This window comes from Acipenser ruthenus, chromosome 39, assembly GCF_902713425.1.
Source record: "Acipenser ruthenus chromosome 39, fAciRut3.2 maternal haplotype, whole genome shotgun sequence".
NCBI lineage: Eukaryota > Metazoa > Chordata > Actinopteri > Acipenseriformes > Acipenseridae > Acipenser > Acipenser ruthenus.
The window spans coordinates 1,694,150-1,838,328 of record NC_081227.1 but is presented as its reverse complement, the minus strand read 5'-3'; the positions used below and the strand labels follow the sequence as shown (position 1 = coordinate 1,838,328).

General features: G+C 38.3%; 4 protein-coding genes across 7 annotated transcripts in view; 1 reads left to right on the top strand and 3 right to left on the bottom strand.

Annotated features, from left to right (window-relative positions):
• LOC117397210 (POU class 2 homeobox associating-factor 2-like) overlaps positions 1–13,834 on the bottom strand; it is a 14,648-nt gene extending 814 nt beyond the window's left edge. The window contains exons 1-5 of one of the 2 annotated variants that reach the window (XM_059009796.1): positions 13,656–13,834; positions 5,782–5,885; positions 3,230–3,272; positions 1,956–2,263; positions 1–1,549 (exon numbers count right to left, since the gene is read on the bottom strand). The exon at positions 1–1,549 is cut by the window's left edge and continues 813 nt beyond it. In XM_059009796.1, the coding sequence (XP_058865779.1) occupies positions 1,145–1,549; positions 1,956–2,263; positions 3,230–3,272; positions 5,782–5,885; positions 13,656–13,665 (870 nt within the window). In that variant the 5' untranslated portion in view covers positions 13,666–13,834 and the 3' untranslated portion in view covers positions 1–1,144. Of the gene's footprint in view, positions 1,550–1,955; positions 2,264–3,229; positions 3,273–5,781; positions 5,886–6,483; positions 6,774–13,655 lie in introns of those variants that run through there. The other variant, XM_059009795.1, reaches the window with a different exon arrangement.
• A 40,925-nt stretch (positions 13,835–54,759) lies between these two features.
• LOC117416318 (zinc finger and BTB domain-containing protein 44-like) lies at positions 54,760–69,928 on the bottom strand. 3 transcript variants are annotated; one of them, XM_034027437.3, is made up of 6 exons: positions 69,589–69,928; positions 62,669–63,730; positions 61,661–61,745; positions 60,751–60,902; positions 59,058–59,358; positions 54,760–58,104 (listed from the first exon to the last, which is right to left on the bottom strand). In XM_034027437.3, the coding sequence occupies exons 2-6, from the start codon at positions 63,687–63,689 to the stop codon at positions 57,807–57,809; spliced, it is 1,857 nt and encodes a 618-aa protein (XP_033883328.2). In that variant the 5' UTR covers positions 63,690–63,730; positions 69,589–69,928; the 3' UTR covers positions 54,760–57,806. The 3 variants fall into 3 exon arrangements, with proteins under 3 accessions (XP_033883328.2, XP_033883329.2, XP_033883330.2); XM_034027438.3 differs by having other exon boundaries at positions 69,594–69,928; XM_034027439.3 differs by having other exon boundaries at positions 57,962–58,104; positions 59,275–59,358.
• Positions 69,929–73,552: 3,624 nt separating this feature from the next.
• On the bottom strand, positions 73,553–86,642 carry LOC117397199 (A disintegrin and metalloproteinase with thrombospondin motifs 8-like). Its single transcript, XM_033995874.3, has 9 exons — positions 85,526–86,642; positions 81,217–81,456; positions 80,544–80,676; positions 80,298–80,465; positions 79,160–79,452; positions 78,584–78,770; positions 78,005–78,177; positions 77,678–77,853; positions 73,553–77,014 (listed from the first exon to the last, which is right to left on the bottom strand). Exons 1-9 carry the CDS (start codon positions 86,246–86,248, stop codon positions 76,282–76,284), a joined length of 2,826 nt encoding a protein of 941 aa, XP_033851765.3. The 5' UTR covers positions 86,249–86,642; the 3' UTR covers positions 73,553–76,281.
• Positions 86,643–90,593: 3,951 nt separating this feature from the next.
• On the top strand, positions 90,594–113,910 carry LOC131707219 (A disintegrin and metalloproteinase with thrombospondin motifs 15-like). Its single transcript, XM_059009452.1, has 8 exons — positions 90,594–91,782; positions 101,680–101,812; positions 103,635–103,802; positions 107,018–107,301; positions 107,385–107,562; positions 107,781–107,956; positions 109,696–109,871; positions 110,536–113,910. The coding sequence occupies exons 1-8, from the start codon at positions 90,811–90,813 to the stop codon at positions 111,305–111,307; spliced, it is 2,859 nt and encodes a 952-aa protein (XP_058865435.1). The 5' UTR covers positions 90,594–90,810; the 3' UTR covers positions 111,308–113,910.
• Positions 113,911–144,179: the final 30,269 nt, after the last annotated feature.

Sequence of the window (144,179 nt, the reverse complement as noted above, 5' to 3'; positions counted from 1 at the left end):
TCCAAAAAAGTGTGCATGATTTTATTAAGAAAGGTAAAAACATTTAAAAAAACATCAGTGTTCTAAAGCTAGTGAGAATGTATAAGCAGTTTGTTGTCTCATTTTCAGAAAACCTGTAAAAAAAAAGGCATAGGGTCCAGGGCATTCCATTTAGAAACAAACAAAAAAGTTTATATACCACCCTGGTTTGTCATAGATAAATACATAATTTGCAAAGACACTGATGCTGAATAATTTCCTCAAATATTTACCCCGTTTCCCTCTTTAACTATATCTTTAAACACGCTCTCATACAAAAATACAGCAGTAGTAAAAAGAAACTGATAAAGAAAGGTGTTATAACAGTAGACAAACATTTCTTTGAGAAGTCTGTTGGTGCTTTTTTATGTACCGGGTGTAGTTGTTTGGCGAGGAAGTAAATTTTTTTGCTATTTTTGGAAACACAATGGCTTGTTTTCCGACTACTCTCCTGTACCATGAAGTCTGCTTGGGAGCTACAGAATAAGTCACACCAAATGGCACTGTCATTTTTGATAAAATCCCACCAAATGGCATTGATCAGAATTGATATATTATTATTATTATTATTATTTATTTCTTAGCAGACGCCCTTATCCAGGGCGACTTACAATTGTTACAAGATATCACATTATTTTTACATACAATTACCCATTTATACAGTTGGGTTTTTTTTTTACTGGAGCAATCTAGGTAAAGCACCTTGCTCAAGGGTACAACAGCAGTGTCCCCCACTGGGGATTGAACCCACAACCCTCCGGTCAAGAGTCCAGAGCCCTAACCACTACTCCACACTGCTGCCTCCGCACTGCTATTACAGTAGCGCTTTGTGTTGCTTGTTCTTTATATACATATATAAATCCCTTTGACCTCCAGATGCACAGAAATAGTGTTCCCAAAAACAGAGGCCTGGCATTTTAGTCAGCCTGACTTAGCAATGCTTTATACAGGAAAATAACTAATATAGTCCCTTGTACCAACTCTTCAGACTTCAGATTTATATCAAAGAACATACAAATAAAATAAAAAAACGACAAAAGAATGAATAATAGTCTCTTCTTCAAAATTGTTAGTCCTCATACGGACTTAGCCGGTGAAGCTCATAAGTCTTTGTTTTGTCTTATAATTAGTATGGCCTCCGGACTTCATATGGTGACCACGTGTTGCTCCCATCATCCTTTGTCCAGGACGGGGTGTCATTTATAGAGGTCGCTGGGTTGTCCGAGTCTTCGGAGGCGAGGTGGGGCAACTTGGAAGCCAGGTCGTTGGGCACAGTCATGTAAGGAGGGCAGGTGGAGTAGCTGGAGGTGCCAGGGTAAGCTGGCGGATAATGAATGTCATCAAGGGAGTGGAGGGAGTAGGGTTGGGTGCCTCCAATGCTGGAGCTCCGAGCTGTGGACCGGTACTGAGAGGGGCTCCCAGACTCGTGGTTCGTCAAGGAGTTGCTGGGTGGAATTGATGGCATCGCGTCCGGACAAAGACCCTCCCCTTGGCTGATGCTGTCAGGCACTGTCTGCTCCCACGAGTCTCTCTGTGGGTTAAAGAAAACAAGGCCAATTCACTACAAAGCAGCGTACAGGGTGGGGCATTTATTTTATCAGGAACTAAATTGGAAGCACATGATGTTTTGAAGCTGGAACAAATGACGTGTTAGGGAATTGGCTGTGCAGTAATAGCAGTAGGAGTTAGTGGCTGGGAAATGGGTAAAAACAAAGATTTTCGAGAGAGTGAGAGACATTATACAGTTCTGACAATGCTGTCCTATTTAAACTAGATAAATTGTAACACCTCAAGTGTTTTTGAACATACCTATAAAATACAGAAGATGTTATGACCAGTTAACTGCTGTCAATATCTGCACAATTTTTAAACACATTAACCGTTGAAAAGATAAATAACGGTGCCATTAAAGATCATTTTGTCACGTTAATACACACCAGAAGAAAGTGAGCTGAATCTCCAGAGAATGGTGGCAGGAGGGATGGAAGCGCTGACTGGGGGAAGATGGGGCTGCCTCCAGAAGAGAAAGCAGCGCTACGATAGTCTCCGAAGGACTCGGGGTAATAGCTGTCTATTAGCGGAGTGTACCCAGAAACCGACGAGGGGTCACATGACAGGGGCTTTCCTCCAAGGGATGAGGAGTAAACATCGGCTGCAAACTGCTTGCTTGGGTGACAGTGCGAGAACTCAGACTCAGATAAAAATGATCTTCTCATTCCATAATATCCAGACAGCATGTGTGAACCTGTCGAGGACAATGAACAACATTCTGTTATATAGCTGCATAAAGGCTAGTTTAACCTAGCTTTCAAATCTACTAGAATCAGCCTATTATCCCTTCTAAATGTTTACCACGATATACTAGCTTTCCCATGCTTTTCCCGTGGTTATGCAATTCATTTACCATAGCTTGCTATGGTTTGCCATGTTTTTGAATATGCTTTCCATATCCCTAGGTTTTACAGTGCTTACTGTTTTATTTTACTTTGCTAGACTTTTATTAATTTATTACTGAATTTAAATTTATATTGCACAGATGCACAAATGGTGTGACACGCAGTATTCCCTGTATATATATATATATATATATATATATATATATATATATATATATATATATATATATATATATATATATATATATATATATATAAAACAATATTTAAACAAAGCATATAAAGGCCTTAACAGCAATGTTTGCTGACTTATAGTTGTACAGCAGTATTGGAAGTTAGATACAGTTAATGGAATACCACCATTGTGCTGAAGTTCTTGCTAGTTTAATACAATGTAAATTATTTGATTACTCTCTGAAAATCTACCTTTGCAAAATATGTATCATATTTTCTTAGCCTCTACTCCAACATGAGTGCTATAGAGATCTTATAAAATGAGTTACTACATGGAAACGCTTTCGAAACATGGCCTACCACAGTGAATATTGCCTTTTGAAATAGGCACCTGTCTTCATATTTATGTTGTGTATAACATTCAAATGTACGGTCGCTCATTAAGAACAGGGGAAAAACATAACAAAATGTAGTTACAGTGTGTCGAGATCACAAGTGATCTAATCACTACAGTGCTATAATTCTTTTTTTTAACATGTCCTTAATTTTACAAAAGCCTCAAGGGTTTGTTTATGTTCACCTGAGGGATATCTGCCTTGGAGTTATTGAAGCGATCATGATGTGTTTAAACACATTCTTACCTGACATCTGGACAAACGCTGGCTGAGAAGTATTAGCTCCACTCTAAAATACAAAGCAATAGTTTGATCAATACACATACAATACACACAATACAATGCTGATTTACATAATGACCCTTACAGGAGATCTCTTCAGAGCAATGTCTAACTTAACCTGGTAAAAAGCTTTGTCTTTAGGTTAACACCCAATACCCATACAGGACCGTAGTTACATAGACAGGGAACTTTGCAATTAAAAGCCCTATCACTTCTGAGTGATAGGAATTGGTGCTTGAGAAACCTAAAACTAAACTATTGCGCAATCAAAAGAAAGATTATTTGTACTGTGGGTTATATTTGGGGCACAACTATACTGTGTAGAGGAAATAAAACCCTACCATCTATATATATATATTTTAAAACAGTACTGCTGGACAGATCTGTCATCATTTCTGTGCAGTACTGAAGGTTTGTGGAAGGTTGTATAATTTTTATTCTTACTCCCTTTGAAGAAGTCAAATTGGATATTATTAGGGCAAGGTTATGCAATTTGTGATTGTAGCTAATCTCAACTATTAAACAGAAATCATTTACGAAATCAATTACTTTAACCTTAATAATAGCCCCTCAAACATGGCTAGACATGTATTTAAACAGCTTGTTTTCTGTTTAACATTTCAAAAAGAAACACTTTGAGGTAACACTCTACCTTAAGTGCATCTAATTACTGTGTATTCACATAGTCGTTACCTAGTAAATGCATGTGTAATTACACATAGTTACAATGTTATTATGCATAGTTGCAATGTAAATGTGTAAATGTGTTTGCATGATATGACCCTAACTCTAGGGCAAGTTGAAGAAAACGTAAGCAAATTTCTATATAAAAAAAGTGTGTTGTACAAGTACAATCTGCTGCATATCTAGTAAACACGGAATTAACTGTGCTCAGTCCCTTAAGGAAGTTAGTCAAATGGAATAGCATGTAACTTAATTGACTACAATTCATTTCAGATGCTTTGCACAGAAATACTGTGTCCCTGAAATAGATTTATTAAGGGGATTTGCACATAAACTACATCAGAGCTATAAACCATTCAGAAACATGACTTTACATTTATAAATACATACAAATCCACCTCACTCGCTTCAATGTCAGTTTATATAAAGTAATGTCAAATATATTAGCTCTTTTACAGCTCAGGAAAGTAAAATAAACACGTACAAAAGTGAAATCTATCGAAAATCACAAAATAAATTACAAGTAAAGGTTTTAATAGCTTACAGAGCAATCGAATAGGTGCACAGATTTACTGCATTTACATTATTAAATTGCATTTAATAATGTAAATACTAAATACAAAAAGTATTTCATGAAAGAAATGCCGCACTTGTTAATTTCTGGTTTGATAACTTTATTGGGTGCTTTTTTTTTTCTTTGTGATAACAATGGAATAAAGAGTGTGAGTATCTCCACAGTGATTAATCGACCTCTAGCATTCACAAGCTCTTATTAACTAATGTAAAGGAAATGCCCAGATTAAACATCTAAAGCACAATTATAATAATACTCTTAGTCTAGAAAAGAAAAGAAAATCAACGTGAATTCATTTCAGAGTATGGGCTAGATTCTCAAAGCCATTTACTCCACAAAACGACATTAGCACATTTTGTGTCGCATTATTATCCACCTGTACACTACCCCCATGTCGTCATGCCCTGGAGGAATTGAGGTAGCATCCTCCTCGCACCGTCCCTGTCTCCCCTGCTTGTGGCAGAGGACGAGCTCCGAGGTTTGCATACTGCAAACATGAAAGGTTGCTATCAATGCAGGTTAGCTTGGAGGGCAACCAAATTCTGAGGACTTGATTTGAATGAAATTTGCCAATGGTAAGACTTCCCTGTAGCCGAGTCGATATGCCTCGCCGCCTGTTTGAAGGATCCATATGGAAATGATGTCGTTAAAATTCGTAACTGCAATACAGCAGGCATTACGGGCTGATATACAGAGGAGATACAAGCAAGGCCTCCAAGTGAGCAAGTTGAAGTGAGCTTTTATACAACAGACACCACCCACATGAAAGAGTCGACTGCCTCTGCACGAACAGAGCAAACAGTTTGCTCCCTGGTTCAACAATACCCCAGGCAGGGCTATGCTGTGGTACACAGCAAAACAAATGCACCAGGTGTTTATTCATCTGGCTTTCTTAGCTTGCTTGTTTAAACCATAAAAGCGACTAGACTGCAAGCATGTAAAAGATTTGATGTCTATTATTATTATTATTATTATTATTATTAAATATGCTGGATTTTATCAACAAAGGCTCGCTAATCTTTTTTTCATCTCAGATATCTGGTTTCATAAAAGCATATTCATACACACGAATGGTCAAAAATCGAATTCCTTTGCAATAGCATATACAAAACTGAGCCCCTATGATACCATTAGCGATTAGTGAATACGATATATTTAATTTTCTTATGAAAGAAAGAAAGAAAGAAAGAAAGAAAGAAAGGTTAACTGATCTACAAACAGACCAAAGTTAATTATACTGGTTGTTCAGTTCTCTTACGTTATATCGGCCCGGCACATTGGTCTGTCTTGATCTCTTCTCCGCTAGCAGATCCTTCACTGTATGTTTTACCCGGACTCCCTGGTACACTCTTTTGGAATATTCTGTATTAAAAAAAAAAGGAAATATATTTTAGAAATAAGCATTCTGTGTCTTTATTGTTTAAAAGACAGATACATACATACATAAAGTAAGAATTATTTACACATTAAATGTAAAAATGTATTCTTAAATACATACATGTATATATTTTATAAGGTCAGTATTATTTACATTTTAGTACAAAGCTAGTTCGTGCTGTATATTATTAACACAAATAAAACTATATCTCACTTTGTCCGTTAATATTATGAATGGTAATTTAAAATACTGTTTCTAAAGTAGTTGTTAAGCTAGATGCACATTATATACTTAAGTCTATACAGTCGATAATGTGCTATTTATAACCGATAAATTACATTTTTTGTTGACTTGTCCAACAATTAAGCAGCATTACAAACCGAAGCTCATTAAGCAACTCTATACACATATACATTATACATTATAAACATGCATTTCCTGTTTAGTTTTTATTAAAATCTAAATTAATATATAACATATGTAGAATATATATATTTCGACATTTTTTTTTTAACTAAATGGTTCTGGATGGAACATATAAATCAGTTATCCCCTTGCAATAACATATTTAAAACTACTTACCGTCTGCTTGCAGGGCAAATAAATAGAGCTGTCGCATAATTACAAAGAGAAATAATCAATAAACGGTATAGTTTAAATGTAACGCCTGCCAGACTCAGGCACGCAGTGGTGTAATTCTGCAGTCCGAGTGAAGGGGCAATGCTGTGTGTGAAGCACAATGCTCTTCGCAACATTTAAACCCAGAAACTTTAAACAAAATAATTGCAAATAAAACCATCATATCCAAATATGTGGGGGAGGGGGGGCACCGACGAAGACATTTGGTTATCAATTTCTAACAGGCAAAAATGAAACCAGATTACAATGAAGGCCAAAAGCATCACCGGATTTATGCAACCTTCCACACTGAAGTGTTGTAAAAAATAAATACATACAGAAATAAATACATACATACAATGCTATGCAACTCTGGGGCCACAGAACATGCGGAACTTTCCACTATCATGTTTACTTTAACAGTAAGATGTAATATACAGCAGTCTCCCACAGTTTAGCCTTCATAAAACAAAAAGGTAACCTCTTTGACAGGCCGGTTCGTTTACAGTCTCTCCATTGTGTGAAGAAACAACGAAACATACAAGGCCAGAAATGTGCAACACATTGTAATTATTATTCCTAGTCAAATAGCTTTAAGCAAAAAGGAACAGATGTATTTTTTTGTTGATCTGTCAGCGGGATGTGGCTGCCCGGTTTAACAGAGAAAGCCTAATCGGCATCATTCATTATCTAATATTGCCTATGGTGCTTATTATCTATTGCCTTATGGGACACCCTGTACATTGTTTTCTGAGATAAGTAAAGAAATAAAATGTTAATATGAAAATATAAATCTCTTTATAGTCAACTTAAAGTGAACAGAAAATCCGCCCAAACTTCTTTCTCCATTACGATAAGTAGCCCTCGGTTTCATCTTGTGCTACTAAGCAAGGATTCCCTTATAAAAGTTTAGGAGTGCAAAGCGTAATAAAGTATAGTGAATGAATGGTAAAGCATTGCTAAGCATTGTAAAGATTAGCGAGGTATAGTAAAACATAAATACATAAATAAATACTGTGCAGAAATACCGTGGTAAACTTTTATAAGGGTTATTACAGACTGCAATAAACGATTCGCTAATCTCAGTGTTAATAACCTTTACCTATGTTTTACAGTTACCTATAACACATTAAAAGGCAGTCCCCTTTAAGAAACATCGTTTTTTCACACATTGAAGCAAGCAAATAACATTTAGCCAGCTGTATACCAAATCTAACAATAATTACGTGACGTATTTATTGTTATATTCATGATCTCGGCGCCTATCGCATTAACCACAGAACACGCCAGTATGAATACATGAACTGACAAAAAGCCTATTCAAGGCCTCTCCTTGTCTTTAATTTTCAAACATCGTTTGATGCCAAGGGCACTGGTACACAAAACCGAGAGACACCTGCAAATCGTATTTAACCCCTTCAGAATCAGACACCGCCTTTATAAAAGCTAACATTGGCACAGTAATTTAGGAGTTTTATGCATCTATCATAGTTTATCTTTGTTTCTTTTTATTATTATTATTATTATTATTATTATTATTATTATTATTATTATTATTATTATTATTATTTATTTCTTAGCAGACGCCCTTACCCAGGGCGACTTAAAGTTGTATACAAAAAAAAAATATCAAGAATTACAGTACAATTAAGAGCAAGATACAAAATAACTTTACTGTAATTTGCTTTACCATACTTATCAAACACATACAGATATATTTGTACATCGATGTAAATAATACTATTTATTTTTCATTTTTAATTAAGTAAAAAAAAAAAACACAAAACGATCACGAGATTTTTATTTTTTATAAAGAATTTGTTTAACAACCCCTCTCCCTCAACCAACGGACTCAGCCACGACTATGATGTATCTTATTATTAGGAAGCCTATCAGAAACATCTTTAAAAAAAAAAATCCTTGCTGCTTTGCGTGCGCCATTTGGTTAGTATTCGTTGTGGCGGTAAAACAAAAAAAGCAGACTTTTGCATATTGGATTGTTTGGTATTATTATTATTTATTTCTTAGCAGACTTACAATTGTTACAAGATATCACATTATTTTACATACAATTACCCATTTATACAGTTGGGTTTTTACTGGAGCAATCTAGGTAAAGTACCTTGCTCAAGGGTACAACAGCAGTGTCCCCCACTGGGGATTGAACCCACAACCCTCCGGTCAAGAGTCCAGAGCCCTAACCACTACTCCACACTGCTGCCCGGTATAATGTTTGTCTCCTTGAGTATTATTTTAGTTGTACCCTACATCTAATATTGTTAGTTCACAAAAACATAATGTAGGTATTGTTGCTTTTTGCTATAACTTTTATAACTGGATTATCCAGTGTCTGCTTCAATTACATGTGTTAGCAAATTAGCACCCTGGCTTCCAGCTGGAGATATCTGGAGCAGGTGCAACAGAAAAGGTTACCTCAGGGGCTGTTTTAAAGCAACTGTAGCTCACATATCCTAATAAACCTTGTGGCACCTCCAGTTGAAGATCAATCAGCTCCACATTAAGATAATTTCTGAAAATCTCCATACATTAGGAACAGATCACTATTGAGAGCATTTTGCTGGGTCCCTTTGCAGGGATCCTACTGTAAATTCAAAGGCTGTGCACTCAATGCATGCTGTTATAGTGTTAGAAGGGCCACGGAGTAACCATACAATATAGAACTTGGAACTGTCAGCAGCTTGGCAGGAGTTTGTGCATTCGCTCACCTACCTTGGAGCCATTCCTAAAAGCATTCAAGTAAGATGAGTTTATACATGGCATTGCACATAACAATTTGGTATAAATGGCTTTGAGAATATCAAAATGCTATTCAATTCTCAGGAGGAAGTTCACAATGCCGCTTCTTCACACAGAGAGTGGTGAGGGCAAGGCATGGGTTAACTAGTCAGCTTATTGGATCCTTCAAGACTCAACTTGACAAGGTTCTGGGCCAAATGGCCTTCTCTCATTTGTAAATTATTCTTATGGACTCCAAAATTGTTATTTGCTGCATTTTGTCTGAAAGGCAAAACACCCTTTAATGTTATAAAACTGGAAATCAGTTTAGGAATACAGCAAATTAAATTGCACAGCTGTTCATAACAACTTTATATAAAACACCTTTGTGAGTTTCCCTATAAATCTTACACCTGCTACAATGCACACTCCCCAGCAAGTGGGATATAGTAGAGGATTTAGGCAGGTGAGGCTCTTGGTCTAAATAGGCAAAAAACTATTCAGATCAGGATGAGATGTAAAACTGAGGTCCTGTTGTAAGTGACTCTGCAGCAGCAGTTGTGATGCAAAGTCACTTTGGATAAAAGCTTATGCTAAATGACTAAATACTAATACTAATAATAATAATAATAATAATAATAATAATAATAATAATAATAATAATAATAATAATAATAATAATAATGTATAAAGTGTTTCATTTCATTGGATACGAGTCACTGATAAGATGAAATAAGAATTCGACATCACATCACCAGGCCAGCCTGAAAGAGATTTACAACAAAATATACAAAGTTGGACAATAATCAGTATTGTTATATTATTGATAATTTGCCTAGTCTGGGTTATGTTCTGGGGCCTAGGCTCAAATGGATTGGTACCACTGCTACCGACATGCTTTCTTCCTGTAGGCAACAGATCCTGAGCAAGTCACTTCACCTCCTTGTGCTCCGTCTTTTGGGTGAGACGTAATTGTAAGTGACTCTGCAGCTGATGCATAGTTCACACACCCGAGTCTCTGTAAGTCGCCTTGGATAAAGGCGTCTGCTAAATAAACTAATAATAATAATAATAATAATAATAATAATAATAATAATAATAATAATAATAATAATAATAATAATTTATCCATAAAGATATGGGGTGGCAACAGACATGGAATATACTTGTGATTTACAAACAGCATTGCTTTGATGAGCAGAAGTGTCCTTCTTAGCAATAGAAATTCAGAAATACTAAAAGAAACACAGTCAATTCAAGGACAGACACTTTGACTAGAAGAGTCATGCTGAAGACATTGAAAAAGGCTGCCAGTTGAAACATTTGTCACTGAATTTATGAAGCAAGTTTCCTTTAGTATTTCTGAGTTCAGCTCTATTTGAGTGTTTCATGGTTACGGGTGACAGCAGTGGAAATGTAACATCTTGTGTGGGCACACTGTGATGGGAACAGTGTTATCATTCAGTTATGTTCAGGTGATAAGGAGATGTCAGGGAGCCTACTGAAAGATGCACTTTCTTTGTAAATGTGTGTTCTGTGGTCCTTCAGCCCAGATACACATCTTTCTTTGTTAATCCAACGTATTCGCCTCTGCCTGGGTGTATCCCAGGGATCATTTGAATAAAAACCTCCCCCTCCTGGGCCTGCTGAACTCAGCAGCTGTTACTGTTTGTTTTAACAGACTTTTAAAAGATGGATATGAAATCAATTAGACCCATTGTTTCACTGGAAAAGAACCAGTGAACGTTGTTCTCAAACAAGAAAAGGAGATAAGACTGAGCAGAATCGTAGCATAACCTCCATAGTCTTGTATTCCTCAATGTTTACAACACAGCCCAACGCTTTGATTGCATGTGCAATTGCCTGACCATATTGACGGGATACTGTTAATGATGAGTCCTTTATAACCCAGAGATCCGCTCCAAAGACTTTATCCCATACTTCCATCCAAGAGTACTGGAGAAAACACCTGCTTATAATAATAACAATAACTAAGGAGAAACGGCTCTACGTTGACCTACAGTATGTATCCCTATCATTATCATTATTATTATCATTATTAGTAGTAGTAATAGTGTAAAACCATAGCAGATACAGTAATAATAATAATAATAATAATAATAATAATAATAATAATAATAATAATAATAATAATAATAATAATAAATACTTGGTGGAACTTCTTGCTCATTATCAGATAACATGATTTTTAGCATTTGTATTCCTGTTTAAATATTTGGTATTAGTAATTACTTGATTTGTTTCATAACTAATGTGTCTCTGGAGTTAAAAAAAAAAGCCATAATGACTTATGAAGGTTATTTTGTTAATGATTTTTTTTTTAAATCAGAATATATATATATATATATATATATATATATATATATATATATATATATATATATATATATATATATATATATATATATTCATAACTTTATAGCTTTAATTAAATCTGAGTAGTAAATACAATACCTTGCATTGATATAGTAGCTCTGGTATAATGGGGTTGGGATATTTTGTCCTTTCCTTCAAGTAAATTAATTCAATGACATGAATGTATAAATGTCGCTCGCTATGTAATTAACACCATTTGCACATGGTCATGATAGGAAATGCACAGAAAAACATAATGTTATGTAAAATATTAAAGCTTCATACAATGTAGATACAGATACGTGGCCTTGATAGACTTTTGAAAGTGCAGCAATCTAACTTAACACATATATATGCAATGTGACATGATTGTGGAAGGACCCATTGAAGATGACTGATCGTATTCGTTTGAAAACAACGATGGGGTTTCTATGAATGTCTCAGGTATACAATATTAATGACTTGAACGCGCTGATGATGAATATCATCATGAATATCAGCATTTAATACTGTAAAAATGTTTATGAATGAAACGCAGATATTACATAACGGATTAAAATAATAGTGTATGAATCCATATGAATTTCAACAGCGTTTCACGAGGCTGGATATTGTTGTTCTTTTAATTTTAATAATAATGAAAAGATAAGATAAAAATTAAAAAAATGGCCACGCATTCACAACGAATTCAAGTGTTAGACCGCTGGAACAGCGGGCAATGCGTTGGAATTCAGAGGTGAAACCATTATTGTAACTGACTGTACTTTATAAATTAAAATGGGTTGATAATCTTCTGAATAAAATGTATGTTTAATTCGTAAACACTTATTACGTTTGACATCGCATCCATCAATTGGTTAACTTAAACATTTTTTCAAGATGTATATTTTTAAGGAATATTTGCTAATAAGCGCCTTGCACACAATCTCAAAACACATTTATTATTATTATTATTATTATTATTATTATTATTAATAATAATAATAACTAATAATAATATTTAACCTTTTCTAAAAATGTTGTAAAAAAAAAAAAGATCAATACATACACGTATTAATAAATAATCCATTACAGCTATACTGAATAATATTCGATATATTAAACCCCTTGTAACGACTTGAGAAATAAACGTGTTGGCAGGTTTTGACATCTGAATGAAAAGGGTGGTATTTATTTGTATGTAAACAAATCGCCACAGGCCTACCCGTACGGTATCAATTGCATTCCCCACTCCCTCACTTAGGTACGTTATGACTATGCAGCTGGCTATAGCAACATCTCCCGCGGATTGATAAATCATTTGAAATCAACCAAATCACACGAGCAAAGCGGTGAGCACGTGGGAGAAATCAAGTAAACCTAAACCCAAGTGTCCAAGATTTAAGCATCCCATGTTTATTTTCAATTTAAATGGTTTTAGACTGCCACAATTTATTTATTTATTTATTTATTGTTACCAAAACAAACATTACTACAGTTTACAGTTTATAAATACGAGTATGTGTTTGTACTTTGTGGAATATGATATAGGTCATATCTGTTGAACACTTGAGTGTATAAGTATATTTTGTATGTGTTAGTCGGCAAAAGACCACATTTGTTGTTAATGATTCATAATTTCTCTTTAGTTTCACTAAAACTAATACATTTTAAAGACTATGTTTAAAGCGAGTTGTTTTAAATAAACCATTACTGATAGTAAAAAATAATAATAAAATACTTTAACCAGAAAAGGCGCATCAGCAGGCAACACATAGAGCGCAACACAGTCTAGCAGTTACTGATAGTCCGGTATATCCGGTTCCCTGTTATCCGGTCCATTTATCAAGTTTGCTCTGCAGTGAATATATCTCTTTTTGTTTCCTCGCAAACCCAATGCGGGTTCTATATGGTTTATGTTTTTAACAGGCTGCAACTGGATTCTGTGTTTATTTGAATTGTTTTTAAATAAATACATAAATAAATACAAACAATGCATGTAATATTTGTTTTCTGTTCTACAGGTAGAATAAAGAGGTACTTACCGGTTTCCATGGTTCTTTAGAACAGGGGTCACTAACAAGAACTCGTCGTGGTCGGTCTTGACAATGTTGTTATGCTTATGAGTCTCGATACCTTTCAGCTAGCTAGCAGTGTGCAGTATGACAGATCATTGTACCAGGGAACTGTTGGATCGAAGTGTGTTTCGGGACATTTTAACATTTTATACCAGTGATATACTAGTTATGAAGCGACCTTTGTCGATTTGTTTACATGCAAATACTCGGCAGGACGTTTCTCTTGAATTTGCATGGACATTCTAGATTAGAGTCGCCGAGCACTATGGTTCTGCTGGTAAAAATACAGCACAGATCAGCTTTTCAAGACCTTTTTTTTAATTATTTGCATGAAACAAAAAAGACGCAGCACCAGTTTAAGAGGTCGGCCTTTATAGAGAGATTTGGTTTAATACAACTTTCATTCATGGAGATTGAACTCTATACAAGCTATGCTTTAAACCTACCATGTCAATGTCAATTGCAGCAAATGCGGTACCGATTAGGCCTATGTCAAATATAGGCGTGGTTGCTAATACACGCTGAGGTCACTGTTACCTATGTGCTGCATCCTATATGCTAAATAAGAATTCTACTGTAATTTACCCAGATCTAGATAGAATAACCACGTAAAAAATAGAGGGCGCAACTAAACGCCCCCCTTTCAGCATGGTCTATTTAATAGTGTAAATAAAGTAGGCTATATCAAATTTTAAAAAAAAGCGGAATCATCTACTGTATGAAAAATACATGGTACGTTTTTTATTTATGTAATTGAGAGCGTATTCTAATGCAGGGCCTAGTTTGATAAATGTGTTTGATCAGTTATTTAAACACAAGGCTGAATATAAATAGGCTTCACTTGACACATGTATCATACAAGAGACATTTAACACATCACAGTAATGTTTATTTGTGCATATATTAACAAACTTAAAATAAACACCAAAAAATGTTTTAAATCTCTTGCGTAACCCCCAAGGTTTTTTTTTTTTTCTGTCCAGTGATAATAATGATGCACATAGTATTCTTGGGTGAAGCAGAACCCAGGTGGCTGATGCGGATTATAATGGCTCATAAATTGATATTGTTGTTCTTCACTGTATTACTCAGACTAGCTTTGTTGTGTGTGGCGGTATCTAGCGGGTTTACTATACTAGTTTTACCATGAGGTTAAACATTGGTGTTGAAGGCACCGCCAATAAAATCGTTTAATTTATGAAAATCTGGAATGAAAAGCATTTTCTTGGAACAAAAAAAAAACCAAACAAACAAACAAAAAACATGGCAAACTATAGTAAATACATGGAAAATACTGCTAAATAACCGTGGCGGTGTCCTGTTTGTATAACGGGTAAGGGCGTGTGTATCAAACCCCATGATAAATGAGCACAATGAAAGTAATGACGTCAGATAATCTGCTTAGGCTCCCTGCAGCAGCGTCATTACTGGCACCCCGGGGAGTTTAAAATGTCCCCCAGTCACACAGCGCCCTGTATCAAGGGGGAGTACATTTATCGGAACCACATTACCGATATGTCCTGCCGGAGGCTAAACCAGGAGTTTGTGGAGCAAGCTGTCTGCTGTTAGAAAAAAACAGGACTCTTAGCTTCAGAAACAATCATAGTCTTATTAAATATGCAAAACTATCTCATCAAGTTGAGTTGAACTGTTCATTGACGTGTAGCTGGTCGATTGGTATTGAGTATCTGTACTGACCACAACAACCAATAAAACAGACCCTGCGGCTCTCCTCCCCTTTAACAATACATGTATTACTCTTGTTATACATTATTAGAAACATGTAACTGTGAAATACATGCCTTGAAAGGATTTACTGTCCAAATATTGAAATGCATGGAAGAGACCAGATATACCAATGTTAGCGCCAGTGTACAACATTATCCCGTGACCTGCTGTGCACGTTCATCATAAAGCAGTCATTCTGTGTTCATTATTTACGATACTTACAGCAACTCGCACAGGAGCACTGAAGGGATCCTCCGATCTCACCGGCACCTCTTCTATACAAAGCGGGTATCCGCGAACTGCTGGTCCCCAGCCCTGCACGCGTCAAGGGGTCTCAGTAGGGTGCTGAGGTAGTGCAGTCCCAGCTAATGTCATCTTCCCAACCCATGCATCAGGGCCAACTTTGCACAGCCAGGACTTGAACCTGCGCTCCCCTGACTGCACGACTCATCCTGCACACCTTGCCTAGCCTACATACCAGGGGAGCCACTCAGAGATCCTTTAACCTTCTTATTTCAACACAGCATGACATCACACGATTCAGGCCAAAAACAACAGCACAAGATAAGAGGTACTAAGTTTATCCAGACTTTTCAGGGTTTTTTAAGCACTGCCCCAGTTCAGACCGCTTGCTTATTAAATATCTTCGTATCCTCCATGAAAATAACAATATATATATATGCAAATGCAGTGAATGTGTTTGTTAAATGGAGTGATATGTTCAGTGCTTTGCCTGCAGGCCTCGTTGAGAAGCGCCGTGGAGCATGGAAGTAACTCACAACTCTGCACTGTCAACGTGCTGCCCGAATCTAATGTCAAGTAAACAAACATTTGGGCTAATCGCTTGTATTATCAGTCCGGCTGCTTTAAAGAACACTCGTGTATATTAGTGTGTTGATGACTTCTTCTCAAGGGGCACTTTCTGGTTTATTAAAGGCTACATTAGTAATACATTACCGATATATTTTGTCCTTAAGCGTGGGTATAAATGTAGAGACCAAATGAAACATCAATGCTGAACTTGCAGGCAATTGAACTGGGTCAATCTCTCTCTATCTCTATTAATAGCGGTAAACAAACTAAGTAAAAATATGGGAAATGCATGGTATTACCATGGGGGGAGGGCTAAATTAGCGTGGTAAACTTTTATAATCCAGCTCGTTGCATTGTCAGGCTTTCCTGGTGTCTCTTGTTAGTAAGCGCTGAGCAGGAATGAATTTCCCTTGCAAATCACCTGTGGCACGGCTTTTTTCATTCACACACACGGAAAGTTTTTTTTTTTTTTTTTTGTAACTTTCCTTGTAAACTATTCCTGCTGCAAAACCTGAGCCTGAAGAATAAAAACCTTTAGGATCGACGGAGAGAACATAATCAAACCTACTGTAAGGCATAACTGTGTACAGAACGCTTATTTTTTATTTTCTGTGATGCAGAAGGTGTTGCCAGGCAGAATCCGTGACTCATTCCCAATATAAGATAATAACACAATAATGGACTGTGTTTTTATACTAGGTATATTCACACCCCCTTACTCTTCTTGTTGAACTTGTAAATTAAAGGTGTAGTACATTATAGATTCAAATCGTATATTTTTAAAGCCAATATTGAATAACCAAATATGTGATTATTTTTATACGCATTTAGATTTTATTTGTATAGCTCCCTGTATAATTGCATATAATGCACATTAACCCGTATATAGAGTTTTTAAATCCAACCACACAAACTCGTTGTATAGTATGGACAATATTATTAAAATATTTTGCTATGATTTCGCTATACTCTAGCTAACACATTGCTTTTTAACCTTGCATCAAATACAAATAAACTGCCATATGGAAGATACATTTATTACTAAGAAGTGTCATTCATGTTTATGTTTTTAACTCCTGTGGTACAGGACTTTCTACCTCAGACCATTCAACCGAAAGAAAACGAAGTAGAAACTATGTGGGAAATACTGCCCTCTGCTGTCTGAAACAGCAACTACAAAATAGAGCGTTCTGCTTCACTGCTGACCAAACATTCGCGAGTTATTTTACAGGGCACTTTTGTAGAATAATAACTGTTAGACATGACTACTTAGTTAATATATAGCAACCTATGTGATTAGTTGTTAAATAGGTTATTAATGAACCATTAAAAACAACATATAGTAAAACGAAAAGTGCCTTAAATAAAGAGTTACCTTCAAACAAATTGTACACAATCCTAGCCTGAATAATTGTCTGCCCTCTCCTAAGCAGTCACTGCCAATTGTGGCTGGTGGTTTTGTCATGTGCTGTAGACACATATCCACTGTGGGCTGGACTGAGTCCAGCAAACTCATTCTAACCTCTCTATTTAAAGTTCCTACCAACGTTTCAGTCTCCTGCCTTCAACCGTCTTTCATTAACATAAAATAAACTGGCATTGCACTGAGATTCCTGTGAGAGCTGGAGATGTGTGCAAAATATCACTGCATCATACCAGTATCACAGCCCGGTTTGAAATAGCTGTCATGACAAAGACATTATCCTGGTAAAACACCGGTAGACACTCAGCATTGCAAAGGGTGTGGGGGGCTTGATCATCACTGTTCAGGGGCACACGGAAGGCAGGAGTCTTCCAGGGGAATCAAAGGACCCTGTCTAGTTTGCATTATGCAAATGTCTGGAGGGTCGGATGCAAATCAGAGGGCAGGTGGAGACTGCAATAAAGTGCATGCATAGCTGCTAAAGGACTTCTTTACTTATATCGTGTGGAGTTATACTATTTCTAATGAATTGACCTGCAGTTATTTTAGGACCACAGTTTGATACCCATGTAATAAATACAATCATTCCATGGTCTGCTACCTGGTTAAGAAGAGTGCATGGAAGGGAGTATGTATGAAAGACTGAAGGGAACCGACATCAAGCAGTTGAGTAGACTGGTTTCAAACCCCCCAAAACCTGTTTGCTTTTCAATGTATTCATCAGCTTCGTCTTGCTGGCCTCCGTTGTCTGTGATGCTGTCACCTGCTTTAGAAAGCAATGCTGCTTGTGGAAACACCAACCCATTAAAGTCTATTAAAAGGCAACGGGTAGATCAGTCAAGAAAAATGGCACGCAAGGCATTTATTAACTAGCTAACACAGAGCTGAAAGCGAGCGGCAACACTGATTGGGAAGTGCTGTGGTTGCTGACTGCACAAATCACTACGAACAAGACAAGCTGTCGATCACCCACAAAATCGGATATGTGTACAATTTTAGATAACCCCAATGTGTTGCCCATCAGTTCAAGTCACATACATTTGCTGAATTGTGAAAGAAAAAAAAAAATGATATTAAAAATAACTTTAGGGGTCACACTCAGTACATCGCACCCCGTTCCTTGTTTTCTGAGCTAAAATCATTTGCGCATGCCCGGGAAAGCGCCGTACACGGAGTACCACGTTGTAATGCGTACTGCAAAATAACACCACACCGGTACTGCAAAACACTGCAGTGTCTGATCATTGCATTACATCGAGCAAAAAAACCCAATCTGTGACCAGCAGAGGTTGCTAAAAGGCTACTTATGTTAAAAAAATGTGGATGAACTGTGCATTTCTAAAAGCCGCTTTTTGTGTGAACTTTTAATGCAGACAGTATACAGCTCAACTTGCCTCAGGTGCTTTGAAACCATGCTTCTCTCACCCTCATTTCACAGCACGGGGAGCCATGACAGTTCCTTGATTGTGTTTATAATCATTTTAACAGCTTCAGGTCTTCTGCTGTGCGCATGCAGGACAGCCTTCCTGCAGCTGATGGTGACTCATCTTGCTTTTCACCGCTTTCGGAGGTAATATTTAATCTTACTGTCTCTCCCAGAGCTGTCACTGCAGTACACTGTGTACAGGTTAGGACAAACCATTGACTTGGTTTTACATGTAAGATGATCCAGCCAACATCCTGAACAGCTCGCCAGAGGTGTCAGTACAGAAGAGCTCCAGATAAACCGAGGCTAACCAAACTCTGCACCAGGTTTTCTATACCAAGGACACTAGGGTTTTAGTATGCAGAGGTGATGTTTATTATTCATTGATTACACAGTCAATTGCAGAATCGGTGATAGCTGAAAGATGCATGTCCCTCTTCCAAGCCTGTTTCAGTCAAGCACATCCAGATCTGACAGACTGCTGGGCTGATTGAAGACCCTCAGTTGGCATTCTTCTCTCATTGAACAAATTGACCGATCAGTGACAATCTCCACTAGTTTTCTGTTGCTCCCAATGCATATGAAGGAAGGCTTTATGCAACACATCAACAGGAGTTTATCAGAAAGCTCTGTCAAAAGTGCCTGCAAATGGGTACAGCAAAAACAGATTTTATTTACCGTCCCAGGTTTTTGTCAGGCTGCGAGATCTTACATATTGCAATAATGGGCTGATTAGTACCATTATGAGTTTTCATTAACAGGCACCAGCAATTAAGTAGCATGCATTAGTACCTAGGTATCTGAGCTGTGTAGAACAGTGCCTGCTCATGTCCGGCTAGATTATTCCATACCATTTCCAACGCTCATGACCACAGTTCAATTCATAACAGTCCATTGTATGGTAATGTCACCCTTCTGATTTATGAGCCTAGTAAATGCAAACAAAACACACAGCACCTAACTAAGCAGATCAGCAGAAAGAGGACTGTGCTGTACAGTGGTTGAACTGTACAGGGCTCCAAGCATGGCGCCATTGACACAACCCTCCACCCCCCCCCCCCCCCCCCTCCTGAGCAGATTAGAAACAGAATAGAAGCATTATTGTGGTTTGTAATCTCTCTCACTCAAGACAGGTTGAAAACTTGCTGGCAGGTCTCCAGGGAACAGAAAATAAAGAGGCTCACATATACCCTGCCTCGAATGCCAGTCCTTTACTGTAACAATAAACGAGTTGTGCTTGTAGGGGTACCTGATGAATATTGCATCAAATAAGAGAGTAACTTGAGTAAAGACCGCAGTATCACCCCTAAGGGATATGATTTATTTTTTAAGAACAAGGACTAATGGTTTTTAAGATGCAGGTTTATTTCATATGACTTGTTTACTTAATTTAATTAAAGTGAAGACAAATATACAGTTGGATTTGTTGTAGCTCGCCTGCAAGTGAAAGCAAATATATTCTATTAGACCAGGATACTCAACCAAAGATATATTTCTTCCTTGGACCCTCAGTAACAGTGAAATGGACTTAAAAACTGAGAAAATCCTCCCAATCAGACCCCTCTCCATAGACACTCCATAGAAAACTAGCCCTGGAGCTCACTTTATATCTTATAGCCCCTTGTGCATCGCATGACAGATGTAAAGCCGGAGTTGAGTATCTTGGTGTATAGAATATCTTTGGTGAAAGTGTAGATGAACTCTTAAATCAAACTAACTGTTGAGGATGGATAAATGATATTTACTACTTTTAAAAATATTCGTTATAAAGAAATATCAAAAAATAAGAGATAAAGAAATGATTATTATTATTATTACATTTAATTTGTATACATATATATACACACACACAGAGGTTAGTTTATCTCCCACATAAACTGTTTAAATTACACAGTAAAATGACTTGAGAATTACCTCATCAAATTCTATTCCTTCTGAAGAAAATGTATCAATCTTGACCCCCCCCACGGAGTTTTCAGAGTCTAACACTCTTGTTACCATTTCATTCGACAGCAGAAACGTGGGAACCTCATTGATTGCTGTGTTGTCTGGTACCACCCACCGCTGTTACTGTTACCACCTGCAGGCTTAATTCTCTTAGCAGCTTCAGTAGTCCCAAAGCCTGAATTAGCCGATTAGGGGTTACCCAGCGTCTGTCACACAAATCTTTTCTGAAAGTAATGATCATATTGTCATAAATCTGCCACTAGTTAACAAAGACAGTTAATGTCCCATGTGCATTCAATCACATCCGTTTTATAATCCCACCATGCCTTTGAAACAAGCGGCCTGGGGAGATACCCTATAAATTAAGTTTCGATATATAGGAGCATTTTTCCCTTCAAGTGGTTCATTTAGCACTTAGCACACCTGACATTGTTCATTTATCATCTAAGGCCCCGTGGCCAAAGCACACCAGGTAGAAAAAAAAAGGAGAAATGAGAGAAAAATGATGAAAAGAATTGCAATGCTAGAGCGAATATCATAAAATGAGCTGCAATTCCTTTTTTATGAGTTGCAATCATGCTCTTCTTATTGCAATGACTCGCATTTTGTGTTTTTTGTGTGTGTGTGTGTGTGTTAAGTTGCTTTCACCCAAGTTTGTGAACCGCTCTGTAGTTCTAGCTGCGTGCTGTAGACGTCTGTAATGTGGGCTGGATCACCCAAAGCACACCCTGTTGTTCACAGCAGTGTATTGCCACCAATCCGCCAGGACAGTTACCCAAAGCGACAGAACACTATATGATGCTGTCTCGTATTTCTACAAACACACTGCTAGCCTGGCCGTTGTGGTATATGGCAATGGCAGTCAGAAAGGATTGTGAAATCAAGCACTTTGACACAGACTTATCGGCAAGACGTTGCAATAAGATCCATCAGAATGAGTTCAGTCATCATAGAAAGGCAAGAGGGGGAAGATACTGAAGGCAGAGACAGTGGGGAGCCGTTTCCTCTTTAATGAACTCCCAGAAGGACTGCTTGGTCTGCATGCAGTTATATTGACTGGAGACAAGAATTGGAAGGTGACAGCTGCAGAGGATTCCAACAGGTGAAAGGCGCAGTGCATGGACTGGGTGAGCTGCAATGGTGCTGGGTGGATTTTCACCCTATACTGGAGAAAGAGGTTATGCAGCTGCAATACGTCATTTGTTTCTTCAGTAGGAAAATGATGACAGACCAAATCTTACCACTGCGAATCTAGGTCTTGCAAACACAATATCATGGTATTGGTGCAGTAAGACATGCTGTCTGACGTTTCCAAAGAGTTTCAAAAACATCTGCAAACTGAGCTCAGGCTTCTACTGCTCACATCAAAGAGAGACGCTAAGAAGACAATAGCTGGATTCATGCCCTTGGCATGCTGTGCTGGCTTTTAACTTGTGTACTGTCTGTTGATGATGATGATGATGATGATGATGATGATGATGATGATGGTAATTTAGTAAAAAACAGGCCCCTGCCTGAGGAAATAGACAACACCAGCTGCAATCTGGCAGAAGAATAGGACAATATTTAAGTTTTCATAAGTGTTTTACTTGTGGGTTCTGGTATTTTTTTCATACAGAATTCCTTTAGAAATCTGCAGTCTCTTTCCTGTTTCAAAGTAGTTTATCTAGCGTTTTAAAGTTTTAATTTGTGAACACGTTCATAAGAAACTCTCAGCCGGCTCTAATCAGTAGTGTAGAGGAATTGTGATCCCTACAGGCTACTGTCCATTGTCCTTCTAATTCATTCACATGGGTTACAATAAGGAGGAAGACTCCCACATAGCAACTCCAAGGTTCCACAGGCCTGACCTGTGGAACCGTTGCCATAGGGATACAACTAACCCCGGGCCTCCTTTTGTGGTGTCGCTGTGTGTGTGTGTGTGTGTGTGTGTGTGTGTGCTCATGGGAGCTAAAGCTAAAAAAAACGGCCTGAATTCATTCTGCCGACGAGACCTACATTTGACAGGTCATATCAGAATGATTTTTCTGGATCACTTTGATGTGGGCCTGGATTGAAGGGTCTGCATTAATCTACAGGGGCCACCCAATGCCCATTTATATGGATTGAAAAGGACAGACATAGCCCCAAGAACAGCTTAGTTGCCACATGGTAATGAATGCTGGGAAACCAGTGAGCCAGGTCAGCCGTTTCCTAACAAGACTGTCTAAATGGGCTCTTAGGGTATTTGACAGGTTGAAGTGTTTCCTGCTAACAAGAAATCCATGAAGAGGAACTAGGGGACATTGCAGACCTTTCACAGTTTCCTTTTCTAGTCTTTCAAAAGATTTCCAAGCCGTTGACTCTTGGGCCACCGTGATCTCAACAAGGCGGCTTGGGGAATCTGATAAATGTAGCCCATTTCTGTAACATTTATTTTAATTTATTTTTGATTTCAGGAAGATCATACATTTGCTGCGTTTGTAAAAAAATATTTACCCAAAAAGGGGAATAATTTGGAGATTGGATTGGACTGTTTAATGACCTACAATGTAGCACAAGCACACATTTAGGCTGCCCTCCTCGTTTTTTTGTTCACAACTTTGCAGCCGCGAAGAATGGCACTAATCTGAGACAAAGTTAAACAAATGAGGGTTTACCGGTCAATCTGAGACAAATCACTTTGTAGACAATCCTCTTAGTTTCTAATTAGCCTGAAGCAATGGACACCCTGCATGGACAAGGGCTTAGCTGGCCCTGGTTGACGGCTGTGTCACCCTGTTACATGGGAAACTTCACTGGGAGGTCCAGAGGTGTCAGCTGCTCCACTCTCTAGTGAATTAAATGCCAGACTGGAGCGGAACTGACAATTCGTTTCTAATGGGAGATAATATCTTGTTACCTGTGGGGTGACTTTTGACATCAGCTGGGACTCTTTAATTGAGCTAAACAGCAGTGGTATTGGATACTCCCACCATCGCCAAATAGTGTTTCGACTTTTCTTGAAATATCAGAAAAAAGACTGGGATGCTTTTCAAGCACAATGCTTTAAAATGGCTGAAATAATTATTTTTGAAACCTTGTGTTTTTTTTTCTATTGGATGTTTTATTTTGTAATGTGTTAGAGGTATTACCAGGGTTCTTTTACTATCCCAGTGCATTACCCTGAGGAACCCTAGCAAAAGCATTATGATGCCACAGAATTCCAACAATGGCAACACATTTGGAACCCTTTGGAATAAATATAGCACACTGATTCTGGCAATAGATTATTTTACATGTTGGTTTGTTCAAAATATATCAGTGAAAAATGTTAAAATAATGTACCTGATAATAGAATCACTCACAGAATAATAACAATAATAATAATAATAATAATAATTAACTCAGCGTTTTATTGATCTGGTCACATGCTTTCTACTTTATTACTTGGTCTAGTTGGCTTTTTGTTTTTTGTATACCAGTAGGTTTCAGAACAGGGAACAGTCAGGTGCAATCAAAGAGGTACTGAGAGAAACGGATATGCATTGTCCTCCTTAGCCCATGATTAGATCATCCTTTGATCAACCGGAAAAAAGAGAGTAAGGTATTTGTTGAAATCCTGAACTGATTATCTGGTGTAATGGCCGCGGTACTGTCAACACCTCCTGTGATATTACCAATACAATTATCCTGAAGCAGAGTTTGCAAGACTTATCTGGAGCCGCAATGCTTTTTCTTCAAAAGTTTGCAAAGTCATTCCTGTTGGCATAAAATGTAAGCGGTTTTTCTCAGTGGTCAGATCTGAGAGGCGTTCACAGAGTTTGTTGTGGAATAAAACCAACTATAGGGGACACTCCAAGCCCACGGGAAAGCTGTGGGACCCTTCTGAAATCCCAGATCAAAGCGCCGTACGAAATCCTGGCTTCTGCACACTTTCATTTCAAAGGGGTTTTCAGCAAGCTTCTTTCTGGAGAGATGTTGACAGCCCACCTAACTAGTAGAGGTGTGAGTGACACAGAGAGTAGCCACAGTGATTTATGTGTGCAAGGCAAATTGCAACACGTCTAAATTGTTTACTGTCACAGGTGGGAATAAAGTTTCACTTGAGACACCGATTAATATTCCTCCAGCTCAGCTTGCTTTCTGCCAGGCATAGCTGAGTATTTACACTTTTCATTTTTCTGCAGATGAATGATGCTCATTCTCCACCTATATTCTTTCACAAAAGGGCCTTGATAAACTGTTGAACCAACATTCTGTTAATCTTCAAGGGCCTGCAGGTGACTTACCTTTCAGGGCGTTACTATATAAAAAAAAATAAACATTAGGTATTGCATTAAATATTTTACTTACACCCACGGACTGTGTTATTGCAGCTGTAGACAAGAGAAACGTTGACTTGATCTGACATTTTTTAAGTGCCCAATTATTTGACCTTTTTCTCTCTAATTCAGAACATCTACTTACACTTTCACACTGGAGCAATTCCCCACAACAGCCCAGGAGAACTGAAGGTCAGTGGGCTCCCTCTGATCCCACGACCAATTGCCTCTTTACACCCTGGTACTCAAGAGAGGATACAATGAGGAGAAACCTAAACCTGTGGAATCCCCAGCAAAGACTGGCAACTCTGCAGAGTCAGGACACAAATCAGCAATCCACTGACTGTGTGACTCACCCTACACACCACACAGCCATGCCTTTACCAGGTGAGCCCATCATGGAGACATTTTATGCTGATTTTATGTTTATATGCAGGAAACCAACAACTGCCTAGACAGTTACGTGAATATCAACCTTCATGTCATAAATCACATCGAAATGATGAGTTATTAGGCAGTAATTCATGGGTTGAGAGAAAAGCTTTTTTTTTTTGGCTTTCACACCTCTTCATACAAATTCAAATGTTTAATTTCTTAATCCTGTAACTTTTACCCAACCTATTCATTGATGTGTCACAGACCAGTGATTTATTATGAATGCTACACTTTGAAGATATAAAAAGTAGGACAACTCAACACTAAATGATTATATATATTTTCTTCTAAATGAATGCTTCTTTACACTTGCATTCTTCCTCTGTAAATTACTGTCACCAGAATTATACTACTGCCATTGTCCCTGAGGCACAACAAAGACTAAACTGGCAAGACCGTCTTTGTTGCACTTTGGCACAGGTCCTGGTTGTGTCTGAGCTGCGTTTATGAGATATTAAGAGCATTCTTTCTGAAGAAAGGAGTCTCAGGTCTAGAGTACCTTTCTTTCTTTCAATTGGCGTCTCTTTAAGGTAAATGTTTCATTGTAAGAGAAATATACAGTACACACCGTACCTTTACAAATATAACATGCATCCAGCGTGTAACTTGCATAACATAACTAATGTATACATCCAAGCCCTGGTGGTTTTTTGTAAATGGCTTCAATATTGCTCTCAAACTATTCAAAGCCCAGCTGGTACACCAGAGTGTAACCATTAACATGTCCCCCCCTGCAACACGCTGCCCACAGTGGATGTCAGAAATACCACATCCGCTCTGCAGTATGTATTTATTTATATATCTACAATAGTAAAAAAAAAAAAAAAATCAAATGCATTCTATTAGAAAAGTCAAGGCCAGTAAGGATTTATGTTATAAAGAAAGACGTTCATCAAAGATTCATCTTTTTGAGGCCAGAAGATTATATGTGTTGGACTGTGCCTGTATGTCTGCCAAACAAATAAGTTCCCCTTGCATTAAGCACCTTCTTATATTGCAGTCTAATTACACAAATCTCCTAAGATGGGTGAATAAATTGCTTAAATTGTATCTACAGGGTGTCACAGCCTTTATATAAGTACCAATTGTTTAGTAGATTAAACTTCATTTAATGGTCGCACAAGTGTAGCATTCCAGTGTTTACGTGATTTTGTGTGTTCATTTTTTACTTTACAGTTGCCACAGTATCTACAAAAATCAAAGCAATTTATTTCCGGTTTCCATTACAGTATCGATAAGGGTGTTCAACCACTTTATTATTATTATTATTATTATTATTATTTTTTACAAATAGTTAACGTTCCATTGGCTTTTAAGTAATATAAAACAAATACGTTTTATACATTTTTACAAAAGATCAAACAAAATCAACTTCTGTGTCTTGAAATCTGAGAAGATATATTCTTCACAGAACGGCTGTATAGAGCTCTTCTTCAACAGCCTGGCTTTCATTTCTGGATCCTGCTGTCCTCCACTGGCTTGATCTCTTACTCCGCATTACATAGACTGAACTGCAAACATAATACACTAGCTTTCAAGGCCATAATAATAAGGTCATGCATTATTTGTTAGAATTAGATGTAAATTAGTTTGCATATCATTTATAGTTTGTTGCAACATTCTGAAATCTGAGCCAATGTTTTCTTCTTCGTAAATCGATATAATTTGATTTGATTCTGCTGAGTTTGCCAGGTGGTTTACACTGCTGTTCAGAGTCTTCCCTAATCATGACCGTGGGTGTTCATAAAGCAGTTTTGTTAACCCAGCTTATTAAATTGTAGCTGTAAAATTGGTAATATGACAACACATTTAAATATATAATATACAGTGCTTTGCTGTAAAAAATCAAAAAACCTTTTATATAACAGCAGGTGAAGCAGGGCTTGGCACACAACACGACAGGTTACCAGGGGGCTATTTGTATGAGTGGTGAGCCTGCCTGCATTGATCACTTCGATGCATCATTCTGGTAGCCAGATCTGCATGGGGAAAATACTGTACAGTACATTGCGTGGAAAGAACATTGTATCATGAAAGAATCTGAATTATATCCACTAGATGGCGCCGTTTCCCACAAAAGAAAACACGACGCTTTTAAGAACTGTGCTCTAGTTAGTATACCATATTAGGCAGGCAGTGAGCCCCCGATAAAACACTTTTGTCATTCCTTAAACCCTCCTAATCAAGCGATCACTTCAGCAAATGTGTTTATCACAAATAACCAAAAAAAAAATAAAAAAAAAATTGCGAGCTCTCATGAACTATCATAGCTTTTTTATTTTATTGTGTAAATTAGCACAGGATAGATCCATCCAAATGTCGCAACATTGACAATGCTTGTGTTTTATTGGCTGCTGTTCAGGTGTACCGTCTGTAACATCCATGACTGTAAAGTATTCGATGAGCTTCAATAGCAGATACGAAAGTCCTTTATTGTAGACAGTAAACCATCTGCTGATGCTCTAAGCTCTACTTGAGCTTTAGTGGCTGTCTGTCCTTGTGATATTATTTCTACTTCAGGGATTGAAAAAAGACTCCAGTTGCATAGCAGTTTGATCCATGCCTGGTTTTACTAGGAGTTAAGATACACTTGAGTGTGTTACCTATACTCTGTGGCTAATCAAACTCGTAGTAAAACCTGTAATGGGTAAAATGCTATGCAATAGGAGTCTTATTTCCATCCCTGTATTTAGAGCCATCGAAATGGTAAGGAAATTCATATGGGTCTAAAAATCCCATGGAATAAAAATAACACTACCTATTCATATACACAGTCTACGCCCTCAGACACAGTGCAGACGATAAGACCGGAAAATCCTGTTCCAAGCTTACAGTACATCGACAAACTAAATCAACAAATAAGTCATAGTTTTCACAGGGAATTCCTGTGTAAACACAGCTTTTGTTAACCAAAAACCACAACGTTACCCAATAAAAGGGAAATCTGAGCCACTCTCACACTGGAGGCCATTTTGGTTTATATTGTCATACTTGGTATCCATAACATATTATAAACAGTGCTGCTAACCTACCTGGAGAAATCCTCCATTGTACCATTTCAGAACATCCTATCGCTTATCTATATATAAAAAAAGCTTCAAACGATTCATACTGCCTCCTCATTTGGTTTCCAATCCTCATAAACTCAACAAGATTATACAATATGAAGATATGCAGTAAAACTGATTCATTGTTACAGCATTTGTTTAAATCAGTGCCGAGTCATATCAAGTGAAGTCATGCCTCTGCTTCAGGTGGCCCATGTTCAATGGACCCCTGTGGTTTGCTTTGTTTTACCGGGTGGTTTTTGCTTCACTTTCTTGTCTCTTGCGGAGGGTTTAGAGCGGACGTAGGTCAATAAGGGGCTGGAGACAGTAGAGCAGGGGTGTGCAGTCACCGTCCCGGACGGCCATTCCACTCCAGGCTTACCAGGTAAAACGAGATAATCAACTTCGGCCTCCCCTGTAGTGGAGGATGAATAGCGGAGCCATGTGGGAGTGACGGGGCTCAACGAAGAGTTTAGATCTTTAGCTCAGAAGAGAATGTCGGGTTCTAGGCTTGTGCTCCAGTCTTTGTAACCTTTGTTGAGCTTGTACTTTATGAACATTCTTCATAAAGTACCTCAGATACCAGGACTAACGCCTCCTTATGTGTGTGCACGACCAAAATGTGAAATTCAAGCTAACCTGTTAATTAAAAAAAATAATAACAATACAAAGTAATATACCTCAAGGTCTCTTGAGAACTCACAAGTTGTGTGTTTCTCATCTTGTAACGTTTTTCTCCTTTTAAAGGAAATCGTGAAAAAGTGGCCTTTCGATTGTTGTGTAGCAATCAGACAGTCAATGCTTTCTTAGTCTGGGTTTCCGCACACAATCAGGGACAGAAATGAAATGTTATGAAAACGTGCGGTACGTTGCGTGAACGACTGATTCATGTTATGCAGTCTTTTTGTGTACCGGTGTTTAAAAACAAACAAACAAACAAACAAACAGCTGCTATTTGATATCAGAATGATCTTGGTCTGTCAGCACTCTGACAAAGCTCCAAGTTCTTTAATATAAATAGCATGTTTCTGATATGAACAGTTCACTGAAGGCATGTTACCATCTGGTTTCAAATCTACACTACAATAACACAGTGACTCTCCATCAGGCTTACAAGGCCTTGCTGCATTTGCAGGCAATGTTGTGGTTGGTTAATTGTTCTCAGAGGGTTGTTTCAAGGCATCAAACAGGTATTATAACGTGTTCTCTATGGAATGGTTTCAAACTTCAAGAAGGACAGCCTTACCATGCTAAATTTGCAGCTTCCTCCATGCTTTTCTCATGGTTATACTATGCATTTTATCATAGTTCACCATTGTTTGCCACAGTGTTCGTTTGTATATACTTTACCATTCCTCTCTGGGCTTTACAATGGTTTTATTCCACTTTGCTATGCTTTTACTATTGAACCTTTTACAGGGCTGATTTTTAAAGTTGTCGTAGTTAATTGGAGAGCTTGATTCAGGTGATCATTAAAATACAGGTTTTATTGTATTCAGAAGCAACTTGTATCTGCAATGGCTTCAGTAAGTGGTCTGTAGTGTATGTGTTGCCATGAAACCATCGCCGCGGGGAGTAAATAAAATCACACGACAGAGTTGAACGCATATGTAGGAAAAAGCCTTTGGAAAAAGTTGTTTTGGACTGGAAAGCAGAGAAAATGCGGAGGAGGAAAGTTACAATAAATTACGTATGTGTGCCAAGAAACACGGAGGATGGAGAGGGTCCCTAAAGGTTGTGTAGGAGAGAGAGCTTGGCAGACTTTTAGCTGACAAACAAGCCAAGCAGACGTTCAAGATGTCGCATTCTACTGTGTAGCAACGGCAACTCATTTCCAGAGGGAAGCTATTTGGAGCAGGAATCACATTCCAATTGTACAACAGAGAATCCGACTTATTAGAGTCTGTTTTCATCATTCACCTTACCTTCATCTTAAACTAGCACAGTCATTGAGCTGCAGTCCAGTTAGCCGCTACCACGGTGTCTCCCGGCTGGGAACATCCACCTTGTGGTTGTAAAAAAGCTTGTTCACTTTCATTAAGAAATATAAGGAAATTAGCTGAAGGGCCCAATCAATCATCGCTGCTGAGCTAACGGACGGGAATCTAAGAGATATACACAAAGATTTTCGGACAGGACTAACCCTGAAAGTGTTTCGACCAATTAGGTTGCAGCATTTCCATGCCCTAGCAGAGCCCTAACTCCACTCAAAACATCAAACCAGTGAACAAAATGGCCTTCATTAAGACCAACGGCAAACAAACTTACCAGATCTGACACACAAAATAATGAAGAGGTTGTGCTTCTGCGTCTCACATTCTCTATCTTTTCTCTTTGCCAAAATGTTATAATAGTGCTACTGGGTTATTTTTCATGTGTTTACTTGCGTACCAGGACTTATGGTTTGTGTCATCCCTCAGCACTCATCAGTTCGTCTGGTATTTGAATATTATTGACTACGCTCCAACAAGGTTTGGGACAGTGTTGCTAAAATAAAGGATCGTTCATAGGGGGAAGGGACATATGATTGGACTTAGTGAGGGCAGTGATTTAAACCAGTACAGAATTTTGTATTATATATATATATAATTTTAATAAAGCATGCCTCCCTCTGATTTTCAATTGCCTTGTGTGGTTTTCACCCTGTTTAAGTCTTCCAGCTTTCATTTAACTCTGTAAGACACAATGTTCCTTGATAATCATTAAAATTAAGGCACTATGATGGGTAGTTATTATAACATTGTGACATACACCAGACACGCGCTGACATGCAGAAAAAGAGTCCTGGTAAATGAAAGCAGCTCGATCCACATTACAGCTGTTCCACTCGCCTCCAAGGAAAAGCACTATATATGGAAAACTCCAAAGCAAGGAGGCGCATACCCGCTGTACATATCCTTCGGATTGCAATGGTGTTCTTGGGGAATTCAGACGAGATTAACAGGTTGTAAAACTTCAAATATGGAAAGTGGATGCATGTTCTGTACACTGGCGTGTCAAATTGTGAAAATGGGGTAGCGCTCCCTCAACGTCTGTCCTTGTGCTTTATGACATTTTAATAAATCTAAAATCCGTATAGGTTTTGTGAAAACTGAACTGACTGATACACAGTTTTTATTATACAATAGTGGTGCTTCAGAACCAAGACTTTAAAAATGCCCTTATTTCCACTAAAGGGGTATGAAACAAGTTGCAATGCATTATTTAATATTCCAGTTGTAATATTTAGAATGCCCCGGGTGAAGTTTCCTTAGCATTCCATTCTATTAGGCAATATGTGTTACAAATCCTCTGTGCTGTTATTGTTAGCAACACTGGGGTCACTTTATTACAAGGTCAAACACTTGGACTAAAAAGGTGTCCCAGTTGTACATTGCAAATCTTTTTGGAAAGGGTTATTGTCTGATTTTGTGCAGACATTACACCTCTTCTTCCCAAAAATTCAACGATTTTTTTTTTTAATAAAATTGTGTTAGTCACTCATTCTAAATTTTTTTTTAGTCTTTGCAGTTGAAAAAATAAAACAAGTTGTATCAACTAGCAATGATGAGTCACACACATGCTGTTAAGACACAAAGGCATTATCCAAAACATGTTGGCTACTTGTTGCTTATAGAGCTGCCTTATCGAAACATGCCAGGTTTGAAATACATAAAACAATGCCTACTTCAACAGAGCACAAGTATTGATGAACAAAGCAACTACAGCATAGCATTTTTATACCATTTCTTGGAATATGATTGGACTAGGGCCTGCATTAAATGAAATTTTATGGTAGCCCAATAGCTATACTTTATAATGGCTAAGGTACTGCTATTTAGACTGAATTCATGCCTAGATTTGAAAACGACACAGTTCAAAAACTTATGAAAAACAGCAGTTTAAAATTTCCATTTTGTCCAAAACAAACTGATTACATTTTCCTCCTTTCCGATGAAAAGGACTGTTTTACTCATATCTAAAATTGCCCGACCGCAAGAGACGTGATTTCATGGAAATTTCAATAACGGTTTTCCAGAGTTTTCATAATCTCTAACAAAAATGTTACACAACAGAAGTTCCATACCAGACAGAGCCACGCTGCAGTCAGGGAACATCAAGTTTAATGGGGTATATTATCATCGCCCTAAATCTGCTTGTAAATTCTTCCTTTTTTCATAGAAAGCAAATTGTTTTGCATTTTAAAAATCATTGAGCACATTTTTTTTTTCCAAATTAAAAGTCCTTTTTATCTGTTTGCTACTGTTAAAATGGTGGAGTTGATGCATAGTACTTTCAGAAACACTTTTCCTCAAAACAAAGGGGGTACTGATTTCAGGGTTAAATGTAATATGTTGTTTTACTTATTAAGAGCAAGCTAAATTGGAACCGAATTTCACCCAATTTAAAATCCCGAATGCTATTTTTAAATGTAATCAGCACCCTTACTAATAAAGTTGCAGCATTCAAAATTCTAAAAGGTATTGACAATGTCAACCCAGGGGACTTTTTCGACCTGAAAAAAGAAACAAGGACCAGGGGTCACAAATGGAAATTAGATAAAGGGGCATTCAGAACAGAAAATAGGAGGCACTTTTTTTTTTTTTTTACACAGAGAATCGTGAGGGTCTGGAACCAACTCCCCAGTAATGTTGCTGAAGCTGACACCCTGAGATCCTTCAAGAAGCTGCTTGATGAGATTCTGGGATCAATAAGCTACTAACAACCAAACGAGCAAGATGGGCCGAATGGGGCCTCCTCTCGTTTGTAAACTTTCTTATGTAATTATGTTCTTCTAAATGCATGAAATAATGTTTTTGTCTTTTCAGTACTGAATTACAAGCTTCTTTTTCGGATGTATTTTGTATGCATGTACAACATTTAAATTCAATATACTACTTCTAATTCTTGTTTTTAACCTAAAGTGATTTTTATTTTTTTCAGAAACTTCACCTAGAAGTCTTGCAGACCCTGATTAGTACTGGTCTTCCACCACCGTATCTAGAGTAACATTAGGTAGTCCAAGACTCACCAGGATGTATAAACCAGCACTTCAGAATAGGTCCTTATTTGATGGGATGTATGGTAACGGTATAGATAAAGTTCTACTCAATGGTAGTTCTAGACACACAAGAGTATTTGCACTATGTTGCTGCTTGGCAGCATGTGTTTTCAGCAGAATTTTGAGAAAAAGCTGTTTTCATTAAGATTCCAGAACTACACACACTGCCAAGCTCAACTTTACAAGCCCCTTCTGAATTAATCTACTAGCTGACATCAAATATGCTGGAAAATGTCACTGGTGTCATGGGCTTTCCACTGTCATCAACATCCTACTCAATTTTCCATAGCTCCCAAGAATTGTAATGAAAACAGGCTGCCTCGAAAGAATGGAAAGTCTCGTCAGAAGTGATGGAATTTGAGTTGGTGTCTTTCCTACCCGCTGCTGCGTTCAGCGCCAGAGGAGTTGTTGATAAATATGTTACTAATCATTTAGAGTCTCTTTGTTTTGCTTTGTTTACCTGTTAACCAGTGTTTTGAAGGCAGACAAGGGGAACAGACAGGAACGGCGGTCACAGGCATGTAAAAAACGAGACTTTGGATGAGAAACGGCTTCTGGCATTTGACAAAAAAAATAAAATATTTGATATAAAAAAAATATTTTAAAAAAGGCATCAAATTATTTCAGCTCACCATTGCCAGAAATTCAAGTTTACAGTAAGGCACCGTCATAGAATAGCTCTGTTCTGATGTAATTATGAAATGTAGGAGCATTCCTTGATTTGTGAATACAGTACTGGGATGCCTTTGAATAATAGATGGATCCATTTTAATGACTAATTTGGTCATGCTTTTCTTTAAGGGAGGCTAGTTAATTAACTGTTAACAACAAGCTTATTAACACATTAACAAACGTTGTACAATTTTGGATAATGGTTAGTAGTTATTTAAACAATTAAAAAAAAGCCATCTAAAACTGTAAAGCAAACATCAGATCCTTACTTTGGGATTCCAATCAATCATATCACTGAAAAGGGGCTGAATTTGGGATAACAACTCTTTTTAAGATGTTACTGTAGTAATGTTTAGCAAATGACAACAGGTTTTATTTTTCCTTAATTTTTTAATTAGTTTATAAATAAACTATTAACACAAAATGAACCACATTTGTTAGCAAACAAATGTTTCCATGAATGCCTTCATAAGTAAAACTGATGACACCTGTGAGGAAGTGTCTCTATCCTTCTGTTCGATCTCCATTTAATCCTCAGCTGGGTCCTCTGGTCCTGGTGTCTGAGCTGCACTTATTGGTTAGGGCTAACTTTGTCAACTCCTTTGAAGATTTCAAAGACCACTCTAGACTTCACCCAATTCTTTGTCCCAAGCACTGTAGCATGCCTTACTTTCAGGAAGATTTATACATCGGAGGCCATTTCACCTTGAGAGTAAAATGATCCTCACTCCCCAAACACCTTATTCCCAGTCATTACCCAACCAGCTGCTTTCCCTGATGACTGACATCTTTTGCTTTGACCTTCAAGTAAAACAATAAAAGTAAGGCATGCAAGCATAGAACTTCATTTAGTGTGATTGCAGATTTCATTTTTCTAAATGAAAATACATGTTTCCCAGATGCATTCGAATGAGTGAATTGTTCAGGATTGCATTAGTCCAACAATAGAGCCTATAGATTCAACTAGGTGTCAGACAGATATACGACTGTCATCATCCAGTTAGTAAATCTGTTTTTATGAAAGACACTGACCCAGGGATATATAATCCTCCACCATCTGTAAAGATTAACGTCAGAGATAAAATCAAAACTTGAGTGATTCGATGTTCGGTTCCAAAATGTGCAAGCAGAAAGACAAAGACGGTTCCCCTGGCAACTGCAATAAACAATTCCGCCTTGAAGGGAAGGATACTGCCAGGAATCAGATCCCAATATTGTTGTAAGAATTAGCCATTCTTGGAAGAAATATCCAAGCATTTATTCATCATTTCACCTCTCTCCAGTTTGTTACAAATCTAGCAATCCTAGCATATTCCATACTGTCCTTTATTTTATTTATTTTTTTATAAAATCTTGCCATGGTCTTGCCAATGAGTTGTTATTTTTTTTAGAGACATGGGTCACAGAGTCCGTCAAGATTTCTAAACAGTTTGGGGGATTATCTGTCCTCAAGTGTTGAGACAAGGCAAGCCTTTAATAATTTGGTGGTGATAAAATAAAACTTTTGTTGATCCACATCTGCCTGACCTAGTCCTGTCATTCACAATTGCACTGCAGCAGCAGCAGCAGGAAAATAAAGTATTTTTCTCAGCAGATCATTCTGTACAGTGGATAACGTACACATTTCCAACTCCAGCAATTCCAGGGCACGATGCATGAACCTGCTGATTGAAACACTTTGTTTAATCCTACAATTCTCTATGAAAATAAGGAGTTTCAAGACTCGGTCACCATCTGGAATCCTAGCTCACATATCTATTGATTGCACAATAAAGAGGATGGCTTAAAGGCTTCTGTTTTCTTCTAATATCACACAATAAAGGGGTGCTTTAAATAACCTGCATTTTCATGAAGTTTGCTTTCTTACATGTGTAATATCCTATTGTGTTTGTAGTCACCGTAGCAAAATCTATTGCAATATCATCTGAACATCTCGATGCACTGCTGTCATTTTGTGGTTTTGTTTCCCTTAAAGTTTCCCATTATAAAAGCCAAGCAAAATGCATTAAAGCATATTTTTTAAAAAACACATGGCAAACCATGATAAATGCATACTATAACCACAGGGTAAACGCACAATCTTCATGGTAAATGAACTATGAAGTAAGGGCTACCAAGGCTGTATTAAAAAAACAATTTAAGCATATTATTATGTGTAGATGTGTGTCTAGTATATATTGCAAATACTTTGTCACAGGACTCCCTTTGACATCTTTGTTGCTTCACAAAATTCCGATCTATAAATATACCTCTCCATAGTTTATAAATGTTATCTTGCAGGGTTTTTTAAATGATTGCACTGAATGTCTGTTCAGCACATTCATATGGTAACCATGTGTCAGAGCTCTCAGTCTGCCAAATCTGGACTACAGGTTTCAATTATACAGTTTTCACACTGAAGCTTCAGTGGTGCAAGGTAGACATTTCTAAATAGAAACTGATTTACCGCTATTTAAGCAGAGGTGTATTCACTTACTTAAAGTTTGAAAAGCGTAAATAACTTGTTTAAAGAAAAACACTTTGAGAATAAGTAGGCTATCCCGCTGCAGTCATTTGCATTTGCTGATTGAGAACACTGAAACTTGTATTCTGTGTTGTTGACACTATTCCCCATTAAATCCATTACAAAAACTCTGTATTTTGGTGTTCAGGCTCCTTGCATACCCCTGGTGTTTGGTTCATTCAGGGACAATCACTGATTTCCAGCTCATAACGTAGAATCTGGATAGGTTGTAACATTGGGACTCGCAGCTCTGCAATGTCTACGGCCTTTATTACTTTGAAAAACAGAATAGCTCCTGTGAACACAGTGCTGCATAACCCACATTCCACATCTGGTGGCAGAACAATACTTTATTAATGAGAATACAAGCTGTCCTTGAAGTTCTTAGAAATGTCAAAATATTGCCAACAGAAAGCTGAAATGCCACTCCATGATTTGCACTAGCGGTGCAGACTTGAGCGCTTTTTCAAGCAGGAAGCAATTTTTTTTTTTTAAATGTAGTTTGTTTTCTCCCCAGTTTACAATATCCAATTACAGACCCTCATTGCAGCAATTTCCTACAACTGCTCAGGAGAACTAAAGGTCCCACCATGCCAATTGCCTCTTTACACCCAAGTGCTTGAGAGCAGATGTCGGCTGGCTAGCGCCCCCTAGAGGGCCAGTGTCTTTACACTGTACAGCCTGCGGGAACGCCAGAGCCAATGCAACCTTCTCTATAGAATCCAAGACCGACGACTTTGCAAACCGACACTAGGATGTGGACCAGATATTCTGTCATGTTTTGTGCTGGATACATTTCTAAAGGCTGTTAAGTAAATAACAATATTGGGGGAAAAAGAGAAAATAAGAGAATATGTTATTCCATCCAAGCACTGCAGAATAACTGCAGCTTGACCCATCCAGTGTGTTCCTACAACAGTGATCACAAAGGCCTCCTTCACCACTCAATTATATTGCAGGCACATGCCAAAGGAAAGAGTCCTGGGAGCTTGCTTTGGCTCACCATGCCCTAAAACAATGTCTTCCATTATTAAATGTAGGAGATACAAGATTTACACTTGATCATGATGTTATAAAACAGGGTGCCAAGTTTGCTCGCAAGCCTCTGCTTTTACTGCTTGTGCTGATCAGCAGAGAGATGCTGCAGTTATATATTACAGATTCTGTCGAGGATCTCTCTGCCAATCAGAGGGCACGTTTCACCTGCTGTATTCTACGACACACTACAGAGAAACCCAGTTCATGACATCACCCATACCATAGTGAGTTTTTACTGTGCTGTATTCTCACTATCACCTACCTCAGTCACTTAACGGTATTGGCTTTACCACCTTTTATTTTTTGTCCAGCAGCTGAATATTGTGGCATGGCCGTCATTCTCTGACGTCATGATGACATACAAGACATTAGCATGAATATTCCTCTATACGGCGTGGTCGTCATTCTCCGACATCATATAAGACATTAGCATGAATATTTCTCTATGTGGCGTGGCCGTCATTCTATGATGTCATATAAGACATTAGCATGAATATTCCTCTATACGGCGTGTTCGTCATTCTCCGACATCATATAAGACATTAGCATGAATATTTCTCTATGTGGCGTGGCCGTCATTCTATGATGTCATATAAGACATTAGCATGAATATTTCTCTATGTGGCGTGGCCGTCATTCTATGATGTCATATAAGACATTAGCATGAATATTTCTCTGTGGCGTGGCCGTCATTCTCCGACATCATGATGACATATAAGCATGAAAGGAATATTACAACAGATGCAGCTGTAAAACAATGTTATTTTATTTATTTCTTAGGAGACGCCCTTATCCAGGGCGACTTACAATTGTTGCAAGATATCACATTATACATTATTTCATATATCACATTATATTTTACATACTATTACCCATTTATACAGTTGGGTTTTTACTGGAGCAATCTAGGTAAAGTACCTTGCTCAAGGGTACAGCAGCAGCGTCCCCAACTTGGGATTGAACCCACGACCCTCCGGTCAAAAGCCCAGAGCCCTAACCACTACTCCACACTGCTACTCCACAATGTGTTAGTAATCCTGTCAACTCTGCCCTTTAACATGCAGTACAATCCAGAGGCTTTAATTAGAGAAAGAACAGGTTTCCTGCTGTTTTAGCAGGGCAACCTTTCATTAAGCTACTGTTTAAAATACAGTTCACATGGTACCGAGGATACAAGCATCTCACCAATGACGTCAATCATGAATCCAGACAATGGGGAACCCGGTTTGCAGTTGGGGGTCGTGATTTTAAGGTTATCCAGCTACTAATTAACTTAAAGCAGATGCCAAACACACACTAAGATCTGAACTGGGTTAAGTACCGTGTAAACTAGGGGAAGAGAAACTTTTAAAAGGGTTTGGGAAAAAAAACAAAAAACAGTGCTTTCTTTTTGCTCTGACAATCATTGGCTCCAAATGAACTTCTGCTGCCAGGCTGATACGGTTGCCATGGCAAATTTATCCAGACAGCTACTGTAGGTCATGAAATGATCAGATGCAATTTCTTAATCCAAAAATTCTGGTCTTAAAGGGTCTCAATGATTCAGCCCCAATGAGGCTAGGTAACCCAACCCATTCCCTCACCACTGTCCCAAGTCTGTCCCCATTTCATTCCAATGTCCTCTCGTCCTGGTTTCTGTGCCGAGTTTAAAGTATTGGCTAAGGTTAACTCTGTCAACTCCTTTTTAGATTTTAAAACATAGCAGAATACCTTTGCATATGATGGCATTAGACTATCAGATATACATTTGAGAATAAAGTCAATCTGAAACACTCTTTGTATCCCATTTCAGGAAGCTATTTAACAAATAGTGAATCAGGGCTTAAATTGCTAACTGGTAGAATCGATTGAATTCTTTTGTCCTGCCAGTTGGAGAGTATTTCGCCTTCTTTATTACCTTTTAAAGGTTTCTTTCCTTTCAGTTTATTTGGCAGTTTTTCTTTCTTCCTCCCACTGTGTAGCTTGCTGGTCTAATACTAAAGGAGAGTACAGTAAAGTAGATACTTATTCAAATAAGCTCTTCAGTCATTACCACAGGTCCTCTTTAACAAACAGCTGGGGATTTTTAATGCTGATGGGTTTCAGTTTCCTCTTGGAAAATAACAGCTCCTTCACTGTCAAGATTATGGCAGATAAAATTGCATTAACTAACAGTGTTCTGCATTGCTTTCATAGATTGATAGTTATTGTAGATTAATAGTAGAAATGCCCACCAACTCATATCACTAATGGGATGTAGGAGATGGGTCCCCCAGCAGCTCACGTGGTAAAGGCACATCTGTGTGCTATATAGGAGTCATGCACACAGGAGAGTGATAACACGCATCCTTGGCGTCCATGGTGTGTGTCCCTACTGGCCCTGGTGCTCTTGACCAGGCTCCGAGTGAGCTTGAGCGGACACCTGCAGGGCTGGCTCTTGTCAAGCTCCTGGGTATAAAGAGGAGACTGGCTTGGTATTGGAATACGCTCGCTTTTAGTTTTAAACTCCAGTGCAAATTTACAGCGCGGTCACATCATTGAAAAGAAACCACCGCGCAATGTCAGTTTGTGTAACTCGAGGGCATCGGCACGGCGCTTCACCACAGCGATTTGTTAAATGGTGTTTTTGCATGCCAGCAGGCTCATCTCTGACAGCAACACTGGAGTTACAGAATAATGACAGTCATGAAACAATAAATTACTCATGAGCTCATAAACAGGAACACACTGCGGTCGAGAAACTACTGTGCGCTTAGTTATTGGTACTCATTTATTGTTCATATGGTAGCAAAATGTAGTTTCAAGGATGTACTGTGCTTTTGCTTGGTTTCATTTATTTGAATTGTTGCTCCAGAATTGTTTTTGCTGCGGTATACCGAGTGGTTCATTTTGTGTTATGTACAGTAATAGTATTGGATTCTCATTAGAATAGCAACACTACTTCTACTTTTGCTCCACAGTTTAATCCATGCACTGACAACAGTCCTTTCATACTACAGTCCTGTACAGCCTATATTTCAAAGACATAACCACTAACCATTCTACTAAATCTTTAATAGGCCAGACTGCTGAATCAGACAATTTCCTGTAAAAAAAAAAAAAAAAAAAAAAAAAAAAAGAAAAACGTACAGCTGAGAAATTAAAATTGAAATAGCCATAATCTCTTGGCAGCCACGAGAAGGGCTTTAAAATCCTGTGTTATATCAAATGGAAAACCAACGTGTGCTTGATGATTTCCATCTTGTACTATTATCTGCCTGCACTATTTTGTTGCAATACTAGAACTGGTGAAAAATGATTATTAGGGCCAAGAAATAGTTGGTAGAGGATTTTATTGTGTAATGAAAATGGTTTTTGTTGAGCTCTGACAGATGTGGCAGACAATCATTGCAGGCAGCCTAATAGCATCATTAGAGAATGGGGTGATCTACACAATCTTAACTGGACATCATGTTTTGACATTCTTAATGTATTGAGTTTGTTTGTTGTTTCTAGATTTATGTTGGAATCCACAATTTGTAGGTGAATGTTTTGTATTTTAAAAGCATTTTCTTTCAAGCTAAACTTTATAGAATATTCCATTCCCCCTCACGTGTATTTTGAATGTCAAAAAATCTTATTATCCATGTGGAATCTGGTATGACCACAATAACTGAACAAGCATCTTGACTTCTGCTACGAAAGTCAACCCCTTAACCACCATTTTGACATATAACCAAGCCACATCTGCAAAATATCTTGCAAAGCCTATTGCATCTAGTATTGTACAAATAATGACAGAACGCATCAGTTGCAGTGATTTGTCAGCAGCAGTAATAAACTGATACATGAAGACATGCTCCAATATTGAGTGAAGATGGCTCTAAAGGAAGAAGAAGAAGAAGAAACAACACTGGATATGTTTCATGCTTGTGTTTACTGTACGTCTGTCTGTGTTGGAAGGTATTAAGTGCAGAAAGCTTACAATTTAAGATTCCTGATCTCTGCTCAAGGGCATTGCTGTACTCTGTGATGGATGATACACAGGGTCCAACAGCTTTACTCATCACTTAATAAGAATCCACTCAAGCGAGATGACTGTCTGCAACAGAAAACATCTGTGGTCTATGCTAAACCAATTGTTAAAACAAACAATTGATGCTAAATGATTAAGACAGTCATCATACAGATTTAGCACACATATTATTAAATTTTGGCACAGAGTTGAGGAATGTGAAAACCCTCCATTTTTGCCATGGCAAACTACTGAAGGTTGTATTACATTATCATTACAGGACCTACAGGAGACCCAGCGGGTGCATGCAAAGAATGTCTTTGCTCACTGGTTTTCCATATTATTATCCCAGGTTTCCAGTTCCCAGGAAATCTGGGGAGCAAGCTCACACAGAATTCCTCAAAAGAAAAAAACAAATGCTATATAGCATTACTTTCAAAAACCTTGAACACAGCAAATTAGCTGTTTAATGTATCTTTTCCAGACATTGCAATATCATGATCATTATTTCACTCATGAGGATAGCTGTAAACAACCTGGCCATATTTGATTATTCACCCATTCTCATTAATGGAATAACTACTATACTTTTTGAACATCCATGGTGTATCTGCTATGTACAATTATGCAAATTTTAACCCCAGGGGTCAGCTGCAATAAGGCCAGGTGTCCAGATCATATATTTCCCCAGTTAAAGCAGTAGAATCAAGCCAGAGATGTAATCAGTGATGATGCTACGAACTGCAAAAAGCAAACTGATTTTAAAACATTGGTTAGCAATCCGTTAATAATTGCACTTAGCGGTATACAGCATGCGATAGAGGGGAGCTTGCTAACCACACAAGAGTCAGGCTCGCTTGCAGGAGCAGTTATCAAGCTTTTTGTGTCATCTCTCATCGACAGGGTCAGACTCCATCACACAGCACTGCCTGTTACGCGAACTGGACAGGAATGCAACGTACAGAATATTGAAAGAGTAAAGACACAACACTTAAAGCTTGACGTTACCGGCCATATAGTTTTGTGCACTGGGGATTAACTGTGATCCTATTAAAAAATCTTTGATCAGCTGTGACCAGACTATAAAGAGCATTCTTCTAAAACAGAAGCATATCTTGGATACCATTGCTGCTTTCTAGAATAATGAAAAGCAAAAAGATTAAAAGCAGCCTACAAACCCACCCCCACCCCCTTTTGTTTGTTTGACTCCAGAAAGTGAACATTATTTTCAGGTGAAACAAAACCCCTTTTCTGGGAAGTACGATCTGACTTGTCCGCGTCTCATCATTTTAAAAAGTCCTTGCCAAATCGTTTAAATGTGTTTTCTTTCTATAACCCCGTCTGTTTACAATTATGTCACAGCAATCCTTATCCCATTTAAATAAAGTAAACCACTGCAGAGGATGGAATGCTCGATGGAGCTGCAAGATAACTGGCTTTCCTTACATTGATTTTGTAATTTGGATGTTTATGCTTCAGAATACTCCTCTGGCAAGGGGTTGTAATGAGAGTAATGACCTTAAACGCCATAATGGTTTTATTGTCAAGCGTTCGGTTCTGTAATAAATGCTACATGCACAAATGAGGCGTTTTGTTTTGTTTTTCATCTAGCAATTGTAGTTGTGTGAAGGAGTTTTTGCATTTCTATGAAAACAATCACATTTGGAAATGCAACGTGATTTGTATCCTCGTACAAATGACCTCTAAGGAGCACAATGCATTTTATGGAACACCCCTTTATTGTGGGGTTTGTATCGGATTATTTGCTGATTTGAGGATACTATAAGAATCGTAAAAAAAGGTCATTTCCTCCAGTTACCAATCTTGCAAGTATAATGTACCATCAAAAGCATTGTGACAGTTACAGTACATTTCACTATCCATAATTAATGTGTTAATGTTAAGTCCATGTGATTTAAAAAAATGAATAAATCAAATATATATAAAAGAAAGTACTTTAAAACAGCAATAGTATAATCCAAGTATCTTTATTAAGTGGAGAAATAGCATTTAAAAAATGTTTGTATTATTATTATTATTAATATTACTACTTTCTTTGGACTATATCTTTTTTTTTCCCTGATTAATCTCTTTTTAGCTCCCAAAATGAACAATAAATCCAAGCCTCTATTATTAATGAAGGATTAAGATTGTAAAACTTGATATTGAGAAGAACAAGCTTTAAAACGAACAAACAGCCAATGCAAGCTTATAAAACACATCAGTACAACAACGGAGGCCCTTATAAGGCAAAGATCTGGAGGAATAAGAAAGGGAGTGCTTGCCAGGTTGTGAGCGTGGATTTGGCACATGCTTATAGCGAGAGATATAAATCAGTTGCTCTGGGCACAAGTTACATCTTACTGGCATTCTGTGCGAGTGTTTGGCTTTATTGTACGGCTTAGATATTTTTTACGTACACATTAAAGCATGTAAAAAAAAATAAAAAATAAGCAACTATTTTTCAAAGATCCGTACGTGCTGTTTTCACATTGAGATGCAAGAGTAAGTGACTGTCTCCTGCTCTTTATATGGGGTTTAAATATCCAGAGCCATTGCAACTCAAGCCTGTGTCAAGATGCTTTACCTTTAGAAGCTGCTCCTCAGTGCTAGTTGCCTGCCATAGACATACTGTACTGTATGTAGCCTTACACAGAGTTCCCATAGTAAAATCACAGCAACTTGTAGAACAGCGAAAGCATGGTAATGCATATTATTATTATTATTATTTATTTCTTAGCAGACACCCTTATCCAGGGCGACTTACAATTGTTACAAGATATCACATTATACATTATTTCACATTATACAGATATCACATTATTTTTACATACAATTACCCATTTATACAGTTGGGTTTTTACTGGAGCAATTTAGGTAAAGTACCTTGCTCAGGGGTACAACAGCAGTGTCCCCCACTGGGGATTGAACCCACAACCCTCCGGTCAAGAGTTCAGAGCCCTAACCACTACTCCACACTGCTGCCCTGCTTGCCCATAGGCAAACATTGTAAGGAACAGCAAGGTATAGTAAAACACAGGAATAAATACGGTTAACTATGGTATAGAAAGCCATGGGAAAACTGCACAAACACCATGGTAGACTTTTATAAGGGTAACAGACTATATCAGCCAAATAGACTATAAGTATTAGCAAGCACAGGTACCACCAAGAGCACAGCAGTATATTGCTAGTGAAACAGAAGAACGCTTTGGTCAAAGTTCACTGGACGGGGCTGGAACTGAACATCAAATCCTCTGTTGCACGTTTCTACTATTCTTTACAAAGGCCCTTGTGACAGTATGAGCTAGTGTACAACAAAAGGGGGTGGTGGGAAGCAGGGTGAGGGTCCTCGGACAGGTTGCCTAGTGTCAGGAGCCAAGAGAGGCGACCACTGCGATATAGTCACAGGTCACGCTTCGACACACTACCGCCTTTTCAAATGGTCTGCTTTCTATATGATGCATGAAAAAAGATGAAATGACCAATCGCGGTTTGTATTTTGCTAACAAGCTAAAAAAAAAAAAAAATGAAATGAGAATGTTTTCATACCATAATACCATCATTCTGGCTCTAGAAGCTGCCAGGCCGTGCTTTGGGCCTTCTGAATCCCGATACGTCTATACGATACTCAATCATTTCAAGCACAAAGTGAACCTGGTACTTGATATACAGACTATGAATGGACATTAACCACAGAACACAGACAAACAGATGGACGATAGATGAACACATGGTTTCATTATCACTTTAAAGCATTTGAGGTTGCAAAACTGCTTAAATTGTTTTTCCTTCTGCCAAAGCAGTTCGTACCAAGGTGTCTCCAGAAATCTATCTTGCTGAATTGTCAAAAGATTTATTGGGCACCGTTACTCTTTACAGTCTGCACTTTTTCATTGCAGAATCTTGTTCTTTTCAGACACATTTTAATGTTTAAGACTCCCTCCGCTCACATAAAATAAGAGAAAAAGAAAAATAATAAATAAAAATTGCATTAGCCAAAGCGCCAAGAAGACCAGATTCTAGTAAATCCAGAAGATGCACAAACTAAACTGATGGATTGCAGAACACAGGCAGCTCATGCAGGTGCTGGTAAATATAGTGCCTTTTCTGATGGATTTCTGTTTTACTCCAGTCACTGTGAGCAATACATTAGTTGCTGGGTGCTTAAAACTAGACATCAATCTTATATCATAAGACACAGGTTCAACTGTACATATTCATTTCAAAACGTAACACTGCTTGCAATTTTAAAGACTTACATTTTCTTCATCACAGTGTTATTTGGTACTTTTTAATTAAAATGTAAATTGTATTGCCATTCAGTTGAATTGCGTGGTGGTTTTGCGATAAGTGTGGGGCCTCCGCACTTAGTTTAATTGTGACTTGCCTGGTGAAGTAAATCACTGCACCACCTCACTACCACCTGAACCTTTTGCAAACCATGTTTAAGAGGGTTAAGTAGAGGAGCAGAACAGATGAAGCGATAAGTATGCAGCTCAGTGCTTTAGTGCCGGAGATTTTACAAGGCTTGAAATACACAGTATACATGGAGTGTTTGATCCCCAACTGAGAGCACAGTAAAGTGAGGCATCAAGCTTAGGCATTCTAACGGAAATACATCACCGCTGGCATTGAGTGATGAAGCACCATTACAGCAAAACATAACAGTTTACAATTTCTTTCTTTCAAGCTATCCATCCCTACATCATGTATACAAGTACAAATGCAAGACATGTCTGGCCCTCAGTCGCTTACGCAGAGAGTGATATTTCTTGGAAGAGGAAGGTGTTAAGGATCTTTGCTTTTGGACCAGACACAGATGCACTGCTTTGAGTTCAGTGTTTAACTATACAAGTCCTGGAGCTGCTTTCAGAGGCGTGTTTTCAGCGTCGTGGGTGGATTGTTATAGTACTGGTATCAGCAGGGTTCTTTGTTTTAATTGTTTTTAGGAGTGCACAAAGTACTGCGATGAACCACTCACCTTGTGGAGTGTTCGTTTAGAGCTGACTTCACTGAAATGTCATTAAACCTGTTAATAGTCAGCATTAAAGTACTGTTTTAATTTCCTCATGTCATGCTATTTTGCAAAACAATCAACAGTGGCTTCAGAATCCATTGGTTGCTCTGAAGGGCGAGTGCTGTATTGCGGTATTTTGCGTGCTCCTGAAAAATAACCGGAGAAAACAGGAAAAAAAAAAAATGATAAAGTGTCACTCGATGTGGTTTAAAAGTGACTGTATGTAAAATAAAAGGAAGTTTCGACTGCAGTGCCAGCAACAGCAAGAAGCAACACCTTCTACACTGAGAACAGAATGGGACAGGCTGGTATATGAAAAGGGGACCCTGACATTACCACCTGCAGAATGCACCTAGCTAGGATTAGATCCTAGTTCACTTTGAAGCATGCATTTAAAAAAAGACTGATTCGTCATGTATGTAAATGGCAGTCGGTTTCCAGTGAAAGTCAACACAAGTTGCTGGTACGACTTGGCACTCAAGAAGATTCTGTGAAGGTTCTCTGTGTAATTCTGCCTGGCCAGAGGCTCTAAGCTAGTTGAATAAATACACTCTGGCAATAAAGTAAACATATGAGATTACTTATATTGGCGTTCATCTATTTTAAAGGGACCTTGTTTCTGAATAATAAGAAATGTGGCTAAGCTGGTTGTTGCATGCTGCTGTGTGAGGTAAAAAAATTAATAAAATGCTAGCACTATGCTTTATAACTTCCCTTGAAACAAGAGAATTCCCTGAAGTGCAGTGAAAAGATGTTTTTTTTTTCTCCAGTCAATACCAAAAATAGCAGCTTTTTTCTGTTTCTCTCTAAACGAGAGCTGTACATTCTGTCCCATAAAAGCGATTACGATCTTGGGACATGCTGTATGACCAAATAATTCAACTCTAACAGGTGGACGTTTTTAAAGACAGAGGCGGATTCTCTTCTGAGGAAATTATTACTTGGTTTTCACACTGAAAGAAACTGAATCCCTAAAATGAAAAATAAAATAATCACAGCATGTGTGCGTCTAAATAAGGCTTCAAAGCATTTACCAGAGACAGCATCAAGGCTACACACATGCATTGAGAGACAGACCTGGGAATCTCACCACTGGTGTAGTGTCAGAAAGGGGTACATCGGCAGAATGTGGTACGCGTACCAAAACTTGACCCATATAATGTCAGAAAGCTGTACGCTGTCAGATTTTGGTACAGGTGCGATCAATTGCGATCTGATGGGTGTTTTCCTATTGTCAAACAGAGGTACGTTTACCGTTAATTATACATTATTTTTTTGCAAACTTAAACTGGAAACAGACAATTTCTCAAAAAAAAAAAAAAATCACGACAAACAAGACAATGAGAAGTCCGCCGCAAAGTTTCACAAGTGAAAAAAAATGTACAAGACCCGTTGTATTGCATATGATAAATATCTGCATATTATGTTCTTAATGGTGGACAAATATGATAAATTACATTAAAAAAAAAAGATGTAAAAGACCGAAAACAGCATAACGTACCAGATCTGAATGGGCGCTTCCCTGCTTTCTTGGCAGTGCGCTGAGTACCACTTTTTAATGCGTACCTGAAAATAACGGTACACCGGGTCTCCGATAGTAGAAGATCCATAACGCATGGAAACTGCACTCCTGATAAAACTTGCTTCTACGGTGGGATGACCTGTAAGATTAATCACTAGAATAAGCACTGGTCTACGTAAGAAAAAGTAAAGCAGACCACTTTCAATCCTCCCCTTATGACTAATCTTGGTAGTCTATGACTTGTGCCAGTTGGCTTTCCTTCATTAGATATGCTAAAAAGGATACTTTTCTTAAAGTTGTATCTCATAATGTGTAAACTCTAACTGAATAAAAAACCAAGTCAAGGAAGGACAAGCAGATGGAGCCTGTCATTGCACAGGCTTGCATTATTATTATTATTTATTTCTTAGCAGACGCCCTTATCCAGGGCGACTTACAATTGTTACAAGATATCACATTATACATTATTTCACATTAAATTACCCATTTATACAGTTGGGTTTTTACTGGAGCAATCTAGGTAAAGTACCTTGCTCAAGGGTACAACAGCAGTGTCCCCCACTGGGGATTGAACCCACAACCCTCCGGTCAAGAGTCCAGAGCCCTAACCACTACTCCACACTTTGCTTACAAGTCAGAAACCTTGAGAAATAAAACCGCTTGTGCTTATTAAGATGCTCATAAAACAACAAAATTACACTGTAGTGCGTCAGGCGAATTCGTTATTTACATCTATAGAATGCTTAGTAAGGAGGTTTTCTGTTAATTTCTTCTCCCCCTTGTGAAAAGAAAAGGAAATATTTGTGGTACATAAAAGAATCTAGGATCCCGGCTTTGCTGTCTCGGCTAAATTCGCAATCCTGAAAGTTTTCACACAGGAGATACCTGCAAGGTTTTCTACAGGAAAAAAAAAAAATAGTGTTTTACTTTGCACAAAACACGACCAGAGCAATGAGTTAATTACTGACTTCAAGAGTCAGTAGGCCTAATTGCACAGGTGTGTTGTAAATATCAAGGCTGGGTAGTTAAATGTCAAGTCGACTTGATGGAATATGGCGAGTGTCTATCTTTCAACAAGTATGGTGAATTAACCTGAACGAAGAAATCAATTAATCCAAGCCTCCCCTCTCAAGATGGGATTGAAAATGGGAGGAACCAGGCTGGGACTGCGTTACAGAATATATTTCAGTGGTCTGAAAATTCAGAAAGATGATTGGCCGAAGAAAACGTAGTAACCTCTAGCACCTCATTACAGGAACCTAACAAAAATATTCCATAGCACGTGTAGCCTACAAGTCATTTTGGTACTGAATGCATTTACAGCCAACCAAATAGAGGCATTTACCTTTAAACTCTTCAGAATTACCATGTCTAATTTCAGCACTGTGGAAGGGTAGCTTGTGAAGAGGCGGCAGGGAACAGCAAATGCAGTAACTGCAGACTCAGACATGTGGCTAAACTCCGGGGAGTACTCTCATTCACCAAATAAACAAAATATTCACTCAAACCAACAGCTATCATGCTGATGAGAGTGCACAGATACTTACTCTTCTTGAGTTATATCCTCCACAGCCATCCCCCTTAACCTGACCACATTCTCACATGGCTTTTCAGTTCCCTTCCAATCAGGCCAGACTTAACACAGTACAGCTATAGTCTCGCATGGCTGGCTCTCCCGTTCGTCAGCACTGAACAGAAAATATGCTTTCGTGTACTGAACTGTGGCCACACACAGTTTCTAGTTATCACAGTGGTTCAGTATAAATGCAGTACAAAGAACCGTTCAATTTACCTTCGCCGGGATATCTGGGTGCAGCTGTTCAAGTGTGCAACGGGGGAAGACCTTTGGCTCTGGATAGCTTCAGTAAGCACCACCCACGACACTAATTAATCACACTTAGCCACGCCATCATTAAGGTAATGAGGAACACATTGAGAGAATAGAGAAATAGCCATTAGGGAAATTAGAAACACCTGGGGACTGAGACTGTCTGATACTCAGCTAGGCAGGAGAGACAAACCACAGATTATATCATTTATAGCTGAGGGTCCATTTAAAACCAGCACTGCTGTACTGTGCCGACAGCAATTAGAAATGTCAGAGACTGTTATTTCATTTTCTGTTTACTTTTTTTTTAATGGTTAGGTTGCTTGTAAAGCTAAATGTGCGGTCTGTAAGAATTAGAATGCATTTCCCTGTCCCAAAACCATCTTCACTATAGAGACCGTTCATGATGTCATTATCCACCTATCCGTGGTTGTCCTGGGTTTATTTTCACAATGGATCCTGGAATTAAAATGTTACTGTTGATGCAGGATCTATACCATTTTTATATTTTCATATTTTATATTCTCACATCACAGTGAAGGAACAAATATGAAGGCATAGCCGAAAGGGGCTGATTTGAGCTGATTTGAGCAACCTATCTGAAATAAGCAATTTTTAGATCATTTTTCAGTACCAGGGAATTCACCAAGATCACATAAATGTGCTTTGAAGGATGTTATTAATACTACACAGTTATTATTAATAAAAACATACTATAGCAATACTGTAATCAAGACATGTAACTGAGGCATTTAAAAGAAGCCTTTGTGTTTTTTACTTTACTGTAGTGTCATTAAAATGTTATGACTATAAGCTGTTGAATCATACAATGCTGCTGATGTGTTCCTCGTTCTTATCAGTCTGCACTTTCATTTATTATCTTTCTAATTAGAGGTTATGGCCCTTGGTTTGTACAGTTAATCACTTTGATAACTTAATCCATTTTGATAACAGCTGATCTCCTGCCAAGCCAGCTGGGTAAATGCCCCTCGTAAAATTAGAGATCAGAGTTGAATAGGCGTTAAAAAAAGAATGAAAAAAGAGAACAAAGAATACGACTGAAGAGCTTGATGTCCACTCAGTCCACCCTGGTCCAGGTTTTTGATACGACATGAATTGTTTTCCATTGCTCTTAAGACAGCACTTACAGTCTCTGAGACTTCAAACAGTGTGTAGTTTAAGGTTTGCATCTGCCAGTGGTATTGACTTGAAATCGATTTGAAATCCACCGCAGGCAGATGAAGATCAGAACTTTTTCAGCCCCAGTTAAGATTGTGGGCTGGCTGAACCTGATCTCTCCAACGCCCGCTGAAGGTGGAAGTTGCCTAATTTGAGCAACCTATCCAACGCCAGGGACGCGGGAGTCAGAAAACGAGGGCTGTGAATATATTCTACATGCAGGGAAATGCTGGGCGGTGGAGAATTCCATTTTTAAATAGGAATTATACAAAAACCTGACACATACAGGTGTGATGTCTGCTTGCAGATTGGATTGTAATTATTACATGGGAGTAGCTGTTATTTACTTCATGCTAACACCAGACTTTTGCCAAGGTATAATGAGATAGCAGCCGTGGAGACCGAGCTGGGTGCTTTTCCTCCAGGTAACATGGCTTTCATGACCTGGTGTTGATGGCTGAAATGTAATACTGGCTCAGCCTGTCTGCGGCCTCCCTGGTGCACCAGCACACAACATAGAGACCCAGCCCCCTTTTTTTTGTTTTTGGAAGGCAAGGGTATGCATTTAAATTGTAACACTTCATGTCTACACATATAAATGACTACAGAGAGGAAATGCTCAATTTATAGACATTCGTTTCTTGCCTTCACCCTTGCAAGTTAAAAAAAAAAAAAAAGTTTCTAGAAAAATAAAAAGTTCATAAACATGACTTATCACCCCTGCAGGGCGCAATAAACTTTTAATGGCTCCTGAAGTGAATAAAAACAATACAGACATTTGATTCATACGCAGCCTTTAACTAAAGTAAGAGTCTGAAATGAATGTATAATAGGGACATAAATGGCTCATGTCAGCTATGTTGGTGGTTTCTGCCTGTGAGAGACAAAGAAACAGTATTTTAGTTGCAACAATGAAACATGAGAAATGTTATGAGTGTGCTTCTCAGTCATTAGCAAGCTTGCTGCACCTGAGGCTGTGTGTGGGTGCTATCAACAGAAACATTGTCTTATTTAGGAAACCCTGAAGTAAATACTTTATTAAATCTGACAGCATGGCGTTGAGACAAGCTGCGGAAATGTAATGAATAGCATACAAGTGCTTTTACAAGCTGAAAACCAGATGACAAAGAGTAATGAAATACTGATCCGGAATGGAATTTGAAGGGTTTGTTTTCGATATCATTTTTAAAAAACAATTCCACAAGTCCATATGAATTGCACTGCAATGGTTGTTAGACCTGTGATACCCCGTATGTGTGGCAATAACATTAAAGTTAACATGCTTTTGAATATATTTGCTGTACAGATGTTATTCTCTTGATACCCTATTTGAAGCAATTAGACAATAAAGAACCCATTGGTGAGGCTAGCTTGAGGGGCATTGTGGGATGGAACCATAGGTAAATTCCCACGATTGCTTTGCTGTTAACACTGCTGAGCTGAACGGGTACAATTCAAAGTTACCAGAGTTCTGTAACCACAGCGATACACATTCTCATCGTTAGACATGTCCTTTTACCATCTCGGCTCAATCAGAGCACAGATTTCCCATCCACTGTAAGTGAATCTGAACCTGCAAACATACATTACAAAAATGTGTTGATCTGCTTGTTGCTAGCAGGCAGTATAACCCCGATTAAATAATACGGATACAACTCTGCAGCTACTTTATAATAAAAGCAGTAGTAGGTACACTACCTTACCAATATTCACCTCTTCCAGCTGTAGTGCAGTACCCCTTTCACATGTGTCTATTATCAGAGTTTGATAAACATTTAAATGCAGGATTGGGTCAAACTTTTAAATATGTCTGTTTGTAAGACATTTTGTAACACAAATAGGCAAGTATTGTGTCATAAATAGATGGTTGCTGGGGAAATTAAAGACACTACATTTAAAGTCTTTTTTTATTAATGTTTATTGAGAAGGGAATCTTGATTTAGCGTAAATGCTTTGATGTGTACAACACATTTCAGAAGCTGTTTCTTTCTAGATGTATATACTACAGAAAAAAGTGAAGTAAAATCTGGTCCTTAATCTACTCCATGTTGAATTTTGTATTCATTGTCAAAATGATGAATTCTTCAGCAAGTATAGGTTTCTGCACTAAAGCAGAAACCCATGAAACCCCAACAAGTTTGCACATTTTAAGAGAGCTGCATTTCATATCATGGATAATCAGTGGGGGGGAGATTACAGATTTAATGACTGGCTATGCATTCCTAGAGTCACAAGTCATTAAACATTTCTTGAAATGGTACAATTCTGGGGCAATGTACTTTCCAGGCTGCAAAATTCTATTTTCAATATCCATAAATATGACGTTACTGGTATATCATGCCTAGTATTTTACAGTCATTCCATCCATGAACAGTTCTCAATCTATAGCCGAAAATGTAAATGTAATACACAGAAGTGGTTATGAATAAACTCTTTTGCAGGTGGTACATTTATTTGAATACAACTTTTTTTACATGAGAAAGCAAGTCTGGGCCATCTAAAGAAGCTCATAAATGTGTAGGGATGGCTAAAGGCAGGGTAAGTAAATGCATACAGTATATGGTTTGAGATAATACCTATAATCAAGATTACTCATATCTAAAGTAAAAGTAATAGACTTGCTGTCTTAAGGAGCACGGTTCTATTACAGCAACTAACTGCAACCCTTTGAAATAGCACAACCTTATTTTTGCAGGTTTCTTCAAGCTAAGCTACTTAGCCAGCTGTCTCCTGGTGAAGAAATAAAATATTATCTTAATTGTTGGCATCAACTTCTTGATTGGTGCTGTAATAAAGCGGAACAGTGAAGCAATGCATACAATTATTTACCATTAGAGCTCTTTCAATCACAGATAAGGTTATATAGCAAAGCCTTGAAACTTGACACACAGACAAGAGAGGTTGAACTGTAATTCAGAGTTAATATTAGTGTAATAACCAATAAATCATATTAGTCAAGTTCTAGACGGAAGGCAGACTTTATCATGGCTTGAGGTTCATTCTATATAGTTTGCAACATTACAATGCTGTACAATCTATGCAAACAAAAGCATGTGGAGACTTGCACCTGTATGTGTGCATATTATGAAGATTTCGACAGCTTTAACCCTGTCCAAGATTCTAGAACTACTTTGATTGGGAATTTGCAATGTTTTATTGTTTTATAAAAATCAAAGCGACCAATTAGGATTTGTATATACTTTTTTTTATTATTTACAATTGTAACTTGTTTGTACAAAACTTTCCCATACAATATACTCACAAATTCAGAACACACTGGTTGACTACGCAAGTTAAGGATTCTTCCAATGAAATGGTTAGTAAAATGAAACAAAAATATATAGATTTCAAATTTTGTGAATCTCTAGAAAACCAGAAAAAAAACTATTTGTTTTTCCTGCACTAAATTGAAATGCTTCTTTGTCAGGAAACCACACAAGTTTATTTTTCGAAATTGTGGAAAATATCACCAGTTGTGTAAAACCGTTTAAATAAACTATAGATAAAATATCAAAAGTCACACGATACAATGTTTTGTTCATCAAATCAAACTATGTTTTAGCTTAATGAAACTATACAGAATATATACATTACAAACATAGTCACAAAGCGAACACTATAAGGCTCAGAGTTGTTTGACCGTTTTCTGGTATTCACATTGATTATAACTTTTAAAATGACATATTTAAATCGAACATTAATTAAAATACAAAAAAAAAGAAAATCACAAAAATATATAGTGACAAAGAGCTAAGCTTTCTGATGAATACTACTAACCAGAGTATAATATATCATATATAAAAAGCATATAATATATCATATTTGTTACTTTGCACACAGATGTATCAGAAGCAACATTTTTTTTAAACAAACAAAAAACATGCCCAATGACATCAGATACCGGCAGATAAAGTAAGATGCAACAATAATAATACAATCTGGCTTGATAAGTTGTTTCTTCTAACCTAAAAAGGAACATTATTCAGTTCAATAGGTGAAGCAGGCACATGCTCTTAGACTACAGAAATGTAAAGGTGTTTAAGCCATTTCTGGGTGACACTCTTTGAAACTTTAACATTCTTTTATATTGATATGATTATCAGCCCGGTGTTTGCATCAATCGTCTGCTATGTACTGCTAGTTCACGTGCAATCACTTTACAACTGATTAAACCAAAAGTGAAACACTACTCGTTATTTTTTTATTATTTTAAAAAAGTGTGTATTGCACATACAGATCTGATATCATTTATTAATGGAAAAACATTCCCATACCATATTGTATCTGCAAAGCAATTTTTAGTATTTTTTTTTTTTTTTTTTATTGGCAAGAAAAATGTAATACATTTCTCCACTCAGTTACATCAAATGAAATCCATTTCATAGCTTTTAATTTAGTCAGACAGTTTAAAAGGCTCTATGTGGACTGATCATCACAAGCTCCAATTTGTGCGTTAAAACAGCCACTTTTTAAAATGTGAGACCCCCGTGAAAAATTAAAGCAGGAGAAAGGAGTGTTTGCAATTGGATTACAGCGTGCCACTGGCTGAGGTCTACAGAACAAAAAGCATGAGGCATGAATGACACAATACTGTAAGAACACACAAAACTTAATGACCTTACATTAACATGTGTAGGAGACTCTAGCACACCTTACCACTGCACCAATGACAAGATACCTGCTCTGAACTCAGCCCTGTAAACATCTGTTTGTTATTAATATGCCTTAAGAGATAAGAACACTAGGGGTCCCCAGCGGCTCATCTAGCACTGCCGTGTGGGGTGCAGGGTGAGCTGTGAGACTGGGTTTGAATACTGTTCCTGCAGGGTTAGGGTGGGAAGTAATCTAGGGCTGGTACAACTCATTGCACGTCAACAACTTGTCAGGCAGGTGGAAACTTCCCAGACTGGGATCAAGGTTACAATTCCCCCACTGGACTAGGGAAATGTTAGGTAAGTGGCTACCAATGACATGTATTAAATAAGTACTGTCCAAATAAAATTCATATTAATTATAATAATAATAATAGAAAAGTCTTGGTTGTGTGTGAGGAAGACACTAAATTAAATACGTTGGCATTGCAATTTAAAAATGCCATAGCTAATAGAGAGACAAATACAGTGTAACTGTAAGAGCTGGGGTGGTTAGGTGTGTATCCTGCTTATTTAAAGAATGTATTGCTAATGACTACCAAGACTACTGAATGCACGTCCATTGACCAAGAGACCACATACAAATTAACACATTGCCCCTATTACTAAAAAAAAAAAAAAAATTATATATATAGACACACACACACGCATACATACATACATACATACATATCAATGGGTAAGCCTGATTATCCATTGATTTTACATTTGTATTTAGTGTTTTGGCTGGTGTTCTTCAGAATTTACTGAAGTACAAATTCCCGGTGCAAAACTGAAATGAATAACTGTAAAATAAAGCAACTGCTAACATAGCAGGGCTCACAGTATCCCACATCTAAGTCACATTGTATCCTGCAGTACAGCTATTGCATGCAATTCTACTAAATCCATTCCAGACATCTTTTCAGTTCACAGATGTCTCTAAGTTATATTGAATGCTGTGGATCCAGAAAGTGCTTGATATTCTGTGCATGACAAATTATTTTCTCTTAGGATATTAAAAGTAGAAACAAATAGAAATACTACACAACAAATACATTTCTTTTTTTTTAAGAGGATTAGTACATTAGAACACATAATATTGAAGTCCAGGTGCCTGCAAAAATAATGATCAGTCAATTTAACCAACACCCAGCTTCTGGCACTAAAACTGTTTTATCAATATTTTATATTTTTCTTTGATAAACTTAAAATACCATAACATGGTTGAGATTCTGAAGGAAACACGCACACACACACACACATCCACAAACATTAAAGCGTCCAGCCCAGCATTCAAACTATTCAAAACAAAAGCAATAAAGAAAATAACACCTAAAAAGTATTTTTATCCAACAGCACAAGAAACCTTATACAAAAATGACACCTTTTTTTAATATGAAAAAAAGGGATGCAGGATCATTATGTTGTTTGTTGAAGTAGGCTCAAAAAGCAATTTTTATTTCCTTAAATATATATATATATATATATATATATATATATATATATATATATATATATATATATATTTATTTTTTTTCCCATTTGCATGATGCCGTCAGAGTCAAAAGAGAACAAATTCAGGCACTTTCCAATTGCAGGGAGGGGACTATTCGATTGTAATAGAAGCCAGCTCTTTCTTTTGAGGGTCCTTTTCTGTTTCCTCAATAGCCTTTGGCTCTTCAGGTAGCTCCTCCTCCTCATCCTCCTCCTCCTCCTCCTCCTTATCTCCCAGTCCACCCAGGCTCGCCAGGGGGAAAGTGCTTTCACAGTTCTGTGTGGACGACACCTGGGATATGACTGGCATTTGGATAGAAGGGTTGCTTTCGAAATGGTGGTCTCCTAACTCATACTGCCCCAACGCCTCCTCCTGTACCTGATTCAGGTAATCTGGGACTAGGAAATCACTAGAAGAGAAGGACACACAGCAGTGAAACATCTCCACATACACAGGTGTTTTAGCTCAGAATACCTTATTGAGTAGATCATTGGTTAATGCAGTATTTTTTGGAGGTCAGAAAACATCTGGAACCCTTTTAAATAAATCGCCTTGCTCACTGATATGAAGAAAGGCAAAGAATAAAAGGTTACATTTGTAGTACAACCAGAGGTTGGTCTCCCTAAAACAAGGCAAGTTCAAAATATGTTTAGACCCGCATCCACTGATAATGTATTGGCTGAACTGCTTTTCATAATTTTCATATACATTTGCATATAAATTCATGTACTTAAGAAAAAAAAAAAAAACATCATTTGTGGCAGGTTTTGCTTGTTTTCCTACAACACTCACTCTGCATTTGGCAAACATAAAGTACATTGAATTATGGTTATTTAATGTTCTGGGAAATAACTAGTTACTTCTTCAGGGCTCAGGTGTCCACAATTCTTAATGATGTCCACATCAGAACGCTGCACACGTACACTTGTCAATTCTATCACTTCATAAACTGCATACAAGCTCTATGGATTGTTAGGCAGCACTGCAGGGCCATGCTACATATTGCACATTAATGAAATAAGGTATACTTTCATTTAAGAATAAATGAATAACAATATTCTTACTTTGATACAATCTACAATACCAAGGCATGTTCATCATTTTTACACATTTCTTAATATCGAAGAGCAGGGGTGAGAACCAGAAGAGCAAACCTTGACGTTTATTTTTTTGGTTTTATTTTTAGAAGTTAGTAAAACCAACGGAAGCCAACCAAAACATTTAAAAAAATTTAGCTAATCTAAACAGACATGCTTGCAAAGTCTTAGTATCCCCTAGAAAAGGGACTCGGATTCCCTTTTAACAAAAACATGTATGTGCAATTGGGGGGTGGATATGGAAGGGGTTTGCTGTGTGCCTCACCTGCTCTGGAAGTAGTTTGCTAGCTCTGACGCTTCATGGTTCAGACTCCTCAGATGTACGATTAAATTTCCAGAGTTGGTGAACATGGCGCCGCACGTTTTGCACTCGTAAATCCTCGGCTTGCGGATAATGTGCCGGGACACCCGCATGTGGTGCTTATATTCACCGAAGGAAGTGAAAGTGGCGCTACATATCTGGCACCGGAAACAGCGTTTACCTTCGTGCTTCAGGCGATGCATCTTTAAGGAGTATGCCCGAGTGAACTTTTTCCCACAGCGATCACACTGGAAAGGTTTAATGCCTAAAAATTAAGGACAAAAAAAAAAAGTGAAATGACGGATAGGGAACTTACATAGGGAATGCCTATATAACTTCTTGGGTATAACAAAAAGCCCTTTTAATACAAGTACGATAAACGGATATTGCCTGAACATTTTGAAAGTCTTTTTGCAGTTGTTAACATAGAATAACATATTTTTAATTATTAATGAAACAGTACTGAAATGTCAGGCTGTACCATTTTACTGACTTCAATGATCATCTTTCTGGCTTTTGTTTTTAAAGGTTTTTCATCAGTCAGACAAAACAGCTGCGTTTACCCCATTCAGCCAATGCATCTGAACCATGGTCTCAGCAGAACATCTTTGACTGCAGCTGATCTACATTTTACCCTTACTTTGCTCTCTGCCCTTATATACCCTACAGAAGATGAAATGGACGAATTAGAGCCATTACCTTTGGTGGTCTTGAGAAGCTGTAAATAGTTTCACCAGAACTAATTTCTAAACAGATGTCGGAACAAATTGACTACATATTTTATTTTGAACTGTGATCTAACATGCAGTAACAATGGAATAGTGCATTAGCTAACAGTTCCAAAGATACAAAGGATTATTACAATACTGTTTATTAATTCTTTTTTTTTTTCTTGTCAACACCCCTATACTCTGACGCACAGCTGCTGTAGCTGGGAGGGCAGCGATTACAGCTACAGAGTTATCAGAACTCATATTAGTCAGCAATGGCTCTCCAAAGGCTAATACCCGAGAGAAAACAGCTGCCATTGTTTTTAGACTCAGGTTGAGCACTTCACCTATGGCACCCCTCCAAGTAAGAAGGGCCTCAATACAGCACACAAGATGACTTTGTTCATGAATTCTGCCTTGGCATTTGACATAATCAGACATTCAGCTATGGCTTTGTGTAGTTCTTGCTCACATGCTCCACCAGTTTGTTTTTCTAGTTTGCTCAGTACAGCACACTGTACAGCTACTGCCTAGGGTTATATTTATGTTTTCAGGTGCATGCTGAAGTCTCTACTTGTTGGGCAACATTCACATTCAGCCAGCAATTAAAAGGCATCAGTTCCTTCTCCAAGGCTGTCATGCCTTGAAGTGCAAACTTGTGCATACAAGAATAATAGGATGTGTTGCGTTGGTAGACTGGGACACTGAGCCCCCTTTGAGCCCTGTGTGATCAATCACCCCGCAATGAGAATGCATTACTAGCAGAGACAGAATAACCTACACGCTGCTCATTAAGAATGGTTACCAGCACAGCTATCTGGGAAGCAGAAACACAGCATTAGATTCTGCTGATTCATCTATATCTGCTGCACCAAATCACTGCTTTAACAATCAGATATGCTGTGGCACATTTAAGAGGTTTATATTTAACCCCACAATATACATACCAGAGTGGATAAGCATGTGCTGTTTCAAGTTCTGGATGCGTGTAAACCTGACTCCACACGTAGGGCACTGAAAAGGTCTGTCAGGGCCATTTGTGCTAGGTCTCGTAGATGGGGTTATATACAGGTGATAGGGATACTGTACACTTTCGAGCCTGTCAAATCAAAGCAATTCAATACAATGTTAACATTTTACTTTATAGGTGTTCCTCCTTTCTTCATAAGTCTGAAATGCTAGAATAAAACTAATACATATCAAAGAGAACCCACATATACACAAATTGCTCAGGGCACAACACTCTGAATAAATGGTCTTGCAAGCCTACCAGGTTTGGTATCCTATCACCTCCAGGTACTTCACAACACGATGAAGCAACGTCTACAATGTCACAACATTTTTTTTTTTTTTACTGATTTCTAAAGTTTCAAATTTCGTCTGTTTACAGTTCAATTTAGAGGTTAAAATATATAAATATATTCAAAAGGTTGCTTAGCAGCACTTAAATTTACAAATAATGGCTACAGACAGCCATAAAAACTTCTAGCTTAAAAGATTCCAAAATGTCCTACTTCTGACAAGCAGAAACACCAGCAGTGAGCCAAGCTCACATGGCCCCTTGAGTGTATGCAAAGCCTACTTTATAACCCTAGCACAGCAGCGACTGTAAACCTCAGGCTGCCTCTAATATAACTACTGTTCTTCGTTTTGTGTGTTTTTTTAATTTTTTTTATAAGGGCACACATATATAAGACATTAATTCGAAGGTTCAAGACAAGCAAATGGTGTGGGATAGTTTTATGCCATCCAACTCTCTTTATTGTACCTGGATATCTTCACCGCTTACCACATTCACCCGAAATATGACCTACGACGCCTTCACTATTGAAGGTTCTGGAATTCAGATGCACTTACCTTTCATCATCATCTCCATGGCCTCCAGCATTTGAAGTACTCTGAAGTGACGGTAACCCCTCTGAGACTCCTTCATCGACTGAACCTGTGCCACAGGACGAAGAAAGTGCTTTACACAATGTGCTGGTCTTTACAAATCCAACAGGAACTTCAGTAGTGCCACTTGACTGCATGTACCATTCTTAGTGAATATAAGCAAAGTATATGTTCTGTTTTGCCATATGATATGACAACCTGTCTAATGTGACCAGCAACCACAATCCTCTTACCCAGCAATGGACTCAAACCTGTATTTAAGCACCTTTACACAGGGCTATTGTTATAAGAAAAATATGGTTTTAAATGGCAAGTCCTAAATTTTTTAAACATTTTGTGTGACCTGAGACAGGCAAGCATTCATTACTTTTACAAAGTAATGTTTTGTAAAATTATCTAAATGAATGTTATTAAATTACATACCTCCTTTTGTTCATATTACATCTTCTGGCTTTTACAGTGTATTTAAGACATACATAAATTACAGGAAAGCATGTCAGAGATAGAAAATTAATAAGTTATGGGCCCTATTAGACTGTCCTTTGAGTGGTCTCTTAATACAGGTTTGGCAGTACTACTTTTGCATCCCAGGCGGTTTATATTTTCTGACAAAACCCCTTCACAGACCGCCATCCATAACTGGTTTAAAACAGAATAAATGCAGTACATTTACAGAAAATAAAGATGATCAGAATAGAACCGAGTGACACATATTAGGGTAAACTGTCATTTACGTTAGTTATTTTGTCAAGTACAGCAATTCAGGGTTTTGGCCAAATCCAACAAAAAATTGTATATAGTCAATTGGCCATCCGCATTAAAGCTGTAGTCCCTGGTTTAACTTACAGCAGTTATGTTAGAGATTTTAATATTTCATAGTCCGAGATTATGTACTGTACAGGTGAATGTAGGAACTCACATCAAATGCACAAACTGCAGAGGGAACATGAACCTAAATGCCTAAATACATACCAATCGAGGAAGACTGTGGGCTAATTAAAAGATCTTCATGGACTTGCTCACTTCCTGGCACAGTCTGCTGATCGCTCAGCGAACTCTGTGAAGCACTGACTGGCTGAGAGACTTCCTCGGGCACTTCTTCATCACTTAGTCTCTCAACCTTCACATGGACGTCCTCCTCGGCCACCAGTGGGGAAATGGCTTTTGTGCCCTCACAGCTCAGATATTCATCCAGCCTTCTGGTCACATCTGATGGACCAGGCTGTTCCAAGCTCCTGGGGCTCTCAGCCTGCTTGGGTTTCTCTGACTGGAACCTCCTATCAATCCCAAAGGGGAAAGTCCAAGGAAAAGCCAACGATGAGTCCATAGGATGGGACTGCGTCTCTGTGAAGGAGGTTGTAGCGTTTTGAATCTGAGGGGAAGTGTTTTGCATACTGCATTTAAGGGGGCTCTCGGGCGACATCATGATGTAGCTTTTGCGTTTTCTGCGAGACTCCCGGCATACGGGTATGGTTCTCTCTATAACGCTGCACTCAGAGGAGACTGGGGACACGCTGCCATCCTGGGGAGTGAAGGTGCAGTTTGTGGAGTTCTCCGGGGCAGACTCCTGTGGCTTCTCCTGCTGTGTGTTGTTCGCACTGTTCCAAAGGATACTTGATTTCATGAACTCTGAACAGGTACTGGCTACAGTAAACATCTGCATGTAGCTGGCAGCTGCCAGAACATCAATGATGTTCTCTGTGTTTAAAGTGAGGGTAGACGTGTAGGCGTACTCCAGTAGTGGCGTGAAGCCACTCACTGTCACATGATTCAAGTCCAGGACGCATTTATCCTCCTCTTGTAGTTTGCCCACGAGTTTGGTGCGGAAGAATTCACTGCAGGACGCCAGGACGACCTTGTGTGCCATGAAGACTTTGTCTTGGACACGGATGGTGACGTCACAGAAATGCCCCTCGTTCCGCAGCATGTTCAGCTTGCCCAGCATCTCCTGGCTGTGGGTGGGAGAACTATGGGTAAATGTTTTGACACCCATCTCTCTAGACTTCCAGCAGCAGTCCAAAAGGAGCAGCTAGCCTGCAAAAAAAAAAAAAAAAAAAAAGAAAAAAAACATATATATAAATAATCAAAATTTGAAATTAATTTAAAATCTGAAGAGTTTCTTTATTTATTGTAAGTTAATAAAAACAACATTCACAAGTTTTATGGGGTGGGGGGGCTGACTAAACAAATCCATCAGCATTACCTTGTGGCATTTGGTTTCATTTTTAGTTTTGTTTTTTCAAGAACATAAATCAAATGATTTCATACGATTGGTTATGAGTAATGCATCTTAGCTCAATTAGTCTACTATTTTGTACTCCAGGAATCGAAAGTGAATACTCTAATCATGTAAAAGACAAAGTCAAATTATATATATATATATATACACACACACACACACACACACACAGAAATATTTATGAATTGACAGTCTTTGAATAGGCAAAATAGTAGTTGACACAGAGATGATCTTGCGTGGCACTTACGTAAACAGAGAGAATGTAGCATGCAAAACATACTGTAGGTCCTAAATATTTGACTAAAACAGTTTTTCATTTACACAAACCAAAAATGTATTCAATACTTCAGGTATGAAATTGTAAAGAAAGGAAGTGGTTGTTTTAAAGACTCAGTCATGAAATGAAGTCAGTTCTGTTGTGGTTACAGTGGCTATGTTGCTCTTCATCTCCAAGTAAGCTACATGACATGAGAGGTCCTATGATTTCAAACAATTCCCAAGAGTGATTTTTACTGCTCCAGGACACTAATTAAGAGAAATGCAATACCGCAATATTGAGATAGACACACACACACACACCATACCATGCCATAGCACAGTTGTGTTCTGATGATAACGGTGCTCTATACAGGTGTGCTAATGTGGTTTAATGAACAGCACCTTGTAAAATTGCAGATTAATAGCAATGCGACACACTGATTACCTACAGAAAGCTGTGCAATGCAGTAACGAAAGGAACAGCTGGACGACTGAGGCTGGCATCATGCCTGACATTTACAACTCAAAAGCCTTTTCAGCTCAGGATTCATTTCAAGTCTGCCTTCCTTTGGCTGGATCTTATGTCGAAACACAAAGCAGACAAGCCACTGCATTGCTTGTTAAGGCAGTCTGGTTAAAGAATAAAATGATACTGTGCCTAATTTAACTTGGTAACTGAAATAAAAATTAAAACTATGACCTAAAACTTTTAAAGACAGAATTACATGGAAGAAAATGTTCTTGGGAAAGTTATGCGTTACAAGGTAATTATCTAATTATTTGCATTACACTTTTGTTTACAAAGGCAAATATATTCCACAGTCCTATTACTCATTAAGAGACATCTAGCAATGGCCACTCAACTAGGATCCTGAATAATACCATTAGTGATAATATATTCATTATTTTCAAGTGGGGATAATTATCCACAGAAAAGCCCACAACTTGGGCTTTATTTCAATGCTGTATCACAAATACGTATCCCTTGAAACCATATTTTATTGATCAGAGAACAAAATGTAATTACATTAAAATAGATTAACTCTGCAAAACAAAGCATAGAGGAAAACAAATACCACAGGGCCTTTGCAGACCAACATAGTCACACAGAATGTGGTCCAGTGGTTAAAGAAAAGGGCTTGTAACCAGGAGGTCCCCGGTTCAATCCCACCTCAGCCACTGGCTCATTGTGTGACCCTGAGCAAGTCACTTAACCTCCTTGTGCTCCGTCTTTCGGGTGAGACGTAATTGTAAGTGACTCTGCAGCTGATGCATAGTTCACACACCCTAGTCTTTGTAAGTTGCCTTGGATAAAGGTGTCTGCTAAATAAACAAACAATAATAATATAATAATAATACAATAACACTGGCCCACCCACCTTAAAAAACACCCAAAAGTAAAATGCCCATTTTAACATACCGCTTGCAATGGGTTAATTTCTTGGCTGTAAAGATCCATGGTCTTCAGTAATTAAGTATGCTTACTGTCTATAAGGCATTAAAACTTGTTCTGCTGACAGAACTGCACAGCACTGTAAAATCTTACATGAAAGCACTATGCTTTGTAATTTTTGTGTTTACACAGAAAGACAGCCAGAAGGCTGACAGGTTTGCTAACTTTAAAACACACACTAACGCAGAGAACCATCTCCTGTTTTGCATGGTCGCTGTCACTCAAAGTGTCATTTTTAAGTGCTGACCAAGTCGACTTAAAGCTGAAAACAATCAACCCACTGTTACAGGTTACAAATCTCAAGTGTGGTAATATTCTAAAGTACGCCAGTGAAACCAGGTGAAAGGGATGACTGCTAGGTGGCAAGGGAGAGTGTGTTCATAATAAATCATATTTGTACTTGTCACATTTACCATTCTACAAGGTTTACAGAACATCTGTGTAAAGAAAGTGTGCCAGCCCTGGTTGGCAGGCTGCTGAAAGTACCCATCTTCAACTTTTAGATAATTGATGTCTCAGTAAAGCTGCCCTACTGAATACCAGAGTCTTTTTACATGATGGAGTGTGTTCTGCACAGGGTGTTCTTGTCTCTACTCCAAATAAACAAAAAGCACACACATCTTGTATTGCAGTATTTACAGTCGCCCCATCACGACGTTATATTTCAGCCTGTAAACGTTTTGTTAAAACAGATGAATTTCCACTCCCCCCCCGTCTGTCTACAAACATCGAATCAGCAATAAATGAGGTAGCCAACATTGATTTGAATAACTACAGCATCCTCCCAGCCCGGAACTCACTGGAAACATGTTTAAAGTTGTCACATGGGTTGTAAGTTACCAAAAGGAAATTCTGGATTGTGGGACATTGAAGACACCACTGTATATGGTTTCTAGTACTGGTAGAAGGCCTTTATTGTAGGATAAATAAATAAACTTTATTTAAATACTGAATAAACTTTACAAAATGCATGCTAGATATAACTTATTGACAATTTCCTGGACAATGCAATGTGTTGCATGCAAAATTGTGCACAAAGACTAATTCAGTTTGCTGCACCTTTGGGATTTGCATACTAGAGTAGGTCTACATGTGTTACATGTATTGCACCACAATCTTCCACAATTAACAGTAATTTATTTTAATATACCCTAACGCTAAAAACATTTTACTGACCTCTTACAACTGGTCTTGAATAGTGTTCTGCGATACCTCATTTAGGGTGCATCGATATCATACCATGCACAGTATCATGATATTTGATACTATCACAATACTTTGGATCTTATGTCCATTACATGTTAAAAGGCTGCCAAATTCCTTTTTTTGCAAATACAAAGTGCATAAGAGGCTAATACACAGTTAATAATGCGACAGCATGGTGGAATGCTTGCTGTTTAAATCTTTCCAGTTCCAGTGTATTCAAAGGTTGTTGCCACCGACTATAACATTCAAATAAAACTGGTAATAAAGCACAACACTTAGTGTAAAACATACCATTTTCTTTATTTCTTACATATAAAAAGAGATATCTTTCAGACAGCTTCTTCAAATTACATTTACCCCAATTACAAGGAATCTCTAATTCTTATATATAACAAAATAACACAGAACGACTTTTTTTATAAGTAGGCCAGATGTTTTACATACAGGGGTATCTTAGAAGTGCTCTAAAAACGTGAGCAAGAAATGAAAAAATGAAGCACTGCTGTTGAAGCTGATTCACATGGATACTTCAAAAAATGGCTTGATGAGGTTCTTGCTTCGATCAATAAACAACCAAATGAGCAAGATGGCCCAAATGGACCAAAGTTTTTTTTATATATATTTTTAGGATGATATCAAATTTGTCCGCAATTATAAAGCAAAAAAGCATTTTAAGCATTTGTTTCCCCCTTACAGTCTACGAGAAAAAAAGACAAATCTACAGCAGCTGAGCCGCAGCCTGTCTGTTTGCGGTAAGCGTACGCCTAAGGAAAAAAAAGTGGGTTCTGAGCTATCTATACCAGACCTCAGTGCTCTCTGCAGCAACTCGCTTCTTGTGCAACCAACCATCCACGGGTACCGAGATAAAAATGGTCTGATTGCCAGTGATAATCTAATAGTAGATGTGACAAAAACTGAATGAACAAAGAAAAAAAAAAAAACATTTAAATAACATAAAATATTACATTTTAAAATGCAACTCTGATTTCCAGGTATTTCTCTCACTTAAAAACAATCGACTCCTAAACATGCTCTTCCCTGCTGACAGAGTTCTCAATCTACAGCAGCAGCTGTCTAAGTGCGTATTCTAACATTACATAGCCTCAGTACATTTTTTTTTGAGTCAGACTGGCAAGTATCCTGTTTGTCAGACAGTCAGTTTTGTTCCACATGAAGCATGCATCAGCAGATGCTGTGGGACCCCCAGGACTCATTCCTGGTAATGTATATATTTTTCATCTTCTACCAAACTTCTTTATAGGCAATCATATGATGGTACTACAGTACATTCAGTTTTGCTTTCTTTCTGTGAAACAGAACACTTTACATTCTCCCCATTTCCCTCGTGAATTAAGGAATCTATTCCCACAGCAATAAAAAAATGCAAGGATAACACTAGGGAACGAAAGACAAGAATTATTCATTAATAATATGAAACTATTTCATTCATACCTTCCACAAAAAAAATTATGCAATGGATGCAAGGACCACACAAAGATTTTGCAAGACTCTGAACTAAAAGGATTATGCAAATGTTGTGCAAGAAATTCGTGAAATCCTTCATAATGCCAAGTTGCATGGTTCCTGCATTAAATTAGCATATCTTGCATGCTCCTTGTAATTCATTAGAATGGGGTTAATTTGCTGTTCAAGAACAATATTAGCAGAGAAAAGCTGAAACAAGGCTACACAATATACAATGGTACAAGCGAAGAAAGGATGAGAATGTCAAATGACATTTACATAATCTAGTAGTTCTCAGAGAGAAAATGAGATGGTTCTGATGAGCTGGTGTTTGCTGGAAAAATTTCACTAAAAGGCTGAGGGACAAATACCTGTTGAGTCAAATCATAAAAACACCCACACTCCATATATATCTCGATGGCTTAAATTCCACACTGTACCATAAAAATGACTAATAATAATAATAATAATAATAATAATAATAATAATAATAATAATAGGGCAATGACCAAAAAGAAAAAATCAGCTGTGCCACAAAACCAACCATACCATCCACACCATTCACTCAAGCAATATTAACTGTCTTGATAACAACGCTGCAGTTATCTAAATTGCCAGCTCAAATAAAGTAGTATCAAATAAGTACAATCAATGCAGCAGAGTATCGAATCAACAGCAGGGTATTCACGCGTTACTCTGCAGCACGTCATTACACTGGCAGCTCCCAGTCTCATCCACGTTTGTTTGGAGGGGAGGTTATAATCGTTCCCCTCCACAGCTGATCGTTTACATATTTAAGTCTGAAATGGTTACTGACTCGCTTAACTCCGCTAATATTATTTAAACATCCGTGTCTTGCACGAAAGTGTTGTTTTATAGTGTTCCTGAACAACGCAAAAGACACATGACAGTGTGACACCGCGCAATTGTTTACACGCTACAGGTCCATGCTTGGTGACGATGTGACTGAAAAGCATTCATAGTAATGGCAGGGAGTCGCATAGTAAACATCATAAATATTCAAATTGGCTGAATCACAACGGGTAGGTTCACATTGTAAGGTCTACTTAACACAAATGTTCAATTCTAGTTAAATGCGGGCAGTACGTTTAACTATAAAAACTGCAAACCAAAGTTGATCAAAATTGCGTCACGCGTTGTTTTCTCTATTTACCTACGTGCAACTGTTTAGCCATACGCTTCATACCGCTATAATAACAAAATAAAATAAAACTCACATTATGATCCAAACAGTTGTAATAATTACTGTACCTTACGCAAAAGAAAGAAAAACGATCCGGCCTGCTGTACCGCTGGAAGCCTCGGTATTGCAGAAGGGTGTTTGGCCGTGATAAACACACCAGCACCGGGCTTGTGGGACACAGACGGCGGGCTGCTTTCCTTTGCTTATTAAACACCCATTTCTAAGCCGAATTTGGCGTCCGGCATATTATTTAGTTTTCTGGCTTCTTGTTTATAAACATGTACGTGTGGTTGGTAATTTTTTTTCCCGGTTTATTGGAAATGTTTGAAAGTTTGTAGTAGCCCTTTACGCTCCTTCCTGTTTTCTCTCTTTGTTCCCTCTGCAGATATTTTTGCACTTTATTTTCCCCCAGAATGCACCGCGTAGCCTGTACTGTAGAAAAAGGCCCCTGCTGTAACACTACAAAACTCAGCTACGTGTAACTAGATGCAATTAAACAAAATACGTGATACAATATATTTAAATAATGATAAAGCTTTGCCTTTTGAGTTCAAATTCTCCAGATAATGCAACTATCATCCACCAGACCCAAAGATTTAGTCGCCTTCTTAATTCGCATAACACCACCTAACTCACAAAATCAGTGCTTTTCAAAAAAACATACTTTTTTTTTTTCATCAGTTCTGAAGACTATGAAACATTTTCCATGGCTGAGTTTGTTTTCATGCGTAATATGTATACCTATTGTACAAAGACAGTTATAATTTGTAGTATAAATATTTTGGAGGTTTTGGTCGTGCTTGGGACTGCCCGCAGTACATTTTAGAATGCCAACAAGTTCCAATATTGAATTTTGTTGTACAAAAAAAAAGTAAGTAGCTTCAAATTGCATTTCTATTTGTTTTTCCTGTTCCCAAGGTGCAATAAGAAACATTGAGAATGATTAGAAACATCATTAAAGATAAATAAACAATCTAAGAAGATGAAACCTGCTCTTTAAGACGTGTCTTTCATTGTAGGCCTTTAATTGGTACTGTATACCCAGATTGGTTTATAACAAGGTTCAGTAAGAAACACTTTATTAACCCTTTATAGATGATGAATACATAGTATATAAACTATGAACACACATGTTATACATGTTTATAAAGCACCTTATTATGAATGCTTTATAAGGTCTGCTATAGATCTGAATACACTACACTGCAATACACTACACTGCAATACACTACACTACACTGCACATGTGTCACTTGAAGATACATAGCAGAAAACACTGCACTTAAAGTTAACATTGGTACAGTACCTAAACCAGAAAGTACTGTTCTTACAAGGTAAGTATTACTTTATTATTATTATTATTATTATTTATTTCTTAGCAGACGCCCTTATCCAGGGCGACTTACAATTGTTACAAGATATCACATTATTTTTACATACAATTACCCATTTATACAGTTGGGTTTTTACTGGAGCAATCTAGGTAAAGTACCTTGCTCAAGGGTACAGCAGCAGTGTCACCCACCAGGGATTGAACCCACAACCCTCTGGTTAAGAGTCCAGAGCCCTAACCACTACTCCACACTGCTGCCACTACTTGCAAGTAGTTAATACGATACACAGAACAGAATTTCCTGTTCTTAAAGGTACCAGGGAGTACCAATGAGGCATTAGACTGTTACAAAAACACACAAAAAACAGATCTGCTACAACATACTTATTAAATCTTTGCACACAAGCCAAAGCAATCAAGGAAAGTATGCTGGTGTTTGGAACTGAAAATTCCTCAATGAGAAAGTGTCCTTTCCCAATTACTGCTCATTCATTTTGTTTACGGTTGATTGCGTAGTGGTGCATACCATTCACTTGAGAACACTGCTTCTGTCCTTAGAAAGTAAAAGATGACCTGGAGTCAGTCAGTTTTCTTTAGAGCTGACTTGAAAAAGCATCTGTCTTGGAAGGCTGTATTTGGGAATAGGAAATGAAGTGTGTTCCTTGGTAATGGTGACAGAGACATAGAGTATGTTGTCACACAGAAGGTATGGACTGGCCTTCTGTTCATTAGTACTATGAGGCTGAATATGGCTCCTTGTCTTGTCGTTTTCAAAGTTACTCCAGTCTAATTAATAATAATAAAATAAACAGAACAAAACTACTTACACCCTATTTACACTACTTCAGTAATGCAACATGTATACCAAGAGATTGCCAGTCTCTTCCTTGACAGTGACATATTCAACACATGTGACTAGAACTATAAAGAGATGTAATCCAATGTTTCATAAACAGTCTCTAGTTTCTTGCTCATGAATGTGGCATTTTCTCCTTTCAACAAATAGGAGTTCATTCAAGACTGCAGGGTTAGAAAATAAGTTGAATGGACAAAAGTTTTGGCTCAGGCCTTCACCTGTCTGTGTTTAGTTGCATATGTTCTAGTGATTTCAGAATGATATGCCTGTATTTATCCACTGAAATAACAACTTAATAAATGTGCCCTGCCTGATCGAAGATGTCACAGTGACAGTCGCTAATATTCACAGTTCAGTCTTCCTTGCTCAGAAGCGTTTTGAGATCTCCACTTTCCCCTAACTTAATAACTCCGCTTTCTGCAAGCGTAATTCACAGGAAACAAGCATCTTACTTGGGCTGAGACAGCATCATTAAAGAAACAGTCATGTCCTGTCCTGAAACAGAAAATAAAGTGTGCTGTTTTCTGTTTCTTAAAAACGTTAATTTGCAGAACTGTTTAAACAAGTTGTTGTTGATACTGTATATGCGATGCCTTGGGGGAGAGTGTAGCTTCATAATCCTTTGCTGGGGTTATATTACTGGATTCATCTGAAATGTGCATTGGTTATATTGCTCTCAGTCTTCACACGTCAGTTTATCATACTAAAAACAAAACAAAACATGGAAGCACTGTCAGTGAAATAATACATTCAGACATTCTCTGCTTATTATTACTTCAAGATTTCTGACAACAGTTTTTAAGCCTGGGGGAGTTTCTTTTATTATTTCTTAACATTTTTGACAAGTGTAATTGCAGTGCTATCGGTACATTTTTGAAAGACAGATTCATACATTCTACCAGCAAACAAAGATACAAAGACCCACTTCTATTTTTTTTTTCTTTTTTGTTCTAGAGTCAGAGAGAGATTTCGTGGTGACGATTTTGAAAAGTAAAAAAAATAAAATAAATAATAAGACTCCTTTAATCCTCTGTTTTTTTACACTCACTAAAAGTAGACATTTTTGGACAGAACTAAGGAACACTGTAAACAAGAATTTCATTTTGTAATCTAGCTTCACATTTCATAAGTCTCTTTCAGCAGAGCAATTTGTTGGAAATTTCCGAGACCAGCTGAGCACCATCAGTCAGTTTGTTATTGTCTGTGGTGAAGGGATTTTGGATTCATCTCTCACAGAGAGGCTTTTGAACATGCAGAACAATAAGGGAAAGGTCATTCAAGAATGGTACTTCTTTAAAAAAGCAGTGCGTTAGTAATCATTTTTAGGGTCCTCATTCAAACCTGTATGTGTTGATCGTGTCCATCTGCCACACTCTACATGGTCAACACAACAGCTGTCTTGGATTTTGTTCCACACTTTAGACTCCTGACCTTATAGACCTTTCACATTGAACTTGGGTATAATTGTTGATTCTATACAAATGTATAATATTACACTGTTTTTATTATGACAGAGGAATAGACTGCATCACTTACTTCTATAGGGATATCCTACAATATACTCACTTAGTACAGCATGGGTATATCCTGCAATAAACCCAACATTATGAAGGCTTTACTTCTAAAACCACGGCACAGCATCCAGCCACTGAATGAAACTGGCATCAACCTATGTAGGCTTTGTGTAGGAGGACAACTTTGAATGTGTTGTGGTTACATACTGGAATTAGGTGATTCAAGAATCGAAAACTTTGATTTAGAATAGAGTATAAAGTAATAAGAATAAAGAAAAAGAAAACAGAGAACACCACCCAAGAAATAAATTGTGAGTCCAGAAAAAAGGTTGTATAAAAATTAGAAAGTTTATTTAATTTTTTTAATTTTTTAATTTTTTTTTTAAAGATCGACTGGAGATCTCGTCACCTATTACAATTCAGCTAACAACAACGACTTGTACAACAAAACAAGGTTCAGATCATGGAGACAGCGTTTCTTCTTTTTCTTTGACCATTCTCGAAGACAGCAGCATCTAAAAACTGAAATTGTTGTATACTGGCGACAAAAGTTAGAAACTGTACAAAAATAAATAGCTTTAAAAGGAAGCTCAACAATACAATACTCAGTCCTTCACTGAAGGGAAATAATGCCTTAGTCTTTGTACAGCTCTGGAATGCTACATTACACAATTTGTTTTAGAGTTCCACTTAAATATAGAACAGATTATTCAAATACAATATAAATGGTAGTATTGTGTCATAAGTTTAGATTGCTATACTAATTTATCCTGTTTGCTGGACATGTCTAAAGTTAAAACTGACACAGCAGCAACAACACAACGCTGCAGTTTAACCACTAGCTCATGGTGGATTTCTGTAGCATGGTCTGTCATGCAAATATAATAATTAGAAAGAAAAGAGCTTGGCCTTTTATTGCATTCCTTTCTTTGGTAGCTCTTTAAAGTGATTCTGAACCCCAGATTTTAAAAGCTGACGTAGTCCTGCAATACCTTGTTCATCACAATCGCAATTGATTTGACATCCTTGTTCTCCTGAAATGTTTTGTGGGTTTAAAACCCACGGCTTGAATGACCCTCAATATGTGCTTGAAACACACTCATCTGACAAATATGTATTCTTTAAAGTTATGCACAGGCAATGTTTAGAATGCCCTCTGTTGAGTTTAGGACATGTCTTGGAACTAATTTTAAAATGCTTTTTAAATGAGCGTTTCCTAAAGTAAACGGTTGTTAGTTATTTAAACGAGCGAGCAAAAAGGCTGTACAAACAGAGGAATTGTCACTTCCCTAGTATTATCCAAACGAATGTCTAAACCATTACAGGTGACAACAGCTCAAGATTCCTCTCCCCTGTTGTTTTTTTCCTGTGAACATTTCAAATGTGTTTTTTTTTTGGACAATTATGAAACCAGAACAATATCAAAGCAATGGTGATTATTTTGACAAGGACAGCATGTGTGACCACCACAGTCTAGACTGCCGTATCTGAAACATGGGTGCCTAATCATAGGTAAGTAATGTTAGAACTTAAATCCTAATTCTAATTTACACATGTACAAGTGTCATCAATTCTACGAAGCAGAGAAACAGGTGAATACCTCCACCGCTCTGCTATTCTGATGGGATTAGTCAATAACTCCTGTCAGTTAAAGAAAGGAGGCCGTCATGTTTTGGTAACACTTGATAATAAGTGTCAGTAATTCGAATGTTATTACATACAAAACTAGCATATTCCTATTCATAAGAATCAATGTCAATTCACAATACATTCCATACCTAAACCCTCGCCCTAATATGAATAGGCACTTATTATGTGCAATTTACATTGATACGCAAGGTGTGCATAGAAACTTAATGTGGTTCTTTTGCATAATGTTACAAAAGATAAGCCACATTGCCATCTGCCACTGTAATTGATTTGAAATCAGACTCATCCATTTCCATCAGAGACCAAGTTGAATTGGGACTCTGTCAGCCCCAGTTAGGACCGTGGGCTGGCAGAACCCATACTGATGGAAGCAGTTACCTCATCAGCGTCTGATGTGAACGGCACGGTAGACGCAATGGGTCTGGTTGCAGATTGGATTGTGGACTGTACACTGCATATGGAAACATCTGCAGCCACAGCTTGGTACTGGAACGAAATCAGAGTTTTAAGATGAAAATGTGGCATTCATGGATTTGGGATTTTAGAAAGGTAACCTTACCTAAGGGGTTTACTCGGTGTTTCTTTATGACAAAATAATTGTTGGTAACAAAACAGCAAACAAAATTGTAAAACAGAATCCTTAAACTGAAAATCTACTGCAGAAACATGTCTTGATACTGAAAAAAAAAAAAAAAAAAATTTAGATGGAACCCAAGTAAAAGGTAATTCTATGAGTACCAATACACTTGGAAGGAGTGTGGTTTCTCTTTTGTAAATGATAACAAAGGCTATAGCAAGCCTTTCCTTCTCACCAACAAAAATCAGTTCCCCACGTGCTAAACATAAAAAAGTGACCAATTCATTCAGACTGTAGCACCCAGTGGGATTATCAGAACCATTACAATCATTGCAATCATTCTAACATCCTGTGGATCTGAGTGAAAAGACATGTTCCAGTAACAGTAATTGTCAGAACGGTACAGCCCTTAACAGAAATAGACAGCTGCCTGGCAGTCCTTGACCTCAACAGCAAAGCACTAAAGAATCCATCAGAGCAGTCCAACGATGTTGTCAGCAGCAGGTTTAATGCAAAAAGGTTGCTTCCCTCAGTTGAAACAGCAATATACTCTACAGTATATTCACCTCATATTTAAGGCAGTAAATTAAGTTATTCTCTGAGGTAGATCTCTATTGGGTAAAAAAAAATAAAAAGTAAAATCAATAGTGGTTATAAAAAAAAAAAAAAAAAAAATAAGTCACGTTAGTCTTTCGAACAGGTCCAGGATTGTGGCCCGTTTAGGTCAGTTAGTGCACTTTAAACTCACCTATTGTGTCCCTGCTTGTTTCGCAAGCACGGTCAGGGCTAGTTAGTAGTTTGCTATTCTAACGCCTTGTTTTCTGAATCTGCTCAGCACTCGTCGTAAACACAGTCCCCTGTGACCGGCTGGGGCTGCTTTGAAGGATCGCACTTTTCTGCCTCCACTGTTTTCCCAGTGTAGTCAATACAGAAGATGCTCCGCCTGCGCTCTCCCTGGCCACAAGTTCGTGAGCAGGAAGACCACGGGCCCATTTGCCAGATGGGACACGGGAGATCGGCGCAAGGTCTGATGTCCTCTGGCTTCAGGGCTCTGTCACATTCATAGGAGAGCTGCCCACTGGCATCCCTGCATTCCACATTCCTCCTCAGCCAACCGGAGCCGCAGCTTTTGGAACATTCTGACCACTCCCCCAGGATCCAGTCGGATAATCCGATTGGCTGGACGATGTGCAAGGAAGGTTTCTTTCCTTTGGGCTTGCTGAAGGAGACATCCTTTGGGATGAAGAAGGTGTACTTGACTTTGGGAGGGGACATCTCCCCCGCCATGGCCAGCAGCTGCACTGTGAGAGGCTGGCGGAGCGTGTGGAAGCTCTGGACACGCTCCAGGGTGGTGGAGGAGCCGCTGTACTTCAGCACTGCCCCGTTCACAGGGATGTCCTGCTCCACTGTTGACACGGAGAAGTTTCCGTTCAGGATGTAGCGCCCGTCCTCTGACTTCACCGCCAGGTAGTTGCCGTCATGTTTGATACCACGGTGACTTCGCTGTTTGACGTCAATGTTGGTGGCACCAGCAGGGATTGTTACAATGTCATTGTAGCCATACCTAAAACAAACAGAAGAAAAAATGATTTACACTTGACAGTATTCATAAATTATGATTAGGGCCGGCGTACGTATGGGGGATATAAGGGAAGGAGTTAAAACAACAACCATTTTTCATAATGTAGAATAACACGGCAATCCAATCTGCTAATATGACAAGCCTTTGGCTTTTATTCAGTTAACAAGCCTCTTCACAATATGCAGTCCCAAACTTGTGAGTGCTTCCGCAATGAAAACTTTGCAGTGAAACATCTTAAAAAGCAACTTGGAATGGGTGGGAAATATAATTAGGACTTCTGTTTTTCAGTTTTTATAAATTACATTTTTAAGTGCTTATTTGTAGCTATTTTCAAGTTTTATGTCAAGTCAATGAACTGGATAGCCACCGATTTCATTCATTTTTTTGTATCGTTTCTTATCGGCTAAAACCAAAAACCAGAAGCCCTAAATATAATGTATCTTAGCTAGTGTTTGTAGGGTATAATGCAACTACACAATGGTGTTACTTGCATTTCAATATCTGACTTTTTTTATAATTAAAATCCAGGACCTTAATAACAATCCACAGCCCTCATCACATAACGGTACACTGAATAGGATTATTACACACATACAGCTCTGTTCAATTCCGCACACGGGGTGTGTAATATTAAACTGCACTCACCTGGCCTTATTCAAGGAGCCTGTTATTTTTCTGCATGTGGACCCATTCTCTCCACACACCCCACATTTGTCCAGTTTCTTGTTTGACCCTATGATGAGATCACAGCCTGCTTTGATGCACTGGCCTTGAACACAGATGGACGTGGTGTCTGGGCCACATGGCGTGCCATCAATAACCTTAAACAGCAACAATAATATTTCTCAGCACTTAATTAATAACATATTAGAAATGCTATTTATCAATCTGTTTTAAGGACATTGAATTGGAATCCAGCCTGGACTGGTGTATTGCCTGTATAGTCCTGCCTGTAATGTGTGAAATACCCACCTTTGGTTCAAACACTTTGAATTCACTGCTGCCTCTTGCCCTGCAGAACAGCTTGCACCTGTCTCTCGGCGACACCCCGGCATACTTCGGTATCCACTGCTTGACATTCCCGTCCATGTCAAGGTAACTAACGCTGTTGTATTTCTCACACTGCTCTTCCCGGAAGCTCTTCCCTGAAACAACAAAGCCAGGGACACATTAGCACGTTTGCAGCGCTTCCTTTTCTCCCTCTTCATTGCATTGAGAATGGCACGGGCTTCACTCCCCTCACAGCTCTACAATAACATCACAGTCCTGCCCTCTCCAGCAGAAACTGGGTCCACTTGTGTCAGTTCTTCTGTGGTTTTCTCATATAGATTATGCTAATGTCCACCGGTGTGCACATGTGAACTGTTTCAATTTGAACCCAAGGCATCTGGATGTGAAAGGTTGGTAAATGAACAGTAATTTGCCTCCTCCTCAGAAAGTGTGTATTTGCTTAAGGCCCTGGGTGTTTATATTGACAAATGTGTATATTACTTGCTGAATTGATACAGAATATCTGATCGTTTTTGCTTTGTAAAATCCGAACTGAATTACCGTTATCATCGGGGCATTCTTGGATATTGCAGGACAGGTACTTGACTCTTTGCCCCTCGCAGTACTTCCCACCATTTTGGGGACCAGGATCATTGCACTCCCTGTAGGAGAACTGAACTCCTCCACCGCATGTTCTGGAACAATCTCCCCACTCTCCCCAGGCACCCCAGTTTCCATCGATTTCAGTCTGAAAGAAAACCAAGAAAGCTGGATTGCAATAAAGCCTGATGTTTATCTTTAAGTAATGCACTTAAAGAAAAAACCTGGTTCTTAGAGATATACTGAGGCCACAGTGGGGCTTTAAACTTGAAAAAGAAAACTCACCAAAAAGCAATGTCTGACAGAAAATGATAAAGTGGATCTCAGCAACAACAAGAATGCATTTGTTTGCACTCCTTCATTTTGGTCTCTTAATTAAAGCAGTTGATTAAAAAAGACACAAGCTTTGATATTGGACAGCAATCTGAATGGATTTGTTTAAAGTCTTTTTTTATTAATAAAACACTGTCTGATATTCATGACTGCACTCAGATATGCAGTTCATGTAATAATGTTAAAATCGCAGTTGAGCCATACCTTTGGTTTCATGAGCTGTTCTTTCTCCACACACTCATTGTTAAAGCAGAGTCTGTCCTTTCCACATGCGGTCCCGTCAGCCCAGGGTAAGCTGCCGTTCTTTGTGGTACAGAGTGGCTGCCCCTCAACTCTGCACCAAAGCTGGGAGCAGACATCAGAGTCTGCGGTGTTGGGACAGTGCAGGAACTCCTCCCCAAACACCTGCTGGCACTGCCGGTCCAAATCGTACGACAGGCCTGGCAAGCCAGTGGGCAAGGGCATCGTTTTAGCTGGGGCATCAAGCAGGCAGTCTCCTGTCAGTTCAAACAAAATTCCATTGTAAAACAATTGCGTTCCAAACCCGCGTATGACAAATTGAGCTGACACTACAGTTTGTTTGGGGTCTGTTAATGTAATACTGCTAAAAGTCAGCTTTCAGTGCTCTGCTATTTTAGGGACAAGGACAATTGACAGAAATAAATATATTTCTAAACCAATTGAAGAAACCGAATCCTTAAAGTGTACGATTCTTTGTCAATGCATCAAGCGGTTGGCCTGCCTGCTATCTGTATGTCAACCTTTATATTTAAATCTATTTTCCCTCTGTTCCCTTTACAGAAATACATCAAGATTAGGATGCAGAACAGTACTTGACATGATATACGATGACATCTGAAATGTCAGCCTCATGCTGTGTGACCTACAACAGTAACGTCAACATTTCTTCTTGACTGCCAGACTGCTATCTGGATGGTATTTCCATCTGTTAGCTGTGCATGAACTGCGTGCATTAGGCCTGCATATTGTTTTTCAATGAATACACCGCAAACTGTTCTCTTAAACTGGATTTGGGAGTCTGCCATTAGTTACTGTCGCTGTACTGCAGCTGCAGAAGATGTTTTGTAATGTAAAGCTTGCGTTAATAAAAAAAATAGTTGAATTAATACATTCATTAACTGAATTAATACATTTAAAGAACTGTCAAAAAATATAGCAGAAGTGTTTTGTGATGCGATAGTGTTTCTAACGTCAAGTAAAAAAAAAATTCAAGTAGAGAAATATTTTCAGCTAGCACCTTTCTCAGTGCAACCTTTGCCAGCTTGTTATGCTTTCTGCGCTTCAATAATGACAACACGGACTCCCTAGTAGCTCTGCTCACCGTGTCCATTGTCGAAGAACTCTGTGATGTACATGGCGCTGCACGGAGACCAGGGCAGGGTCTTGTTGAGGTGGATAAATAGAGGAGCCATCATGTGATGCTTCCCTAGGTCACCAAAGAGCTTCTCGCAAGTCTTGGAATCGTCGTGTGGCATGCTGAGCACGTGACCTGAAGAGAGAACAATCACATTACACTCCATAATCTCTGTGTATTCCCTCTCGGTTAATGACCTATTGCTGCCCCTACCTAGTTCATGGGCTGTTGTGAAGGAAGCCTGGAGCCCATCGTCTTCAATCACTGAGCAGCTCCTGTTTGGATCACACATGGTCCCCACGTCTGCGACCCCCAACGTATCACAACTCTGGTGTCCACAAATATCCTGGGAAGGGGGCAAGAAAAGGCTTTGAATATTCCTGAAACATTCTGAGAAACAGCAGCTCCGTCACTGGAGACTAGTCTGATTGGGGAATGATTGATTTTTTGTAATAATTTAGGTTGTCTCATTACTCTCCCAAACCACAGCATTTCCACACAACAGTTCAGGAGCTGAAGGTCAGTTCAAACAGCCACTCTGGAGGACAAAACCCAATCCTGCAGGCTCCTGACCAGTAGGGTGTGCTGTAGTGCGATGAGAAGAAACAGCAGTCCCTAGCGATGTTGCCAACTTAAGTTATGGGAGCACCAGAGTAATACTCTTTGTAAACAACTATGCCAATAGATTAATACATTGAACATCTTTGAGAGCTGATAAGAATCTTGCTATCTGAGATCCTCTAGTACCTGTTGAGAAATGGTCCTAGATCCCTCTTGTTAAGCCTTGCAGGCTTGTCACAATGAATCAGAGTTGCCCTGGCTGCTCCTGACAGCCCTGCCCCTCCTCGCAGTGCTGTGACAGGTGTGCTGAGGCTGCGTTGCTCACCTGTCTGGTGAAGAGCAGGGCAGTATCGTAGTGCTCTGGGTGCCGGTCGCTCGGTGGATTGAAATGCCGCTGCCAGGCACAGAAGTTGCGTAGCGTCAGCCCACCATTGCTGGAAACGGCTGGTCCCACCTCCTCATCTTCCACGATCAGCACCTTCACCACCACCAGATTCACTGAGTTCTTGATGCTGGGGTGTTTGTACATCCGAGCTGCCACTGAGATCAGCGTCAGAATATAGTGCTATAAGAGAGAGAAAAAACAATGCAGGATATAATTACATGCATGCATCTATGCAGTATATACAGCTATGACCAAAAGCGCTGAAATCGCCCTATAGAATTAACTCATTTTGCTTCATAAAGTCGAAATGAAACCTGCTGAATAATGTTAGGTTAACATATTGAATTACATACCGCTTTGTAGTTTTCCTTTATACTTAATGAGAAACTGACACATTATTGCTATCACTAAGGGGCAAGACCGGTCTAAAAGGACAGAGCTCCGACTTGAAGTTACTGGTCTGATGCAACCCCCTTCATTTTCTCACACACATGCTAATGTTAAAATAAAAACGCACTATGCTAAGAAATTCCCTACACTTCCCACGCACAACATACTTTAGTGCTGTCACATAATCAGTCAGATGATTTTTGGTCTACATAAGTGGAAAATATGTGTAAGGGTGCTGACCGGAATTAGAGAAGAATGCTGTTGTGGACTGGACTCACATGTGGCAGGTGCTAGCATTAAAAAGACTGTCCAGACAGATGGAAAAAACACACAAGTGTCCCAGATATTTAAAGGTGCAGTGGGCTATTTGGGGAATATATATATATATATATATATATATATATATATATATATATATATATATATATATATATATATATATTCCTTTGAGTTTGCTCCAAGTTCATCTAAAGAACAGCCTTTCCAATCTAGACAATCCCAGAGAAAATAAATACAATCTTCTTTTGTACTGCTATCCATTGTTTTATATCTCCCCGAGGATCTGTCTCGTTCACAGGGTGTCAGTGTGCACAGAAAGCTTCAAGGGGTGCAGAAAATTAATGCTAAAACTACCTTAGGTAATGACAACATGCAGGCAAAACTAAGGAAGAATGGTGGGGCACTGTAGCTTTAAGAAATGGCACCAGGCAGAACCTTTGTGAGATATCAGTACGACTCACTGCCAACCAAAAACATATTTTGCATAGCAGATCATGCTATATGTCTTGGACTTCCAAAACAGATAACAGAATCTGCAGTGTTGTTTCATCACCATATAAACATTTCAGGCCTGATAAATCATTTGGCAGGAAATTCGATTCAGATGCAGCTGATCTGTGGCTGCTATTTGAAGCTTAATCACCTAACTGTCCTGACTAGCTTTCATTTAAAAATGTTTTAGTTTCTATGTATTGATAGGGTATTTTAAATTACAGCATGGACAGTTTTTTTTAAAGCAACATTGTGATGTTTTGACTGATGTGAGAAAACGTTGAATTGTTGACGGCTGTGGGAAAAGTGAGCAGTTCTGTTTAAAAATTGTGCACACATGCTATTGCGGAGTGAACTGAAATATAGGTTAGTATTACAGTGGAGGCCTCAGTAATTGTTTCAGCTGCTGAAACAGCAGCAGCTCCTGTGACCAGCTGGAGAGAGGTTTGCTTCCATGCTTGAGGTTGGTTAGCAGTTGGGTTACCCATTATCCAAGTGAAATGTCTGAAGACTTTGCCACCAAAATGCCAAAGAGCTTTTCTAATCTGTGTAGAAATGATCAGAACCAGTTTCACTGCTTTCAAAAGCACTGCTGCCAATTCTTTTAATATTTAAATCATAGGTCTTAATGTCTAGAAATGAAAGGTTGCTTCAGAAAAAGGAGACAGGTTTCCAGGTCAGACGATCACATATACATGTAACGTGAAAACTGCCAATCTGTCTATTTCTCTTAGTAGAAGCTGTCTTCTATTAAGGATGAATGTAAATGCAGACTGGCAGCTGTATTGAACAGCAAAGTAACACAATAAAAGGTAAAACTATAATAATAATAATAATAATAATAATAATAATAATAATAATAATAATAATAATAATAATAATGTTTTCTATTTTTATATAATTATAACACAGGCTGGTGATACTGAAGAATACAGTGGTCTTAAAGCATCGTTAACATAAAAAGTAGAACAAAAATCAACATCTAAAAGTTACTTTTAACTTCGAAATTATTCAAATGAAATAAAAATCCTATTATCCCTGAATATCGGAAATCATAAGCTGTGGTCAAGTTTGCAAACAAAGCAAAACGCGGTTGATAGAATAAGTGTTTATTGCATTGACCACTCAAGTATGAGTTCCCCCCATAGCATTTATAACTAGCTTCTACAGTTTACTGTAAGTATAATTTGGTTGTACTTTTTCAATAAGCGTCAGGAAATCAAATGCAGCTATGAACTACAATATTATCCCCTATTCAATTCCAATGAATAAATGTCCGATTCTAAAATACATGTCACACTAAGTCATGCAGTATGTTTTAAGTGCACGAAGGGCCAAACTATATAAGAATTTAATAAACACGTGCCAATAAATCATATGAAAAAAAAGTAGGAATGCAATCGATAGATATTGCAGTTTATAGCAATACCCTCCAAAAAAGACGCTTATCGGACTGGATTTCCGCACCAGTTTGTTTCCAGTAAACCTTCTTGGATTTTCACCACAACACAACCCCTCTTGAAATTGGCAGCGGAAATAGCGAGACTAATAAAGTAAGATATGCCCACATGCCATAATGCCAAAATTTTGGGCTACGTTGCAGAAGCAAACTCGGGTTGTTTTTGGCTCGGATCTGTTGCTGGCACTGCAAAGGGGATCGTCACGTGCGAGCGTGTGGGGCGCACACTGCTAATATATCTCGGTACAGGGAGGGCTTTGAACGGCATCATCCTTAATGGAAAAATGTGTAGGAGTGACCTGGCGCGTCTAGATACAGGGCAGACATAACACACTGTACACACAAACACACAACTCATTCAATTCACGCACTGTTACTGTAGGGAAAGGGATGAGGTCATTCAGGCATGGGCTGTTCCTATCTATTTGATGTCTTCAATAAATCCACAGTGAACGCATTGTGAAAAGGTGCAGTTGTAATCCGTCTGTTGCTTATTAATTATTATATATGAACAGACTTTCTGTGCATTCAATAAAGACAACAAAAGAGTAAATACGATGGGAAAAGCATACCGCACCTGTGTTAAAATGATCCTTCGTTATTTCTATTGGAGTTGATGTGGATGATAGTTTGATTTTGTAGAAGAGAGCAAGTTCTTTTAAAAATGCGACACTTATAAAAAAAAGTTTATAGGCATATTATGACAGCATACCACTCGCAGTTTTAACTGCTCGTGGTATATGGGCAAACAAACCCACATCTGAACTTTGTCAACATTAACGCCAGAGAACTTGAATTTGACAATAACGATGATGACTGCGTCGCCTCCAGACAGTCGCTGAGTCAGCATTTAAACGGTCCATGGCTATTTGGATTTCCAATAACACATAATCATAAAAACAGCACATGGATTAAACCCACCCACATAAAATAATGAACCTCTTTCTCCACAGTTTCCTCCTCCAAACACACTTCGAATTTGGCAGCATTTCTGTTTGCTGGCACAATGCACATGATATAACATCATGTCATAATCACACTTCTAACTTAAGGAATGCGTGATTCTGTACAATCTGTTGATCACTGTAGTTGGCACACACTAGTACATCAAGTCCCATTCAGCATGCATACTTGAATTAAGTTGTTGATAGACATAATTCAGTCACTGAACAGCGTCTAGTCCAGATCCAAAATAATGAATCTGAATTTCACGGTTTCAGTTTAGTTTCTCATTTCAATTTTCTGATTTGGGATTATTTAGACAGTAGATCCCATGCATCACATTACTAATACTGTACTGCTAACGTCTTTTTTAGTCCATTAAAACACCGGTAATTAGAGCTCTTTATAAGAAAAACACAATAAACGCGCAATAAAAGCAATGCGATGTTGCATTGCACTTTATGCTATAGGCGTATGCTATATTTGGACACAGTGACTTTTTGATGATGTACAATACGATATAATGTATTGGTATTTTGCACGACAGTACTATTGCTAATTTACGACCAAAAGGTAGACCACTGGTCTTGCATTAGTTTTAGGGTGAGTGGTCTTATGAAACAGATTACATGTTTATCTGTCAGATTTGAATGCATGCATCTAAAACTTGTATTTGCATTTCATTACCTTGATGTCTTCGCCATAAAAACGAGCCATTGAAGAGTCAGCTACCAATAAGGTCTCGACAAATCGAGCCTCCGACACAAAGCGCTTGTGCCTGGAGTGCGAATGCGCATCCAACACCTCCGGAGACAGCCCACTTTCTGAAGAGTCTGCCTGGGAACTCTCTTCCCCCAGTTCATCGAAGGTGATCTTGGATCCAGTCGACGTGTTAGTGAAAGCCCTTCTTTTGATTAGATGGAGCTGCGTGGCCGACTTCTTTCCGTTGCCAGTGGCTTTGGGCTCAATCAAATACTCATCTCCGTCGCTTAAAAACGAACCTTGGATTCCCTGGCACAGGCTGACAGCCACCACGGAGTCTTGGTTGGAGTCCACGGTACCCGAGTAGAAGCAGCGTCTGAGATAGGCTTCGGCTCCTTCCGTTTCGTTGACACTTGTCAAAATGTCACTAGGATGGGGATGTTTTGCTGTGATTCGCTGGATCTTAAATTGTGGAGCTAAAAAACTGTCATCGGGTACCAGGTGTAGGACAAAGTCTCTGCCAAAAGCTGAAAGCCTAAATGTGGGGAGATCTTCGCTCCTTTTCCAAAAGCGCCCGCTGTTTCTGCTGCTCATTCGAACAGGTTTTACCTCTTCCGATTCGAAGAGTTCACCAGAAAGTGCCAAGGTGATAGAAAAAAGGAAAAACGAAGCAAAAAGCTCCTTGAAGCGCATTTTGCTCAATAACATACGAACAATTTAGGATAAGCTTTTTATGTGAAATTTGTTTCTACAATATCTATATATAGATATATATTTTAAAAGTAAAATTGCTTACAATGAACAATAAATAAAGGTATATTCATGATATATAAAATAGATATATTTTCGAACTTGCGGTCCACTTTCTTTAATCTTAGTTTCTTGTTATTCTTCTTAAAAGTTAGATTGTTTATTGATCCAGAGCAAACTATAACCAGTGCTGAAAAAACAGACTAAAGTTTCCTATGATTTCTATGTGTTATCTTGGAGCTAGTGTGCGAGAGCTAAATCCAGATCATTGAACTCCTCATCACCAGAGCAGGTTGCTGGTGGCAGCGGTATTTATACGTTCTTACCCTTCTTTCACATAAGCGGGTTATTTCTGATCCGACACCACTTCATTCTCCCCTCCCCTCAGAACTCGATGAAAAAAAAAACTTTTGGCTCAGATTTATCCAATGGGGAGAGAGAGACACTCCCCCTTCCTTTATAGTTGAAATCCGACTTCCAGACGGCTATTATTAACTTAGAACTCCACTCGCCGGTGGAGTGTAGCAGTCCCATCATAACTCGGATGCTTCACAGTCCAGCCATTTCGGCAGTAGAGTCGTACTCGCATTTTAATGGCCACCAGTTCCGACCAAACACTATGCAAGGGGAAACATTTAGTTATGCCGTTCTTTCTTTCTCTCTTTCTTTCAACTAATTCCATAAAGCTGTATAGCCTCCAGCTTATGCATGATTAAAAAAGTGATTTTATGGTAATGTTTCACAGCGTAAGCTACCCATGCTTTAACTTCTATTGCTTTACCGTATTGCTTCAACGTATCAATGAAACTAAAGCACTGTCTGTGGTGACTTTCCCCCCCCTTTTTTAAAAAAAAATCACCGTCTGGATCAACGAGAAAAACGAGATAGTCTTCAACACAAGAGCGCGAGCCAGTTCTGTTTCACAACAATCGCATTGCTTGCTCGACTTCTGTTTTTTTCATTTGAAAAACAAACAAAATAGAACTTGAATGGACGTTACACGAGCTTTTTACTTAGACAAAACGGGGCTGCAAATCGGACTAGCTTCTGTTGTGATGTGCTACAGCAGTACTCATAACTTATTTAACGAGTCCCTTGGGGGGGACTGTAACTGCAAGAACAAGCCTTGGAGCACTTTGCTGTGGCATTTTCTAATCGGAAACGCATTGAAACTATTCTCACCTGGTTACAAAGCAAAAGTAGTTATTCTTAAACAACAAGAAGAAAAATGCTCTTAACTATATCAGCCTACGCCCTTAGGAGATATTTTTGACACCTGCTAAATTGGAACGCTTGTCCAAAAAAGTTCTTATTCTCCGTTTAGTGCTGTACGTTTCCTTAGAAGAGCTCTGTGGTACAGTCTAGTAAAGTCGTGGTTTAAAACATTATAGACTAATAAATTCCGTTTTCAGTGCAGTCATCCAGATGCAAGACTCCTCTTTGCAATGTCATCCCAGCCGACACTGTGTACCTGTCTATGGTCGATCAACGCCAGCTGTTGAGCAGTGTGGCACTACACTGGAAAATCCACTGTTTACAGCATACTTTCCCACCCTCCACCTAACAACATGGTGATATTTAAACTGAAATCCAGTAACTACATTTGTCAAAGTGGAGATCTTCAAAAAATTATTGATTTATATTCAGGTCACATTTTTAAACTTATTTTTTATTTTATTCGTAATATTTTAAATTCCATAACCTTCTATACTTTTTATTTTACATGTAACTGTGCAATTTGTGTATGAACTGTATATAAACAAATAATAACAATAGCAAAGAGCCTGTACCGTGTCTGAAATGGAACTTTGGTTCCTCTTATAGCCCCCAGGTGGCGGTGTTGTCTTACTTTTGTGAATTCGTCTCTAAATTTGGTACTTCCCACATTAAAACTGATTTACAGCATTATCCTATGAAATACATCTATTAAATAAATAGACATTCGTGTTTCAGGTGAAATAAGATTATTTTTCTTGAACTAATTACATTGCATATCAAAGTACAAACATAGCCCGTTTTTATTGAATTGTATAACTTATATAACTGTAAACGAACCCCTTATGATTAATGCGCTTAAATATAATCCAATAGAAGTGTACAACTTGTGATATTCAGTTATTATTATTATTATTATTATTATTATTATTATTATTATTATTATTATCCTCCTCCTCCTCTAAGGGCAGAATCTATTAAAAGTATTGTCAGGCGTTTATTGGCAAGCACAATAGTATTTAATATACAGTAAATTCATTCACTCTACCACCAGAGGGCTCCCTTGGTCGTTTTTATTGTCCTTACGCGTTCTTCAAACCTGCTTTTCTTGATATGGGACTATACATTGCATTTTGTTAATATTATTCCATACTGGTTTATTGATATCTGAAATTATATTGACAGCCTAATAGTTTTTCAACGTTTGATAGCTAAGGAATAATAATAATAATAATAATAATAATAATAATAATAATAATATTAATAATAATAATAATAATAATAATAATAATAATAATAATAATAATATGATGATGATGATGATGATGATGATGATGATGATGATGATGATGACGATGGTGGTGGTGGTGGTGATGATGGAGAAGGAAGAAGAAGAAATGTGGTTTGAAGAACATGTGATGATTTTAAACAAGAGATGATTGAATATTAATTGTGTCATAGAAATGTCAGTAAGTGTTATTTTAATTAGCACATTTGTTATTCAGGCTATACAACATAAAACAAGTACATATACTTTTAAACAGCGAGGCTTTATAATATACCATAAACTGTAATAAATGCAGATCAGTGTGGTGTTAGCTAACAATGACTTGCGAGTTATAACATGTGACCAGAGGGGGCGCTTTGGTTCTGCGTTTGATGTCAAGACAATGGTATCAACAGCACTACAGTCCTCTCATACAATCATAATAACACTACTACTGCTACTGCTACGACTACAACTACGACTACGACTACGACTACTACGACTAATACTACTACTACTACTACTAATAATAATAATATTAATAATAAATGCATTTAAAACATTTTTAAAATCACATTTTAAACATTCAAATAAGATTGAAACGTTTTACGTCTCAGATTCGTACATTTATGCAGCAAAGCACACGTTTAAAAATGAAACATCCATTTTACGCAACACGATTTTAAACACAGCTCAGTATTTCTATGCTATCCGCTGTAATGGCGTTGGTTACACGTGTGTTTATTGTGGGTATGCAGTATGCCTATATTCCCAGAAATTGTATTTAAACATTAAGGCATCTTTTAACACCTGCTTCGTGCAATTGCGTTTAACTCCTAAACATCTGGCTTCACAGCGTAACAATGCCACCTAGTATTGTACTGCTTATTCTCGTTTAGAAGTTGATTGTTGATTGCGACGAGTTTAACAGCTTCGGGTGGTGCGCATTCTTCACATAGTTCCACCTTGTTGGAGATGAAGATATGTCACAACATTTGCCTTCAAGCCACGATTCTGTTACGAAAAGCTAATTGCTTTGTTGTTAAAAGTCGGTGGCATTCATTTCAATACATTTTACGGGTGAAAAGGTCTGTTTAAATCTGGGTGCTAAATTGTGGTGTTGGAAATGCGAGCTATACTTACGCGAACTGCTTTATTACTCCACCTATTTGCTGTCGTGTGGCAAAACGAACTTCTGTTTCTCATAAATAGACCACGTGTATGGCAAAAACAATTTCTCAAAATGTCAGCAGAAACCTCGTATTACATGTACAAATCAAAGAAAGATTAATCAAGGTTCATGAATTCGTCATTGATATGTCAGTAGCACCTTCATTGCAATGTAGCGAGATGTTTCTTTCACTAGACTGGTGGGTTATGCGAAGCAATTAATACATATAATAATAATAATAATAATAATAATAATAATAATAATAATAATAATAATAATAATAATAATAATAGCGTTATTTAATTGTTCTGTCAGCATATTGGATTTTGTAAGCACAGTAACTGCTCATTTTCAATGAATGGTTTGGAAACTGCATATGTGTGTCTGCCTCTTTAAATTGCCTGTACCGAGTGGGAGGGAACCGTGCGCCCTGTGCAATGTGCTGCAAAGTGATAATATTTGGTGAGCTACAAGTGGCTGAGACACAAAACACAGAACTAGAGGCAGGTCCAATGAGCTATTCCAGAACCTCCCCCATACACACACACACAAAACACAACTGGAGGCAGGTCCAATGAGCTAGTCCAGAACCTCCCACAAAAAAAAAAAAAAACGAAAAAAAAACCCTCTTATTACAATTCCTTGATGTTTACACATGACACAAATGTATAAAACCCGCAGAAAGAGAGCCATCTCTGCAGACAGGTAGAAGATGGGAATTGACCAAAGGCTGGGATCTTTACACTGAAGGACGCACAGTTTCAGACATTGTCTTGGATTACTACATGCATTCATTTTCTCAATCACCAGTGCTAGCACACTGAACCTGCACACCAAGCGACACTTGCAGCCCTCTCGAGTTCAACAATGGTACTGATGATCATCAGAACCCTTACAATTCTTTGGAATGTTTTATTGTTATTTACCGAGATTAGCTCTTCCATGGAAAGTGAGATTTTTACTCCCGTGAGATTGGATCATCCTAATCCCGTAAAACACAATTTTGTAAGCAGCACAGACGAAGCAATCCACCGCAGAGTTGCTTTTAAAATAAGCGCATTTAATCAGGATTTCTATCTCAGCCTGATGCCTGATTCCAGTTTCCTTGCGCCTTCTTTTTCCATGCAGATGGTCGGTGCCTCTCCACACCCAGTGACTAATCCAAGTTTGAGCCATTGCTTTTATTCTGGTAATGTCAACTCCGACCGCAATTCATATGCAGCCCTCAGCCTTTGCAAAGGGTTACAGGGCGCTTTTGGCTACAAAGGGTCGGAATATCTGATAAGCCCCTTTGAGAATGACACGACTGCAGGAAGCTTAAAAAGCATCGAAAGAGCCCACGTTATTCGTGTCAGGAGCGCATTTCTCCAAACCGACAACTCTACCTCCAGATGCGGCGTCGGATCTGGTTTAAATCGGGCTGTGTTAGAAGCTTTGGATAAATATAAAAACATAAAAGGACACATCAAAGCCAACCTGACCGAAACTGTCCTGAAAACCCTCGGTAGATCAAAGCGGTTCGCTTCTATACCCAGATATGTTGAGATCCTCATGGTAGCCGACGACTCCATGGTTAAATTCCATGGCGATGACCTCAAACACTATCTCCTGACCCTCATGTCTGTTGCAGCCAGGCTTTACAAGCACCCCAGCATCCTTAACTCTATCAACATCGCAGTGGTTAAGTTTATGGTGATAAGCGAAGATGACAAGGGGCCAAAGGTATCCAGTAACGCAGCCCTGACTTTGCGCAATTTCTGCAACTGGCAGAAAAAGTTAAACAAAGCCAACGACAAACACCCCGAATACTGGGATACAGCTATCCTATTCACTAAACAGGTAAGTTGGCCAGACACGTGTGCAGTTTTTACTGTGGGCCAGCAGGAGGTGCTGCTTTCTTAAAATGGCTCATTAATGTATGTACCGGTTGGTGATTATCTGCATTTCTGAAGTATGTAAGGGAACAGCCCGCTTGGAATTTTAACGCAGCCCCAGTTGCTGTATATTGAATGAATCACGTCTCTAAGTAGATGAAATGTGCACGTTGCATATTGGTCCAGATGGTTTTTAAATGACACCAAGATATCTTAGGATTGTGATTGAAAAACGGAAATCAAAATATACAACATCGAATTACACTAGTGTATCAAAATATACTCATTCCCCTCAATTACAAATGTGCAATACAGCCATTTACCAGTTTGGCATTTCTTAAGAGGAGCGACAGTTACAAAAGCTCCTTTCCTCTCCAAAATCATATTGCCGCTAAACACATACTCCCACCACTACTTTTATTATATCTCAGTTTAATACATGTTGCTAATAAATTAAACAATATAATCCCTTTAATGCTGTGCCTCTTCTGCAATGTACTGTTCAATGCTGTTAAGAATTAACTTTGTTATCTTGTGATAATAATGCATATACCACCATAAATCACTAATACCAGCAATTTCTTCAAAGTGTTAGCATTGAGTAGCTTGGATTGTAATTTTCCCTACCATAATCCTCCATTTGTTTCTGTTTGCTTTTAATGCAACAATGCACCCACGTTGAGGCGATGAATGAGCGCTCAGCTGTTGCTGGCATCATGCCTCATTCAAACTCATACCACTGTGAATAAGAAAGCCCTTTCCACTCACAGCCAGGCTTTTTGCTACAAGCCTGCTAAATCCCACAGTCGCTTTACCAAGCTTTTTCAAGAACTTCAAACCGGGGTCCCAGATTTACCAGGTGGACATATTTCATCTCTTGATAAATCACCTGCCAGAATTCTTGAGGAGAAAAAAAATCTTTAGATTTCTTAATTCCCCCCGAGTTGTGCTCTGCGTGCCAGGAGCTTGGTCACTCCCTAAATTCCACAATTGTTACAATACTGATAAACGGTCCTGTTGGGATGCTGGATGACCTGTTGCTGTGGAGCTTGCCCTAACCTCTTTATCCAAAGGGGATGGTTTTAACAGAATGTCGTGGCACATGGTACGGATCAGAAGAAACACCTGACCCGGTAATTAACCCCTTAAACACAGAGAATACAAAATAACTCGTTCAATACAGCACACCATTGCAGAGCTCCGAGAACACTTTAGGAGATGGATGACTGCTCAAAACAGCAGAGCCATGATCATCTAGGAAAGATATCTCCACTCGCCATGGCAATCCCACAAGCTTGGTTTTGCCAAGTAGATTTCTGAGTACATTTCAGCCTATACTCTGCCAGGATAAGCATTTAATTAGAGCATTTCACAGCACCAGGGAATCCCCTTGGATTGTATCCACCACCCATTACGGGACATACCGGTTATCTGATGAAATCCAGGTGCATTTGCCTCTGCTGTAAAATGCACTCTTCAAATCTAGAAGGAGCTTATTCTGGTGGGTACAGGATGATTTAACTGGCCCCTTATGAATATATGATATACAACACCTGTTAAATTTGTTATACAAATTAGAGTCAAGTTTGGAAAATTGGTTGAATAATCGCCATAGGGAAATTGTAACATTACTCATGCAAAATGACATTCATGCTCCACATCCATCTGCTTTTAAAAATAAGATGAGATTTGTACACGTTTGCTTGGAATTATTTGTGCCAGCTTGTGAAATTCGATCCTTTTTTTTTTTTTTTTTATAGGTTGAACAGTTTGATAGCATTAACCGCTACGTTATGGGCTGGGTGTGTAAAACATATGGGGGAGCTTTGAGAATCATTCATTTCTCACTGCTGTACTCTCTCCAGATGTGGCTCATCTAAAAGTCCTCCAGTTCAGAGTAATGCTTGGCATCTACTAGCATGCATTATTAATGTATAGCACTCGCCTCCACTTGCTTGGAACATGTTGAAATACAGTCACTCTCAAACCCCAGTTTGGGAATAGATATTGTTTTAGTAATCATCAACTGTGTTAAAAAAAGAAAGAACAAACTTAACCCAGGTGATGGTAACTGCGAGTTTCCTTGGAAATGTGGCTTATTGCATAGCAATGCAAAGCCATCCTAGATGCAAGAATCACATTGCAGGATGTGTTTAAAAAACGCAAGCGTTTAGGAGGGGGTTGCCCATAGCAACACAAACACAGAGCTAATTCATTTGCAAGAACAATGTCTTTCTTAGCTCTTTATGGGCAGTATCGAGTCGACCTACTGAGCTTCATGGCAATGCTGTATTGCAAAAAAAGGTTTGTTAGCAACGTTTGAGAGGGTCTGCACCAGAGATGCATGTGAGCTAAACCAGAGAGAGAGAGAGAGAGAGAGAGAGAGAGAGAGAGAGAGCCTTTACCATCATTCCTCATTCTTTACCATGCCCCCCCCCCCCCCCCCCATCATTTACAATGCATTGAATATGCTTAAGTATACAGCACTGCAATATTAGATCCTGCAATTAGATTCTGCTTTAAAAAGAATAGGCTACTTTACTCCCTTATAGTTCAGCAGCTCTCTCTGCTTGCAGTCACAGATCTTTCTTTGGCATTGGTTAAATGTATTAAATCACCTTCTTAAAACAAAATACCGTGTTTATGGAAAATGCGTTTCCATGGCAGCATATATCATTACATTAAAGTTGGTTGAAGTCAGTGCATCCAATCTTGAAATGTAACTTTGGTAAGCACTCCCGGTGCCAATACTACTGCAGCGATCCCCCCTTGTCTAACAATAATTCAGTAATCAGGTTAGTGTGCCTGCGAAGGTACTGGGCAAATATCCACAACCCCGTCAGTCACAATTAATAGAGCTATTTATCAAGAGTGGCGAGCGCATGACACATCCATTGTGCATTCCTGCTGCAGCATGTGTTAAACCAGGCTTGTCTGCTTTTGTAGTTATAGAGCTTTTAACCTCATCTCACAACACTGCCCTTTAAAAACTTACAAATCCATTCTCCTGCAATGTTTAAAATAAGTGTACGCACACACAGTGATTGTCAATGACAGTGTATTGACATTACACTGGTCATGTAACAAATGCATAGGCAATGGTAGCACAAGGGGATCTACAAAACCACGAGGCTTCCATTGGTCAACGGTACCACAGAGTGTATTTGGACTTAAAATGTTTTCACTTCTAATAATGCCCTTGGTGTTTTTTTTTTGTTTGTTTTTAAGAAAGTTTTACTTTAACTTTTTGGAAAAAAATACAGTTGACTCTTTAATACCATATAAACACTTTATTTAGTTTTGTATTGAATAACCATGCCCATCTATGAATCAAAGGGCCTTACATACTATGTCCTTCTGGTTGTAGAGAAGGCAAACGTATACTGTAGTGTGCGGTATTATCATACCAAGGGGTGTGGTTGAAGTATTCTATACAAGTCACACTTTAGAGGACCGCTTAACAAATTATAATGAAACTTGCACAGGACAGTCTTTAACAGAAGCTATTGTCAGTATCAGGAGGGATATATCTACCAATTGTGTAGAAATGGGTTTCATCATGATTAGTAAGGCATGTGTTGCTATATCTGTATTGTAGCAAAAGTTATGCTTTAACTTTAAAACACAGGGACAGATTGTATGGTAAACCACCGCAGAAATGTTCTCAGAAATCTTTGGAAATGATTAATTGGACTCTATTTAACTGCACCTGTCATTATTGGCCTTCATTGAAGATTTAATGGCTTTCCCCTCAGGTGTTTACAGATAACAATAGTTCAGGTCAAACTGAATTTGTTCAGAATTGTTTTCCTGCGTTCCAAAAGTGGCTTTACTCCTCCTCTCTCCCACCTCCTCCCTCTCCTTTCTGTCTTGTAACTGTGAAGTAATACTGTTATCAATGGTGTCGACAGATCTATCTGTACTTCCCAGCACACATAGTATTTGCTTTGTTGCCTTAGTTACAGAACTGTGGATTGAATTAAGCCCCTCCCCCCACATTTCTAGTTGCCAATTATTAAACAACAAAACAATGATCATTTTAACAACAACTTTTATTTTATGGACAAGTTCTGAAACTCTATACTGCAGATTTCATACAGTCCATATGATGTTTTAAATGCACATACACAGTTTTGATTAATGTAACAAGGGTTTATTTGTATGCCATTTGTCTTGTACTGTAGACAGAGCAGAGGTGTTTCTAGGATGAGACTACCAGCCTTAGGCCAAAAAATGTTTTCTTATTACATTTTTCTTTTCTTTTCTGCTGATAAGTATTTTTTCTTGTTCTCAATAAGTCTGTTGGATATGAAAAACTAAGTCAAGCAGACAAACGGGTCACTTCGGGCCTTCGTTAGTCAAAACGTTTGTCTGTTTGATACAAACGGTTAGTTTAGTTAGTGCCACCATTAAACCAAATGTTTGGTTCAGTTAGTGCCTTTAGTAGCCAAAAACATCCATCTGCTTGAACCAAAATGGTTCCTTTGGTGCCTTCAAAAACCAAAATGTTTGTCTAAGTGACTTGACTTTGAACTTTTAGCTGCCAAGGAACAAACAACCTCATTTAAGACGTCTAATGACATAAAAGACATGCAACACAGTTTCAGGCTGGGATACAGATGCTTCATCAAACTGGACCCCCACTATCATCCCTTTCAGACTCTCAGAAATGTTGTTAAACTGTTTTACAACCAACGATGAACTGTGCTACTGACCAGTCAATCATGGCCGACATTGTTGAGCTGAATTGCATAGCATTATCTCACAATGGAGCAGTGCTATTTGAATATTTCTGCATCCTCATTGCACCAAAAAACATGACTTTGATACATCTAGCCTCCTGTTGTCTTCTTTATTTCCTCATAGTTCCACATCAATCAGCACACCATGAAGCAACATGTCAGAATCAATCACCATGAATTTCCATAATCTGGGACACATTCAAGGTTTGGCTACATATTTCCTGAGCATATTGTTCGTGCGCTGTTTTTATTTTCAGCAAATTAATTCCTCCCGTAACTTCAGTGCCTTGGTATTCAAACAAGACTGGCACTGAAAACCCGAGTAATCAAAGCTGAGCTCTCTTGAACTTATTTAGAGCAGTAATGAGTTCCATGCCTTGGTACAGTTGAAAGGCTTTGAAAGAATGGGTTAAAATGTGTTGTAACTATAGTGTGGCAAACTGGGTCACTGCAATCAATCACCTTCAGGGCCTCCAGATGTGAAACTTAGTGGTGAATCCCTCAAGGTCCCATGATATTTATACACATGTGTGTGTGAGCTAATGTATACTGTGCTTCACTCAGGCCAAGGCCAACATGTGCTGTATTCCATATAATCTCAAGCCTCTATGACAACAGTAGGTGTGCCATTTAATAGGCATAATGAATTGTTTAAGTGCTTTACGACCTGGTCAGGGAGTTAATAGGTTCACTTAAGGACAGAGTTAGCACAAAGACTTTGCCCAACCCCCCTTTATGATATATATCAGCGATAACTTTGGAGCTGGTTAAGCGTATGAAGAAAGAGAGCGATATCTTATCAAGTGATGTTTCTGCTAGGGAGGGAGAGGTATTTTTTGTTCCACACTACCAGCTCCAAAGTTGTGTGACACATGTTTTCAACAAGCCTTTAAAAAGTACATTTTGTTGACACGGAAGGGGCTTCATATTGGCGCCTGTCTACAGAATCTGTGACTGAGCTCAAATTAAAAAGCTCTGGGTTAAAAAAAAAGGGAAGACCAGTAAAGTAAAAAGATACCAAAGAACATTAGAAAACAGTATAGATATTTTCAACAATTTGTTCTTAAGATGTGTTTTTTTTTAGTACTGCTCCTGAAGCTAAATGAGTCACATATACACTCATGTGGTCAACTAACATGGATTATATAATCATGATTACAGCACACAGAAAATACAACAGACCCAGTTTGACCATGAACATGTGTAGAACAATGAGGTTACATTGAATGCATTCCTCAATCATGTTCAATAGGCTGCAGTGGAATTCATAGCTGTCTGTTATTTATTGTACTCCGATGTAACTGATATAACTGTAGTCTGCAGTTTACAGTTTGCTTGTTTACATTCCCTACACCCACACATTTTCCTCTGTCATCCACATTGGCATGCTCCTGCTATTACCTGAGCCAGAAGGCAGGCATACATTACATTTTCAAGTTCTTTAATGGGTCAGCGAGCAAGAAACAGCTTATCAAAAACAGCCAGAGTCTTTTCATCGCAGCCGGAATATTTGTTGGTTGATGCTCTTAGTTTGGGAAAAAAGAATGACATGCACTGTACTTGGTTATAGATTAGGTAAAGAGTTAAACATAAGGTCAAATGTAATAATAATAATAATAATAATAATAATAATAATAATACTGCTGTTCTTGTTTCAAATAGTACCTACTATCCCAGTCTGCCAAGTAGGGCAGCAGTGGATTTCAAGACGTTTCATGTATATTGTTGCTGATTAAACTACTTTGAGTGAGGTTTCCGAGCAGTGGTTTACCACAAAGTACAGGCCTGGCACCTCATACTGTTGAAGTAGAGTCAAGCAAGTGTTCTGAATTGCAGTACAGGGAGTTTCTTGACAAATGACATGTGCAGTGTAATAGTCTAACAGTCTTTCTTTTGAGGATGATATGCTGTAAAAATAAGTCTCAAAAGCAGTGATGATTCTGCAGAGCAGCAAAGGGATTTCCAAAGGCTTTGACTAACATAGCAAAGGCAATGTTCCAAATAGTGTTTGCTACTCTGAATTACACATGCGCATACTGCAATCTGGGTTCTGATTAGCCAGACTCCGGCAGCATGCATGTATTTCCATACAATTGTATTGGCAGGCTGTTATGAGATTTGCACAGCAGAGCCACATACTGTAGTTAAAGTGTTACAGAACACCTTGCAGTATTAAAAACATTGCATTACCCATTACTGTGTTGCCTGTATTGTAGCAACATAACCCTGGTTATTTTGGGGAGCCGTCACATCTTTTTCTGGAGTGAATTGGCCAGGAGAAAGAGCATCTCTCTCTCTTGCAACAAATGCTGGTGCTTTGATTGAATGAGTAGCATATCAGGGGTAACAGAAAACAAGCACAATCTGGATACGCTGCAATACTTATAAATCTTTATTCCCTGGAGAACTCTTCAGAGTGAAAGTTGAGATATGTATTCCCCAGACCATTGATGTATGAAAAAAAAACAAATAGGATTATGTTAAAAAAAATATACGAGTGTTTTATCTATGCCTGAGTCATTAAGATACTCTGCTACTCATACCTTAAAAATGCTGCATTTACAGCACAGAGCAGCTGGGATCTGAAGCCAGCCCATCTTTACTCCCCTGCTCATATCTAACCACAGTTTAGGAACACAGCCTGGATTCGTCATCAGGAAAACCTCAGAACAGCAAAGTTCAAGTGTGCTTGGAGGCTTCATAACACACCGTGCTGGGGTGCTCGAAGTACTGGGTGTGCTTCTATTACAAATTGCTGTACCATACCTCTACAACATACAGAATAACATAAGAGCTCTTTCCTGCTTTGTGTCCTTTAAAGTATTTAAAAAAGGCTTTTGAGCCGTTGTGAATGCCTTGATCCATTATCAGTGATTATGGATTTGTGGAAGTTCAAGTAGATAGTAACAAAGGAACACTGAGGTTCTGGAGAGAGTCCAACCAAAACCAATAATTCAAGTGCAGCACAGAAACTAGAACCAGAGGACACAGTTGGAAAATAAGTAGAGATAAGACTTTGGACAGATAGAAGGAGGCACCTCTTCACACAAAGAGTGGTGACGGTATGGAATGGGTTACCTAGTCATGTTGTTGAAGGAGACTCTTCACAGAGAGTGGAGGGGGTAAGGCATGGGTTACCTAGTCATGTTGTTGAAGGAGACTCTTCACACAGAGAGAGGAGAGGATAAGGCATGGGTTACCTAGTCATGTTGTTGAGGCAGAATCACCTGGATCCTTTAAATCCTAACTTGACAAAGTTTCAAGATCAATCAGTTGCTAGGAACTGGACGAGCTTAGGTGGGCCCAACAGTCTCCTCTTAGTGAATTTTCTTTTGTTCTTATACAGTATTGTCCTCTGTACGCCATCCATAATTTTTAAATTTAAAAAGCAACAGCCTCACTGTTTATGTTTAAAAGTAGTAGCTTTGTTTTGGGGATTTTAATAATATAATACATAGTGTTAAGGGTGTCTCTTTTGCACAGAATTTGCAGCAGCTGAACATTTTAGGTTGGTGAAATAATTCAAATTCAGCTTTTAAAACAATTTATATTTCACCAAACCTCATCCAGTTTGATTAAGTTTAAGTTGTCATTTGCAAACACTGAATCATTTTTCAATTTTGTAACAAAACCCATCCTAGATTGAAGCGTATATTGTTTCATGTAAGGGAAATGGTTTCCAAAAGACTTGCAATGAATTCCACCATAAACCTTTCAAAGTTAATATTTCCCCCAAGAGAAAAATAAATTCAGGGGAGCACAAAGCAAGTTGTACTGGGCTTCCACGACGGACATCAGAGAGAGAAACTAATTCTTTCCAGACAAGACGGAAAGTTTTCAGGGCTTACTGGTGATGTAATTCAGTGCAGTGTCATCTTCTGCAGTTTTTTCCCCAGTACTATTTTTCATCTGTTTCCTGTACTGTCAAAGACTACACCCATTGGGGATCTCTGATATCCTCTCACCACAACACCCAACGATTCCGTTCCAAGACGTTCTGCCATCACCATAACCATACCGAATGAAGCATACACGTCAGCTGCAATTTGGTATTCCACAAGGGACGCTATCAAGGGCAGCATTTTTATTCTTCTGCTTGTGAATTTCAGTGACAGGTCAGGGGCAATGGCCTTGGCTACCGATAGGCACTGTGGGGCAGTGTGTCTCTTCATTTTTCTGTCATTTATTCCTTGGGATCGCTCAACTCACAATTGTGCCATTTTGTGTGGTGAATTTGTGATGCAGAAAAATGTCCACTGGGATGTAAGTTAAGACTGCACTTGTGATATTATTGTGATACCACTGTGGTACATGTACACCATTGGCATTGCTCCGTAGTACAGACCCATTGCATTATCATTTTCTGTACAAAACAGACAGAACAGAAAATGATTGGATTTGGGGTCTGATTATAGCATTTCACACACACATTTGTTTATAGTGTTTATGAGGACTTCTCATTGACTCTCACTATATTTTTATTTACTATTCCTAAGTCCAGTCAAACAAAACTCCACACAGGGTGAAAGTCTGCAACAAACAAAATATTTGGGCACTTTTAGTTTGCTTTAAAAAACAATAATGACTGTTTAATATCTGTTTATATACTCTAAGGACTTGACCTGCGTCCTCATAAGGTAGGTTTCGTCAGACTTTCCTTCCTTGTGGAGAATTTTTGGAACCAGCAAGCACTATAAACCTGCCCATACACACAAACACAATTAAAAAGACCATCTAATATTTCTATCGGTGTGTTTTTCAGGGTTCTATAGTTGTACTTTTGTCTATGTTGGATTTCCTTGTCTTATTTATTTGCGGTGCAGCAACAATGACTGGCAAGTTCATCTGAAGCCATCATAGAGATTCCCTAAGTGAAAGTATAACAGGGAAAGCAAGCCAGTATCATTTTGTCTTTTCAAGATTTCAGAATGATCTATCCTCGCCACCAACCTGTAGTGAATTAAATATTTACACTGCAGAAGGTATAACAAGAATGTTCTATAATTTCAGCATAACGACCCTAGACTTGTTTCTCACACTCACAAGAACACAAGGACGTGCGTGGTAGAACAATGCAGTTCTCTAATATTGTGCCTTGTGTTTTGTTGTGCTGCTGGCAGGACCTGTGTGGCGCCACTACCTGTGACACGCTGGGCATGGCGGACGTGGGGACGATGTGCGACTCGAAGAGGAGCTGTTCTGTCATTGAGGATGATGGGCTGCCCTCAGCCTTCACGACAGCACATGAGCTAGGTAGCCGGCAGCAGGGTCCTTAATCCCCTCCACACAGAACAAGGGACATGTTAAGAAAAAGCATGAACACTGATGTTTGCTTGTGCCTCCTCAGTTCCTGAGAAGACTGATTCATCCAGAACAGTCTTGCCTAACTGTATAAGCTAATAACATGACATTGTTGATTCAAAGCATGTTTTTTTTTTTTAATCTATGTCAGCAGCAGTTTTATTTCAGCGGCTCTCTTAACCCCTAGCCTTAACCCCAAACACTCCTCCTAACTCGGAAGTGGGCTAGCCCAGCTGACCCACATCTGGTTTAATAGGTATAATAAAATACATGAACAAGTCGAGTGCATTAAAATAAAGTCTTATCTGGATCTAATAAATATTACAGAACATGGTTGGCAAAAAGACCTGGACTGGAAGGGGCAGCATTGCCCATCCTCTATGTCTACTCTATGCAAGGTAGGCCACGTCAACACTTCCAGTCCAGGTCTTTGCTCCAACCATGTGCTTCATTTTTAAATTTCACTAAGTAACCTCCTCAACAGGTCCTGAAGCACCTAATCATTAAATGACACATACTGGACCTTAGAACATCACTCCAGGGCTGGATTAGCCTACTCCTGAAATGCCACTAATGGCATCCATGGGTAGGGGCAGTTACTAGGATTGAAATTTCTCAGCACAGCTGCCTGTTGTAATGTGGACTTGCCACAATCAAAGATGTGCTCTGGTGAAAGAAAGCCACACACAACGCCCAGTTTGGACAGCGAATGCTGTTATCCATCTGTTTACAACTGTCAGCTATAAGGTGGGGGGTTCATTATATACGGGAGGCCTGGTTTATCCCAAAGGTACTTAGAGAGACCATTTTTTACTTGTTTTTTAAACCCTTACACAGAATGTGCAGCGCTTGACCTCAGCGACTGCCAACACACATTTCAGAATTATGTACATTGGTTGGGAAATTAAATATGAGATGCTTTTTATTTAATAAAGAAAGGAACCTTAAAAGGAGTCAGCAGCTTCCTCCTGTTTCTAAGTGCCACAGCAAATTTCTTCTTAAACACAATAGTTACTGTTTTGATAATCAGTTAGGAGAATGCTGCCAAATTAATTTCACTCCCCAATGGAGCGGGGCTGCGACTGTGATCTTAAGGATATTAAGATCTTGTTTAAATTCTTTGTTGGACCGCAATCTGTAGTAGAGAGCAGTAAGTTAGCTAATGGGGAGGATGTTATTACAGTTAAAAGCTCTTCATACCAAAATTATAAATATTTTCTAGGAAACTGAAACAACTTTTTTTCAACTCTTCAGATCTATGATAAGAGTCAAACTGATAAACTGGAGTTGTAGCTACTGTATATAAATCACATGGGAAAAGAAAAGTCCATTAAGAATAACGCCAGGGTTCCTGTAAGGAAACTGTGACAAAACAAGACAGTGAGGAGAGCCACACCTCACACTAACAGCACTTAAGTTTCAGTCATGTAGCATACTACACCTAAACAGCAGGATAAGTTTAGAAATGTAACTAGCATTTTGCGGTTATATATTATAGAGAATTGTTATTTTCAAGTATGATTCAGGACTGAGAACAAGTTATAATTACTCATTATCACAGAGACTATGAGAAAAACACAATACAGTACAAACAGGATTTATAAAAATAATTAAGAAAATGATTCACTCAGTTTGCATTCTCTAAACCAAATGTACAGAAAACAGATTGATGTAGGGGACTAATAATAATTGCTTACCACTTGCATACCATTTTAACTCGATCAGTATACATGGGATTTTTTAAACAGTAATTCTTGGTTTGTTTTCTGTGTAGGGCACGTCTTCAATATGCCCCATGACAGTGTGAAGGCCTGTGAGGAGGTGTTTGGCAAACTGAAAGACAATCACATGATGTCGCCCACACTGATTCAGATCGACCGCTCCAACCCCTGGTCAGCCTGCAGTGCCGCCATCATCACAGATTTTCTAGACAGTGGCCATGGTAAGAATAGCAGATGATTACATATTATGCTGTGTACAGATCCCAGCTCCCCCAGACGGTCATGCCATTGGCTGAGCAGGCACATGATCAGCTGGAACCAAGTGCCCCAAGACTTCAATCCCACAATCAGTTCCCTACGTTGGGGTCTACTGATCTGAACAGTGGTGAATCTAAATATCATTGGTGTTTAAATCCTGGAACTTTGACAAAACCAACATCTGTGTGTGTATGTGTGTGTGTGTGTGTGTATCTTTAGTGTATTCTTGTCTTTAAAATTAAAGGTTTGACCCTAATTGAATACTGACCCACCACTGTTTAGATCAACTGAATGCATTCCATTACAATGCCTCCTCGATATTTCACAATTCACTGATTTGGTTAATCAAAGGTTAGCCCATGCTTACTGTAAATTATTCAATGACTATATTTTACTATATCAGGGCCCTTCAGTGTTCAGTATTTCACCATGTTTTTGAGGTGTACATCAGAGCACCATGGAACTTTTGTTTGCCGTATGCCAATAGCAATATGCTATTGACCATAAAAGTAAGTAGTCTAAGAACTGATTCTAAGAATGTGATTTAAGAGATAGGACAAGGTTACATGTTTGTGTGAGATACATTTGGTTTAGTACTTTTGTCTAGTAACAGAGTTGACTGTAGAGAAATGACAGATTACACTATCTTCCAGCTTCTAAAGTAAAAGCACCTATATATATATATATATATATATATATATATATATATATATATATATATATATATATATATATATATATATTAAAAAAAGTCATTTTCTAACCATTCTGTTTCTAAAAAATAGTGTGCTGGCTTTTTGCAAGGCTGTGCATTCAGTTCTCTAATTATACATGCTGTGCCTTTTAAATAGAATATGGTAAGCCAATGAATTAATTTGCTATCTTTAGAATAGGGTTATGAAAAGTATAGTTGGTTTGATTTAAGAGACAGGGAGGCGAGTGCCATCGTTTTGTACGTTATTAGTATTTTACTTCGGAAGGCTTTTTGATGGTGACGTCACAAAGTAGAGTTTGATCATGAAAAATACTTTACCTTTAAGTTGTGCTGGAAAGCTAAATGCAAACTTCAGCAATACTAATATCTTTTTGATTACTAAACATGTTTTAGGGGTTGCCTCTTATCCTTTTGTAGTTTAGTAAACATTTAGTTTATGCCTGGGGTACATAGGGTTTCAGTTTATTTGGGAGGTCTTTGTAAAATATTAGTTGCCAGCTTTTGAGTCTCTTCATTGGGTTGGGCATTAGCTGGCTTAACATTTTGAAATATTGTTTTGTTACATATTAAATGTCCTAGAAAACCTAGCCTTTGAATATGAATTATGTTATCCCCCCTACCATTCAGTTTAGTATTCATGATTGTGTTTTCCAGACACACACTGTATACCTTATAACTGTTTAGAACCAAAGCAGACAACCTACCTATTAGGTTTACACCATATAACCCCACAGTCTTAATCTTACAATCTCACTGGTAAACACACACACGCAGCAACGCTTGGGCTGGGATTAAAAATGTGCTTGATCATTTCTGACTTGTTCAATTTTATAAATGAATGTATATGTGTTTGCAATAAATCATACGCTGTCAAACGATAAAACAGCATATTTATTATTAATATCTTATGTGGAAGAATTACTTGAAGTTTGAAAACTATTTTTATAATTAGAAAAAAGTCACCATATTCATTTTGTAGATTTGCACCATTAAATAATAAAGGTGCAGACAACACCAACGCTCAATATAACCACTTTTTTGTTAACGGCTCGCAGCTATTCTTACTCTCTGTCTTTCAGTTTTCAGCAGGGAAGCTCGCTGTCATGGGTCATCTGCGTTTTTAAAGCAGTGTGTCATCAGTCTATATTATAGGGTCACACATGGGTGATTGCTAAAAGGCTCGTTCAGCAACATTCACAGTCTGCTAAACAAGCTGTTCAACAACATACGCTATCACATGCAACACTTTAGTCTTCTCAGTTGATGGAACGGCTGCTTTAGTTGCGCTGTTTTAACAGCATGGCACTGCTACAAAAAACATGGTTCCCATTAGACACTGCTGACTCGGGGGCTTGTTTAAAATGATTCCTGAGAAACGAAACCGGAACCGCTACAGTCCAACACTCTGAGGCGGGGTTTTCTTTTTCAGCTTAAGTGCTTATTTGGGCAGGTAAAGATTATCCACATGTTTGGGCAGAACTAAATGTGTTTGATTAAAATAAATAAATAGAATTCACTGATTACAAATAGCTGAGCTAAAAAAAAAAAATAGCGTTTCCTCTTAAAAATAAATATATTTGAAATGTCCCACAGGTTTATTTTCTTTTGAACGCATGCTTTGGTGAAAGACTGTTATTGTTTGAGAGAGAGAGAGAGAGAGAGAGAGAGAGAGAGAGGATGTTCTTGCGTTGTATGTCTTCAGCAGCTGAGACATTCAGACAGGCAAAGGGAAAACCCTTACACATACTAATAAACATCCCCCAAGTAAGTTACGCCTCTGCCAAGAAAACCAAATCAATACACCCATTTACTGAGATCTTGTGGTGCGATGTGAGGTATGAGTGTGACTCATTCACCACTGCTGCACAGCTGGCCAGAGCTCTCCTGTCTCGATTCTCTTATTTATTCTCAAAAGCCTGGTAGGGAATAGCAACTAGCGGTCACTTTGTTTTTCTCTGCTGGTGTAGCTTCACTGTGCGTTCACATAGAGATGCAAGATTTACACTGCTGGTACTTCTCACATCAAAGTGAGGTCCCCCCGTTTTTGATGGGGTAGCATTTCCCCCCCAGTTGACACTGGTTTGATGTATTGTTAAATGACAGCTTGTTGTCAAGCTCTAAGACATCAATACGATACCTCATTTCCGATCGTACGGCATAATGATGTTATTCCTGCTATCTTGTACAGATTGTCACACGCGTTAGTCAGAAAATGTTGCTTTTTCCATGTATCTGCAGGGATTTATAATGGTCAACTACAGTTTGTACAAACCATTTGAAACCTCACAGATTGTCTATGCCAGGCAGATAACTGACTGTGGATGACTGACCTGGTCTTTCCTTAAGTGTCATAACTGTCGCCGCTGTGTTGGGAATTAGTCCTTAATGAGATAGCGCCCCTGTTCTTTAACTATGCTTTTACCATCCCACAGTATTTTTACATTTATGGCTTTTTGCGTGCAGGTGACTGCCTTCTTGATCAGCCCCAGAAGCCAATTGCTCTGCCAGACACTCTCCCAGGGTCCAGCTATAACCTGAACCGACAGTGCGAGCTAGCATTCGGGACGGGCTCCAAACCCTGCCCCTATATGCAGTCCTGCACCAAGCTCTGGTGCACGGGCAAGGCCCGGGGGCAACTGGTGTGCCAAACCCGACACTTCCCCTGGGCCGACGGAACCAGCTGCGGGGACAGAAACTTCTGCTTGAAGGGAGCCTGTGTGGAAAGACATAACGTGACAAAATACAAGGTGAGTTCTGCAGCTTTAGAAACCCACCCACCCACACCTGTCAAGCTCAGATATACATTCTCCTCCTTTTGGTTTTTTCAAAGGTGGACGGCCGCTGGGGAAAGTGGGGCCCCTTTGGTTTTTGCTCTCGAACCTGTGGTGGTGGAGTGCAACTGGCCAAGAGGGAGTGTAACAACCCTGTGCCAGCCAATGATGGCAAATACTGTCAGGGTGTCCGCATCAAATACCGCTCCTGCAACTTGGACTTGTGCCCAGAAACAGGTACAGCTCTCATTTTACAAACATTGAATGCAAAAGTCTAGGCAATGACGGCTATTTATTTATTTTTTTTAATCATGCAAGTATCTGTTACTCGTTTTTGTAGCACAAATGTATTTAAATCGGTTACAATTCACAAATCTGTAACATGGATTTCTTCAGCCTGTGAACCATCGATGAGAAACGTCTCTTAAGTAATAAACACCAATGTGTTTTTCCAGGTAAAAGTTTCAGAGAAGAGCAGTGCGAAGCCTTCAATGGGTACAGCCTCAACACTAACCGACTTACCCCCTCTGTGGTCTGGGTCCCCAAATACTCGGGAGTGTCACCAAAGGACAAATGTAAACTCATCTGCAGAGCGAATGGCACAGGCTACTTCTACGTGCTTGCACCCAAGGTGAGCGGATTGCAGTGACTCAGGATGGGCAAGGGTTTTCATTTCTGCTCATTTCTCTTTTTTTTTTCTGAAATTCCGAGGTTTTACAGAAGCTACAAGTGTTTTTTTTTTAACCTGAAATATGGCCCAAGAAATATTCATTTATACCAAGAAATCCATGACTATAAATTTCGGTAGAAACGTTTATTTAAGTAATGAATTTCAATTTCAGTGCAATGCAAGGCCATAATGTTCAGCTTACTGTCGTACTGGTATGTGTTTCAAAAATAATAACAACGACAAAAAAAATGCTAACACAGTAAAAAGGTAAATTAAAATCAACACTTTTAGGATTATGCTACAAGTTTCACATCTCCATTTATCCTGATACATCGGCTAAAATATCTGACTATTTGGAATGCAATCTGAAGCACTGAAGTACAGGTATGTGGCTACGTTTAGTGTATCTACATGAATATTTATGATTTAGTACCTCAGACAGACTGCTGTGTAAAAAATCACATTTTTAAAGGGCACATTTTTAGTTCATTAACTGTTAACAGCTAGCTTACTAACATAGCAATACATTTTGTTAATGATTAGCTATTTAAGCAATGGAACCACAGCTTGAGGCCATTATTGTATTGTAGTTGACCTCTGCACAACCAGTATACAGTGCCTTTATTGTCGTTTTAACTGTTCTGTTAGGGGGCTAGAAAGCTAATTGTTAACAATTAATGAACTAACAAAAGTTTGCCTTAAAATGAACCGTGACCCAAAAAAAAGAAAAGATTAGAATCTTTTCTCCAGCCTCAGCCTAGCACATAGTGTAATAATCGTACCTGTTATCCAGTTAAACTTTCTATAGCCTTCGGTGAGTTAGCTAATGACATACCAGCAAAGAAAGATAAGTCCTCTTATACCTCCTTCTGCTCTTAAAGATGAAAAAGCCACCTAGTATGGATTTCTGGGTTGCTTATCTTTTTAAAATGCTCTGAAGTGGATAAACAGTCGAGAGAGTGGTAGGGGTGTATCAGACAGAATGGAAGGGTATGGCTACTCAAGCAGCTGCAATGTGCTGGCATCCACTGTTAATACAACCCAAGACAGAACCATCCCCTTATCAAATACAGCACTTCTCTTTGAATGTCACTCGTATGGTGTACATTACTGTTCTTACATTGACAGTGTCATGGTCGCAAACTGATTTTATTCTGTGTTTTCAGAAATAATGACGAATGTGCCACACTGGTACTGGAACAGCAGGGATTTTATTTACTACTTCTAGCAGCTGCTGTGCAAAAAAACATAACTTAGATCCCTTAAAAAAATGTCGAGTGCTCAAGCACTCACTCTTTTGGCACATTGTAAGTTTGGAAAGAGTACAATGAGGTTTTATAATGCACTGGAGGGCCCGCACCTAGAATATCGTGTTCAATTCTGTTAACCATAATACAAGTTCATTGTGGTTTTGTAAAGGGTCAAGCAAAGTTCAACCAGACTAATCCCAGGGCTTAGAGGAAGGAGTTATGACGATTGGTTCAATCCGAATCTATTTAGACTAGAACAAATAAGGATTAGGGAGTACTTGATTGAACAAGTCAGCTGACAAAGTTAGCCAAAGCCAATACTTTTCAGTGTCACAAGACGGTGTAATATCAAATGGTTGGAGTAAACGCCTCCTTGAGATTTTCGCTACAGTCTTCAGTTTGAAGATTGAAGGCACTTTGTGTTTGACATTTGATTTCTTGAACCCACAGGTGGTGGATGGGACCCACTGCATGCCCGACTCCTCAGCTGTTTGTGTCCAAGGAAAATGCATCAAAGCCGGTTGTGATGGAAAGCTGAGCTCCAACAAGAAGTTTGATAAGTGTGGCATGTGTGGTGGGGATAACAGAAGCTGCAAGAAGGTGTCAGGATTGTTTACAAAGCCCAGGTGTGTTTATCTTCAATCCTTTGTTTTAGTAGCCTTCTGTGATTAGCTAAAGTATTGTGAATGGTTTTCAGAGCTGTAACAGAGTCCACTTTATCAACACAATGACAGCGTCTTACTGACTGACAGTGTCTTTACCTGTCCTTGATCCTGCGGTTTTAAAAACAGCCGTAAACCCCAGGACTTGCTTCACGTAGCACTGTATGCACACACACACACACACACACACGGCGGTATTGTTTTCATAATAGGGTCCTGACGTGCAAGTGCATGCTATTGCCTCAGTCTCTCTTCCTGAAAAACTCTGATGATCACTGTCACCGAGTTCCCTTTCATCCATGTGTGTTCTGTTCCACTTTCATCCTTTACTCTCCACAGGCACCTTCTTTAAATTAAAATAGGGCTATTTCAGAACACCACGCGAATGGTAATTCCCCTGACCAGAAATCATTCGCACAGACAGGTGTGGTGTAGCATGTAAAAATGTGGCAAGCTTGACAACAAACCAAGTTGTTTATCAGGCCACAGCGTAAATCAGCACTCCCTTTATCAGTCATTCAGGCGTCAAAATATCAGCAAAGGATTAAGAGCAGTATACGAGTAACCTCTGCATGCCAAAACATATAGCATGTGTTCAATTTCACTTACTCAGTTTTATATTTTACAGACACGGGTACAACTTTGTTGTGATGTTGCCAGCTGGAGCTTCGAACATTGACGTCAGGCAAAGAGGCTACAAGGGGATGGTCAGCGATGACAACTACCTGGCTGTGAAGAACGGGCAGGGTAAATACTTACTGAATGGACACTACGTGGTCTCGGCGGTGGAGAGAGATATCACAGTCAAGGGGAGCTTGCTACGCTACAGTGGGACAACCACAGCGGTGGAGACGCTGCAAGCCTTCAAACCACTCCTAGAACCTTTAACAATCGAGGTGTTATCCGTGGGGAAAATGACGCCCCCTCGGGTCCGATACTCCTTCTATCTACCGAAGGAAATCAAGGAGGATAAGGGTTATAAGAAGGACGGGAGGAGCCATTCACACAACAGCGTGCTGGTGGATACAAACAGGGTGGAAGGGAGGAAGCCAGAATATAAAAGGCCCATGTATAAATGGGCTGTGACCAACTGGGACGAGTGTTCTGTGACTTGTGGAGACGGTTTGCAAAGGAGACTGGTGGAGTGCCACGACGCTAGCGGTAAATCAGCTGCCAGCTGTGACACCTCAGTGCGGCCGGAGGACTTGCGAATATGTGGAGACCCGTGCCCGGTGTGGGAGATCGGGGAGTGGTCCCCCTGCTCCAAGACTTGTGGGAAAGGGTTTAAAAGACGGGTTTTACGCTGCAAGACACAGACTGGACTACTGCTGCCCAGAGATCACTGTAATACCAAGAGGAAGCCACAGGAACTTGACTTTTGCACACTGTGGCCGTGCTAACAATCCCCCATCCTCCCCCATAACGGTGGACGTTTCTTTCTTGCGTCTGGAATTGGTCAAATGTATTGGATGATAAAGTGATGGAGCAGGACGGTTTCTGGTGCATCAAAGGGGTTATATGAAGAAAACATGTAAAGACAGAGAGAGGTACAAGTTGATTGATTTAAACGGAATGGAGTCGGAACACACACGTCTACCTCTAACAGAAAGCAAACAAACAAGAGTTCAGAAAAATACTGCCGGAACAGAAAATACAATATTGGGTCGTTCATAAAATGGTAACTCAGACTTTTATAAGGGTCAGTCATCATTAAAGTATACTCAACGGTTTAACGTTTTATATAGAAACACATTTTTATTTTTTTAATGGGGTTTATAAATAATGACTCATTAAGGAAAGAGAATAAATAAATAAAAATGTGTTGCGTTGAGATCACAGCATAATTATCTCGTGATCTCAACATAATTAATTTTTATTGAGCCACCATACACTGCAGTGCTACAAAAGGACAAGGATTTCTTTCAACATATGTCCCCTAAAATCTATCAAATGGCAATAGTTGTTTCAATTATTTTAGCAGTAAATATGTATGACTGACAGCATAAGGAACCCATCAAATATCCAAACAACCCACTTAGGGGAATGCTTTCTCCTGGATTACGACAGAATACATTTTGAATGAGTCAAGTTCAGCATACCACGAGGCATACTGCTTCTAAATAGAAAAAAAAAAAGATCTTGTTAATAAGAAAGAAAGTACAGTAAAAAAAAAACACAATACATGCTACACGAAACTAATTAAAAACGTCATAAAAACTAACTTTGTTTATAAAAAATAAAATAAGATGTTTTATAATCGCCACGTATTCAATAATTTACTAAGTATTTTGTAGTGCTGAAGTGTGAACGCGGCAAACAGTATGTATTTATTTAAAAAAAAAAAGATTTCTTGGGTTACAAACACCATCAATGCAAGAGTGAACCCCTGTTTATACCCTATGTACTGAATGGTTATCATTCACTTTCAGACTGTTTACAACCAAGTAGTAAACAAATACCATACTACTTCTAAACTTGGTATGACTAACCGCAGGATTCATTTTTAATCATTGCACCACTATCCTTATAGCGTTTGTTTTTTTTACATACCAAATTACAACGACTATGATAACTGTGTTAAATTATTTCAGCTTCATGAAATGCCAAATATCTTTATCCCAATGGTTGTTTGGTTTTGATACTATGCTTTTATAAGGATCGCTGTGCCATAAATGTTATCCCAGGGAAGTCTTCAGTTGCACAGCAGTAGTATAACGTCAGTAACGTTGAAGTACCAAGTCATACTATTTTGTAATGTGTTTTCCCAGATGTGCCAGATGTTCCCTTTCAGCTATCCTTCTGCCTACGGATTGCAATGTGAGATCTCCGTTTAGTGTTACTGGCTTGGAGATTGGCCTTTTATTCAAAGCAAAACCACATTTTGTATATGAGAGGGCCAATTTTTTTAAACAGCAAAACCCATTTCAAGTCTGTTGGCCACTTCGTGCTGGTATTGTGGGGAGATTATTCACCACAAAGCAATACAATACATGAAGTGTTTCTAACTACACTGTCTTTACATAGGAACTGTCGATACACAGCCACGTTGGTAAATACAATGCTATATACATAGACTTAAGATGTTACCTCGAAATCAAAGGAGACGTGTTTTGGGGCTCAACGAGACAAGTTATCCGACTCAAGAGCCAAGAGTTGGAAAGTTTGTGGTAAATAAAATAAACTTTATAGGGTTGTCCTTAATCAGTTAACATAAATGATGTGTTTCCTCTAGTCAAAAAACATTCCGTGTTTATTTCTTAAGCTTTTAAGAGCTTAATAGAAGAATCACATTACAAGAGCATTAAAAACAGCCCGGCGCTCGTCTTCCTGTGAACGATGGCATCCTTTGGATAAAAAGGGGTCATTGCTTTATTTCTGATCCCACAAAAGTACTGCAGAGTGGTCGGCTTATTTTATAGAGTCAGGATTTAAAGGAATTTGATAACATCGACCCTTTTTATCCAAGTCACTTATAGTGCCGGAAATTGCCATGTTCTTGTAGTGTGTCTTGGCAGCAACAGAAACATACTGCGTCTGTGGTAACTCACCATTTTTATGGTTTCATTTCCCATTCCTTGCCAGCAGTGCAGCTGCTACTATAGAGCCCTGTCTGGTACATCATTAAAAACTAAGTTATTACAAAGAATAAACGTGGCAAACACAGACAATGTTATGCTGTACATGTATTTTAAAAGGTTGACCCTTCCCCATGTATGTATGGACTGAATTCATTGTTGTGTACCTATTTAACTGAACTTCCTGTAATCCTTTACATCACTTATTTTGTATTTGTGTTTTATTTGTATTGTTTGTTTTTTTTGGTTCGGAGGGACAACATCTTCCATCTAAAAGATGGTTCCTATATTACTTGGAATTTAATGTTTTCTTTTGCACTTTTGTACAGCAAAAGACTTGTTATATGTTGTACTGGCTGCTCTGTATACCATGTATACACCCAATCGGCTGTGCACAAATAAATATTGTAAATATCAGTTGTTGTTTACACATGGCTTTTGAGTCGTTTGTGACGTTGATGAGTAGGCCACATTCCACACTTTTCCAATTAAGCAATTTAAACAGTCCACATGTTTTTTTTATTAAACAAAACACCAAACCAATTAAACTGTGTGGCTGTGCAAAGGTGGCCATCTTGGCCCCAGGCTGTTCCTCTACACCTAAGCCAAGATGACTGCCAGCCACAAAAACACATATTTCTATGTGATCAGAGCCTCTGCTCTGCCACAGTGGCTCTGATATATAACACGAGACAGCATTTTGCACAGATGGAGCCACTAGAAGCCCTTAACTTTGATCCACAGTTCTCTCACCGAAACTGCATGAGATCTCTTATAATATAAGAGACACCCAATGGAAAACATATTAAGCATTGCCTTTTGTTAATGTTTACAGCTGATATTTAACAGCATATACTGCAACAACCAACTGTCCTATATTTCTGTAGTTTTAAGAGAGTGGATACTTTCAATTTAAATCCATCTGTTGTTAATAAGTCCAGGTTCAGTAAACATTGCAGATTTATTTCATATCATATGTTGACACCTGTAAAGGCACCATCAGAAGGAAGCTGCTGTTTTCTGCGTTCGAACAGTCATTGCAACCTGCGGTAGAGCTGGAAGCTGTTCTCTTTGCTGGGTTCACTGCATGTTTATCATTTTAAGATACCTCTGTGCTTGGTTCTGGCAACACTAACCACTTTGAAGTTAACATTAACCCACTGCTTTCTCACAGAGTGTTTGGATTTCTTAATCCAACAGCTTGTCTAGAAAGGGATTGTTTAGAGGACTTGGAGCGATTGATTGCCCAAAGCCCAGAGTATCTTAATCACCGTTGACAATAGTACCAGAGCTCTGGAAAGAGTACACACACAGGGTGAGTAATTGGACTGTCTTTCCACCCCCCCGTAATTATGGTGTTAAAGTGGAATGGGTTTATAGAATGTCATGGACTGCCCTTGCTCAATTCCTACTCAACACACGTCATTTCCTAATCCCTGAAAGCAGAGCTACGTCTTTGGAATCCGAGATTACATCACTGGATCGCCATGGTAATTCACTGGCATTAGAATGGTTTCCCAATAGGTGTTTTAAGGACTTGGGAAATGGAGTCAGAACCTTTGACTAAAACCTATGACAGCCGCTCCCTAAATCAGATTTAACTGCAGTAACCCGAGTACAGTTCAAACGTCAACCACAGCTTGAACAATGAACACAGAACGCAGCGGTGGGACAGACACTCAAGTAATAAATCATATCAAGACACGCATAACGTTGTGGAGCTCTATTTATTAAATCATAAGGGGGAAGAACGATGCCACAAGCCCTGGGTTAATATCCCACATCAACTCCAGATATTTCCTGTTGGTTTAAACAACTTGCTAAGGAGTGAAAAATCAAGTGTAATTGACAACAAGGTTAACTGGTCGTATACAAGGTACTATATAATGGTAATGTATTGCTGGAGGGGCTGTATTAATGCACAGAGACTTTATAACACTGTAGTTGGGAGCCATAGGTATAAGACAATTTGTAATTTTTTGTGTCGTCTTATGGATGACAAATTAAATGAAGAAAAACTCACACAAACTCTTTCTACCTCATGCATAGAAAATAAACTTGAGGTTCCTCTAAAAACTTTTTTTTTTTTGGTTCCTCAATATTATAAATGCACCAAAAATATGTACTGCTGCTTCTATGAACTAAACACAAACAAATGCGTGCCAGGAAGTTGACGACTCCTCTGAAGACCAGGGACAAACTCAGATCTTTCCCAGGAACCTACATAATTGAGCTAATGCTGCCAGTTTCCACTTAGGAATTAAACTCCTGACCTTTGTGGTGTAAAGCAAGAGATTAACTGCTTTGCCAAAACATGCCTGCTAATCTGTCTCCCTATAGGGTGTGTATATTGAGTATATGATACCGGATAGCGGATCACTACCACTTCTATTCAGCTACTTTGGAATTTAGCTGAATTAGTCATTTGGCTTCACTGGTGAATCCGCCATTGATGGACTACATCACCCCGAGTAATCCAGGCTCATTGTGATTCCAGTGTAAACTGCTCCCACGTTCATTGTGGCTGGCCACACATTGGGCATACCGTAATACTGTGGCTTGGAACTGTGGGTTTTGTCACTCCCAGACCCATGATGTTTTTTTGTTTCCCATACAAAGACAATGGGATCTAAAACTAGGAGCCAAACAGTCTGCCGGGGGCGACTGCCAAGTGATGACACGATGGAAGGCTGCAGCATGAGGGAAATGGAACTCTGTAGGATTGGTCTGTAGTTCCTGTTTAAATGAACTGACCTACAAATCCACTTCTTTACTCCACTCCACTTGAGTTATTTAAAAAATGTATACAGTCTCATCGCATTACCGTAGCAGAAATGACCGTCTCTTACACCAAAGCAGAGCTCATTGGTCAACGTTAAATGGAATGAATCTGAAAAGAATTAGAATTTACAGGACAGTCGGGTTCTTTTCAGTTTCCCCGTGATCTAGAACAGATCACTGCAAGACTGTTGACCTGATGCTTTACCTTCAGACAGGATTCTGGTAACTTGCCAGTAAAATAAAAAATGAAATCTAGTCCGATGTGAAATAATATTGTTTTAGCAAGAGTTTCAGCAGATGCCACAGCAGTGACAACAAATATCACACTGAAATAAAAATAAATGATTTGAACAGCCCCAAGATCTTTCACTCAATTGGAAAGTCAAGGGATGGGCGAGATCAGAACGTTGGATTCAATTACAAGTAAACAAATCAATACTTGCCCTATCAAATATCCATCAGGCAATACATTAAAACTCTGCTTAAAGATAACGCAACATATGTCACCAAGTCTTAAATAGTGCTTTTTCCTTCACTGAAGCAATGTGCTTTATATGGGGGGGCCATTGAGGACATAGAAAAAACTAATGATCTTGTGATCTTGACATAACGGTTTAAAATGTCAAAAACCTGAGATAATTGATCTCGTTATCTCCACATAACAGTTTGAAATGACATAATCTTGAGATAATTGATCTCGTTATCTCCACATAAGTTTGAAATGACATAATCTTGAGATAATTGATCTCGTTATCTCCACATAAGTTTGAAATGACATGATCCTGAGATAATTGATCTTGTTATCTCCACGTGACAGTTTGAAATGACGAGTTTTGACGTTGTTTTACATACCAACAAATTAGAAATTCTGAACAAGGGAATAATACTGGGGTAAGACGAAGCTAGACTACTGTGTAAACTTGCACGTGCAATGCTCTTTGCTGATCACCTCAACATCTCTTTCAAAGTAGCATAATGACAGCTTTATTGCAAACATCCTATAAATTCTAGTTTATTTTTTGTTGTTTAGCTTTTCTCGTACTGTAGCATATTTATTTTCATCCCAACAGTTTAGCCAGCTGTTTACTGACAGCTAAATGAAGTACTTCCTAAACAGTGCTTGACGGTCAAATAAAACAAATTAGCCCTGACTGTTTATACAGCTTACAACTGTCTATTTCATGATTACGTCGAATGTTTTTCCACTGCTTCAATGACATGTAATGATTTCTGTTTGTTTGCTTATTTTCAGGTGTTTTCCTTTTTGGCAGTGTGTTTGGTAAAGGTTATCTGTGCCTAGCTTTACATCATTGGTGAAGTGTAATTACACTAGACTGAAGATGTATTGTTATAAATGACTTCTCTCTCTATTGGTTGATTATTGTAATACACTTCAATTGGTACTCTGTAATTTAACCTCAAATTCCACCAGAAAAGTGAAGTAGTAATTAGAAAAGTATTAATGTGCTAGAGCAGTCCCATCCAACCTGTTGGACGAAATAAGCCATACTGGTTTTACCAAGAATGCCTTATTTGACTATACAAAAAAAAAGAAAAGAAGATAAAAAAGTTTCCTGGAAGGCTGACTAAATACTATGCACTACGATACAGATCCTGTCATTAAAGCACACCATTTTCACTGAACTTGCTTCTGTCTAAGACTACCTATTGTCCTTGCAGTCTTTTAAAAGTTTTACAAAGTTTGTTGAATATTAATAAAGGATAAGACTTTCGAGGCAACTAGAGTACGACTAATATTTTACATAGTATACACATACAACAACACAAAAGAGTATAGAATCGATATAATAGAGGGTGTTTTACATCACAGTAACAAGAAAGATTGTAAATGCTTTATTAAAATAAAGATAATATTTTCAGTAATATGCAGTATTGTGGGGCTCAACGCTTTAGAATAGGGTATCTGAACCACACAATCCCACTTAAAAATGCTTGAGCGGCTGCATGGTTAACAGGAGTTGTACATATTCTCTTTTTAGCTAATACTTATAGCCACAGTATTCACCTTAGGAGCCTCACTGTTTTATATGATTGTTTGTCCTATATCCACCATGTTAACTTTGTCAGTGACTCATGCTTTGAAAATGTATTTCAAATTATGTTTCAATACCCTACAGATAAGACCTGGACTGAAGTTCAACATAAAAACACAATTAATCAAATAACTGAAACAAAATGAAGGGTTACATTGCAGTATATCTACTGGGGAGCATGTAAAAACAGACCCTCTCCTCCTTAGTTGGCTTGAGTTCAGCACTCAGTTCCAACTTTTTGATACACAATATATTCCTTATTAGGTTGGGATTTTTTCATATGAAGGTGAATGCCAGCAGGTTTTAAAAAATAATAACTAATTTGCAATCTGCAAATCGAACCCCTTCTCTTCTCATCTCTCCTGTGTTTCACTGTAAACATCAGACCCTGTCATTTAGGAATGTTTTTCAAGTCTGTATTGATGAATGAAATAGAGTGATGTTCATGAAACTCTATACTGTGGTGGAATATCAGATTTTTATTAATCAAAACAGACTTAAAAATAGGAAGCCACAACTTGTTTTAAGGGTGAATTGTTAATTAAATAGATAAAGTAATCTTTTTATTAATAAAAAGTCAGTTACTTACCTGGTATGGCCACGTAGTGTGCATGGTGAGTCATGCAGTCAGGGGAGCGTAGGTTTGTGTCCTGTGCAAAGTTGCCTCACAGAAGATGTAGCCTTGGTTCTGCCACTCTGGTGGGTTAGGGAGGCAAAAATTGACAAGGATGATCATTTAAAGCATTTAGGTGATTGTGATTATTTTGTTGTTTTACTATAACTTTCCTTGTTTTTACTGTACTCTGGACCTGGCTCTCCTGCAAATAGGGAGGTGTAATAGGAAGGGACTGAGACATCTCATCATGCTACTGGTGGGGGAAAATAATTGGGCACACTCAATTAAAAAAAAAAAAAAGTCAACTGAAACTGCTCAGCAAACATCAAATCCCTACTTCAGGATTATCACCTCCAAGTTGATCATATCATTGAAATGGGGTTTTACGTTTGCTTAAAGGCACATAAAAAAGGCTACTTTTTTCATAGTGTTTGCACAATTTACTATAAACGTAATTTAGAAAATAACTTCATGTAGAAAGATTTATAGCATTGGCTGGAGCGAAAGCTTTAGGGTGTTTGTTAAAATGTTATACAATTCATCTTAAACTTTCTGAAGTCTTAATCATGCTTTTCTTTCTCCTATAACCAATTATACAGGGAAAAAGGCTTTTAAATTCTAGTGCCCAAAACTCTGCTGCCAGAAGTCGTGAAAATGGCCTTCATAAAGAACCTGGTTTTCTCTATCGTTTTGCCAGTTACATTGTTCAGTCTATCCTCTTGTTTAAAATACATAGCTCTGCCAAGCAGTCCCCTAATGATTTCCATTTCGCCATGTTTAATCCAAATTAAAATCTCCGCAGAACAACCGGATACTGCCCTATAAACATGGGCTTTGTTTACTGAAAGGATCCACGGCGCACGACAAAAGTCTACTATTTGTTTAAATGCAGTAAATCAACTTTATTGTAGTTTTTAATTACAGGTTATTTTTTTCTAGGGCAAGTTGAGGTCGTAGTAAGAGCATTTTTCTTTTATGACATATAAATACATTGCGTTATTTCTTTTGAAAAAAAAACAACAAAAAAAAAACACAGCCCTGGTCTTTGTTCCGACAGTTCAATCCTGGTCTTTGTTCCAACAATACTGAACCATTTAGAAATCATGGTAAGAGCTATAGTTATAGAAAGCACTATAAACTCATAGCATAAGAAAAGCATGGCTAAATGAAAAATGACTATGTAAATATGCCCATGTAAACATTTATAAGGATGGGTATAGATATACCTATTTGTACACTGAATTAGGTTTATTGGCCTGCTGTTTTGAGTGGAGTTATCTTTCTTGTAATACCACGCAGTTTTGATTAGACCTGTATACAGTTCTGCGCTGTTGAAACTAGAGCTCGCCTTGTGTGGCAATCTTTTCTTTATATAGCTTTGTTTTGTTTTCTTCATTAAATCTGAGACTAGGGCTCCCATTGCTGGTACCCTAGTGGCAGGACACGTGTGTGTGTGTGTGTTGAAGAATATCTGCGTGCCTGTGCGGCGTGTCAACACTCAATGCTCTGTGTCTGCCTCATGATTATTCAGTGACGACCCACCCATGTAACACTTCGTCCTGTTACAGTTACAGAAACATTTGTAAGCTGGTAATGGATTTAAAGACTAACTAGTTGGGAACATACCCCATATTGATTAACAGAGCTTTGATCAGAGTTTTTTTTTTTCTGCAAACAAAGCGTGGTTACTGGAAACTGTTTGGTCTCAGGACACACTTCTCTACGTCCTTGAAGTGCCATTTACTTACCAGGTGTTCAACATGTCAGCACAACTTACAAACCATAGCCAAGTTACCCTGTAGTAAGACATCCCAGATTTATTCAAGTGTTCCTTAACGTATCAGTGAACACTGCTTAATGGGATAACACACACAATGCTTATCGTCAGGGGGCCTGTACGCAAGAGCTGATCCAGCGAGAGTTGTGTTCAAGTTCAAGGGCTGAGTGGACCTGGGTGAAGTGAACTCACTGTCGTTTGTGCTGAATCAGGCTTCATGGAGCTGAGTATGCAGTTTTTGGTTCATTGCCCTTCAGTTGGTCGGTCAGATTCAAGGCTCTCTGAACTGCATTCATGTTGCTCTGTGTTTAGAAAGAGCTGTCGCTTCATTCTCAGTCCTGGCTCCGATCCTAGAAACCAGCAGCAGCCCCAGCTTTGAGAACAAAGGGCAACGAAACGAGGATACTCCTTAACACAGTAATACTTTCTATTGTGTAACACTTTGTACAGTGTGGTATAACCCTTACCCAGTGATCGTCAGCGGCAAAGCAGCAGTGATAATGCAGGCTATCTTATTGAATCTAACAACAAGTAGAACTGATGAAATAAGAAAAATAATTATAAAGACATTTTGAATAAAAATAACACCAGGGTTAAAACTGTATGATGGCATTGCTATCATTATCTTTATGATAACTTTAACTGTGCAATTGTTTATTTCTAGCACTGCATCTAATAATAAAAATAAAAAAACACTAGCTAGTGGTGCCATAATTAAGTTGCAATCCTAAGGGAAGTTACGTTCTAGTACTCCTGAATTGTATATGGCACAATGTAGTACAGACCCTTGAAATATATGTTAGTGTAATAAATACACAATATTTTATTTGCATACAATGTACTGGAATACTAATAGACAGACTGATATTCACTTGGTTCTAGATGCTGGTGTGCATACAGTATGTCTTTCAGTTTTTGGAGCCAATACAAATGAAAGCCATTTGAAGATCTGCTTGTACAGGACATGCTGGCCTCACATCTGAAGCAGCAGGAAGAGAGTGTCAGCAGTGAGTTTACAGCTTTCAGATTGCACACAGGAAAAAATGAAACGTTGCAAAGTCCTCTGGAAATAAATCAATTTTCATGACACAGCCTTTCCAACCGGCATTGGGCTTTCCGAAGGATCTGGTGGTTTCCGTGGTGGATGACAATGCACATTTAGATTTCAGTTTGAGACTGCGGCCAGGCAACATGCCTAAATGAGATCCAAAAAAAAAAAAAAAAAAAAATTAAGTGGGGTCACAAAGTCAGCCACTTGGTAACAATGCTGTAGAAAATAGAAATGAATCCTGGCAGATAAAGCCACAACGATGGGGAATAAGATGCTCATATAAAAGGTACCTGCTGAGGACAGTACTTTGTATTGTATCACAGTAACTAGACTCGGATGACGTTTTCTGCTCTTTTGCTTCTTTATCGTGTGTGCAATGTGATTTTTTTAAATCGCTGTTAAAGTGCTTTAACTATGAGTCTATGGACTGCTCTTTAGTTCAGGTTGGCTGCCCTATACATCTGTGATGTATGCCAGATCAGCCTAATTTCCTTTGCGTTGGAAAGCACCAGCACAGCCGCTTCAGTTGAAAGCCTAGTCTGTGTGATTAATAGAAATCTGAGCAATCACAATTATGCTGAAAAGATCTTGTAGTTCCTGGTACAGCACAGGTGACCATATATAGTATATTAAAAGTTTGTTGAATGAATTTCCTAACAAATATACCTATAAACTTGACCTTGGTTAAACTCTATTATTTAGTTGTTTTTTTTTCAATACCAGCACATGCGTTACACTTTTTGTATCGTTGTGTTTAAATAAGAGGTGGCAGATTTGCCAGTGGTTACATAGTTCTTTTGTAATTGATACTGTGAATATGAATAAATATTCACATGAAAGATTATTGTCACTGCTCTTTTGTTCTGTGGAAAGCTGAACAACATCGCCGACTAAACTCTTGTCTTGCTGACGTCATTATTCTACAAACCTAGTTGCATGCATACTGTTTTTTTAAAATGCCAATCAATTTAAATGCCAGCTTCCAATGTCCTGGAAGTGGGGGTTCCTAATATGCTTGATGCTGATGATTTTAATCTAGCTTAAAAAGCAAGTTCCCTTCCTGAACCACCGCTTTGCTAAGCACATTCTCTCAAAGTGACCGTTCACGTTGCCATTGTTACGTAACTTCACCCTTTAATTGAATGTTCTCGTCTGAAGAGCAATGAAGCAATCGTTCGTTTTTATTGACTAGTTTAAGGGTCGGATTTATAACTTGTACAAACCAGCTTTCAAACAACACTGGCCCCAGCCTGTTTTTATCTAGACAAGCAGTACGTACTTCAGGTCTCCTTATCCACTAAAAACAAAGTGTCCTAAATGTCAACTAAACCTGAAGTACTTATTTGTGTGACTCACGATCGTAACCAAAGCTGCAGAGAACAGCAACAATGTTCAGTAATATACTAAGAGATCATTCCTTGGTGTTCCTGGTGTTTGTTGACTATATATTGGTGTATCCTACTCCACTGTACCATAAAGCATAAAGCAGTTTGTCTGCCTCCCCTCTGATAGTTTTACCTGTAGGGACTCAATCTTCCTCGCCAGTGCGTCTCTACGAGACAAATAGGCATGCTCCTGTTGAATATCTCTGCTATTCAGGAATGAAAACAGCAAGAAGTTTTAAGGGTAACACTGTACATGAAGTGTCTCGAATTACTGTGCATTTACACAATAGATATTTAGTAAATGCAGGTGCACTTACACGTAATTGCAATGCTTTTATGCATAGTTACAATGCATTAATAGGTATAAGTACACAATTGTTACATTGTAGGTTTTGCAGTTGTACAGGTTAGTGGTTACACTCAATGTACCAGCTACACATTGGCTTAGACCATCGAATAACATGCCGTTACTGTATGGTCATGATATTGATACAATGTTATATGTTTTAAACTATAGGTCATGATACTGATACAATGTTACATGTTTTACTACTATATGTGGTACTGCTCCTTTAAGAGTGCTGAAAAACCTGTTCGTTTGGATTAGCAATACTGTCAGCATGTACAGGCATGACAAACCCTAGGATAGCACAAATCTGTTCCACAGCAGGACCAAATGAAAGCTCTGCAGTTCCTTAACTTAAAAATCAGTTCTTTCAGTTCAGCTAACATTGTCATTGGAAACTTTAAGCACCTATTCTCATTACTGTTGGCACCACAAAACATTTTAATGAGAACTCAACAAAAACAGTTAAGTTCTTTTCCTCCGATAGGGGCCTGTTTACAAGGGCATGTTATTGTCATGTCAGGGTCACCTCAGATTCTCTGGCTGTCAAAGACAGAGTCAGGAATAATTGCTTCCATACCGCTCTCTTCAATTTGCAAATTGCCCTCAATCTGACACTAAGCCTCAAACTCTGTTAATGTTGACACAGTAGATTTTATAGTTATGTATATTGTTACCTCCCCTTGGGTTACATTTTAAATTTGGCACCATTATCCTAGTAAAAAGGGTTTTTAAAAAGTGCCAAATAGTCATCTTAATTCCAGATGTTGTTTGTTTTGTTATTTAGTACTTAAATAAAAAGCTGCTTTAAAAGGCCAGCGGCACCATTATGGAAGAGAAAGCAATTTCATTTTCATACTTTTTATTGTTGCCTTAACTTTTTTTTATAATGTTTGTAGTCATTCACAGTCTGTGTTTCCACGTGTCCAGTGACCTCCTCTGTGGCTGCCTCTAATCAGTTCGAGTGTATTTCTCATGCACCCTTTGCTGTGTCAGGCCTGTCAGGTCTGTCATACAAAGAGAAAACACTCAAGCTGATTAGAGGCAGCCACAGAACATGTGTGAACATACTGCAAGTCATTGCATTTTAAATAAAAACCCATGAGAATAGTTGATATTGACAATTTGAATCTGTTGATGTCAAGGCTGTTGTGTGTTCCGATGCTTTCGCCTGAGTTCAGGGGCTGCTCCTCAGTTCTAGGTGCCTGATATAGATATATGTAACACAGGCTAGATCAGACAAAATGACCTGTAAGTAAGAGACAGCGCCATCTAGTGTCTGCCACTTTGGATTCCTTTTTGTTTTGCAGGCAGTAAACACCAGTGCTCTGATATAAAGTCGCTCTGGCTGATTGAGACTGTGTTACATAAGTCTAAGAACAAAAGAGCACCTCTTCAAATCAATGTCAAAGCACCTAACACATGCAAGAATACAATGCACAATATCCTGGAGTAACTGCAACAGGAACTGCTCAGAATTGCAAACATTCACAAGATAATTACATAACTGCCACTCCAATGACAAACTGATCTAACATTCACAAGATAATTACATAACAGCCACTCTGCACTACACTTTTTTTTTTATCTTCTTCACTTTCCAGAAGTAAACAAGAGGAGCTGAAGAAACACTGAAAAATATGTTGTTTTTTTGGTTTTTTTTTTTTTACAGATATACTAGTTAATGCTGCTATTAAATGCAACCTACTTACATTTGGTTATTAATTCAGTTCCCCTAGAGGGATGGGAGGCAAATGATACATGTTCAGCACATTTCCGACAGCTGCTCACGATTAGCATAAGGTGATTGTAAATAAAAAGAGAAGCCAAATGCAAACTATAATGCAGTGTAATAAAAAAAGGACCAAATAATACAGTGAAAAACAACCAAAACACACACAAAACAAACCTGTGAATTTAAGACCTAGGCAAAGTTCAGAACACAGGGCTTCCTCCAGGCAACCACAGGTTGTGAGCATGATTAGCTTTATTAAAACCAGAAGCGAGCAGAACTCAGATCTTTATGTCCGTTGTAGTCATCAAAACTTTAATCGAATCCCTGTGAAAAAGCACCAAAAAACCAAACACATAAATCATTTTTTATTTTTGAGAACTGGGAACAGGGCAAGTCAAGCATACAATGTTTCCATTAGAGGCAATAGCCTCATGTATAGTGCCATCTCATTATAAACCCTGTCACCCTGCAAACAGCTGATTGTGTGTACAGGGAATCGCCTTAGGAAAGGTGCATTGAAAACATGGTAAAACACAGGTAAGGTTAGCAAAGCAATGTATTAATATAATATATAAATTGTACGTGTGTCGATGAAGGCTCTGCCGTGTGGAAGTTATGCATCCTGAGACAAAGGCGAGGGCACTAACAACTGTCAAGGTCAACTGCCACACAGTACAGCCATCGTCGAGAGGGCACTATCGCTATTAGAAAACTATTTTTCGCATTATTTTCTTCAAAACACTTTAAAATCTATATTTACCTTGAACTTGTAATGATGCACCAAAAAAGAGACGATAAACCTTGACTTATTTCAAACACATGATTGTGTTGTTTCTTAGCGCTATGCTTTGTTCACTGCTGAAAATGTATCAGCTAACAAACAAAACCTTCCGTGAAGTAAGACAGAGCTTAACATCTCTGTCTAATGGGGTCAATTCAATCAAACAAGCACCTGTGCCTCAAGTTATCATTATTGAATTGTGCTGTTTTGTGGGAGAACACATCATGTACAGAATTTTTTATCAGCAAACATTCCTGGAGCCGATCCTGGAAATATGTTAGTGATGTAGATCAAATGCAGATTTATGGCACCTGTACTCACCATCGACCTCTGTCCAAAAAAACACAGCTACATTCCTGGTCAGTAACACAGACAGCGGGGGAAAAAAGAAGAAAATAAAACTATATTCTGTGAGGTCATACTAGAAAAACTTCAAGTAATTCCAATTCATGTGGCTGAAAGAAATGTTTCTTAATAAATCAGTCTAAATGCTAAAGCAGGCTAAATCTTATACAACTTTAATCGTCAAGATTTTGTTAGTAAAATATGTCAGCTGTTGCTGCTGCTTCTTCCAGTTAATATGTCATATCAAGGTTTATCTTATTGTCATAAGAGGTCATCTCATGTAAAACTAGATGCTCAAACTGTGCGACAGGGTTGTTGTTATAATAAGGGATGCCCTGTACACAGCATATTAACCTTACTGTACATCCTCATGGTAGGTACTGGAATTTTGACAAACTCATTGACGATTGCTTTCTCAGATGTGATTTATCATTTATCATAATTGCCACCAGCCGTTGATGTGCTGTTTATTTGTCAAATGCAACTTGTATTTGATCTGCTAGAGATGAACAGGTCTTGTCCCTATAAGGTCTGCAGATAGTCTCTTTAGCTTTACGAGATGTCAGTGTGCTGGAGGGAAAGAGTCTCAAAAGGCAGAACTTGCTGACAGATACCTGCTCAGAGAGACCATCTGCATTTAATGTACAGTACATGTCTGAGATTTGGCTTGGAAACATCCCTGCTTTCCAAGCCTGCATTTTTGCCTATTAAGGACTTCCTTACTCAGTAGGAAAAACATCTTGATGGAAGCTATAAAAGGATGAAGTCATAGGTCAGTCACAACAACAAAAACGAAGCCAAATCCACGGGAGAGTTTTCAAATTAAACGGTGCTTTATCATGGATAATCTTACAGGTGCAAGGACTACACGGATGTGAATGACTCTTTTGGTAACTGGACCCCAGATCTACTCTGTCCACAGTACAGAGGTTACTGCATCATCGAAGCTGTGTGTGAGAAGGGCTGAATGATACAGGTCGCTCGAAAGGGGCAGGTCATACATGGCACAAAGGAAGCAGTGTGATAATCTGTGATGTCAGGGGTTTCCAATAGAGGGTCCACATTACAAAAACGTATAAACTCGCCTCACGGGGATAGTTATAATTATGTGAGGACCGCCGGTGCACCACGAAGAAATAGTACCTAATTGTGATAAAAGCTTTTCTTATTTTACAATGTTGTTTTTGTGTTCTAGCGTCATGACAATTCTATATTTAGTTTTTGCAGGCTTGCTAGAATTGTCAGCTTTCAGGAAGGGTCTTGATGGGAATAGCCTACTGTACAGTGCATTGATGTGGTGTCTCTGCCCTGGACTTTACCCTTCTGCTTCCAATCCAACAGCTTGTTTACTACAGCGATCCCAGAAGACAGATAACTGAATACACGCGAAGGATTTCAAGGACTGAAAACACTCTCAGGACATGATATATTTTTGTGAAGAGGACACTGTCCATAAAATCATAAAACCTGTGCAGAAATAGACCTCTGGTGGTGTGTCTATTGTTCAGGGTTACTGATCCTTGCCAAGGGCAAACTTTAATCCCTATTGACTAACCCTTCCACTTTATCACTGTGAGGTAATAACGCTCTGAGAAGACTCCTGTTGGCTTCTGGGAACAGCCTCCAGCTGAGGCTGTGCGGTCTATTTGGCTTTATCACTCTGACACTTCCTCCTGAGCTAAGAGCCCTGGGATCAGTGCCAAAGAGATACCAGGAGAAAGCTTTTTTTCAAGGGATTAAAAGCATTAGCTATCTAAACTTAGATTTTCAATCAAAAAGCACCCTTGGAGAAAGCAAAACTTAGCTCTTTCCATTGAAGAAATCCCACTTCCCCTTCTCAGCTGAACATCCACTGCTGGTGGAGGCAGCAAAGAGTTGGGAATTGTAACAAATATGAACCGCCTATAACTAGTCATCCCGCTGGTATATCAATCCCCAGACAAGGTTTACAGTAAACAGATTCATTTAGAAGTGCAGACAGCTTGCAGTGGGCTTTAAAACTTCTCAGTGAAGATATTTTTTAATGAACCAATTGTTTCTTGGATCAGCTTCTCAACGAGTTTGCTGAACCTGCATAACCCAACTGAAAACCAGAAAAACAACCATCTGTCCAGCCTACACCATAGCTGGTCATTGATGGAATTTCCACCAGGAAAATTATAAGGTTACACTTTTGGATGTGAATAATGATTCTGTCTGCAGAGAGCAAGGGAACCCTTTCCAACTGCCCACAATGCACCTTGTTTAATAAATGCCCTTTTGTAAGACCAAAAATGCGCTAAATGAACACCAGATAAGTATAGTAGCGAGAAATGACTGAGGTCTGAAGCAAAGGGTCTAGTCTAATGTCATGCATATCTTTTTTACATTAAGGTTTGTTAAAGAAAGAAAGAAAGAAAGAAAGAAAGAAAGAAAGAAAGAAAGAAAGAAAAACACATGACAGCCAGGCTACAGACTCACAGTCATCCAGTGGTTTGAAACTCCGTGCAGTATTGAATAATCTGTCTTCCGATGTCAGTCTTGCCTATAGAAATTCCAGATACTTTGCCAAATTTGTTTTCATTTCCATACTGGAGTTTCTGGGAAAGTTTTGTGCCGTTGAGAATTCCCCCCAGTGTTCAGTCATCCTGGAAACGGTTGGTAGGTTTGGAGAGCACTGCGGGGGGGTGATATCCCAACGATATCATCAAAATGCATCTCACTGGAAAAATGAGATCTCACTTGAGGTATGATTCAGACTTTGCTGGCAGGTAGAGAAGCTTTAGGTGTTACAGGCTCTCGTTATAAAACTGTACAGACTTCATACTGTATATGCTGTAGCTGTCCAAAGAGTCTGATTTTGAAGTACAAACTTTTTTCAATGTTAAAAAGAGCCCTAAAACACAGGAATAAAATTAAAACCCTCTTTGCTAACAGTGGAGAAAAGTTTCACAAATACCAACAAAAAAATAAATAAAATAAAATAAAAAGGTTCCTAAGTGAAAAATGGAACACAGGTACACAGAACCATTGGACATTGGAGAAAAGTATTGAGCCTATGTACATGTGAAAGTGTTTCACCCTGTCACATATATATCATTGTAAGCCAACACTGGACTGAAATGGCAAGTTATAGACATTTGCATGATACGTCAGGCTTCATTTTCAACCTGAAGAAGTTCATGGAGTTCATCTTGAAGGTCAGGGCTGGAGAGTGTTGCTTCAGTTACTCCTCCACTAAAATATTTTTTCAAGCTATGTGAGGAACTATTTAAGATGGAAGAGGCTATAAATTATGGGACGCTCCAAGTCAAATGCTCTACGTACAATCTTCACTTGTTGTTATAACCTTACAGCTTCTGTTGAATGAGAGTTAATGGGAGTTTCATAAATGGAAGCCTGCTGTAAGGAAAGGAAAACCTGTGTAATAACAGACTCCCATCAACCTAAATGGATCCAGCACTTTTATAGTTGAAGTGATCTATTGGGGTATCAGTTATTCATGGTGTGTTGGACATAAATGGTTAGAGCAGTGAAGAAAAATGATAATATTTGAAACAGAAAGGGTAAAAGATGGATTTTTGGTTTTGGTTTTGGCTAGTGGCTCCATGCAGTCTGGGCCTCGCAGAGGTCATCTGTACACTGACCTGAAGCTCTAACCAAGGACCTTCAAAAATTTTATAGATTAGCAACCACTGAACGAACTGTATCATCTGGACAGCCGAGTTAGGTTGAAATGCATCATACTTGACAGGCTACTAACCTGCCTAATGTAAAGTGGAAACTTATATGAACAAGAAGTACATTTTCTGAGGGAAATGAGGTACGGCTCAATAGACAATCGCCTCCTAAATAAAATAACAGCTTTCCATTGAACTCTTTAGAAACTGTATATTTCCAGAACCATGGTTCTGCCATAATCTGAGCATCTTTTCACAGTATAATCCCATTATAGACTGAGCTTGTACAAAACTAAAGTTGACGGCAATGTCTAACAGGGGTTATAAAGCTGTCATTTGGTAGAAAGGAGGCAATGCTGAACTCTTGTCCGTCTCAGCAGGGAATCCGTGACCTCGGGAGCTGAGAGATGACACCTCTTTGTATCGCTTTATGAACTCTCTGTGAGGTTACGTTACTTCTCACGCGACAGGACCCCCGACATTGACAGGAGTACATTGTCTGATGCATTTGCATTTTTAGTTCCACCATGAGATTCAAAGCTCATTCCAAAAAGGCTGTCTAGATATTCAGAATCCATTCTCTTGTAATTGATTGAAACAGTGCAGTGGAGGAGCTCATGGACCCTGAAGATCATTTTATGTACTTAGTTTTCCATCTCTCTTGCTTTCTAACAAGATGTGCTGCTTTCATCACAGCAAAAGCCATGTCCAAATCAAGTTAGTCTAGTTTGTCAAATGCGGACACACTTAATAGGTAAAGATCATTGTCATAGCAAAGCAGGCACCGCAATCATATTATACTTCTGTCATATATGACACAGGCCATTATAAACCACTTCTAAGTTTCTATTTGCTAGTTCTGCATGAGCTAAAATCAGCGAAGGAAGACATATTCCTCCATAACACTTAAAAACATGCCAGTGACCCATTTACAGTGCTAAAGCACAACTTTAGTCCTGCTGTACCTTGCCATTCCAGGTTTGATAGGTAAAATGAATTGATTTAATATGATACAGTCAGCGGTGTCATCCTATATCTGAAGATAACGCTACACCACAAAAATATTGATTTTATTAAACAAGAATTATTATATGAATTCACATCTTATTAGTATATTGAACTTCTAGTAACACATATAATAGGTAATGCATTTATCTAATTATCTTAATAAGTAGCGGCTTCACTGTACGCTTCGTTTGTGTACGTGTGCACAGTCGTGGTCGATGCATTGTTGCCGTCTTCTTCTTAAAGAAGCAGTTTGTAATAGAAGAAGTTCCTAATGCTCTTTTCATTGCATCAAGAGGACTGACTGACTGAATCAGACAGCTGTGCTGGAGGTGTGAGTCATGTGACTTAGCTTGACTCACAGCTGCCTATAGAACATGGAACAGGAACAGCGTTCCGCACATTCCGGCTCGACTGCACAACTGTATATAGTAGGACCTGTTCATAGGTTTCATTGGGTCCATTTGATAATAAAGGAACAAAGACCTGGACTGGAAGTACCAAGGTTGTCAAAGACTGTTACAGCATTTCAAAACAGCACATTAACGTTTCATTTATATACCTTTTTCTCTTGTGAGCACTATATTTTGGGACCACATGTGTATTTCATCATGGTTATAGTACATAACTTGTATTTATTCACAAGAGACTCTCTGTGCTTTTTGTCCCAATCGCCACTAAGATCACCCAGCGTGCTTGCAATGTTGAATTTCTCCTATTACTACCATCAATTAAGGGCTAAACACACACTGCCAGCTTGACACTTGAAGTAAAGAAAGCACTTAATAACTCTAATTCCAGAGCCAGCTCACTCTTTCAGGACTGGCTCCAGTTCAAGACTACAGTGCCAACTCAACCCAGGTGTGTTCCACTAATTGTCAGTCTTTCCCCATATAATACTATTTAAATCATGTATCAAGCCATTTACGGGCGGTCCCATCTGGTAGGCCATTGCTTGTATAAATATTGAAATGGTTGATGGTGAAATACTAACTGTTGCAGAAAAATGGAAATTCAGTTCTATTTATTTATTTGATTCATCATTAGAGGCAGAAAATTGAATATGGAGTTGTTTGTGTCTCATGAGGACTTGTGTTGGTAAAAAGCTATTTTGTGATCTTATGCCCAATGCCTGTGCCATGTTTATAGCTTTTACAATTCCCCTATATATTTAAAATGGATTTCTTGAACTAGAAATATTGCATTACATTACAGTAGACTCTCGCTAAACTGAACTAATTAGAGCCTGAACAGTTGGGTCTGTTCAGAATTGCGATTTGGGAACTGATTGTTGAAAAATAAACCCCAATTTCTATATGAATTAGAGGAGGACTGGAAAAAAAAAATCAAGCAGCCCTTATTCCATGTAACCCTTTAGATTTAATATGGGATTTTAAACAACGTAAAACCTTAGGTTTTGTATACAAATGCAAAACAGTTAACTGAGAAAGTAACAGAGATCAAACATTACGAATGTTATTGGAGTACAAATTTAAAAACTTAAATATATTTTAAAAGGGTGAAAAACAAACAAAGCTGTTTGCATAGCATGTGATGTTTTTAAACACAAAAGTACTTGGAATTGAAAAAAAAAGCTAAATCAACACAGGTATAGAATTAAAATAAATAAATAAATACTGTAGTAAACATAGCAGGAAACAAATACTGTACGCAACGTAGAGACTTGAAAACCCCATATACACATCCTGACACAAGCACAGATTGTTTATGGACAATGGCAGTCGTCTTGCTTCAAATACAGTGTCTTTTTAACATTAACATTGGGATATGATTAGTATGCTAAATTGTGGCAGTGAGCAAGTTGTATTGACCAGAACAGGACACAGTACTAATACATTGGGCACTTCCTCTAGGGCAGCAGAATTAATAAAGCCTTGTCTGCTTATTTTCAGCGAGTAACATTCTTCTATAAAGTGATAGAAAGCAGATAGCTTTTCTCTGTGATGTGTATGTCCTTTGATGTAAACGTATTTGTAAGATTTCAATTTATTTTTTTAGTGCCCTGTCTCTAGGGGAAGAAAAGAAATGAAGACATAAGCTTCGGCAGAAATAAAAACAGATTTACTACTTTCAAAACCAGATAGGAATACGTCATTGCGTTCTGGTCATCACAGAAACACGTGGAAGCTTTGTCGAAATGTGAGTTAACCCGTAGGGTAGAACATATTCCGGATTGAGAGCATTGTTTCGCAGCCACACTTCTCAATTTTAATGTCGAAAAGCAAATTTAAAAGCACTTGTTCACCTGGAATATAATGCAGGTGATGACTGGTGATGGGGGCCTTGGCTCAAATGGGTTCAATTTAGAACGAACAGTATTTGAACTTGATTTGAAAGATTTTTAAACAACAAGTGCCACTGAATTAACTAGATATGTTATGATCAGCATCCCCGGAGCTGTATAGTAAAATTAGAAAGGTATTTATGACAAGAAATGTTTGTTAGTAATGATCTAAAATACAGCGTAATATCCCAGGAAACCAGTTTGATGGGTCAAACATGGGTCAATGATTTTAATGGTCAGTTACTGTTAACCTCAATATCCATATAGTTCAATTCACAATGTTTCCAGTAAGGATCTTATTAATTTATATTAGGGTAACACAACCTTCTCAGCACTTAAAAACGTATGACCCAAACTATTTGAACAGCCTTCTGAGAGTTATTATTTTAAAATTCTTGATTTCAATTAGCTGACACAGTACTGTACATGATGTCTTCTTGTAAGTCATAGTTTTATGAGGAAAGAATGGATTTTTTTTTTTTTGCACTGGAGGGAGCCTGTACTTGAGATGACCCCTGGACTTCCATACATAAATATTACATTCATATGCGACCTTCAGCAGCGTTAGACTGTGGTGGTTCAGCTGGATGGAAACCAAGGATGATCTTCTTCCTGTTAGGTGTGACTTGGATTTGGCTTGCAGTGCAGTTCAAAGCCAAGATGTGACGTCAGGTCTTGTGATTGGAACCAGTTTCTGCTCAAGCAGCATTTCTACACTGTTTCTGGCAATTTTCTATGGAAAAAATGTTGTGTGGTCATTGGACAGAATGTAGCATTCAAAACACCTCCATAAAAGCTTCATAACACTGCATAATTTTTCAGAATCACTTTGAAAATGAACGTAAGACATACAAGTATTCATAACACATTTATCAAATGTCATAACATGTCTTCCTATAAATAAATACAAAGTGATGTGATTTAATAGACCTTAATAATTACAGTAAATGGGTTGATGTCTACTTGTTACTGACACGCACTTCAAATGCTGAAATTTCAATTACAGTAAATCTGACAATATGTTATGAATACTTATGTGTGTTTTATCTCTGTTTTCAGAGTGATTCTGAACAGTTATATAGTGTTACAAAACGCTCAAGGTCCTTTGAGCCAATCAGAACATACTGTAGATCGGAATAATTACACAGCAAAATCACAAATGACTTGCATCACAATTGTAATGGTATTCATGCTCATTGTCTGATGGTAGTACCCCTCTGCACAGGGTTCGGTTGCTAAAACTGACCGCACAACACGCCTATTAGAATTCTCACAACAATTTCAAAATTCATGTAAAACACAATATTTAGGGAACCATCATAAATGAATCTGCTTGGGAGTGGTTGGAAATTAGCCTGCTGTAGGATAAGAAGCTAAGGGTTTATTTGATCAACCAATGCTTCATGATAAACCACAGCTGGAATTTTTTTTAGAACATTTTACAGTACCAGGGAATTCTCATTGATTTCAAGAACTCTTTCATTTCAGGGGTAGTCTTGGGAAATGTCTGCTGGTGCCTTAAATCTGTACACTTATTCAGTACGTTTTATCATGCTTGTTTATATATTTTACCTCCTCTTTGATAATGCCTATCTGAAAAATACTGGCCATGCAGTAAATATTCTGTCATTTTATTTCCACTCAGTATTTCCCAGAAATGTCTAAGAATTGCCAGAAACTTTATGAGAGGCCAAAATGGAACACATGGAATGGATTGAAAACTGTACATAAAATATTTTTCTAAAAAGTACACTGTATTATGTTATCACCACCCTGTTATAGGATTTAACCCTTCTTTAACCTCCTATTGAGTAACATTGTATCGTAAAATAGAACTACAGACGCTATAAATAGCAAGATATTATATCCACCACCATGGCCAAGGTCTACTAAAAACAAATGTGATACACATCTTGCACTACAATCTGCAATATGTTTATTTCCTTTCTGTTGTTAGTGGGTCTATTGTTAGAGATCATCTGTGAAATTGGAACTGGAGCCTGATGGTGGGATACATCCTACATACAATAACATTATGATCCTAGCTGTGCCAAAAAAGACAAGTCCATTCATTAGCTCTATCTGGTCCAAGACCATTTCTGAAGAAAGCGGTGTTATTTTCTTATTCAAGGACACACACGGAGATAGGGTGTCCACAAACAGCAACTCATCATTAATTCTGACAGCATCTATAAATAATAAGCAGATGTACATTGCAATAAAAATCGGAACGCCTTTTCCCCATCCCCGCTGTAGTGCTAGATGAACTTCAGATTGCACGTTTTGGAGCACCTTGATAAGCCATGTGCTCAGAATCATAATGCACAGCAGATTGCCTATATTTTGGGCTAACACCGATAAACTCAGGGGAAGGGATGGGGTAGGGGCATTACACAGTGGAAAACTCAGTTGTTTAGATCTGTTAGCTAAAGGCGTTGACTGGATTGGAATAAAACAAAACAGCTGTTGATTTTCTCCTGTCCAGCTGTTTCTCAGCCTCTTCTGGTCTTAGCTTTTTAGAGCTGTGCATCTGCTGTGCATGTATTGTATACTATACATGTATAATTAAATATTTCGATCCCATTATGAGTGTTCTCTGTCTATCTGAAGTCGCCAGTTGAACTGCAATGTCAGCAGTAGGTGCATTGCAATGGTGTGGTGACATCCGATTTAGGCATTTCAACTGGGTAGAAAAACAGTGTTAAAATTGATAAGAATTGTAACAGAGAACCATTGGGTTAAAGCATGAGTTCTAGAACAAAAGCAAAGCAGTTTTCAATAAACAAACATCTAAATGGATGAATAATTCACTTTTGTGCTTGAAGCACATTGCAATGGTTGGAACTGTGCAGGGTGAATAGGAACTGCATGTTTAGTCAAAAACATGAATCAAATGCTAGTCCTACTTTGCCAAGCCATAACCACAATGTCCCTGGGAGCCTATTCTCCAAAACCTCCCTCCCACCAAGGCATTTAAAACCCATTGCTGTTTGTTTGTTTCTAACTACCCTTGCTGATTTCCATTGAGGGTGGGGTTATTTCTGAAAAAAAAACTGCATTAAGTTCATGTTGTGGAATGCTGCTCTGCAAATGTCCTAACCCGGCAGGCTCTATCCCACCTGGCATGCCCACTCTTTAAAGAGGTAATAACCAAAATACATTACAAAACAGTTCCTCACCTCTCATTACCTAAACAGCGTTCTCCAAAGTACATTTCTTCTGTTGACTCTTGCGAACCCAATGGAAGCCCTTCTCTTTGATCTACATGCATGTAGGATATCAGGTGATGTCAGGGGGTTCCATCAAGGGGAGAACTTAGTGTGGGAATTAGAAGATGCTGTTCGGCCCATCCAGGCTCATCCCTTCCTAGCTCACCTCTACTAAAGGATCTGATTTATAAGAAAATAATGTTTCTAAAGCAGTAAACCACAAATCAAACAACTTCTGGACTTCTGAACCGCTTTGTACAATGTTTATTTTCTCTATTTGTGTTGTACAGATAAGTCTTAAGACCTTTTCTTAAACTGATCAACTGACTGCCATATTATAGAGCCTGCAAAAGGAATGCTGGGTGTCCATAAAGCAACTGCGTCAGACAATCACGTCAAACTCTGAAATATGAAACTGTTTACTACATTCTTCCATGGTAGGTCCTTGTGTGCGTTTTTTGGTTTGTTCACATTCCCTAAAGGTGGATTCAACTGCTGGTAAATCAGTTTACTACACACTTACAAAATAAGTATCTCTTTCTGATCACATGGAGGGGACTACGACCAGGAAAATCTGTGTTCATCCAATTATATATATATATATATATATATATATATATATATATATATATATATATATATATATATATATAATAAATAAATAAATAAATGCATACATAAACTACAGCATTACTTAAATCATTTAAAAGAAAGGAATGATGATTAAACAAAACCTCTATGATTAATCAAAAAAGTTAATAAAGCAATGGTCATTGTTGCCAAAGGACATTGTTGCCATTCTAATTTTTTATGATCGCCTTTTCTTTAATACAAATATTCACACCTACCAAACTGATATTTTCAACATATTCTTAAGACCTCTTTAAATAAGGATTGTTTTTATAAACGACAGCTTATGAAAGGCATATGAAATTGGGCCCTATTTGAAAAATGAAACAACCGTTTCATTTCTGTGTCTCTTGATACAGTCCTGTAGATGCCATTTCATTTCTGCTTTTCTCTTGATACAGTCCTGTAGATGCTGTTTTATCACACTGCTGAGTTGAAAGATGTATGAAGCAAATTTGTGACTAAATAACAGTGATAAATATGTACCTATTACTAAAAAAAAAAAAAAAAGTATATACGTTGGAGTTTGATTAATTTGCCATACTGCTTTAGACAAGGTCATTTATTAAGAGTGGAACCTACATAGTTCATTAGTCAATTGGCTTGGCATTGGGAGTTTTGTAAGCTTTGTCAATAAACACAATAGGATCAGTTTAAATAAACTTGGACTCAGCGTTTAATTGATAAACTGTGGTTTGTCCAGCCCGAATCAGCTGTTTACTTAAGCACTTCCAAGTAGGTCATGCATTTAACAGCATCTGCTTCCAATAGTAAAGCTTGTAAGCACCATCTACTTTTCATATGGTTACCTTTGCCCAATGTAATTGGAAAACTGTAGGCAATGTGTATGGTTTGGTCTTTTTGATAAAATGATGGGATTCTCACCACCTCCAACAGTTGCCAGTGCATGTTACGTGATCACAGCTCGGGTTACTGTCTGCATATGCATATGAGGAATTCATCTTTAACATTCAGAGCAAAACAAAGCTAACTTACATTTTATTTCATCCCATAAAAAAGACATTGAATTGGAAAGAGTGTAAAAACAAACAAACATAAAAGCAACATGTAACAAGGCAATTATGTTTATTTAACTCCCAGCTGTTTATGATTTATCAGTAAATATGAGGAATGAATCACATACCGCTTCATTCAGATCATTTAAATACTGAAAGTGAAAGTCCCTGATATGATTGGCCTCCTTTTAACATATATAACTCAGTATTCATTTCATTCTAATGTCTTGGTTATCCAACCAATCAAATAACTTTGTGCCAAGTACCTGTACAGCTATTACAGCTTTTTAAATTATATATATATATATATATATATATATATATATATATATATATATATATATATATATATATATATATATATTGGGCTTTTTAGAGTTCTCAAAGAATTTGTTTAGCTATCCCATTGTTAAAGGGTGGTTCAAATTTATACTTGTTGCCTGTGAGGTAATTTCCCTTCCTCTTTCCTCTTTATAATCAATATTATCAAGAGACTGTACAAAAAGTATAATATTCCCTCCATTGTGATGGAAGACAGAACAGAGAGAAAAATGATAGCGTTGATTATTCACAATTTAAAAGTACTTGCGAGACAAGCTCTAAAGCTATGGCCAAAAGTTTTGCATCACCCTGTAGAATTAACTAATTTTGCTTCATAAAGTTGAATGAAACCTGCCGGATAATGTTACATTAACATATTGGATTACATACCGCTTTGTAATTTTCCATATACTTAATGAAAAACTGACAAAAATTGAAAAATGTGAGATTTTGAAATCTAACATGAAATACTGTACTACTATTGTGGCTTCCAGCAGACTTTTGTGATATCATTTTGTAGTTTCTTTGGATTACATGATGTTAAATAAAATATCTAAATTATGAGATATATAGATATATAGATATATATATTTTTTAAAATGATATCTCAATCCTAAAATTCTAGGTGATGCAAAACTTTTGGCCATAGCTGTCGTTCTGTCCTCCTATGACTATGGAAAACAACAAAGTGAATTTATATCTGCTGTGTAAAGATGTGTTTTGTGTGGCTGTAGAAGGTTTTACACATTAAGGCCCACTCAAGCACCTCTTTTGGTGAAACAAAACCAGACAGATGTAATTGAGGTGTTCTCCATTACAATGGTAGGGTACTCTTTGGGGTGGACAAATACCCCTGTCCTGAACCAGCTCTGTCTCAAGTAGAATCAATTGACAGAGGGATCATCTTCAGCTGGCTAGGGGATACCAACAGTATAATGCTCAATGAGTCACAAAATAAATAAAATAAAAAAAAATCAACCACACATTTAACAAAAAGTTAATTTGCCAACACAGCACTAAAAGTGTGCATGTTTCAAATTTGATAGCTGGACCTGGACTGGTTTTGGGAAATAAATGAATAAATCAAATCTATTATTTTGTTGTTTCAGCTAATGGTGATTCCTATTATTTTCTATGTCGTAAATTTGGTTTTCCCCGAACAGTTAAACACTACAGGAGAGAATGTTCAGCTCAGACGAATTATTCATGGAAACTGTCAAATTGCATTATTCTGCTTTGAAAAAAAAACTCAAAAAAGGTAATGAGGACATAATGAAGGTTTTTCCAGTGATACAGTAAATTTCGGTTGCCATGGAGAAGGCGTATGGTACACGTTTACATATAAGCTGAGAAGAAACGTGTTCTGAACCATTGAAGCAATAGGAGGCAATAATAAAACAAACTGCTGGTTCACGATTGATGGCTTCTTTCTTCTTCCAACCTAAGGAGGTTCTGCTATTCACTTGAAGAGCCAAAAGTAAGCTGAACATCAGGAGAAAAAGCACATTTGTTCTGGAAACTATGGAGTCAGAAAAGGGAATCTCAAAAACGAATTCACAAAAGACAGCCGACAACCACAACTGTTGTCATTTTTTTGTTGTTGTGTTGACTTTAAAACAAAGTTTGTTAAAATGTTTAGCTTGTATTGCTTTTGTTTCCCCCCCAAAAAAACATGTTAATTATGTGCTAATGACAGTCGAAGGAAACACCGTCTATAGTCTGGTGCAGGTCGGTGCCTTGAACCTTCAAACAATGTGCACGCCAGCATCTTCATTAAAAAGGAATACACATACTACATAATGCTGATAGCTTCCTTTACTAATTGCAGCAATGTGGAGTTGAGAATCATAAACCTTGTAATAGACACATTTTGCTTCCGCATGTTTGTGTGCATATTATCTATATTAGACACCAGAGACCACAGAAGACCACGCTGGTGAGTTCCAGCAACATTAAATCGTTTTTTTAATAAAATGTACAGTTTAAATTTGCCCAGGCCACTGTGTACATTTGTATTAGGCAAATGAGGCAAAATAACCTTGTACTTCTTCACAGGGTAGTAAACAGAGTGGACAGGTCCTCTGTTTATCATCTCAACCAAAACATGCTAAAGCTCTGGTTCTGGCTTAGAGAACTTTAATTGTTACTGCATTTTACAGGCATTTGTGGATTTGAAAGGCCGTGTTTGAGGCAAGCCAGGATGAAGTGTTTTAGGGCAGATCATCTGGCTAAAGAATAAGCAACTCAGACCAGAGATCATCATGGATTCAACACATTGGGGTCTAGTTGCTATTTTTACCTAATGAGCGTCTAACGAGAAGGACGAAAGAGACAGTGTTTATTATAATATCATGGAATATAGGGAGAAGGTAACTGATTTTACAATGGGGAAATTATCCAGAATGTGACACAGTGTATGCAATGTTTGACCGGTGTGTAACGTCCAGTTGCAGATTAGACTGCTGGGTGTTCTAGCGTTGAATAACGTTTCTGTATTCAACGCTAATGAGCAGGTATTTGTTTTCATGGAATAACTACAGTACTCATTGAATATAGAGTTCAAACTGAACCGTCAGTAAGCAACCCCAGTTTAATATTGGAGTTTTCACACTGGTTTTGTGGTGCAGATGGAAACACAGTTGTTTTTAAGGGCTTAGCTAATGCTTTTTTTTGGAAACATTTTAGAAATAATGCAGATACGTTCACATGCAATGATATTATTTATGTTGTGCTCGGTGCCATCTAAGACTATCAGAGCTGGCCATTTGGTATGGAGGCAACATCTGCATGTCAGCATACTGAGTTTCTGGCAGCTTTAAAATAGCACAGCATCATGTAAATGACTACAAATTCCACATTGTGCCAAGCAGCACAGCCATAGGAACATTACACTTGTTGAAGAATGGTCTCTTGTTTTCCATTAATAGTTTCCAAGCAAATTCAATAAAAAAAATTAAGAAACTATATAACAACTTTTTTTTTCCTCCACCTGGAATGAACTGTTTCAAATAGCCTTTGTACAGTACATTGCTTGCACAGTTACATAATATTTTCCATTATTTCTTCCTGTAATTACCTCAACTAGAATTGCCGTTTTTTCCTTTGGTCGAGTAAAATAATATCTTTGTCACAGATACTACTGTTTCCTACTCCTGGTACCTGTTGAGTACAAATAAGGAGCTCTTTAGAGAGCTGTAAACAGCTGCTTAGCAAGTAACTGCATGATTATGACTTTGGAATAATAATGTATGTTACCACCTTCTGCTTTATATTTAGCGCGTCAGTAGTTACAAGAATAACATAAATCTTAACTGTGCAATAACAAATGCATTCAACCACGGTCAGTGTCTCCAGGAGAAAGATAGTACTGAAACACCACTGAATACTGAAGCTTGTTCCTTTAATACTTGATGATTCCCAAAGGAACATATATACCAACGTGAGTATACAGCCATATCAAAAAATGATTTGTTGATTCTAATGCAGTTCCTGTAGTTGCTTCAAGGTATCACTGTGACAATAGTATTAATTAAAAGGGCAGCAGTGTGGAGTAGTGGTTAGGGCTCTGGACTCTTGACCGGAGGGTCGTGGGTTCAATCCCAGGTGGGGGACACTGCTACCCTTGAGCAAGGTACTTTACCTAGATTGCTCCAGTAAAAAAACCCAACTGTAAAAATGGGTAATTGTACGTAAAAATAATGTGTAAAAAAACACTTCTCGTTCATGGCTTTAGCCCAAATGTTAGAGAAGTTCAAGGGCTCTGTCCACCCTGCTAAAAACATAAACCCCTCAGTCTTCTTGCCTATCCAAAGCTAAGGAGTTGCTCAGACTTTGCAAATATGGTGCCCTAAAATGACAGGTTCTTGCTGTCTAAGACAAGCACTAAAGAATAGTGAAAGCATGTTAAAGACTAGGCATTCATAAATAAGGGTAGCCATCTCATATATAGTATAACTCTGTGAAAAGTCTTTGTATCCCTTCTCTGATCCTGTCTTTCTTTTGGTCAGAACTCCCAGTTAAGGAATGACTAGGAAAGTTATCTTGCTAGACCCTGACAAAGCACAGGGCCCGTGCATCAGGAACTACACTATGCTGGACTGTTGTATAAAAAAAAGTGTGTTGACACAGCTTCACATAAAAACAGATGCTTCAGTAAAATAGTTCCCAGAGCTGTAAATATAAAGAGTAAGGGCTACCTTGGCTCCCTATTACATTAATTACAGAGCTACATGCGGTATAATTCTCTTTTTTCTGTTAAGGGTTACAATTACATACAAACGCACAGCTGTTTATATAAAAGCAGAAGACTCGCTCACAGCAAGGAGCGATGAGTTTACTCTTGTACTTTCTGAACCGCACTTCCCAGAAATGAAAGCTGTCTGAATGTTTAATTGCATTCTTAATTCCCTTGCTGTATAGTTGATTGCATACACTAATATGTTCTATTCTGTTTTATAGACCGTTTTATAAGCACACTGATCCCCTCTTGAAGGGGTGTGGTTGTGTCAGGACAACCCCTCTCTGGCTGTTAAGGATACTTGGCTGTAAGAATAGTGCCTGCTTCGGAGAGCTTTCTGCTATTGCCTCAAGGTTACAGAGTCACTGAGGTGGTGGTATAATTATACACAGTATATTTTTAGCGGTAGTTCCAGATTAAAGCAATATGTTACAGTACATTATAGCATGCTGCAAGTTTACAACCAAACACTTTTTTTTTTTTTTTTTTAGAATTTGCTTTGCTATACCCTTTTAAACAGGTCTTATCTAAACAAATTCAAACTGTTTGGAAGCCAGCAGGGAGATGTATATCATCAGAAAATTAATGTCAATAAAAAGCAAACACACACTGGATCGTAATTCCTTTGTGCAAGTTAGTACACTCTTCATTTAGCCTTCTGTAACATCTACTTCCTGTAGTTTTATTTATTTTTTGCTGTAGGGACACTTATTGAAATCTGATTGCTACTACGACACCCTGAGAGCCAAATTGACTTAGAGATAACATTCTGTGGATAATAGTCTTCTGAGTTCACTGACTGCTGCTACACAGCCTGTATGATATCGGTGTACTCAGGTACACAGCACACATGTTAAACAGCATCAGAAACATACTGTTCAGTTTAATACTGGTGCTTGGCCCTTCTGTTCAAAATCTTTCTGTTTCAGTCAAGTAATTAATACACAAGCTGCCCTTTGTCTTCATTAACCCTGAAGCCAGGCAAACACTAACAGAGCCACTTGAAGTTTGCACAAGGGATTGATTTCTGATTTCATGCTTCAGTGGAATCTCCAGTGACTGCACTGCGAATAGTTTTGTTTATTTTACAATTCTAGCAGCTGCTTTCTGAAATACTGGTATAAAGATAATTATGTTTCTCTTTGGGTTTTTGCAGTTTTTTTTTTATTTACTATAAATGCATACATCAACATAAAGTACAGCCATACATAGTGTTGCCACCTTTGAGATATGAAAATACCAGACGCCCCATCTCCTCCTATTGTCTACTTCTTCATTTGTCTCTGCCATTGTGACTAACGTTACAGTATGCTACTTCATAGTTTCGCGCTTAACGTTACAGTATGCTACTTCATAGTTTTGCGCTTCTTCATTCAAAGGGCTGTCAAACTTAACAGCAGCGCGCATGCTCATACCAGATAACACACAGCGGTGAGCACACAAG

Excerpts from the sequence above, each read along its gene's own strand:
- LOC131707219 (XM_059009452.1), top strand. The coding sequence starts at position 90,811 with ATGGTACTGATGATCATCAGAACCCTTACAATTCTTTGGAATGTTTTA. Across the intron at positions 91,783-101,679 it reads CTATCCTATTCACTAAACAG|GACCTGTGTGGCGCCACTAC; the intron begins GTAAGTTGGCCA and ends TGCTGCTGGCAG. Across the intron at positions 103,803-107,017 it reads TTTTCTAGACAGTGGCCATG|GTGACTGCCTTCTTGATCAG; the intron begins GTAAGAATAGCA and ends TTTTGCGTGCAG.
- LOC117416318 (XM_034027437.3), bottom strand. The coding sequence starts at position 63,689 with ATGGGTGTCAAAACATTTACCCATAGTTCTCCCACCCACAGCCAGGAG. Across the intron at positions 61,746-62,668 it reads CCCACAGTCTTCCTCGATTG|GTTCAGTCGATGAAGGAGTC; the intron begins GTATGTATTTAG and ends CCTGTGGCACAG. Across the intron at positions 58,105-59,057 it reads GCAAACTACTTCCAGAGCAG|TGATTTCCTAGTCCCAGATT; the intron begins GTGAGGCACACA and ends CTTCTCTTCTAG.
- LOC117397199 (XM_033995874.3), bottom strand. The coding sequence starts at position 86,248 with ATGTTATTGAGCAAAATGCGCTTCAAGGAGCTTTTTGCTTCGTTTTTC. Across the intron at positions 80,677-81,216 it reads CCCTGCTCTTCACCAGACAG|GATATTTGTGGACACCAGAG; the intron begins GTGAGCAACGCA and ends CCCCCTTCCCAG. Across the intron at positions 79,453-80,297 it reads GTTCTTCGACAATGGACACG|GAGACTGCCTGCTTGATGCC; the intron begins GTGAGCAGAGCT and ends TTGAACTGACAG.